Raw genomic sequence first — 127,496 nt, forward strand, 5'->3', positions numbered from 1 at the left:
GAAGAATGCAGATCTGAGCTGGGTGGGGATGCTGGTGGGTGGGCACACTGTGGGACAGACAGAAGAACTGGCGAGGGGGCTCTGTATTCCTCAGAACTTGTTGTTGCCATTGACAAAAATTGTATTCACACCAGCTTAGGCAAAAAGGGAATCTATTGCCTTATGGATTTGAAATATCAAGAGGGTGCGAGTTTCAGGTATGGCTGGATCCAGGGACTCGAATAATACCATCCTCTTATTCACATTCTCTCTTCACTTTCCTTGTCTTGACTCATTTTACATTGTGTGTTGACTTTTTCTTTCTTCTTACAGAGAAGCCACAAGTGGTCCAGGCTTATACCATCCCGGCTTGGCAAGCCAAGGAGAAAAAGACACTTCTCTACTAGTTCATTTGCTCACCAATGGTCTCTCACTTTACCCTCCAACAAAATCACCAACAGACACAACTTGGGGGTACCTGGGGACTCAGTCGCTTGAGTGAACGACTCTTCTTGATTTTGACTCAGGTCATGATCTTGGGGTCATGAGATTGAGCCCCATGTCAGGCCATACTCAGTGGAAGTCTTCTTGGGATTCTCTCTCTCCCTGTCCACTCTGCTTCTGCCCCTGTTCTCTCTCTAAATAAATAAATAAATATAGTTTTAAAAAAATCAGCTATAGATACCACTCAACAACAAAATCTGATTTTAAAAATGGGCAAGAAACTTGAGTAGACATTTGTCCAAAGAAAATACACAAATGGGGGCACCTGTATAGTTCAGTCTGTTAAGCATCTGCCTTTGGCTCAGGTCATGATCCCAGGGTCCTGGGCTCGAGCCCCGAATGGGGCTCCTTGCTCAGCGGGAGCCTGCTTCTCCCTCCCCTTCTGCCAAACCTCTTTCTCATGTTCTTTCTCTTTCTCTTTCTCAAATAAATAAATAAAATCTGAAAAAGAAAAGAAAATACACAAATGAACAGTAAACCCATGAAAAAGTTCTCAAGATCACTCATCATCAGGAAAATGTAAGTCAAATCCACGGTGAAGTATCACCTCATACATTGGGAGGGCTACTACCAAAAAAAAAAAAAGAAAGAAAGAAAACCCAAAAAACTAACCAACTAACCAACCAAACAAACGAAACAGAAAATAACAAGTAATGGTGAGGATGTGGGGACGATGGAACCCTCACACACCATAGGTGGGAATGCAAAATGGCCCAGCCACCGCGGTATGACAGTTCGTTGGAAACATTAAAACAGAATTACCATATGATCCAACAATTCCATATCTGATATCTACCCGAAAGAACTGAAGGCAGGGTCTAGAAGAACCATTTGTACACCCGTGTTTACAGCAGCATTATTTCCAATAGCCAAAAGCAACCCAAGTATCATTGTCTGATGACTGGATAAGCAAAATGTGGTCTCTACAAACAATGGAAGGCTATTCAGTTTTAAAAAGAAAGATCACTCGGACACGGGCTACAGCATGGGTGAACCAGGAGAACTCGAGGATATGTGAAAGCAGCCGGTCACAGAGGACAAATATTGTATGGTTCTACTTATGTGAGGTCCCTCGAGCCGTCCAATTCAGAGACGGACAGCAAAAGGGGCAGAGGGAGGAGTGGGGAGTGAGGCTTTACTAGGCACAGAGTTTCCAATGGAGGGAGATGAAAAGTTCCGGGGACCGGAGATGGCTGGTCCCGATGGTGGCACAACAGTGTGGGCGTGCCTGTCTCAGGCCCTCGGGCTGCTGTTCCAGAATACCGATGGGCTGACCCAGCTGTCAGACCCTTACTTTCTCAGCTCTGAAGGATGGAAATCCAAGAGCACGTGTCAGAGCGGACAGGGTTGGGTGAAAGTAGTCACACGCTGTGCGTTCCCGTGGCCTTTCTTTGGTGGGCGCTCACAGAGAGAAAGCCACTCTTCTCTTCTCTGAAGGACACTAATCTCATCGTGAGATCCCCACCCTCCTCACCTCATTTAAACCTAAGCACCTGCCAAGGGCCCCACCTCCAAATACCATGGCAACAGAGGTTGGGTCTCCAACATAATTCGGGGAGGATATGAGGATTCGGTCCATAATCGTACTTAAGTCCACCAAACTGTACCCTTAAGAAATGGCTAAAATGGTAAATTTCATATTATGTGTGTTTTACCACAATATTTTTAAATATACATATACAAGTTTAAGACAAAAGTCACCCAATGGAGGGTTGGGTGAGCCTGGTGGTGGGTATTATGGAGGGCATGTATTGCACGGAGCACTGGGTGTGGTGCATAAACAACGAACTCTTGAAACACTGAAAAGAAATTTTTAAAAATAAATACAAATTTTTTTAAAAAGTCACCCAAGAAGCGAGTTAAAGTCCTCGGGTTCCCCCACTGGAGATCTGACTGCTGGGTCTGGGAGGGGAGCTGGGAGGGGCTGAGCTTTTAGGAGCTACAAACACATCTGAGGCGCACAGTCAGGCACTAGGGAGCCATTAAAGGTTTTGGAGCAGGGCTACGCAGGAGGCAAGGGGAAGGCTGTGTGGCTGTGGCCGTGCGGCTCGGAGGAGGAAGGGGATGGAAGAGAGAGAAGCAAGGCATGGAGGGAATAGGGTGTACAATCCCCAGAGAGGTGGTGAACAGATCCCCACTCACCCCAAGGCCATTTCCAGTGCAGCCAGCAGCACCCTCTCCAAGGAAGGGGAACGTCCGCTCATTCCAGCTTGCCCTTCCAGAACCACCCTGACCGAAGTACTTGCAACAGGACCTCTGCAGACACAGAAAGAACAGCTTCTTCCGCTGGAGAAAACCAGCCGGCATCCCTGGGGCCGGGCCAGGGATGGAATCCAAGCTCTGGAGCAACCAGCAGAGACGAAGGCCTCCGCGCTGTCCCGGCCAACACCCGCTGGAAGGGAAACACGACACTCTCGCTGGGAGCCACAAGGCTCTGCTCCGACCCTCTGGCCGGGGATGACCGCTGATCATTCAAGGGCACGATCCCAGCAGGGTGGAGGGAGCCCGGGCCCTTCCAAGGCTGGCCTCTCGGGAGCCATTCCCACTGCCCCTGGAGCGGCGACACTGCGGCAGCTCCGTGAGGAAGGCAGGCCCGTGTCCCCACTCCGAGGCCGGGGCTCTGCCAGATCAGATGGAGGATGCAGGATTCTCACAGGCCCTCTGCCTGCTCTCCCGAAGCTTTCCTAGGCTCGACGCCAGACCCAGAATAATAAAGGGGTGTGGGAGCTCCGGCCCCCAGGGACCGGCCCCTTCCTCCCCCTCCAAGGTGAGTCCAGCCAGATGACAGCTGGATTCTACCAGAGAAGGTAAAAAGAGATGGGACAGACAGTGTAGGGGGTCCTCCCACACAAGATAAAACCCCTCGCTGGTGCAGAAGGCAGATGGGGTTTTCCGGTCAGTTCCTGCCTTCTGCTGCCGACAAAGCGATCACCTGGAGGAACATTCTCCGAAGGCTGACATCTGTGGCCTTGGGCCTCAAGCATTTCCCCAGCATCCCAGCCTCCACAGAGCCCGTCCCAGAGCAACGTACTGTCAACGTCTCCATGAGCCATCCGCAGAGAATCTTGGGTTTCCCTTTTCTCTCCACTAGATGTGCTTTTCGTAAGAAACTTGAATGTATGGTTATGGGCTGAATTGTGTCGCCCTCCCCGACTCCTGTGTCCTGATCCCCAGTATGTCAGAATGTGAGCTGATGTGGAAACAGGGTCGTTGTAGGTGTCATTAGTTAAGATGAGGTCACACCGGAGTGAGCGGCCACTGATCCAGTGGACCAGTGTCCTTATAAAACGGAAAGTGTGGACGCAGATATACGCACAGTGGAAAGACCCTGCGAAGACACAGCCATCTATAATCCAATGAGAGAGGCTCGGAACAGATTCTCCCTACGGCTTCAGAAAGGACCAATGCTGCTGAGATGCCTTGATCTTGGACTTACAGCTTCCAGTGCTGAGGGGCGCCTGGGTGGCTCAGTGGGTTAAAGCCTCTGCCTTCGGCTCGGGTCATGATCCCAGGGTCCTGGGATCGAGCCCCGCATTGGGCTCTCTGCTCTGCGGGGAGCCTGCTTCCCCCTCTCTCTCTGCCTGCCTCTCTGCCTACTTGTGATTTCCGTCTCTCAAATAAATAAATAAAAATCTCTATTTTTATTTATTTAAATATATAATTAAATATATATAATATATAATTAAATATATATATTAAATATATAATTAAATATATAAAAATCTTTTATTTTTATTTTTTTAAATAAAAATCTTTAAAAAAAAAAAAGAGCTTCCAGTGCTGAGATGATACATTTCTGTTGGTTAACCTACCCAGTCTATAGTAGGGAGCCCTGACATTACATCCACAGGGTATAAAGTACAAAGGGAAAGCGGGCTCTCTCAGCCACCTCTATTCCAACCCCCTTGAAGCGGAACCCCAGACTCCTACCCCTGGACTCACTGATGAGAGGCATCTATGTGCGATCTACGAGGTGGGACTGAGACGGAGGCCAGCACGGGGCTGCTCTGGCTGCTGGCAGACATGAGGCTGTAGCTGTCTGTGACCCCCGGAAACCCACGGCAGTATCCCCAGATGCTTCATGTGTGTGGGAGGTGCACGTGGCTGTGGTGGCCTGGACATGACTTTGGAATCAAAGCCACAGTGGTGTGCCCTCCCTCAAATCCATCTGGGGAGAGCCTCTAGCTCCTCCTGCCTTCCCAGAGTACAGCCGACACCTAATCCCCTCTATTCAATACCTTTCCCGGAAGTGCCTTGAAGGGCTTCCGTTTCCCACACTACATCCCGATTGATAGAAGTAACATGGTCAGTCACATGTCAGACACTTCTGCAGAGAATTTACACAACATATATTGGTTTCCTATTAAAACTAGAAAATTAACACCTGTTCATTGCGAAAATTTGGGTATCGCTAAGAGCATACAAAGGAAAGGAATCGCTGATCGCGTTTTCTTCGAGGTTTTCCCATTAGATCTTTTCTCTGGGAATATATACACTCCCCCTCTAAGCTTTGCTCATGTGGTGCATATGGTTTTGTAACTTGCTTCCTATTCTTATTAATATATGAACCATGTCCCATGTTGTGGAAGATGAGGGTTTTTTTTAAGATTTTAGTTATTTATTTAAGAGAGAGAGAGAGCACAAGTAGGCAGAGCAGCAGGCAGAGGGAGAGGGAGAAGCAGACTCCCCGCTGAGCAGGGAGCCCAATGCGGGGCTCGATCCCAGGACCCTGGGATCATGACCCAAGCCAAAGGCAGCCGCTTCTCTGACTGAGCCACCCAGGCCCCCCAGTAGATGAGTTTTAATGGATACAGCATATAGGGCCATGGGTCATTTCTTCTTTTCACTCATTTCTTTTGTGAGATGGTTAATAAATATAAAAGGGACCATTAGCATATATACATTTAAATAGTAATTATAATTTGAATACTTGGGTAAAGCAACAGAATCTGTACAGCACCCCAGAGATCCTTTTCTTAACAGATTCAACAATCAGCCTATCTTTATGGTAATTCTTTCCCTTTTATGCTTAGTAGTTTTACCATGTTTGGATTCATCTCCAGACAACATTGTTTAATTTGGCCATTTTTTGAATTTTATGTGAATGGAAACATACAGTAATGTCCTCGTGCTGACTTTTCATTCCTTGGTGGATTTGTCTAGGGTTGCACATGACAATAGTTTATTAGCTTTTGTTGCTGGATAGTATTCCTTATCTCCATATATACTACTCTCTTCATCTACGTTTATTGTTTGGAAACCTTGGAGTTATTTCCAATATTGACTACCGTGAACAATGAACATTATAGTGAGCATTCTTGTATATGAATCCTAGTGTGCACATGCATTTCTTCTGGGCACAGAGCTATGAGAAGAGTTGCTCCTAAGACAATATATGTGTCATCATCTTGATGAGATAACGCCAGACTTGTTTCCAATGTGTTTGTCCCAATATACATTCCTGTCAATGGTGGCTCAGCCCTCATTCCTCCCTGTGTTCACCAACACTAGGTATCATTTATTAGACTTGAAAATGTTTTATTCCTGTATTGGTGTGTAAGAGTATCTCATTGTGGCTTTAGTTTGGGTGCTCCTGATTACTGACAAACTGGGTGTCTTTTCATGCTTATTGGCCCTTTGAATTCCCTTCATGGTAGAATTCCTGTTGAGATCTTTCTCCCATTTGCTATGGGTTGCCTGTCTTGTTCTTATTGATTTATAGGAGTGCTTTATGTATTCTAATATAAGTATTTTGTCATTTACATGTGTTTCAAATATCTTCTCTTGGTTTCTGGCTTATCTTTCTGTTCCTTTTATGATGCCTTTTGATATGAATGAGTTTATTAGCTTTTGCCTTTATGGTAAGTTCATTCTTAGGATCTTGTTTAAGAAACCCTTCTTAGCCCCAAGATCCAGAAGATATTCTCCCATGTTACTTTCTTTAAAAGTTGTATGGTCTCGTTTTTCACATTCAGGTTTTTAATCCATTCTGCCTAGGGCTTAAGTTTGGAGTCTCATTCCACTCAACTGTCCTGGCACCATTTGTTGTGAAGTCAGTCCTTTCCCACAGATCCGCAGGTTACCCTGTAACAATTCCTATGTCCATGTGTGCAGACCTGCTTCTGAGCTGTCTAGTCCGTCCCAATGATCTATCTCTCTGCCCAGGCTTTACTTAAACAGTCCCTATTGCAGAAAAGTATGGCAGAATCATGTTCTGAAGACAAGTGTTTCCTCCTACACCACTATTTCTGGTTACCCCAAGTTCTTCCCTCATTCAAACAGCAGGCCTATGAGACATCCATTTCCTCAAAGGATGGTTGTTGCAGCAGAACATAGATGATAAACAGCCAAGGTTCTTGACTTTTCATTTTGGAAAGGATGCGGATAAGTCAGAGCCAGTATCTCATGCTCATGGGATGACATAAAGCTCCCTTAGATGAGGAGGAGGAGAAGCAAGGGGTAGAGCAGACATTGGAGTGGGCTTCCCGCCTGAGCACCGTCTCTCTTGAACCCTTAATTTCTTGGGACTCTAAGAGCAGAGGGAACCAATGCCCCCATCCCGAGTAGGACTGGAGATATTAGCAATATCCTTCTGCCCAGCAGTGTTGGAACAGTGAAGCTGAGAGGCTCAGGGACACCTGGGTGGTGCAGTTGGTTGAGCAGCATCCAACCCTTGATTTTGGCTCAGGTCATGATCAGGAGATTATGAGATATGCCCTGAGTGCAGAGTCTGCTTGAGGCTCTACCTCTCCCTCTGTCCCATCCCCCACTCTCTCTCTCTCTCTAAAATGAATAAATATTGGGTGCCTGGGTGGCTCAGTGGGTTAAAGCCTCTGCCTTCGGCTCACGTCATGATCCCGGGGTCCTGGGATTGAGCTCCGCATCGGATTCTCTGCTCAGTGGGGAGCCTGCTTCCCTTCCTCTCTCTCTGCCTGCCTCTCTGCCTGCTTATGATCTCTGTCTGTCAGATAAATAAAAACAAAAAACAAAAACAAAAAAAACCTTTTAAAAAATAAATAAAATGAATAAATACATCTTTTAAAAGAAGAAGAGGCCCAGAAGGTCACAAATATGTGACCTGACTATGGTTTCCTGAATATGGCAAGTGGCACAATCAGACTGAGAAAGGGTGTCCCATGAAGGGAGGCCTCACAGTGAAGGACACAAGAGTGGGGCCTACAGCCAGAGTCCAGTGGCCGGGACACCTCAGGGGACATTCTGCTCTACAAAACCTCCTGTATCTTTGTCAGGTTTTGGTATAGGGGTTATGCAATGAAATTGGGTTCCTCCTCTCTCCTAATAGTTTCTGTGAGGTTGGTTATCATTGAATTTTTTTTAATGCTTATCAACAGGCTTTGTTTTTTTTTAATTTTTTAAGTTTTTCTTTATTTTTTATTTTCTTTGTTTTTTGAAACATATAACGTAGGGGCACCTGGGTGGCTCAGTGGGTTAAAGCTTCTGCCTTCGGCTTGGGTCATTGGGATCGAACCCCACATCGGGCTCTCTGCTCGGTGGGGAGCCTGCTTCCTCCTCTCTCTCTCTGCCTGCCTCTCTGCCTACTTGTGATCTCTGTCTGTCAAATAAATAAAATCTTTAAAAATATATATAATGTATTATTTGTTTTAGGGGAACAGGTCTGTGATTCATCAGGCTTACACCATTCACATCGTGGTTATCGTTTCTTTATAAAATATTGATATAATTCACCAGGGAAGCCATCTGGCCTGGAGTTTTTCCTCTGGCCAGGTTTTTAGTTACAAACTAAATTTCCTATGGGATGAAAGACTATTCATCTCACATCAATTTTGGTTGTGTTTTTAAATGTGTCCATTTCATCTTTGTTATTGGATTTATTAGCATAAAGTTACTATTCTCTCATTCCTCTTTTAACAGCTGTAGGATCTGTAGTGACAGTCTCTGTTTCATTTCTGATATTGGTAAATTGTGTTTTGTTCTCTTGTTTTCTTGATCAGTTTTGCAGTGGTTTGTTAATTTCTTTAATCTTAAAAAAAAAAACCACCAAAACTTTTTATAATTTTCAATATGCTATTACATCTATCCAGTGAATTCTTCCTTCAGATGTTGTATTTTTCACCATACCCATGAAATTCTTTTTTCTATTTTCTATTTCTCAATTAAGATTCTCCATATAGTCATTCCTTTAATATTTTATACTTGCTGTATTAAAGACATATCTGATAATATGCCAGATATAAAATATCTGGCTTATTTCAGGGCTGTTTCTACAGCCTGAATTTTCTCTTGACCATAGGTCACTTTCCTCTGTTTTTTTTTTCACATATATCTCCTAATCAAAAGTTACCAGTCTGGTGTGGCAGCCAGACAACCATTAGATCTTGATAAGAAGCTCCCAGTTAAGTATTAGAACTCAGCAGGGTGTGGTGCAAAGGGGGTTCAGAATGGGAATGGGGAGCCAGACCTAAAACTCTGCCCAAGGCACTAGGAAAGATTTGATTGAGAGCGAAATTCTAGACCTCATATATGACGTTGTACAAACTCTGGAGTCTGTTATCTTCCTCTGAAGAGTGTTGATCTTTTTGAATACCTGTTACATTCCTTGCTGATCATCTCGATTTTGTAGAGGCTTGTTTTTCACACTTATTGGGAGAAATCGATTTTGATTTTGCCACTGGTCGTAGGATAACTCTGAGACATAGTCTTTGCTCCGAATACACAGCCCCATTTGGAGGTTTGATGAAAATACCCAGGTGTTTGTGAGGCTCCTTCAATAAGTGGGATTCTAACTCCAAACTCTGCCTCCACTGCAGTGAGAAGCAGCTGAAATTTTCCAATTAGCTTTTCCTGCCTGACAACTGTTGCCCTACACCGTGTTCCTTGGAGTCTCCCCACTGCAAACACAGTACAGGAGGAGTTAACTCTGGGATCAGAGTCGATGTGTGGATTTGGGGCTTCCCTTCTCCACATCTCCCTGCATCCTGGGGTTTCCTTCTTCCACTGCCAGCTGCTCTGTCAGCTCTAAACTTCATTCTCTGACACCTCAAGCCAATAACAGCTGAACTTTCTGCATCCCTACCGCACCTCCCCTCTTCCTTCCCCCACCCCCTGTGGCCAGGAGGATGCCCTCCAGGAACAGCAGGATAAAATAACATGTGTAATTACAACAATATGTAGTTCTCGTCATTTAAGGGGCAAATCCCTCCTGGTATCTGCCTGATTTTTGTCACTCTAGTGCATTCAAATCTTTAAATAGTTTTTTCTGCGTGTGTGCATGTGTGTGCACATATGTGTGCGTGTGCGTGTGCGTGTGTGTGTGCACGTTTGCTACTTTGTCCGCAGTTTGTCATCACTATCCCTGGGAGAGTGAGTCTGATACAAGGCACTCCACCATTACTGGATCTTTCATTCTTCTGAATACTGTGTATTTTGAAAAAAAAAAAAAAGAGAGAGAGAAGTTTTTACTGTATCTATGTTGAATTGTGTATTTGGGGAATCTTAAAAAAAACTCAACATTTAAAAAGGTAGAGAAAAAGCAAAAGATAAAGTATTTATGCATTCTGCCCTTTTCTGTGGTTCTGAAAACACACTCATTCAGTGGGTTCCCACATCCTGGTACTCTAAATCGAGCACCGTACATTCCCTGACAAGGAGATACACTGCCTTCCTCTCCGTCTCCACCCCCTGAGACGTGGCTTTTGAAAAAAAGGCTGATCTGGTGTGAATTTTGGATCCGCCGTTTATTAGCTCGGTGACCTTGGGCATGTCCCCTAAACTCTCTGAGCTTCCATTCCTCCCCTATAAACTGAGGTCAGAATACTGATCTCACAGGGATTGAGGGAACAGCCAAGGAAGTAACATATAAAGTGCCTGGCACTTAGTACCTCTTCCATAAATGTCCGTTTCATGATTCAAGAGGGAGAGCATTCCACGTCTCTGAAGTAAGGTTCTTGTTCTTACAGTTCTTACTGAGAGCCGTTTGATTGTTTTCACCTAAAAACTGAATGTTCCAGGCTGTCTGCATAGAAATACTTCATCTTGGTTGTTAATTCCCTTTGGCAAATAAGCCAGCCAAGAGCCTAGAATAGAAGTCAAGGGAAACCGTCGCTGGCTACACGGCACGACCGGCCAGGCCCCTGGTGAGTCACAAAGGTGAGCGAGCCTCGGTCTGGGCCAGTCTGCTGCAGGAGCCAAACAACCCGCAGCGGCAGAGCAGAAGCCCCCAGCGAGGAGCCAGGGCCTACAAAGGTGGGTAAAGGGGGCCTCGGATGGGTGCAGGGGCAGGAGGGAGCTCCACCTAAGGGGACCAGACAGGCCCAAGCCCGAGGGCCACACCGTCACAGAACCCGCACATTTGCCAGAAACGGGGCAGGACTTCCAAGCGCAGAAAGCCATTTAGGCCAACTGGCCCTTTTAAGAGCAATTTCCTGTCTCCTCTTGGGTAGGGAGGCGTGGTGATGGGGGCAGGGGTTGCTGGGCTCAGAAAAAGCTGGAAAGACAGAGGAGAGGCCAGCCAGGCACAGCTGCTGCCGTGGGGCAATCAAGCCTCGATGTCTGGACTGGAACCGGGGTCGCCTCTAAGCAGAAGAGGAAAGATATGGTTTGTCTTTTTTTAAGAAGAGTCTGCTGGCCGAGAAGCTGCCGGACCGGAGGAGCAGGAAATGGGCAGGACCTGCCGGATCCCGGCAGCTTTGTGGGGAGACGATGGGGCTGGGGTGGGGGGCGCACCCTGGTGACCTTAGCTCCGGGAGGGATTGTGGGTTTTGATGAATCACTGGATATGGGTCTGGAAGGAGTTTGGAGCAAGTGCAATTTCTAGGTGGGGACACGGTGTGTGTGGGGGGGGGGCTGGCGGCGGGGGCCGGGGGGGGGAACATGTTAACTGAAACAGAATGACAGGTGCTGAATGAACCAGGTTCTGTGAATTCTCTCGTCAGGCTCACGAGGTCATCCTAACTGCCCGCTTCAGAGCAGGAAGCCGGGCCCTGGCCCTGGGGACATGCCCGAGGTCACGTGATGGCTGGCAGAGGCACCCAACGTCTGTGGGCCTGACCCCGACCAGTGCTAACCAGTTGCTGTGCTGGGAAGGCCAACTGCAAACAGACATGGAAAGGAAAGAAGTCCTGACATGCACCTTTCACCGTCTCCAGAGATACAAACACTCCCACCTCGGGCTGATCCCAGGCTACTGGACCCACGTGGGGTCACCGAATGTGGGCTTGGGGAGAGCTGCCAGCTCCAGCCCACCACAGACCCAAACCCAGCTCTGCCTGGTTCTGAGACCGCGCCTCTCCCCGCAGTGTGCCAAGCCAAACACCTCACCATGAGCCCAATTCTTGGTATTTTTATGCCCTGCTCTTCATCCCGAACTCTCCCAGGTTTAGAGCGGGGCATCAGCTGGGTTGTAAGAAACAGTGCGGTGTCATCACTGTCCCACATCTGTCCCCACCACCAGCTGCGAATCTAGCTCCCACGGAGAGACATTTTGCTGAGCGAGCCCAGGGTATAGTGCAGGGCACCCCTCAAGTCTGGTTCCCATGTTGCCTGAGGAGCCCTGCTCGGGGCACCCCTACCTACATTGGCAGGATGGAGGGGCAGCTTGCCATTCGGAATGCTGCCATGGTGACATCTCGTCCCCAGCAGGAACAGCGTTGCTGCTGTCCCAGGTCACACATGGGTTTGGTTTGCACAGCGCCTGTCCCCAAAGCCGGCAACTCTGTATCCTTTCCAACAAGTCATTCTAAGACAGCCTGTGGCCTCGGAGCGTTCACAAGCCTGTGAACGTCGGTACGTGTCACATGTTCTCCCCAGTCTTGCAGTTTGTGGCCATTTTTCTCCTAATTTGGGACTGTGTGGAGGCAGAAAAAGGCAAACACACGGAGCCAGAACTAGGGCAAGCAAAGCCTCCCACCCTCCACCCTGACTATGTACTTCTGTGGGTGATGAGGGGACAGGCTACAGTGGTTCTGTGATAAAGTCACCTCCCAAAGCAACTTGGGGCTAGCTGTTTGCTGCAGCCATGACTGGGCGGGGAGGACATCGTTGGGCTCTCAGCTGGGAGGTGAGAGGGAGTGACATGACCCTGTGGGGCGTGAGCTAACTGGAGGGTCCTCATGGGGTGGGTAGTGGAAGGTAAGCATCCTCCCAGCTCGGGTAAGACCTGGCAGCTAAGACCAAGCTCCTGGGCAGGCCCGGTGGCCAAGTTGGCCCAGCGACTCCCCACAGGCCCATGGGACGCTGTCTGGGGCTGGACAGGGCTCTCCCATCCTGCCGGGCAGGCGGGCTGTCAATGTCCCGTCCTCTTGAGGCTGTGGCCCCGCCACGGACTGTCCTGATCACCTGCTCAGGGAAACTGGTCCTGACGAGTTTTTGCCGGAAGGCACGTCCTTTGGGGGAGCAGGAAAGGCCCATCCCCAAATCTAATTTTAAAGAAGGCCCATGAATCGTGACCTCAACTGCTCGTTGCCAATGACTGTATGTCGAGCCACCTCAGCCCTCGGTCCTCTCCAGCCCAGGGACAATCCTTCCTGGAGCCCAAGACCGGTTCTCAGAGATCTCTGGCTCACTGGGGCTGACAGAGAGGGGTCTCCCGCTCTCCTTTGCTAACTAGGAGACGCCACACGCACATCTCCCTTCATCTCCGGCTCTCCAAGCCCAAGCCCTAAACCAGCCCACGTCCAATACCACCTTCAAATCTAGTCGTGCGCTTTGGCTTCCAAGCACCCCAGATGTCAAGTGACAATAAATTATAATGATGACGAACCAGCTCAGAACATGGGAGAGTGCTTGGTGGCTTCATCTTTGAACACTGAAACTGATTCAAGTGTACACGTTGCACCCCTCCCCAAAATGCTGACTCCCTTCTGGCCTCACGTGCAGAGGGAGGCTTGGTGCCTCGGGTCACGTCCACACCTCACCCGGCGCGCCCACTGGCTCTTAAAAGAGCCGCTCTTATCACAAGCCAGCCAGGCCCCCTCCTGACCCCTGCCCTCCGGGCCCCTGGGAGGAAAGCCTGTGGCCTGGGAGATGGAGAAATGTACCTTGTTCCCAAACAGGCCATCTGTCTGGAGCTCGCCTCCCTTCAGTCGCTGATTCATCCCCAAATCCGTCTGCCTTTTCTCTCACTTTGGAGTGACTCAGTGGGGCAGTCACCAAGTTGGGTTTGTGGTCCTGCCGTTCTCACGGGATGGTGTAGCCAAGACTCCGGGTGCGACATTGCCTTAGTCTTCCCTGAAGGTCATTTCAGGGAAGTTCAAGGGGTTTTTTTTGGTTTTGTTTTTTTTTTTTAAAGGTTTTATTGGAATTGCTAGTAGGCACAAAATGTCACGGTTGACCACGTCCAATACCAAATAGGTTCGTGTTACGTCAAATAGCCGAACGCCAGGTCCCTCATCCCTAGAGGTAGATGTCCCACTTCTGGAAATCTGCAAGTCTGGTGGTCCAAGGACAAAACGGGCTGTGTGCCAGCAACGCTGCCTGCATTGTTTGTTAGTTGGGATAGAATACGGGGCACTCGATGTGGTCAACATTGGGAAAGTTCTCAACTCTACCGGAGACGGCAGCCATTAATGATGATTTCCAAGGACCAAAAGAGAGGTTTTAAGGGTGTGGTGGAGGAGCAGGGAGCAAGCTGCTACACTGCATGTACACCATGGCCTCAAAGTCTATGTTACAAAAACCCCAGAGGAATTTGCCAAAGCGGGAACAGGATGGTGGAGGAGGAAGGTCTTTCCTTCTTGACTCAACTTCTCAGTATGCATATTTTCATACAGTGATTAATGACATGGTTATTCACAAAGGGAGATGGACTTAAAAAATACAAAATGCTTCCTTTCCAGCTCCTTGAATGTGCAATTTAGGAAATGTCTAGCTTTCAGAGGACATTTGGATACTGTGAGTAAGAGTTCGCCTTTAGTTTTGTAACAGGAAGTGAGCCTCTGCCTATACACCTGAACTTCATTCAGAATTATATAAACGTAAAGGTCACTTTGAGATTTGGCTAAAAGTGTTTTCCTTTCTCCAGAGGGAACGTGTTGGCCGCATCGAGCTAGGCACGAGGTGGGCTGTGGCCCAATTTGGGTGGTGATCCCTGGTAAATCAGCAAGAGGAAAGGAAAGGTGGTAGCCCAGAGGTGTCGCTGGCTTAATTGTGACAAACTGCTGGATGGAGAGAAATTCATCACAGATGCCTCAGCCCCCTATAAACAGATTCCAGAGCTTGTCTAATTTGCATTATTAAATGACTTGATCAATTTCTTGTTACATTTTTCTCATTAGAAATCAGTCAGGCATAACAACTCATCATTTTAAAGGAAATGCAGCTAGAACGTTTTTTAAAGGACAAAATTTGGGTTTTGATTGTCGTAGTAAGACAGGAAAACCGTCATAACCGGAATATAATAAATGGTAAATTAATGCATTGAAAAAGTATCTGACGACAGGCACCTAAGTGGTTTTGCTGCCCTGATGACAAACCAGCCCCTAATCTCACTGGCCTTTTGGTTTCTGGTTGGAGATTTTTCGATTCCCACCTCCCTATTCCTCCACCAGCCCCATGCATCCCTGTAAAAAGCTCTAAACCCTGAAGCACAGCAAAACTAACAGGAGGTTTTCTCCTACTGGAAGTCATAGAAAACGAGTTGTTGTAATCTGATCTGACGCATTGCAACATTTACACTTTCGCTGCATTTATAACCAGTTTGACTAAGCAGGTTTGGTAGGAGCAGCCTTTTCCTTCAAGTGGAACAGAAGCCTATCCTTCGAGGGCTTGGGAAAGCACAGCGGGACCCACCGAGGTACGCAGAGCCCTGTGCAGCCACGTTAGCAGACAGATCCCCTCCCCGCAGGCCCCCAGTCACTGGGGCACATAAGCTCCTTTGCAGCAGAGATTACAGCAATTTGTACGCAGTGACACAGCCTAATCCCCCAGGGCGGACGCCGGTGCAGGTGCAGGAGGGCTGGCCCTCATTTCCCTCCATGACAAGAAAGCACAAGGAGAGAGGCGGAAATCTGGGGCCAGCGCAGCGTCCCTGGGCAGCTGAGAGAGTCCGGCGGGCAGGCAGTCCCGCCTTCCTGGAGAACAGACGCTGGCATCAGAATGCCTCTGAAAACCCACCATTCCCCTTCCCCGCTGTCCTCCTCCAGCTGACCCTTCAAGGGCACAGGATTGAAGCAAACCGTGACTGTCATCGTGCTCGATCACACACGACAAAGGGTCCACGTCCCTAGTCTGTGGGGACTGAAGACTCGCGTTAGCCGTGTCCCCCGCACCTGCGGTCTGAGCGGCAGACAAAGCACAAGCCCGCTGAGCTGGGGCCGAGGCTTGGTGAGCTTCCTGGAGAGGAGAGGTCAAAACGCTGGTCAGGAAGGGGGCACAGAGACAGAGAACTTGACCCACTGGGCTGGTGGAACTTGGGGAGACTAAAGAAAACCGTTTCGGAGGGTCAGGGCTACTTCTGTGCCCTGAACTCGGGAAAGGTCCCAGCCAGGGTGCACCAGCAGCACCTGCCCCTTCTGCTCTCAGCACCTGGCAAGAGGGAACGCGCCTCCCTCCCTCCCAGGCTGCCAGCTTTGCAGCCAGAGGGGGACTGTCCCATGACGTGTACTTTGTGACCGCAGCCCTGTCTCCAAACATCAAAGTCCTGGAATGCTAGGGTCCGTGTGCATACTGTGGCCTCATGTTGGCCCAGAAGAGTAGTGCTGGGAAAGCGATCCCATCTCCCAGAGGAGAGGAGCACTCCACGTCTACCCCGCGAGACAGGGCTCTCCTACTCCCATCAGGCAGGGCTCCCACGCCACGCGCACACCCACAAGGCTTGGGAAGCCCACTCGGCCCCACCTTGCCCTCCAGAAACATGTCCGCCAGGTCATCAGAGCTCCAGGTCCCTCTGTCCAGCAGCAAGAGGCTCACTGGGGCTCTCCTGTCCAAGCAAACAAGCATGTGGCTCTCATTTGCATAAATGAATTGCTTAAAATGCTACCGACCTAGTTCATCTAGGGTTCACACTGCCCCTTCCCCACCAGGCCACACAGACCTGGTAGTTCTTCATGGGAGGGCCCCCAGGGCTGGATGGCTGGAGGGAGGAGGAAGGCTCCATTTCACGCCTCTACACTGGTGCGACCTTCCCCCTTCCAACCATCCTCCCCAGGAGTCTTCCTTTTTAAGTACTGTTAACAGGAGTTATCTGGTTTGTGGGGTTATGGGCCTTTTCAATAATTTTCTGTATTTAAAATACAGTAATCACACGAAGTATAAAGTAACAAGTGAAACAAAGAGTACAACTGGAAAGCCTTCAGACCTTTGGGAGAAGCAGCCATTATTTCCAGGTCACGAGTGTGCGTGGGCCACATGGCCACAGTGAATGCAGTGGCGGGGAGGTGGGCCACGTGGACTTTCCACTGCAAGGAACACACAAGATGGAGAGGTGTGTGGTAACGGCAAGGCTGGGGACAGTGGAGGACACGGTCCTCCTAGACAAGAGGGCTCGACATGCCTGGGTACCAGGGGAGGAGTCCACTGATGAAGACATGATCACGTGACCACAGAATTAAGTCCAGCTGTGTCACCTCTGCACTGAAAGGGTCTGGGGAGGCACCAGCGTGGATGATGGGAGAGTTTCAGTTGGCTTCTGGAGGGTCAGTCCAGTTGGCCAGCAGAGTAGTGTGCAGGGAGAGTTCCAGACTGAGGTCTGAGCAGGAAAGACCCTGATGTCCCCACGAACTCGGGAGCCCAGTTTGGTTGGAGGGGGTTCCTGAGGAGGGGGCCTACAGGGCCCACTTTCTGGGCAGGAAGGCACTTGGGGACCCTGGCCCAGCTGAACGAGGAGAGGCCAGGAGGAGAGGGAACCAGGAGAACAGTGGGCGCAGAGCCCAGGTGTGGCACGACCAGGGGAGGGGACCAGAAGGAAGGGGTCCAGTAGCCTTTCTATTTTTTTTTTTTTAAAGATTCCATTTATTTGAGAGAGGGGAGAGAGAGAGGGAGCATGCAGGGGTGAATGGTAGACGGAGAAGAACAAGCAGACTGCCCACTGAGCGGGGAGCCCAATGTGGGGCTCAACCCCGAGATCATGACCTGAGCTGAAAGCAGATGCTTAACCAAATGAAACACCCCGGCGCCCCTCAGCAGAATCTTGAGGAAGGGAGGGCAGCATCTCCATAAATATCCACATGGCATCAGGAAGAGGAACAGACTTGAGCAAGAGTGGGAGTAGGAAGGAAATGGTGTACTTTAACAAAGCGTCACCGTGATGCTGGACAGACATTCAAGCTCGGCAAGGGCACGGCTCATACACACCCCGTCCTGAATCCCGATGGCTGGCTATCATGATAGAGAATTTAAATTACTTCGTCATCAAGGTGTATACTGTGCTCTTCCTTACTGAGGAATAAAAATGTGCTTCTTTCCGAAGAAAAACTAAACATTCCCACCAAGTAAATGACAATTAGGCTAAATGACAGCAATTCCTACTGAGAGCACGATGTTATTATACTGGGTCTCAACTGTCATTACACGGTAAGTAGCTGTCCTGGGAGGGGGACTGGCTTCCACGAAGCCTGCTACCTTGACATCAAAGGTCTTACTTTTTTTGATTCTTGGATTATATAGCAACTGTACACAATTTATCCGGTAGTTAGATCGACCCTAAAGCCCCGAGAGTGTTCGTGCACACAGCCTCACGTGGGCGGCTGTTACGATGCCGGCTCTAATGGGCCCAGCCGGGTCCACCCTGGGGGCAGGAAGATGCATGCGTACGAAGAAGCCAGATGAGGCTGAGAATGGGTTTGAAGACCCTTGTTCTAGGGAACACAGATTCGGCAAGCTGAGGAGGAACATGGGACAAACTCATTCCACGGGAAAACAGAGGAAGAGGCACTTGGAAGTTTCATTTCACACCCCAACGGCAGTCTACACAAAATATTCCCCTCAAATAACTTGGAAACCTTTAGAAATCAGTGTTTCAGTTTTTTACTCTCCAAATGTAATACAATTCTTTAGCTAAAACGGGAGTAATGAGACAAAATGGTCCTGAAAAGTACAATAGAAAAATACTGTTCACTGGTTTATTTTCCCGAATGAGAAACAGACTATTTACAAATGAGCAGATCTCCAACGATGTGCATTAAAATGGCAAGTCTATTACTGACTGAAATCTAAATGAAAAAACAAAAAAACAAAAAACAATTTATTAAGGCACATTTGATCTGTGAGTTGAAAACAAATAAAACGTTCTGGTGTCATGACAGACTTCATTTCACTTTTGTCCCCAAAACATGCGAGCACCGAAATTGTCAAAGAACACTTAGTATTTAGTAAAACAGGAAGGAATGTAAAAATTGAGGAGGGAAAAAGCGTTTTCAAAAGGAAATCTTTGGAGATCAGTTTACTGCAAATAAAAGAACACTAAACACACTCCTGATACACATAAATACTAATAACTAGCAGGTACTGGAGAAATGACAGAGCTCTAAACAATGGATATTAAATAAATTAAAGGTATTTTGGATACAAAGAATAAAACAAAACAGTAATTAAAGAATGAAACAACCATCTCCACCAATAATGTAACACAGACAAGATGAAGTGAACAAAACCAAAATACATTTTCCCCCAATGCTTCCATTAGGGCGGGTTTTTGTTTCTGTTTTAGCTTGTGTACGTTAGATTTATTACAATAATTCTTCTTTGTCATTCTAAATATTAATAATAGTTTACCCTTTAAAGAGAAGGGTCAGGAAGAGGAAAAAAACAAAAAAAAACAAAAAGACAACAAATCCTTCTTGGAATTGAATGCCAGGTCCGTTAAGCCACACGAACGACCACAAGAACAGTCACACATCTAACTGTGCCGCTCCTTCTCCCCCTGCTTTTAAAACAATACGTGACCATGATGAGCACAAGTTTGGGGGAAAGAATCAATTTTGGAACACTCTCCCGATGGTGAGGATACGGCTATTAATCACATTTCCTTATTTTACAACTGGAACACGTAATGGCTTGGGAAAAAAAACTGTCATTAAAAAAGACAAAAGGTAGAATCTGTGCAATGTTAACAGTTACAACAAAACATTTACCAGAGTTACAGTGTTCTGTTACAATAATACTTTGCAGAACGGTCATGTTTTCTGCCAGAGGACTGGGGTGTGTGTGTGGGGGGGGGGGGTGTCGTCTGAAAAGGAAATGCGTAAAAGAACAAAACCAAACAATAAGTTTTGTTCATCAGGTACATTTCAAGTCATCATTAAGCAGGTCTGCTACACAACGTTCAGCAAGAAAATGTGTTCAAAGGCAAATATGATCACATTTTTGTTCAAAAAGCTCAATCATCAAGGAGTCCTTTGTAAGAAAATCATGTGTAAAATATATCCTTGTATGGACTTCAAAAACTGATCATACAAAAAAATTTTTGAAAAATAAATTAGATAATTAAAAACATCTCTTCCAGCAGAGCTAGACGTTAGGCTGTCCTCATGGAGCCATTATTGCTGTTTTTACTGTAACTTGGGTCATGTTTTTCCAGCCACATCTCAGCTAGCTGCTGCGTGGACCCATATGTGGATGCTTTGGACCCCAAGCACATTTTGTACTGTTTGGGATCGAGATTGGGATCACAAAAGACAGGATGGTGGATGTGGACCACTCCTACTTCTTGGCTTCTGAACGTCTTCAAACCTGCCTGGACAACCTTGTTGAAAAGGTCCACATCCTCGAGCCCCCAGCCCTGGATGGAAATGTCAAAGCCACCAACTCGGACAAGATCGCCCTTGTAAATGCAAGTAATGCCAAACCCATAGTTTCTCCAGAAGCCAGTTTTCTGAGTGAAGGCAAAATGGTTATCGCTGGGAGCTTTCCCGCTATAAACAATCTTTGGATCGTACTGGCTAAAGATGATTGGAAAATATATTTGTTGGCCCAGAACTGTATTTGCTCGACACCGCTGAAGGAACTCTGTAGTAAACACGAGGTCAACATCACAGAAAAACAGCAAAGATTCGTTATTGAACTGGGAAGACCCCACTTCAAGGGCCAGAGCTCTCGAAAACTCTCCAGACACGGGCAGAATCTGCATGTCCGCTTTGGGGTACTTGATGCGATAATCTCTCATGAGTTCAACCTGTTTGGCCTTGTCGGGGTTGGAGTCAGAATTGAAAAGCAGGACCACGAGCTTGACGTTCTGATTGGGAATGAGACACGTCTTCTCAAAGTTTCCCATAAACCTCACAAACATGTCGAAACGCCCGGACAACGGAATCAAGATATTTATCTTTTTCTCTTTGGGTTCTTTGTGCTCGTTCTTTGACCCAGAGAGCTGAAAGGGCACGAGCTTCTTGAGGGAATTGGAGAGAAAGGACAAGGACCCGGACTCCTGATTGATCTTGCTGGCCAGCTCCGCGGCGTCCAGCTCCTCGTGCTCCACGAACTGGATCCTGCTGAAGGTCTGCTGCAGGTACGCGTGTCTCCGCACGGGCACGGTCATCTTCTTCCCCTTGTGCTTCCTGTAGAGGAGCAGCAGGTCCAGGACATACTCGGCCCCATACATGGGGTTCACCCGGCGGTAGCCGTACTGTATCTCCTTGAAGTCGATGATGCGCCCTCTGGTCTTGGCGTTGGCGTTGATCATCTCCATGACCTGCATGACGATGTCATCCAGGGCCTCCCGCTGGGCGGAGTCCATGCCTCTGCGAGGCGGCTGGCCCTCGGCCGCCGAGTACAAGTACTTGCCGGTCAGAAACTCCCACTCCAGAATCTCCTCCCGCTGGCGGGGCTGGAAGCGCATGAAGGAAGGCGGGATCCCCAGCTGGAGGTCCTCCTTGGGAACCTGGGTGTTGCTGTACCGGCCCATGAGCACGACCTCCCGGTGCAGCTGGACCGTGCGGTGGCGCAGCTCGGCGATCCTGCGGCTCAGCACGTAACTGTGCAGCCGGTACTGGTAGGGCGGGCTTTTGTTGGGGTGCAGGGTGATGGCTCGGTGGATTTTACTGTTATGGAGATCCCGAATGTAGCCCTTCTTGTTCTGTTCGTAATTCTCATAAAAAAGCTGCTGCATCTGTTAAGAGAATAAACACAGAAATATGGCTATTTTAGTGTTATGTGACTCTGTCCCTCTATTTCTGCCGTTCCTTACAAACCTGCATGGTCTTTAAAAAAAAACCAAAACTCTAAATATCAGAAATCTTTGCAAATGAGCCACAGCATACCGGAGGCCTGAGGTAAAGCCCAATCTCCCGCAGTCCAATGAGATGAGAAGAAGAAGAAATGCAAACTGCTTCAAGAAAGAAGGCTCATCGATAAGCAGAGCTGGCCGACAGAATTCTGCGGGCAAACAGAAGTGTGAGAAAGTTTTCTTACAGGAAAAGGGTGATCCTGAGACTGCAGGGCACTGAGGCCGTGCACCTGGAGGAAAGGCCCTCTGTGTCCCCACCATGCCCCTGCAAGGAACCCAAGCGCCAAGGCCCCCTCCCCTCACTGAAGGCTGGCACCCAACGGGAGCCGCCATCCTTCTGGAACAGCAGACCCTGCAGCGAAGCGGTCGAGGAATAAACTGCACTGACAGTGAAAAGGAAAGCTCCCGGAGTATGACCTGACCCAGGATTAATGCCGCTGCCAGTGAGCTAAAAAGAAGGAAAGAGGAAGAGGCCGGCCATAGGGAGGGGGATGCCGTCTGTGACACCAAGACGCTGCTCACTGGAAGTGCACGTGCTGAAAATCCTTTCAAATCCCTGCGAGTTCCTGTGTCAAGTGTGCCCCTCCCCCACAGACTCTGTGCAGGCACGGGTGGAGGGGTGGGGTGGGGGCGAGGGGTGTGTCCTCTGTGCTCAGCACCAGCACAGCGACAGGCTCAGAATGTTGAGGTAAGAGGCAGGCAATGCGAGGGGACTCATTATTCCACCAACTCGCCCCCTGTCCTACGATACAGGTTTCGGGGCAGGGAGGACAAAGGGTGGCGGTCCATCAGCCCCAACGGGGGCATGTTCCCTCAAATTAGACAGGGAATGTACTTAATTCCCTTGTACATCCGAGCAACAAGATGATTGATGAGTGTCTACAACACCTTCTGGAACAAAGAATAAAAACCTACAAAAAACATTACAATGAGTCCCGTTGCATTTGTGGTTCATTTTTGGGTTTTGTTCATATTGCTAAATGCTAACTCTTGATAGGGTGATATGTATTTGAACCAGGCAGTTTACTTATTTACCTCTGGAAAGTCGTATTTTTTACTTTTTTCTTTCCCAACACACAGCAATCACCGTAACAGAAAAGCGCAGGTTAGCATTTTTACATCCCATTTTCTTCTACGCAATACTACAGGCTACCACTAAATAAAGCCAGTAAGACTAAAAAGAAGGGAAACACTTCAAAGAATGAGAGAGACAGAGGGATACAGGCCAGATTCTGTGCGAAGCCTCCAGCCACATCCACTTGCTCGCTTAATTCTCAGGGAGCTGAGAGCCTGGTGAACGCTGACCTTCTCAAGGTCAGCTCTCTCCTCTCCTGGACACCTGCGGGTCTGTCCACAGACTAGGACTTGGCATGGAATGACACCATCTCAGAAGGGCCCTCACTCTTTTCAACTTTGCTTCCCACATGGTCTGTGATTAACACAGGACATGGAGACATGGAATTAGCCACTCAAATCATTTCTAAATTTTACAATTAATTAGAAAAGGCAGTCAAAGTTTAAAAGAAGAACGGAAGCGCAGCACATCCAGCTCTGGAGAGCAGCCCTGCCTCTCAGCGTGCCAGGAGGCGATGGGTAGACGCAGGATGCTCACGACCCACGTGCAGGGGCTGCTCAAGGCCTCTGCTCCCAGCGGAGGGCAGCCAGCACAGGCGGCGCCTTCCCACACCTCTGATCTACAGTAAGCTGCGGGACAGCCCGAAGCAAAGCAGCAGTCTGGAGTTTGCTTAGTTGGGAAAGCGTGAAGCAAGGGAGGCCTGAGCTTCTCCAAGGCCTGGCTGTAAGGCCACAGAGTTGAGCATGGAGAAAAACTACAGTAACGTAAACACCCCATGACAGGGGCTGGACAAGAACCCGATCATTTGCCTTTCTTTTTATATGGGTTACAACAAAAGAGGTTTCAGGAACTTCCTGCCCCAGGAGTTCACATTCATCTTCCAGCCGGACTGCCTCCTGGGTGCCAACTGTATGGCTGCAAGGACAAGTGAGTGTCCTGTGAGGTTGCCAAGCCAGGAGAAATGAAATCTGCCTGCACGTTCTAAGGTCCCACCCCTTACCCGCCCCCCCCCCCCCCCCCCGCCAGACGCCTGTGTGCCCCAACAGGAGCCTCTTCTTCCAGGTTTCGCAAGGTCAGCCTTCAGGACATGCATCCCACAGCAGGCGTGCTATCTGATCCCCAAACCCACCTGAGGACACCGCCTGGGTGCGGGGGAGGGGGCGGCGAACAGACTACGCAAAGGCCACAGCCAAGAAATCAGCACCAGCTCAAGACTCCATGACTAGAACCACTAAAATAACTACTGAATGCAAGATGATGGAGGGCTACGTAATCGTTTTATAGACATTTGTTATAATTACATATTATTTTCATTTTGTCTGCTTATAATTTCCAAATTTCTAACAGTGAGCATGAAGAACCATGACTTGTTTTAAAGGTCCCTCCATTTCCAAGAATGTGAACACACTGAACCTTACAGGTTGCTTTTCAAAATTAAGTCAGAACAGCCCACCCAGCCCAGCTGGGCTCGGGGGAGGGGAGTCTCAGGCCCTGCTCTTCCCAGCAGGGCTTCCCTGTGGGGCTCCCTGCAGAATTCTGTCCTTCCCTCAGGGCCCTTCGACACAGTAGCAAGAATGATCTTCTTAAAGTACGAATCAGAAGCCTATGGCTAAAAATGAAGTGGTAGAACCCACGATCCTCTCTTCCCAAATACCTTCGGAGAGAAGAAAGAAAAGAAAGAAAGAAACTCACAAGGACCAAGAGAATGGGAGAGGGAGACATGCGGGGTGGGGGTAAGAGATGACCCCAGATTCAGAGGATATGAGCTTGAGTGAAGGAAGAGGACATCTTTCGCCCTTCAAAACCCCAGGAAAGATGCTGCGAAAGGCAGGGGTGAGGCCCAGTACCGCACCCAGTGGGACTGAACGAACGTGGAAGCCATGACACCCCCCATCCCCTCCCAAGATGGCCAGGGGATACTCCCCTCTCCCCATCACAGGAGTGGGGGAAGGAGGGTGGGGGCACATGTCCAGCATCTTCAAAGACAGGCTCCGAGTTACTCTGCCATTTAGACGATGGGGGTGTTGCCAAAATTCATGCAGGACTGTCTCCCAATTGTTATAACTAAGTCAGGACAGGCAAGGAGCAAATATCATACCATTTACAGCAGTTATTCCTGAACATAACTGCCTACAGGTCCTTTCCCCTACTCTTCTTGGGTTAGTTCACTGGTAAGCACGTAAACCTGAACTTCAATTTCTCCTGCAATCTGAAACCTGGACAGGGTGATCAAGGTGACAACCCGGAGGGAAATGGAAAGTCTAAAGAGAAGGGCTCCCAGCCCTTTTCCCAACTGGGTCCCAGAATACTCACCCTCCACTGTCCATCCCAAGCAGGGGACTGGATCAACTAAACAGGCCATACACATCTAGAGTCCTCCCACAGAAAGCACCATCCAAACAGCCGGGTCACTACGGCAGAGAGAGCAGGTTAGGAAATCTCAGCTACAGAGCTTCCGGCTAGCTTCCGCACTGCTCTTGGTCTTCCCAGGACCATCCACAGCCACGGACCATCAGGCACCTGAAAGCCTGGTCCAGTGGGAGAGATGGAGACAAAACAGAGAAACAAGAGCTTGCTGGGAAGAGAAAGAATGTGGTGAACAGAAGGAAAACTCAACAAGAGAAACAAAAGACAAACCTAGAAGGTATCCACACAAAAGATAATACACCCGTGCAACCAAAACTGAATACCGTAAGAAAATCAGAAAACCGAAAAGGCTCTTGAAAATCAACATAAACTAGCAGCACAAAAAAAAGAAGAGTAAAATTTGAAAATAAAGTTGAAGAATATCCCAGAAAACAGAAATGATAACAAAACCAGAAAGCAGAAAAGTATTCATTCCACCACAAGAAAGCACACCAGGGGAGAAAATAACAATACAGAAAATGGGTTCAGAATAAAAGGACTAGTTGCCTGAATTAAACCCCAACAACATGGTAGAAAGAATACAAATTCAGAACACCACAAAGAAAGCACTCTGAAAACATCCCAAGACAAGAAAAAAAGGCCATCTAGAAATAAGAGGGAGGGAAAATTATTCCCAACGAACAATTCTCCTCCTAACCAAATGATCCATCAAGCAGGAGGGCAGAAGAGAGATTTTCAGGCTCTGGAGGACTGTCCTACCTTTTACTCAGTCTTTCCCAGCTCTGAAAGGATGTGCCCTTCTAGAATGAGGGACTATATCTGAAAGGATGATCACACAGCATCCTGGAAACAAGGGGTTCAACAGAGAAGAAAGAGAGCCTAAAACGACAATGCAAGGAGGTCCCACAAGGAGAGTATAGGACTGGATGTCTGTATCCCTCCAAATTCACACGCTGAGGCGCTCTCAGTGTGAGGGGTGTGGTGTGGCCTTTGGAAGGGAACTGAGTTGAGATGAGACTGTAAGGGTGGGGCTCCCATGGTGGGATGGGGGCCAGAAAGGGGCTTCGAAGACGGGACCAGAGCACTCTCTCCCCACCGTGGCAGGATGCAGCAAGAAAGCAGCTCTGTAAACCAGGCAGAGGGTCCTTACCAGACCCTGACCCTAGGGACACCTCCACCTCGGACTTCCAGCCCCCAGCACTGGGAGAAACGCACATCTGCTGCATCGGCCACCCTGTCCACCGAACTTTCGTTCTGGCAGCCCGAACAGACAGGAGAGACAAAGGGCTCTGGAGTGGCAGAGGGAACCAGCGCACGCACGCTCATGACCTTGATGTTCAGAGTCTAGCTCAGGCCTGACACGAGATGCTCAGCAGGTATTTGGTGAACTTATGGCAAACAGGTCTTTAGCACAGCAGGTATCAAGAAATTGCTGCATGATTTCAATGCAGAAAAGCACAGCTGATGAAGACTGACAGATAGGATAACTAAGTGGTAACTAATATACCGGGACAGGGCTGGGGTCCTCTGGCTAGAATATATTTTTAAATGCAAAATCAGCAGTATATTTGAGGAAAAATAAATATCCTTCCAGACAAAGGATGTAGTTGTTATTTGTCCTTTACTCCCTAGAAAACCAAATAGATAACTGCACATCTTACTCTCGGCTATCAAAACCCCACCCGCGGCAAGCGAGCTCCAAGGTCTGGTGTGGAGTGCAGGGTCTGCCATGCGTCACTGGTTCTTCTTACCCACTCCCCAGGACACCACAGCCCCAAGCATTTTTCAGGACTATGATTCTCAACATCTTTTAGAAGCTGTCTGTGGCCACGACTTTCACAGTGACTGACGTCTAGGTAAGCTTTACCGGAAACACAACATATGTGTGCTAAAGGGATAAACACAAAGAAAATTGTTGACAATGACTAACGGGGTTTTATGGAAGCCTTAAAACCCCTGGAGCCATTAGAGACCAAGAACTTGAACTGTTGTAAAGTTGTTGTAGGTACCTTCTGGCTAACCTCCACAAGTCTGAATGAATGTTGTGTTATATCCTTTTTTCTTTTTTTTTTAATGAAATCTTTTGCAAGATAACAGAGAGGGGTGGGGAGCGTGCAGGCGTACGCGAGTGCAAGCACGTGCACATTTGGGGGAAAGGACTTGTTTTGTTAAAAATAAGGCCAAGTCTATGTCCAGACTAGCTGGTGCCCTCCCTTCCTGCATCACCCTAATATCATCACAAAATAAACATTTTCAACAAAGAAGCCACGCACCTGCTATGATCCTAAGAAAAATCTCAATAAATGCCAATGAACAGCTCCTCTTCCGAAAGGGCAGATGTGGACACAGGTACCGTAGAGGGGAAGTCGTGCACCTCCACATCAGGGTATTAATGGTGATACAAAGACCCTGCCCAAGTCAGTTTCTAGTGATACCTTTTCAGTCATTCAGAACATTCACCAATGCCCATCAGTGTCTATACAAAGCCTTATTATAAATGGTTTTGGTGGAGAGGGAGAGAAAGAGAGAAAAAGAAGCTTTTTCTTTTTACTCTCTATGCAGTGGGGAGAGAAAGGGGGAAATGCAGATTTCAAGGAAACTTTTTTTTAAATATGAATATGAGTTACAAAGCACCTTCAGAATTTAGAACAGGGAATATAAAGTGTAATTCGAAGCAAAAATTTCAATGAGGCAGACACTAAGGCCAAGTTAGGGACAAATGATCCAGAAATCATCTGTGGTTCCTGCCACGGAGATGGGGAGGGAAATGCCAGAAGGGAAAGCTGGGTGCTGGTCCCACTGATCAGACTTCCGTGTCCACATCCCAACAGGCTGGGTCCTGGGCGCAAGCTCACAACACCTTCCCCAACCACCAGCTATCCGTCCTCCACTTTTACCCCAAATCACCTTTTCTACCTGTTCACATCAAGTGATCTTAGTGCTTCTGAATCTCATTTCTGCCTCTGTAGTATTGTAGGCATTTGCTTTTGTTTTTCAAATCCTTTGCAAAGTTCTCCTCAAATCATCCTTATTTTTATCTTGACTGGTTCCTAGCTTCCTTGCGATTATTTGGACTTTGCCTACCTTTTCTTTTTTTCCCTTTAAAGATGCCTGTTGCATTTAAGAAGGTGTGTGCACTGAAGGTGAGAAGAAATTGGACCACTCTGCTCTTGGGCCCTTGAATGAGAAACAGCTGGATCATGATGCTGAACATCTCCACCTTCTGTCCATTACACCTCTTCTCTCCACATTATAGCCAATTTTCTATTCACTACAATGTTCCCCATTAAGCAAGTAAGATGAAGGTAAGATTTAATTTCTGGACTCCGGGCAATTTCCCAGATTCAACAGGAATGAAGTCCCCTACACCCTTAAGAGGTATAATTGCATGTCTAAAGTAAGTGTTCAGCAAGTTAAAGCTACTATTTCCCTGGGAGAAAGTACAGAATGTAACAATGTAAAATAAACATTAAGAAATAAGACTACACGGAAACATTTACTGCCTTTATGCTACCAGTAAGTTGTAAGGTCTTGGGGGAGTCACTTGAATTTGTTGGATCTCAAGTTTTCCCATTTATAAAATGACTATATCGTACAAGAGGTTCCTTCAACGTGAAGAATTCTAAGATATTATGTGATCTTACATGCTGGTTTTATAAAACAGTCACATATAATTCTAAAGTCATGCCCTAATGTTCTTCTACCCACTCGCTCTGATGTGGTCAAGGGTACAGTATTCGAATGTTACAGGCTCCTACCCTCACTGAGTCAAACTGTGTTTGGAGCATTAGAAGAGAAAGCCACATTGCACCCAGTTAACTTTTTTCATCTTATAAAAACAAACTTCCAATTCTGCTATAAATAAAAATAGTTAAGGATAGGAAATTTGTAATGGTTCATTTTAGTAATTCCATGAGTGGCAAATAGGAGGTATTTTTGTTATAAAGAATATTTCGAATGTCAACAAATTTGAATTTTAAAAGGACTTTGTTAAAGTATTTCAGTAATCTATAATTTGGTACATTCTTTCAAAGAACATTATAAAATGGGAGGTTAAAAAGTACTGCAGAAGAAAACACGAACTTGGTGTACATACGGGTTATTTTATAATTACAAAGTCATTCCTTGGCTAAAAAACACCAAGGAAGCTCTTTTAAGATGCATACAGTACCCCTGTGGTTTCATTTAATTTCCAGTGTCCATAGAACAGCCCCTAATCTTTGTTCTAAAAAGTACCCCCATAATCCTGGACTCCATATAAGCCATCTCCTGCACTGTGACATGCTTCAGGACCGTGACTCATTTTATGGTAAATCTGAGAGGGGCTAATAAATATCAAGGTCATGCTATTCCCAGGAACTTCCAGCCCAGCTGGGAATAACCATCAACTACCCACATCTAATCCTCAGTTAACAAACACGGTCTACGGTCTACAATCTGCATTAGCAAATGTCCTTGGCGTCCTCTGCAATGAAGGCCAACATTCTCATTAAGTCATGGTTCTTCCCAGTAACTGTTCACATTAATGTCCATCATTAAATATGTATTTCAACCACATCAACAGTCACTGCTCCAGATCGATAGTTATCTCTTTATTCTGATTTGTGCAGTGTTTTCAATTCTTCGCAGAGGATTTTTTTGTATCCTTTTGTGCTGAAAAATGCTTCACAGAAAATATGGGTTGCTAAATATCAAGAGACCATACCTGGTAATAGTTTCAAAATAATCTTATTCACAAGTTTTAAGTATTTAAATTAATATTCTCATATACCTAGAAGTAGGGCCTCCAGAGAATTTATTGTCTGGGGCTGGGCCTTTTGAGATGAAAGAGAAAATCTGTTAAAATTAGGCCAAGATCGGCGGCATATACTGGCCTGGCCCTGGCTCTCAGGACATATGGTCCACTACAATCCATATTAGGTCTCTCTCCTAATTCGTTTTGTATAGGCTTTGCTGATTTTCATCCAATTAAGTTTGAGGATTAGGTGCTTTGTATTTTAGAGTCCATTCAAAAAAGCAGATTTTTTATGGGAATTACACTGGGCCTCTAGTAGTAAAAAATGAGAGCTGTATGTTTGTGTCTCAAACCAGCAGTGTCGAAATCTGAAATCTAAACACCTTTTTGAGAAGTCGGACGCATTTCAAGAGAACTGGGAATTAAGCTTGGCAAAGTATGGCAAAAACTGTTGGTAGTAATTTGATCCTTGTACGTAAGACTTATTAAGCAAAGTGATCACACTGAAATCAAGAGTCTGCCGGTGGACAGTTGGCAGTGTGAATGGTCAACCGAAACCATGGAAAGAGAACACCCTTATGTGCAGTCAGAAAATGATCTAAACTCCCATTTGCTGCCCTTTAATAACATTTGACCTTGCACGAGTCAATTAAGCTTTCCAGACATCCCCTTTCTGCTCCCACAGATAAAGAAGTAAACGTGGCAGCGTTAGGAAGAATGAATGTGTGCACAACTATCTTCAAATGAACAAGTCTTACGTAAATGTGGCTCCAAATACTTACTGAACGCTCACATTAAAGGCACTCGACCAGGCAGGGAACATCTAAAAGGTCAAGTACAAAGAAAAGATAAGCTTGCACACAAAGATAAAGCACTGAGTGGGCAGCCGGACAAGCCCAGTCCTGGGCCTGCTCATGGGGGAAGGAAGGGGGAAGGATAGGAAGGGCTTTCTCTAAAGGTGTCTCCTAGCAGGTGCACGGGTACGGTCACCGCAGGCCACCACAAACGCGGCCCCTCACGGTGCTCCTTACTAATGCCAGTCAGTGTGAACACATCCAGCTCTCACACTGGAGCAACAATCCACAGCAAAACCGACGTGAGCCGCAGTCTAAGGGATCACCAAAGAACAAACCAAAACAAAAACAAAGCTAAAAGCAAACTTACGGGGGCAATATGGGGGAAGTGCACCAGGTTGGGGAGGGACATAGGAATCCAGGCCCAGTGGGGTCAGATCTTCTGATTTTTAAAGAAAAGTGAGGAAGAGGGCTATTTTTGTGTAGAGCCTCCTAATTTCTAAATGTTAGCAACGAACCCAAATTTTAGAATGAGAGACAGAGAAATATGAGCCAAAATAAATCTGTGGGCCAAATATGGCCTACAAACTCATCTTCTTCTGGGTTTTTTTTTGTCAAGATTCCTGATTTGTTATGGAATCTCATTCTAAATAAACACATTTTGAACCATTTTAAGTTACCATGTCTATCTGGTAATATCGTACACCCACATACTCGCTAAAGATCCAATCAGGCTTCGAATGATGAAGGTCTACTGAGTTAGGGCAACCCACTGGAGTTGTGGTCACAAGGTAAGGCCACCAGCGGAGGGCAGCAAGGTCAGTGATGAGGCGAAACAAGAGCACAGCCCAACTGCTGTCCACCCAAGCCTCTGAAAGTCCAGCCCAATGGTGGTGAGGGAGTCTGGTGCGGGGATGAGGACGGAGCATGTTCTGGATACCCTGGTTTACTCCTCCTGCAGTTCACCCCATGGAAGTCTCAGAAGTGACTCTCACTCTACAATTATCATACAAAGGCTTGAGCTCTTCAAAGCTTTCTTGAAGAAAAGGGGAAAATGGAAGAAAAGGGAATGTTTGGGGGGAAGGGTAGCTCTTATTGCTCTAAGTTTTAGAGTATTGGGGCTCCTGGGTGACTCAGTTGGTTAAGCCTCTGCCTTTGGCTCAGGTCATGATCTCAGGTTCCTGGGATCAAGCTTTGCGAAGGGGGTTCCCTGCTTAGCGGGGAGTCTGCTTCTTCCTCTGCCCCTTCCCCATGTGCTCTCCTCACTCTCTCTCAAATAAATAAATAAAATCTTAAAAAAAAAAAAAAAACCTCTATAGTATCAGTTTCTAGAGAAGTGATAGAAATAAACATTTTCTAAACACAGGCAACCAACAAAAGAGAAAATACAATGAAGGACAGAGAGTCTTTTCAGCACACCCTGCCAGAGCAACTGAACAGTCACGTGCAAAAACACAAAAATCAATCCGGACCTCAACTTCGAACCCTTCACAAAAATTAACTCAAGATGGATCACAGATCTAAATGTAAAACACAAAACTATGAAAGTCCTTGGAGATAACAGGAGACACCTAGACCACCCTGGGTATGGAGAGGACTTTTTAGATACAACACCAAAGGCACGATCCACGAAAGAAATAACTGAAGTTGAAGTTCATTAAAATCAAAAACTTTTGCTCTGCAAAAGACACTGTCAGGAGAATGAAAAGAAAATCCACAGACTGAGAGAAAATGTTTGCAAAAGACATCTTGGATAAACTACTGTTGTCCAAAATATATTAAGAACTTACTCAACAACGATAAAATAAGCAACTTGATTTAAAACATGAACAAAAGACCTTCAGAGAGAGTTCACCAGAGAAGATACACAGATGTCCAATAAGCATGTGAAAATATGTTCAACATCGATATGACATTAAAGAAGTGCAAATTAAAACCAGCCACCACTACACAACTATTAAAACGGCCAAAACCTAAAATACTGACAAAACCAACTGTTGGCGAGGATATGGATCAAGAGGACCTCTCATTCATAGATGGTGGGAAGGCAAATGGCACATGCTCTAAAGACAGTTGGCAGTTTCTTACAAAACAAAATGTACTTCTACATTAAGATCAAGCAACTGTATTCTTTGGTATTTATCCAACTAAACTGAAAACTTCTGTTTACACAAAAACCTGCACACAGATGTTTAGAACAGCTTTATTCATAAATTCCCAAACTCAGAATCAACCAGTATGTCCTTCTGGTAGGTGAATGCGTAAAGTGCAATACATCCAGACAGCAGAAAATTATTCAGTACTAAAAAGAAAGGAGCTATCAAGCCAAGCAAAGACACAGAGGAACCTCACATGTATATTGCTGAGTGAAAGAAGCCAGTCTGAAAGGGCTACAGACTGTAGGACTCCAGCTATAGGACATTTTGGAAAAGGCAAAACCAGGGAGACAATAACAAGATCAGTGGTTGCCTGGGGCTAGGGGAGAGAGATAGATGAATGAGAGGAGGAATACAGAGGGTTTTCAGGGCAGTGAAACTACTCAACACACTGTAATGGTGGATACGAGATATTAGAAATCTGTCCAAGCCGAAGAATGTGCAACGCCAAGAGGGAATGCCAATGTAAGTTCGGGACTTGGGTGATGCTGATGTGTCTGTGCGGGTCCGTAGACTGTAACAAAAGTACTGCTCTGTGGGGATGCTGGTAGCGTGGGTGATGGAGGGGAGGACAGGGGTACACAGGAACGCAGTACCGCCCGCTCAATATCGCTTTAAACCTAAACTGCCCTAAAAAAGAGTTAATTTTGGGGGCGCCTGGGTGGCTCAGTGGTTAAAGCCTCTGCCTTCGGCTCAGGTCATGATCCCAGCATCCTGGGATCAAGTCCCGCATCGGGCTCTCTGCTTAGCAGGGAGCCTGCTTCCTCCTCTCTCTCTCCCTGAATACTTGTGATCTCTGTCAAATAAATAAATAAAATCTTAAAAAAAAATAGTTAATTTTTAAAAGCCCATAGGCAACCTATTAGGAAAAAAATCCTCAAATTATTTATGTCAAAGTAGATTCTAGAGGAAAACAGTTAATTAATCCTTTTTCTCTGACTTGTTATTTATGATCAGTTCCTTTGTACTTCCCTTCACTCATCTGTCCACTCCCTGCTCTAAGCAAAACCAAACCTTTAGAGGAATACGTAAAATACTCTAAACGTCAGATCCTTTGTGCAAAGAAATGGGTAGAAACAAAGCAGAAGTGCTTAACAATTCACAATGAGTAAGATTTTTTTGGTCTTTAAGACAGTAAAGTAAAAAGCCAAGGGATAAAAAGGAGAAGAGATTTTTTTTTTTTTTTTTTTTTTTTTTTGAGTCTCTGAGCATCTACCATGAGACCTTTCTGGCCCTTCTCCCTCTCCTCCCTCCCGCCCCCCCACCCCCACCCCCCGCTGACCCAAGCACACACTCATCGAATCCTCACAATTTTAAACCCCTTAAGGGTAGAACCTACTTTTGTCCTAGGAGCCTGACATAAGTAATTATCCAATAAGTACTTGCTGAACAAATGAATATTATTTCTCCCATTTTGAGAGCGAGGACTAAAAGATGAATCACTTAACACTGTAAGTGGCTCCAAACAATATTTAAACATCACAATGAAAGAGAAGCACCACACTCCACAGAAGAGCTAACACTTTAGAAAAGAGAACATGTTCAGCGTACCACAGCTGTCTGCCAAGTAAAGGTAGCCCTTGCCCCCACCCCCCAACCCCAACCCTGCGCCTCATACTCCAGGGCAGACCAGCCCAAGGCTGACACCCTGTCAGCCTCCACCCGGTTCCCCAACTCCCAACAGATATGGCAGCAAGACCTCACGAGACAGGCCTCTAAAATACAGATTCTATTCTTGGAGACATGAAAGAGGGAAAGCATCCATAGAAGAGAATCATCTAGAATTCTCAAAAACTTCACTTACTATCAGGCTCCACTGGACTAAGGGTTTTGGAAGGAAGACCTCACCCATGTTCCTGCGGCTCCAGCGTGGAGCAGACCCCGGCACGCAACGGATTCGCTCAATAAACATTTACTCAAAGGATAAAATGTTAGTAACAGAGCATTTTGGTGTACTGAACAGATAATCATCCTATATTTCCAAAATAACCTACCCGACTTACACAACCATCAACATAACCTTTCCGTTGGTTAAATGTTAGGCAACGTGTTTGAATGGAAAGCCTGTCCTTTAACCCTTCAGAGGTACCTGATTTTTTTTTAATCCTTATTACCACCAATCCCAAATGGAAGTTATAGCTTCTGATTTTACGACCCTGATGAGCGACATCTCTTGGAAGCTCTTCGGGTACTTCCCACGCACTCACTCACTGAAGCCTATGAGGTGGTGCCCTTAGTGTCCACACGTGCCAACCAGGAGACTCGTGTGCAGCAGCTTGCCGGGTGCCCTGCTGTCACAGCTGCCTGAGGGCTAGTACTTGACAAGCAGAGTGCCCTCCTGCAGGCACCACTCTGGGCACAGGGCACATGCAGAGGTCAGGGGGCAGCAGGCCCCCTTCTCCTGCAGCTCACACTCCAGAGGTAGGGCGGGCGGGGAACTTGGGAGCCTAGGACCAGAGCCCTGAAGAAACCCTCAGGGCAGGGAGTGGGGAGGCAAGGGAGAGGAAAGGCAGGGAAGAGGGTAGGCAGGGGAGAGGGGAGGGGGGTGAGATCTCAAAGGCTTGGGTAGGGGAAGGCCTCTCTGGCAGGGGGAAATCGTCCAAAGTAGAGACCCAACAGAAGCGAGGAGGAGGGAAGTGCTCCAACCATGGGTCAGAGACTACAGGACACACGCTACTCCCTCTAGAATGTCCATTTCTTCAGCAAATAGGACCCATGTCCTCTGTGCAAGGCCTGCATCTCGGAGCAAACAGCAGGAACCGTGGCAGAGCCACCTGGCCTGACCGTCCACCCTGGAGCTCTCGAGCCAGGATGGCAGGTCCCCTCCCAAACTACTCATTCCACACCAGCCTTTCCACGCCGGCTCATGGCAAGACTCGTTCATGTGTGTGGTGGGGCTCCTAAGCCTGGGTTTAGGAAATGGAATGTGTGTGTGGCGGGCGAGGCATTTTAATGGGATCATCAATAAGGCTTAAAAGCCACCCCAAACTTTCTGACCACGTATGTAAACTCCATGGAACCGAATTCTGGTCAGATGAAGCCTAAGAGCAAACAAGAGTGGGGAAGCGACAACGCCAACATTCCCGGTGCTGGGGAAGATCCGTGACAGCACCAGTCTCCCCCACACCAAGATGACGTGAACCTGCAGGAACCTTCACTTTCTAAGAAAACCCACTCTCTTGGCAAAAGAGAGCACAACGGGATCGTTTTCACGCTGTCAGTGGTCGGAGGCACGGAGTCCCAGTAATGGGGAGGAGAGCCAGGGGACAACCCTTCCAGGGGCAGTGTCACTCGCACTCAGCACGATTTCCACACCTTTCTCTCCACCCACTTCCTCCCTCACTTACCGGCAGCTGCTAACCGCCCTGCCCTGGCCCAACACCAGAATGAACTGGGATCCAATCCAAATGCCAGCCCAGCTGTCTTTTAAAGTGGAAGTGCCTCGAAAGGACTAAGCAGCTTTTGCCACCCCCTCCACCCCCCACGCCCCCACGCCCGCTTGGCCCTCTGGATGTAGCTACCGTGTTTCCAGGAGGAAAGCCAATACTAGTGATAGTCCTCAAGTGATCTTGAATTTAGAAAAATGAAAATAAAAACCACTCCTAAAAATAAGAATGGCTAGCTGGTTTTATTATTAACATTTATTTACACATGGGCCTCCAGCACTCTAAGCTGAAAGGAAACAGAATGAAAAAGCTCATGTAGGGGCACCTGGGTGGCTCAGTGGGTTAAAGCCTCTGCCTCTGGCTCAGGTCATGATCCCAGAGTCCTGGGATCGAGCCCCACATTGGGGTCTCGATCCCAGAGTCCTGGGATCGAGCCCCACATTGGGGTCTCTGCTCAGCGGGGAGCCTGTTTCCCCCTCTCTCTCTGCCTACTTGTGATCTCTGTCTGTCAAATAAATAAAATCTTAAAAAAAAGAAAAGAAAAGAAGAGAAAAAGCTCATGTAAGGTAAACCTACCTCAACTAATTTAAATGGCCTACTCCACTACCCCTTTCCTGCCCCGTTCATATGGACAAACACATTTTGTGGGGAGTACCTCAGCAAGAAACTGTCAAGCAGGGTAGGTAACACTTTAAAGTATTTCAAAAACGATACAGTTTTACTACTGCATTTTAAATGATAATGGCTAAGTTAACTTGGCTCTGAGTTTTGTGGCCAACACAGCTATCCAGCCGTCATTCTTGCCTGTCGAGTCCTTTTTTCCTGTCTAATATCCTGCACTATTAAATAACCAATAATCCAGTGCTAGAAAGAGTAGGGAAGATCTAATTCTACAGGTCAAAGGCACTGGTATTAATCAGTCACACCCAGAACTTTCTACTCCTGCTAGACGCACTGCACATGCCCAGTCCCCGAGTCTCTGCACACCCTCACTTTCGTACCTTGCCTCTACTTCTAAATCAAATCGCAACTGTGTGGACCTGTGTTTAGTTGGGGAAAGGAGACGCAGTGAGAGCCATGATGGGAGGGGGGTGGGAGGATAACCACTGGGGGCTCTGAAGGTCAAAATTCTATTTTCAAAAGTGCACTTCTGAAAAGGATGCCAGAAAGATAAGATCTCATCTACTTCTTTGCCCAAACTTTCCATCAGATTCCACAGTATGTACCTTATAATAAAGACAAGTACAAGGAAATAAAGGGGGACTTCGTGAATGAAGCGCAGTCATGCATACAGTATTTCCTGTCTGCACCAGAAGCCATGGGATTCTTAAAATGCCATCCTGCAGAAATGCTTAAATCACCTATGATTACTACTTTTACACTTTTTTTTTTACTTTTTTTTTTACTATTATAAAGCAGTATGCATTCATTATAAAATAGTGAAAGGAGGGAGAATCACTTATAAACCTACTCGGGGATATTTGAAAAATATTTGTTCCAATGCACATATATAAGGCAACAGAACCAAATGTACTCTGTAAACTGTACAGTATGTATATATTTAAAAGTATATCCTACCTGAGTAATAATTCTACTTCAGACCATCTTATTTTCCTGAAACAGTTAACAACACTAACTGCTAACTAATATTAAGAGGCGCCTGTGTGGCTCTGTGAGTTGAGCCTCAAACTCTTGATTTCCGCTCAGGTCATGATCTCAGGGTCGTGGGATCGAACCCCGCATCAGGCTCTGCATTCAGCGGGGAGTCTGTTGGAAGACTACTCCCCCACCCCGCATTCAAGCTCTTGCCCCCTCTCAAATAAATAAATCTTTAATAAGAAATAAAATAAAGTCAAGCTATTCTATTATTTGTCAATCAGAACTTTTTAACCAAAGAGAGAGAGACACTAAAGTCATAAGCTACAAGAAAAGCAAACATTTCACAAAAGTGAGAAAGCTGGAAGGTTGATATAAAGGAATAAATCATATGTCGACTGCAGGGTAGAAGTACAAATTTTTTCTTTTCTTTTTTTTTTTAAAGATTTTATTTATCTATTTGTCACAGAGAGAGTGGGAGAACACAAGCAGGCAGAGTGGCAGGCAGAGGCAGAGAGAGAAGCAGGCTCCCTGCCGAGCAAAGAGCCCGATGTGGGACTCGATCCCAGGACCCTGGGATCATGACCTGAGCCGAAGGCAGCGGCTCAACCAACTGAGCCACCCAGGCGTCCTGAAGTACAAATTTTTTCTTAAAGGGAGGGTGGGTAACGAGAATTTCACACAGAAGCAAATTCAAGTTGCATATTATCTTGACCCAAGTTAGTCAACATAAATTACCTAGAAATATACAAAACAGATGCATATGTGACATAAGCATACTCCAAACTAAACAATATATTCCTCGTCAAACTCCATAAATACGAAATTGTACTGGAAGATGAAAATCTCCTTCTTTCCCAGACTCTCGGTCAGGCATTTTCTGGTATTCCATACTGATGTTAAGGCTAGGTGTAAGAGTATACAGTATACTGTGCCAGTGCAACAACAAAAAAATAAATAAAATAAAATAAAAATAAAAAAGGAGAAGAGTGAAGTTTTTACACAGCCCGTGTTCACTGCTCAAAACCAGGAAAACTCCAAGAGGTAAAATGAAACAAGAATTCTATTCTTGACCCCCAGCCCTTCCACTATTCCTATCTTAGGTTCCAACTGATGTCAAAATAAATTTAAATGCGAATGCCCTGGTTTCTTTTCAAATGCATTAGCCTACCAGAGCTACAGTGTTGCACTGGGTGTATGTAAGCCTGGCAATTCCCAGGGAACAACAGGCCTATTCCTAAAATACTAAAGAGCAATACATGTTTACTTTTAATTCTTTTACTCTCTGTTTTACCTTACTCACAAGTATGTAACTAAACAAATACGGAAGAATCACAAACTTTGATTTATTTCTTCCCACAGAAGGTGGCATTAATCCAATTCGAGATTTTCCTTACTTATTGATCAATTTGACTGCAAGCCCATTAAATATACTCCTTCTTTAAACATCAGGGTAAGCTGTGGTAACTACCAGCAAGGCATTTCCACATTCCCCAAATGCAAATTTAATCACAAACATTCCCAGTCTCCATGTTATGGTAGGGCCAAAGCTAAAAGCAACATACTGTAAATTTAAAAGGAGACACCCTAAGGGAAACTTTCCCATTTGGACTGATTTGCTGGTTTCATACTATATTTTGAGAATATTCCCAGGTCCTTCTACCTTCTACCATTACAGACAGAATGATTTTCCAGGAGAGAAAAATTTAGGTGAAATATCCACAGACACCCCAAAGAGGGCATTTATATAAAGTTAAATTATAAGAGCACCACACAATACAACAAACATAAAACCACAATGACAAAGAAAATTTACTGATGACCAATTTGTAACAGGCAATGACTCTTGCCAATAGAAATGCCTGAGAGAAGCCTATTTGCTATTTGGATCTCCTATTAGGAGCTTTTTAATGTAAAAGTTAAAAACTAAACTGCGCTGCACAATTGTAGCTCTTCAACGTCTGGCCTCTGTACACGGCCACAGTTTTCACCAGCGATATTCCATCGCCTTGCACCTACAACCTGGGAAACACGAACTCCATCCCCAAACCCACAGAAGGGTGTACCCTGGATGTAGAGGTTCGGGACGACATGTGAAGTCTGCTTTCAGTCCTGTGGCACCAACTGTGACCTCACTGCCAGGACCGTCGTCCTCCCTTCCTCCGTGGTGACAAGCTGTGGCTGGGCCCGGCCGCCTGCCCAGCTACTTGGGCGTGACCACACATCCAAGTCCTCTCCCGCAGAGTGCAAATGGAAGCCATGGGCTCGCCCTCCAGCCTGTGCCTCCTCAAGGCCTGGCTCTGTCCCCCCAGGCTCTTGTCCCCTCCTCCTGCGGCTCTGGTCCTCAGAGCACCGTAACCATGCGGTTGAGGATGATGCCACGGGTGACGGCAGAGAAGGAGCAGCAGAACCCGGGTCCCTAAATGACTGTAAGGAACAGAGTCCCTGCTCCCCTGGAACAGCGACTGTTCCTCAAGAAAGAAATCAGCGTCTCTCTCTGCTGCATTCCTCAGGTGTCTGTTACAGTGGCTGGCCCTTTTGCAAGTCACAGAAGTTATAAATTTGCCTTTGGAGTCAATGCATGAACCAATGAATAAACTATGATTTATATGCAACTTGACAGGATGACATCTCACACAAAATGTGGGGCAACTGCTACTATCCTCTGAGTATGAGCTTACATATCATCTCATATACTCTCATGCCAGCCCGGGTACAGGTGACCTATAAACAACATGGGTCTGGTCTGCCTGGCTCCACTTACATGCAGGTCTTTTCAATAAATAGAGAACAGTCCTGTAAATATATTTTCTCTTCCTGATGATTTTTAACATCTTCTGCCCTCTAGCTTACTCTATTTTTAGAATACAGTAAATAATACATATACAACACATAACATACAAAGTAAGTGTTAATCGACTATTTAGGTGAGACTTCTGATCAAGAGCAGGGTGCTAACAGCTAAGTTCCGGGGGAGTTAAAAGTTGTCTTTTCAACGGCAAGTGGATTTTAGACAGCTAGGACGCCCTGAACCGCCTGCATTGTTTAAAGGTCAAATGTATTATTCCCATTTTACAAACCGTAAAAGGGGCTTTGAGAAAGTGGCTGAACTGACAAACAGAGTTAAGAGCAGAGTCAGGAACCAAAACCCTCAGGTCTGCAACCAGAGCAGAGGTCAGCAACTTCCATCCCCAGGTCAACTCTGAAATTGACCTGCTACTTGTTAAAAGTTTTGCTGGAACATGGCTCTGCACCTTTGCTTAGCTTTTGTCTCTGGATGCTTTCGTGGAGACAGAGACTTTATGTCCCACCAAAGCCTAAAATATTACTGCCTGGCCCTTGACAGAAAAAGCCCACTGAGCCCTGACCCAGGCCCATTCACCATCACAGCACCTCCACCAGTGGATAAAGTCCAGGCGCATGCAGACTGTCTAAACAAAACGCATTTCTGATGCAGTGTTCTCCCCACGTGGTTCCCCTTCCCACGTACAGCTGACTGTCCTTGTTCTCTGCTCCCTGACCCCAGACCTCCCACTCTTGACCAGCGTTAGGTTGTGTCTCCCTAGCACATGGTGTTATGTCTGTGGAACCCGACACCTCTGGTTTCCTACCTTTTTGGTGCTAACAAGACTCCTTCAAAAAAGAAAAAAAAAAAAGTAATTTCAAACTTAAAATTTTATGTAAGTTGTTCAAAAACCAACATATTTGATTCAAGCTAAATTAAAAACCTGAAAATAATAACACCAGAAACAGAAAACACAATGAATCAAATTCTGCATGCCTTATACTTTGTGGTATACAATCATTCTACTTCAGTTCTGTGCATAAAAGGCAGTTTCAAGAAACTAAAAACAGACACAGCGCTCCCCAAAATAGAACCCTCAAAGACCACGAACCAGCAGAGTACGTTCATTTTATCCCTATTTCTAACCAGCTTTCCAGCTGCATCAGCAACTGGATATGAATGAGTCACAAAAGCTCTCGGAAGCATCACTGTGAATAAGGTACAAGAAAAACTGACTTCATACACACAATTCATTTCACACAAGTCTTTCCTGTCTACTCACCACACACCAGGCAGAGCTGTACAGTTGTCCAATACTCTGTAGCCTGAAGTAACTATTTTGAATTCCAAATACTCATCATCACTCAGGTGAAAAGCTAGGTTGAATAAGATACAGTGTTTTCACCACTTGGAGTCATTTCATGAGCCAACTTACTTCCAGAATTCATTTTTTTAAAATTTTTTTTAAAGATTTTATTTATTTATTTGACAGACAGATCACAAGTAGGCAGAGAGGCAGGCACAGAGAGAGAGGGGGGAGGAAGCAGGCTCCCTGCTGAGCAGAGAGCCCAATGCGGGGCTCTATCCCAGGACCCTGGGATCATGACCCAAGCCGAAGGCAGAGGCTTTAACCCACTGAACCACCCAGGCGCCCCACAGAATTCATTTTTGATTTTGATTATGAGTTTCAAGGTAAAAAAAAATGAGACATTTCAACAAAAAAGGAATACTACATTAGTTTTTGATGTAGAGTTCAATGGGAAAAAAAAATCCTGTGATCCCACCCCTGCCACAAAATTAAGATTATTAGGGTTTGCTGTGCTGTAATGGCGAATGCAATGGGTAAGTATGATGCGTGGCGAGCACTGAGACCAGAGCTTGCTCTGTGCCACCGGTGGTCTGACCTTAAGCAAGTCCCAGTTTAACTGGGAGATAAAGGGGGCTAAACATAAAAATCCCTTTCAGGGCTACAATCTAAGGCAAATTAATAGTAGGGACAAGACTTGAAAGATCATTTGAAGACTGTTCTCTAGTACAATAAAAACAAGCATTGATAAGGACAACTGGCCGCTCCCTGCCTCCACCTGCACCCCCAAATCAGTGACCAGACTCTCGGCAATGCAGCCCAAGTCTTTCCAAAGCATCCATAGTCCCACAGCCCACCAGCAAGGCTCTTAGTTCATTCTGACCCTCCTTTTTACTCACCTGGCTACAGCACAACCTCCTGTCCTCCCCGCTCCCAGCCTTACCGTCCCCCAAGCCTGCTGGGTTGCTCTAGCAAATACAGAATCCCGGTCACATTGCTGGCTTGCTGGGAATAATTCAATCCACCAAAAGAGCTCCTCTGGGTAACCCCTAGGTCCCCTCACATTCTAGCCGCCCCCACCACCAGGCCCAAATTCGTGTCAGCTCAGTGACTGGGCCAGCGGGTTCCTACTCTCCATACATGTCAGTTTCTAGGCATGGTCAGCCTCCCTGGGACTTAGCCCTTCTCTCAGCCCCAAAGGGCCCGTGCACTTTCTGTCACACAATATGCCATTCCCTCCCAGGATTTCCCAGGTGTGCCTACAAGGGAGCTGTGTGTGTCAGGAGAGCTTACGAGGAGAGACAGAAGATCAGTCTCCTCTGCCATCTTACAGCATACAGCATGACTCTCCACCATCTGGAATTCCGATGCACATCCCTGGCAAAACCCACCACATAAAGATATAATGGGGCTGGGGTCTGGACAAAGGGACCTCAGGAAGAGCTGCCTATTCCTTCCCTCACCCCTCCCATGAATACCAACAAGGAGGCACTCTGGTAGGAAGGACCACCTCTCGAATCCTATGGAAGAAGGTGGGGAACAGACTAGAAAGCATTACATAAGAAAGACTGGTTAGCAATCCCAGCTGCAATTCTTAGCATCCTTTTGGGGCCAACCTGCTGCATTTAATGAGTGGAGAAGTGGGGCTCCTTTCCAGCAGACCATGGGGCAAGTGGGGAGGGCTGGCAGGAAGGCACCAAATCAGAGGAGCTAAATCTCAGCTCAAGGTTACAGTTGTGAGTCACGGGATGGAGAGATTACAAGAGGTCAGAAGTATCAGCGGCAGGGAAGAAACATAGACGGGCGTTCCCTGGCAGCTCTGGTGGCCCTGGGCTGGGAGGGACTAACCCTTTTTTTTTTCATATGAGGGATGTATGTATTCTCAGGGAGACCAGGCTAATCCGATGAAAAGGAAGGAAAGGAGGAGTGTCACCTTCCACCTCTCCTGAGCTGAGCCCAAGAGAGAACTGGAGGTTGCCTTCGTGACTGCCTGGCAGTGACGTGATGGGTTGGCCGTGATCTCAAGTCAGCAGCAAGCCAGCCGGGCCCATCACCGCAGCGGAGGATAAGGCTCAGCTCTCTGCTCGCCCTGGAGCTTTCCATCTGAGTCAATGTGATGGGTCAGACGGCATTCCGTGAGCTTTAGCAACTCCAGAGATCGCTTCTGACAAGTTCTCCTACCCAGCCTGCCAGGGAGGAAGGAGGCAGAGGTCTGGAAGGGGGCAGTGGGGTCTGAGGCTTATATGTACAGTCTGCAGTGAAGGACCAGAGCATCGGGGACTGCTGGCAGCACTCACTGGTACAGATGGGACAAGGTGACCCCAATTTAGGGTGTTGTTTTTTTGTTAATTTTTTTTTTTTTACACTTTAAAAAGGTTGATTTATAAATAGTTTGCATGTTTGGGAATTTTGGAGAGGTAGTTGAAATTAAACAATAAAGATTATAAAATGAGGATCAATAATTAAGAAGAAGCTAAAAAAGAAGGAAATCAAATAAGGAAAAAAAAAAGTGGCACAGGTTGATTTTGTGTTTTAGATGGCTTTTTTCCTACGAGCACGAACCAGCTATAACTCACGGAGGAAATGCCATGGTCTGCATTTATATTATACATAGACCTAGATTCCCTTTTTTTTTTTTCCCAAATCTATTTTGCACTGCATAGAAAGGCCACTTGTTTCTAGAAGAAAACATTAATAGCATCACTTAACATATAAAAATTTTAAAATATGTGATAACAGGATTCAGAAACAGCTATTTTCAGGTTAAGGAAACAAGAAAACAGCCACAGATCAACTGTAGTAAGAATTGTATTCCCAAAACCGAGCTTTAAAGTTGAATGTGCTGGGTTCCAGAGCCATAAGCCCCTGAAAGAGGTAAGGGGAGGGGGCAGAATATGGAACAGCAGAGCAGGCACCCAGGGGGCACTCAGAAATCCTGTCCACAGTCCCCCCAGCAACACACCAGGTCCACCAGTTCTACAGGTGGAGGACATACACCGAAGAGAACAGAACAACAGAGGACAGGACAGACACAGACACCACTTAATTTCAATACAAAGGCTTCCAAAATTTAGAGTCACTCAAACTACTTCTAAGAAAGTAAACAATTTCCAAAAGCCCCCTCTTTAAAGCTGCTGGGCATGAAAACTACTGTCTGATGGAGTTAAGAATACCACCATTTGACAAACAGAGTAATCAATTCAGGTTAAGAATCATCAATGGATGCTAAAATTAGTGGATGGCCAGTAGAGGAAGAAAAGGATGGTTCTCAAAAGATCTCCCTATAAAATATGTATTAATTAAACAGGGAAACAGTAATCTTACAGTGGAGACTTAGCAAAAGACCAGTTAATTGTGCCTACTGGAGTCAAAATGACATTGTGTGCACCCTGATATGACGCCCCAAGTAGAACACACATCACAGCCAGGGACCTAACCTATAAACCCAAACTGAGGGATGCTGCAAGATAACTGGACAGTACTTTTTGACAATGTCAAGGTCATGAATGTCAAAGGCAAGGTCAAAATTAAAGGACACCTAAGAGACATGTTGAGTGAACGCTTTATGTGACCCTGAACTGCACTCTGGATGGTATTTTTTGTTTGTTTGTTTTTAGTTTGTTTTTATTTTTGCTATCAAGGATGTTATTAGGACACTAGTGATATATAGTCTGTGGATTAGATAACAGTATTATGTCAATGTTAATGTCCTGGCTCTGACGATAACACTGTGTTTATATAAATCAGTATCCTTCTTAGAAAATACACACAAGTATTTAGGGGCAAAAAAAAAGTATTATGTCTACAAATTACTCTCAAATGGCTCAAGAAAGAATATACACAGATAGAGAAAAATGGTAAGGTTGATGCAGAAAATGTTAACAATCAGGGAATCTGGATGACGGGCATATCAGAGTTCTTTGTACTGTTCTTGAAATTGTTCTAAGGCTAAAATTATTTCAATATCTAAAAAAAATTACCAAGGAGAGAGGTAAAAATGATAGTGATGGTTTTCTGCAATTCTACATACTCTATCCACCCACAAAAAAAAATCACGAACTATGGAAAAAGGTTTCTTAAACGTTCCTTAACAGTTCAAAGAAATTTTTAGCAGTTAAAGCAAGAATCTTTTGATCTATATAATCTGTTTTAGTAAGCCAAAGGTTTCAATATTTTACCTTGGATCTTTTTTTCCCTTTTTCTTTTTTTTTAAATAATCAACACGGCAATACTTCATTACATTCTTTGAGGTTTCCTGGACAAAAACCTGTTACTATTTCTGTCTCTAATTCATCCTTTTTTGCCTGCTGTGTTGTGAGCATGACATCAATTTATTATAACCAATAATTTACAGTACCTCCTAGTCACTAAATTACCACCATACACACTGATGATTCAGAGGGGGAAAAAAACCCAGAATGTACTACTAGAACCAGCACATTCATCAGCTGTTCAAGAAAAAGACTGGTTCTTACATTTCCCCTTAATATAAAGTAGCCATCAATCTACATGCATTCTACAAAGCTTCCTGATAAGTAGAAAAAAGTGTGTATAGCTCTACCAGATCCAATTTTAGCTACTCGCTAAAAGATACATATTCAAACCTAAAGGGTCCTATGACTACAAAACATTAGGAATCTGACATTTCTATTGAGGACTATTAGTATCAGCCACTCCAATACTCAGATACACAAACCCACATACACTTACTCTGCTCAAAGACCCATATACGCTTACTCTGCTCAAAGTGAAGAACTTTAATTTTGATGACCGTTTCATAATAATTTGTTGTCTCCCCTGTCAGGAGACATGGTTTTGTTTGCCTTTTCAAGTACCTATAGCTAGTAATATGTTCCACTGCTAAAATAATAGTGTTTAAGGGCATTTCATTTTTGATGGTTACGACACAGTGTTTGCATGATGAAATGAGAAGTTTAATTTCAAAGCCAAACCCAAGCCTGCCCTCCTTTCTGTCCTACAGGCAGTCTCTGGGCAAAGAGTTACAATCCAGGAAACAGACCAAGGCCACAGGGGCATGGTCAGGCCCACATGCCAGGCATGAGCTTATAGACAGAAAATGGAAAACTTAGCTGGCCTCAAAGCAGCAGGAGCACCAGTTCCCGGGTGATTGTCTTTAAAGAGTCATACAGTCCATGAAAGAAAGCAACTAAGCCACGGAGACAGGGTGGGGGACAGGAGTGGGGTGGAGGACACCTCGCGACACATGGGGCAGTGAGTAAGCAGCTCCGCATCCCCGGCTCTGAAGACGGAGTTGAGCTAACTGCTGGGTCACAGCTGAGACTGGTTTCCTACAAAAATGGTCTGGAACAAAGCACTTCTGCACGCCAACTGCATACAAGTAACACTTCAGAAAATAAAGTTATCACAGTATTCACTGGCAGAATATGGTGCCCTACATAAGTTAGGTGCTATGGAAACCAGAAACGAACATGGGGTTAGACCACATCAGTAAACCGGCTACAGAAGAGAAGCAAGGACTAAAATGTGCTATACGACCTATGAGAAAACAAGCGTAGTTTTTTCATTTTTTGCACACAGAAGGACCCCAAGGGTGGGGTAGAATGAATGCACACTCCCACAGTTTCGAGGCATAGCCTAAATGGTCCTCTGATAAATATTAAATTTCTTTGTTCATTTTTACTCTTAAAAATGCATACAAGGCAAGTTGGTACAACCACTCTGGAAAACAGTACGGAGGTACCTCAAAAAGTTGCAAATAGAGCAACCCTGCAACCCAGCAATCACACTACTGATATTTACCCTAAAGATACAAATGTAGTGATCCACAGGGGCAGGTGCACCCGAATGATTATAGCAGCAATGTCCACAATAGTCAAACCATGGAAAGAGCCTAGATGTCCATCAACAGATGAATGGATAAAGAAGATGTGGTACATATATATAATGGAATACTATGCAGCCATCAAAATCCCAAAATCTTACAATTTGCAATGTCTGGATGGAACTAGAGGGTATTATGCTAAGCGAAATAAGTCAATCAGAGAAAAACAATTATCATATGATTTCTCCGATATGAGGAAATTGAGAGGCAGGGAGGGGGAAAAAATGAAATAAGATGGGACCGGGGAGGGAGACAAACCACAAAGGACTCTTAATCTCAGAAAACAAACTGAGGGTTGCTAGGGGGTTGGTGGGGGAGGGATGGGGTGGCCGGGTGATGGACACTGGGGAGGGTATATGCTATGGTGAGTGCTGTGAATTGTGTAAGACTGATGATTCACAGACCCGTACCCCTGAAGCAAATAATACATTATATGTTAATAAAATTAAGTTAAAAAAATACTACAGGTAACTGCTCAAAAAAAAAAAAAAACCACATACAAGTTTGCATTATACTCTCTGATACCCATGTCTGTGTCACTGTACAATGTCTCTCTCTCTCCCAATCCTGACACACCACAGTGTTCTGGGGCCTTAGGCCACATTTATCCTCTGGCTACTGGCGTAGATCAGCACATACCTGGATACCATTTTGGAGAAACCTGATTCCAAAATTAAAATTTTATGTCAAAAGCAACAAGACCAGACAAAACAAAACAAAACCAAAAGCAAAGAGACAAAATTTGAGGAGGGGTGAGGTCTTAAATGGGCTATCTGAAACAAATCTGTCTAGTCCATTTCTCAAAAACAGTCCACTCCTGACAACTGTTTTTCATATTAACAAAGCATTTACAGTCAAAAAGAAAAAGAAACCACTCACTACCTAAAATGGGAATAAAAGGCTTTTCTTCTATACCTCATTTTTTGGAAACCGAAAAAAAAAAATCTTTGGCTAAAAGAAGAGGAAAGAGTTACACCCATATAAAACTTCAGAATGGGAAGAATTAGTATCACCAAGTGCTTCTCAAGTTTGCCAACTAACAACAGTATTTTAGAAATTATTCATTCCAGTTTTGAGAGTACAACTCATGATGCTGGCTGGCTGCCAACAGCTATAGACTCTAGTACTTTACACAATATTTCAATTTCAATGTTAACAGAATACTTTTCTTAAACCTCAAGGTATCTCTATCATATTCCCTATCCATGCTAATTTATCAAACATCTAAGTGCCTAATGCAGAAGGCTCTTAGAAGAACACAGAAATGGTTAAGACAAGACCCAATCTACCAGGGAAAAAAACCAAGTCAAACATCGATGCAAAGAAACACTCAAAGAAATCTGATCTTCAAAGACCATATTATCAAAACAGGAAGACCATTACTAAATTTACCAATAGTTGTAGAAATCCTCTTAAAAGGGGGACTATGCTGCTCTGTGACATGGGCAGGTATTACCCAAAGGAACTACAATTATACAAGGCTATCTCAAGATGGATTTAGGCTTCCTGCCCACCCGCCCTCTTTTTCTTGGAGTATAAGTAAAAAGTAAAAGCCATCAGTGGGACTGAGCAAGACAGGGTCCCATCATGGGGGGAGGGCTGCCAGGCACACTGGCCCAGCAACGGGTGCTGGAGCCTGAAGGTAAGGTGTTCACGAGAGTCACAGTAATAGCGGACTGACCATGTACAATGCAAATTAATCTAATGAGTAACTATATCTGAGGATAATGGGACTTAGATGACTCAACTGTCAAAGAACGGAGATAAAAATATGAGAAGGGAGATAACAGGAATAAATTCTTTAATGCTGAAATGGGATTTGGGGTATCAGTATGAACTCACAGATGTGTGCACGCGCACACACGCACACACACATTTTGTCTGGTTTAGTTCCCTGAACAGCGCTGGGAGCAGCAATAACCCCAACAGCACTGAGCACACCTAGAGCCTAGAGGCCTAGGCTTCTAGACATTTTTCATGAAAAGGAACCAGGGTCTCTTAGAGAAATGGCAGACTGCAAAGCTGTGGCAGAGAAAAATATAAAAGCCTGAGATATTCTGCTGTGCCAGGAGCAAGAAATCACCCCAAGAATGACAGAGACATGTCAGAAAGACACAGAAACTGGCAAGAAAGGGCTGTCTGTCATTGGATGAATCTGGGATGATTTAAACACAGAAAACTAATAGTAAAAGATTATAACCCAACAGCCAAGATATGGAAGCAACCCAAGTGTCCACTGATTTGATGAGTGGATAAAGTTGTAGTACATAAATCCAATGGAAGATTACTCAGCCATAAAAAAGAATGAAATCTTGACATTTGCAACAACACAGATGGAGCTAAAGAGTATTGTACTAAGTGAAATAAGTCAGAGAAAGAAAAATACCATTGTGATTTCACTCATATATGAAATTTAAGAAAGAAAACAAAGGGAAAAAAAAGACACAAACAAAAAAGAAATCAGCCTTTTAAATACAGAGAACAAACTGGAGGTTGCCAGAAGGGAGGTGAGTAGAAAGGCAGGGTGAAATAGTAAAAAGTAAATAAATGAATAAAGCATTGTAGCCCACTGAATAAATGAGGACTAAATGAGTCTATACTCACACAAACACACACATGAATAGATACATGGGAAAAACAAGCTTTTCCTTACTTGCAACTAATAAAAGCAGAAAGAAGGGAAACAGAAAAGCACCATTTGGCAATCATTATAATAATACTGTATTCAGCCAAGAGACATCAAGGGTTGCTAAAACTAGCAGCTGTGATTTTGATGAGGAACAGGATATTTACACAGCCTTAAAGTATCTCTCCACAGGACATTTCTTAATGAGAAAAAGAAAGTTACTTTACAGTAAAAAGCTGGCAGATGCCACCTCAATCAAGTGATCGGTGTTAATACCAGCAATAACAGAACAAATCAAAATCATGACCTGCTGGAATAAAAGATGAGCACAGCATCGCTTTGGTAATATTCCTGTCCAAAATGCACAACTTGGATCTAATCAGGAGGACACAATAAACAAATCCAAACAGCTAAACACTCTACCAGCTTGTAATCCCCCCGAGTGTCAAGGTCTAAACATCAAGGCAAGAAAGGCTGCAGAACTATTTCAGATTGAAGGTGACTAAAGAGAACATTCAGAGCACTGAAAATGCCATCTATTTTAACAGAACCTCAATTCATACAGACTTTAGAGACATGACAAAGGGATATATACCCGGAATGCCATGTAGGTTTTTCTGTTTCAAGGAAAAAGGGTTAAGTTAAAAATCTTCATCACTGAGGCTTCGAGACTGGAAATTGTTATACAAATTCAGCGTTCCATAGGAAAAAAACTGCTAAACAAAAATCATAAACACAAAGTCAGTTGCTATGCAACAATAATGAAATATGTTTGCATGAAGTCAACAAAGGAGAAGAAAAGGCAGTGCAAAGAAATCTTTCTGTATTTTCTGTGCTATATTTCCAGGATCAGCTGTAAACGAATCAGAAACTGCTCCAATACCAGACGTGTTTGTTTAGGATGCACACAGTAGCACGCTCTAGCTTATGGGAAGGCTGGGCAGATACAGGGCTATGTTAGAGACAAGGCTACTGGCACACGATTAATCTGCACTAAAAAACAACTTAAATGGCAAGACCAACACAGAAAATATAAAAAGTGCCTTCAACTTTGTAATTTCGACTCTTTAAGATTCCTGCGGGTTAGTGCTTTTAAAATGCCGATCAAACTTCTCCAAGTACTTGTCTTTGACTTTTGGTCTAGTATTCCTCTTCCCCCACCTACCCACTAGCCCTGGAAAAACTCTCTGAATGCTTCTGGTAAAAACCATGCAAAGGGAAAAAAAGGATTGGAGCAGGGGTGGCGGGGGGGAGGCTCAAAACCGAGCTCTGTTTTTAACGCTGGAGTAAGATTTGACTGTAATTACTCATTAAACAGTTTGCGATCAGACGGTTTCTTTTATTGGTCAGGGCTTTGAAACATGTGGCCACAGGCACACTGGAATGGTAAGATCGCACGGCAGAAAGCTCAGGAGGCCAAGAGGCTGAAGGCTCTACCACACCTGACACCGACCTCTGGAGACCGTACTCGTCCCTACAAAAACACTGCAGTTGCCAGAAAAATGCACTCTGATGTAACAGTCTAGCAGTGATACCAAGATACCTACATGGGTGTTGGGAAAGTACTGCTTTGAATCTCAAATCCTCTTTTCTTAAGTTTAAAAATCAGAAGTAGCTACTGTGAGCACCGACAAACTCAGACCTGAGTTGTAACAAAAGTATCACGGTAAGGAGGAAGACTGCAGCAGCGAGACGGGGGAGGGACAGGGGAGTCCCTCATGTCAGACACAGGGGTGCGGTGGAGAGCGGCAACTTCACGTCACCAGGCACCTCATACTTCCCCTGTCCCCACAGGCACTGGACACAGACTTACCAGGCCTATTTGTATCATAAAGCACTACCATTTTTATATACCTTTTTCGGGGAGACACTGACATAATAGCAAGGTCTGCATCAGTCTCAGCCCCCAAGTTCCTTGTGTCTCTATCCACCATCTTAAAAAAAAAAAAAAAATGACTGGGTCACCTGGGTGGCTCAGTGGGTTAAAGCTTCTGCCTTCAGCTCAGGTCATGATCCCAGGGTCCTGGGATCGAGCCCCGCATCGGGCTCTCTACTCAGTGGGGAGCCTGCTTACCTCTCTCTGTCCGCCTCTCTGCCAACTTCTGATTTCTCTCTCTGCCAAATAAAATAAAATCTTTAAAAAAAATGACTATTTTCAGTCGGTACATCCTCTAAAATTTTAATAAATTTTTATGTACTTTGGTACGTTAAATAATGTACGAAGAGCTGAAAATACTAGGTGAAGACCATCACTCATGGAGCCAATGATTTAAAAGATTTTCTTGGAGTATACCAAGCCTACAATCAGAGCAAACTGAAGTTTGAAAGGCCATTAAAAAATGAAGGGGTATGTATAGAATCTTTAGTGACTACTGAGTAAGACTTTCAAGGGGCTGCCAGGGCACAGACTCTCACATAATTTTAAAATAGAGAGGAAAGTAAATTCTTTCAAAATAATTGTTCAAATCAAAATAATTTCCAACTGTAAACAGATTTAGAGTATTCTTGTGCCAGCATTTTTTTAAAAGATTTTATTTATTTATTCGAGAGAGAGCATGACAGAGAGAGCGCACGCATAAGCAGGGGAAGGGGCAGAGGCAGAGGGAAGAGCCGATTCCCTATTGAGTAAAAAGCCCAATGTGGGGCTTGATCCCTAGATCCCAGAATCATGACCTAAGCTGAAGGCAGGCGCTTAACCAACTGAGCTCTCCAGGTGCCTCTCTGATGCCAGCATTTTTTTTTTTTTCTAAGATTTTATTTATTTATTTGATAGACGGAGATCACAAGTAGGCAGAGAGGCAGTCAGAGAGAGAGGAAGAAGCAGACTCCCCGCCGAGCAGAGAGCCCGATGTGGGGCTCGATCCCAGGACCCTGGGATCATGACCTGAGCCGAAGGCAGAGGCTTTCCCGCTGAGCCACCCAGGTGCCCCTGATGCCAGCATTTTTATTACATGCTTCTAAGAGACTGCTGTATGACCTTGGCCATCCTCTGGGGTCAATCAACAAGGCTTTGGGTAAGATTCCCACCTATGTGGACCTTTCCATGCCACCCACTCCTCCACCCCCAGAGTCTGTCACTGGTTTCCTAGAACACCGTGCCCCTGGCTCTGTTGGTACCACCTCTCTGAGAGATGTGGGATTATACACCATCTCTCCCCTGAAGGACTAGAGGCTCCTTGAAAGTAAGGTTCTTGTCTTTCATCTTTAATCTGCTGCCTGGCTAAAAGAAGGGGAATGTTTTTTACTCGCACGTTAGTCTGTGCTGTTTCTATCAGGTGGTAAAAATGTCATCTAAAAAAAGCTAGTCTCTGCGAGAAGTACTTTGAATTATACCACTGGGCACTCTATTTATCTATGAAGAGGAAGGGGTTGGGCACTGTAACACTGTAACACTGCTTGCTGGGAGAAAATCATCAGGATGAAAGCAAGCTGATTCTAAGAACATCCCAGGCACTACTACCTGACTACACTCAACTTGGCTCCTTCTACTTCCTACCTTCCTCATCCTCCACCTCCCAGTCTGAACCTACTGAATTCATAACTCATCCTTCAGACACTCCTTCACAGAGACGGCCCTGCCCCACCAGCCCAGGTCAGACCTTCCTGCTCTTCTTGCTAACAGCTCTCTGTACTTTGTCTTCGTACTACAGAGAACCCACGCTGTAAAGAATGCAATACTGCATTTGCACAGATGTATGCTCTGGGGTGCGGGGACCTCCCCGTTGCTCACCCCTGACTTCCCAGTGTCAGGCACATAGGAAGCACACACCTTTTTGCTAAGTGCTGATTTTGCTGAGTGTTGAATGAATCACAGATGTTTATATATTTTCTGTCTCTCCCTTTAGAAAATTCCACAACGGCAAGGATGGGTATAGGTTTACTCAGCTTGGTACCCCTGCTCTACCATACCATCATCTCCTGGGAGGCATTTATTAACTACCTGTTGAATGAACAAATGATGAACCATTCACGTACATCTCTTCAAAATCACTCTCAGCTTTTGTTAATATTCACCTCGGTATGAAACACAGAATGTGATCATCTTCTGTTAAGCTGTTCAGACTTGTTCTGAAAACTTTTGCCATTACCGTTAAGGTTAAGTGCTCTGCATTAATATTCTAGATGCCTAAGGCACATGAACAACCAAAAAAAGAACATGGAGGGGAAAAAAAAAAATCAAACCCAACCTCAGAGATCAATTTGACAATTTTCCATATCCTCATTATAGTCAAGCACAAACCTGCCCAAGTTTAATATTATTAAAATACAAAAATGGAAAGAGCCCCTTGCCCAGATTACAAATGGTTAGAACAGTAACAAATAAAAGCACATCAGCCTGGACTAACCATTAAGTAGGGTACGAAAACCTCCTCCTTGACCACTACACACCTATTAAAATGGCTAGATCCAGAACACTGACGACACCAAGTGCTTGAGAGCCTAAGAGCGGCAGAAACTCCCATTAATTGCTGGAGGAAAGGCAGCGCGGGAGAGCCACTCTGGAAGACGGCGGCGGCTTCTCACAAAGCTAAACACATTATTACCGTCCATCCAGCAATCACAATTCCAGATATTTACCCAACCGACTAACAACGTATGCCCACACAAAATCACGCACGCGAAAGTTTTATAGCAGCTTTATTTGTAATTGCCAAAACCAGAAACAATCAAAATGTCCTGCAACAGATGAACAGACCGTAGAACATCCAGGCAATGGAGTGTTATTAGGTAATAAAAAGAAATGAGTTATCAAGCCACAAAAGAGGTGGGTGAAACTGAAATGCATACTCCTAATGAAAGAAGCCAGTCCAAAAAAACTGCATACTGTATGATTCCAATTTTATGACATTCTGGAAAAAGCAAAGCTGCAGAGACAGTTAAAAGATCGGGGGCTGCCAAGGACTTACGAGGGTGGAAGGTGCAGGGGAGGAGCACTGAGAACCCTGGGATCTTTTAGTTCAGGGAAACTGTTCTGTATGATACTGTCATGAGGGACACATGACACTGTGGACACAGGGATGGACACATTATACTGTACACAGTGTACACAAGAATGATGGATACATATTGATCAAAACCCACAGAATTTTATAGCACAGTGAACCTTAACATAAACAAATTTTTTTAAGTCATTTAAGAGGAGAGGGGACTCCAGGATGGAATGCAGCCAATGACAAAAGAAACTGTTCTACAAATGTATGAGACAATCACACCAAGGGGAGGGGGGGAAAGGTTGCTGACCTAAGTTTGGAAAGGAGTAGAAACCAAGACTAAGGGAAAATGAAACTGTCCAAGAGCACTGTGTCTGATAAGGTTTCTCATGGGGACACATGTTAGATTCAGAAATCACTCTACATGTACACTGGGACTGAACAATTAACTAAAGGGATGGTGGGTGGAGACAGACAGGGTTCTCACTGCTCAAGCAGGAGATTACAGTAAAGCAAAAGGAGGGTGCCAGAACAACCCATGTGCTGACGATCTGACCTAGAGACGTCAGATGCCTAGTACGTAGATCCAGGAGGTCACACTCAGAAATGGTTACACATTTGTGCATACACATGGGCCAGTACACACACAAGTCTCCGGGCTCTGTCATACGAGTGGACCTAGAAGCAACTGACACTCCAATAGCAACAAGTACACCGAGTATCCAGATCTTGGTTTCTAGTGCCATTTCCCAATAGGAGAGTGGGCTCCTTGAAAAAAATGGCTGTTTCCAGGACTTCAGCAAAAAATTTACAAGATGAGCCTGCAGTATCTTCTAGTGCCAGAGACTAAGGGAAGTGCTCAAAAGAGGAAGGGAAGGAGGGGGGAGGGGGAGAAGGGGAAGGAAAAGGTGGGGGGGGGGGATCCAACTGAAAGAATTCCCAATGGACAGGGTGGAACAATTTTAGCAACCAAATTAGGTAGTGTGTAACCTGAAATGTAAAATAAACATCTATGAGTCCTCACTGATATAAATGAACAGCTGAATAGATAAATGGGCAAGAACAGACAAATCTGTGCAGAATTCTAAATAATACATGTAGTCAGTCCAACCTCGGGTTGTGGGAGCATAACTCCTCACTCCTTATGTGTGGACTGTGCTTAATGCCTTCCTTCCAGAAAGCATACTCGGGAAAGGGGAGGAGAGAGTTTTTACAGAGGAGAAACCTAACACTCCCTCAACCACTTGTCCTAACGTCAGCAGTGCTAAGTCACCTTGATGGTATTATTCCCGACACGATGAGCAGAGAATGGCACTTCACCTCTGTGGTCTTCCTCTCAAACCCCATAACCCCAGTCTGATCACAAGAAAAACGTCAGATAAATCCTAAAGAGGGACTTTTTACAAAATACCTAACCAGTATTCCTCAAAAATGTCAAGGTCATCAAAAACAAAGAAAGCAGAAGAAACGGTCACAGACCAGAGGGGTCTAAGGAGATGCAATGATTTAAAAAAAAAAAAGGACAGCAGGTATAGACTAAAAACATCTAAATAAAGTATGGCTTTTTCTTCGTGATAAAGATATATAAATCCAAAACTCTCCTAAAGCCAAAAGTTTATTTTAAAACAAAACAAACCAAAATCTCTCTCTCCTCACTGTTCTGTAAACCACACCAAACCTTAGCCCAGTGATTCTCAAAGTGTGGTTCCTGGACCAGCAGCATCAGAACCGCCTGGCAACTTGTTAGAAATGCCAGTTTTCAAGCCCTGCCCCAGACGGGCTGGATCCGGTCCAGGGATGGGGCTCAACAGTCTGTGTTTTAGAAGCCCCTCAGGTGCCTCTGCTACATGCTAATGTTTATCCGCACAGACGCTCCGATTTCTGATGGGTGGGACTTCAGAACCAGGTGAGGACAAACCAAGCACTAAGAATGGCCATTAGGGAATGCTTACCATCTGTGAAGTACTTAGCGCAACATGACCCACAGGGAGAAAGAGAGGGGTCTCCCTCAGGCCACAGCAACATGATGGGACTGTGGAGCCTCTGTCCTGCTCTCTCCAGGGGCTACATGTCTGGGTTACAGACTGTACTCATCTGCGCAGCTGGAACACACCATTGTAAACTAGGCGGCTTAGAGCAACAGAAATTCACTCTCTCAACCTTCTGGAGGCTGCAAGTCTGAAATCCCGCAGGGCCGTGCTCCCTCTAGGGAAGACTATGCCCCTCACCTCTTCCAGATTCTGATGGCTGTTGGCATTCTGGGCCTGTGGCCACATCGCTCTAGTCTCCGCCTGTCTTCTCCTTGGTGTCTGTGTTATTTTTCTTTGCTTCTCTCTTATATGGGCTCTAGCAATGGCATTTAGGACCCAACTGGTTAACCGAGGGTAATCTCCTCATCTTAAAATTCTTAGTTTAAATCCATCTGCAAAGACTCTTCTTCCAAATAAGATAGTATTTACTAATTTAAGGGATCAGGATTTGGTATCTTTGGGTGGCCATTACTCAACCTACTACACATACTCTAAGTCAAGATGACATCAGTGGATTTCCCCTACAAAATTATAGCCGAGAATGAAGACTTCTGACCAAAGATCTGGCACTATTTTTCTTCCTAGAATGATGGCCACAGAATACCACATAAAATCAACTGTGAATGCAGAATATTACCATCTTCTATACTACCTAAAAATTCAATTATACCATTAATAAACACCTTCATCAAGGCCAGAGAATTCAGAGGACTTGTTTCAGGAGACTGATCAACCAGCATCTTTAAAGTAACTTTTGAGAAATTTTAAGACTATCTTAAAGATCCGAGAAACTGATCCAGGAGTGTTTGCTCTGCTCCTGTCTTTTGCATTAAGAACTTCCTAAATCTAGGGACTGGAGAGCAAGCACTTCTTTTGTTGGTTCTTGGGTTGAGGTCCACCACTTCAAACCCACTTAAACCACTGGTTTCCAGCTAGACATTTACACTAGCTTGGCGAGGGTCTAACAAATCAAACTTACAGAGTACTATGGGGTCTAACTGCTACCCACTGAAAATCATCTTGAACAGTTGAGTATACTGAAAATATCCTACCAAAGAAATGCATGAGGCATGGAAGTTTTCCCTTTGTCTAAAATTGTCAACAACTGAACGTTACTCGTTCTCTTTAAACGACTCCTGGCAACACAAACAAAAGGTAGAGTACAGTGCAGTCTGATACAGAAAAAGAAAATAGAATTGCATTAGAGTTAGATTGCAGGCTCTGCAATTAGACTGCCTGGATTCAAATTCTGAATTGGGCACATTAGCATCTGTACAATCCAGGATGCATCCAACAACCTGTTTTCAGAGAAAAGGGAACCAAGGCTTGGGAGAGCACAGTTTAGACACATTTTCTCACCACAGCAAAAGTGCAGGATGTCCTTCAACCCTCATCCTCTCCAAAACCAAACTATTTACTACAAAGGCTTAACTGAATCAATGTTCAATTATAACTTTCTCCTGACATTAACAGTGATTTCTGCCTTCCTGGTAAGTGCCCACTTGGAAACTTATTAATCTACTGTAACTATTACAAAGTGACTTAGATCACTTGGTAATCAGCAAGCTCTTCGTCTATTGGAATTTTATACGTCAAAGATTATAATAGAAAGGCTAGATCTCTGGTACATTTCTCTATCAGTTAGTTACAGATATGAAACAGCTGCACAATGCATGCATCTCTACAGAGCGATTAGCTTATCGTTTTTCAAAATAAGCAAAACCATGCAGATTTAAATGAATGTACCGGAATGTCAAACTCCATGATAAATATGACCTCTGTATCACAGGGACACAAGCCCCACTGCTTCTTACTCCAAGCAAACAATATTCCAGCCTCTGCCCAGCTGTGGCCCACCAGTCATCTGTGGCCCACCAGTCCTTGGCTGCCCCCTGAGCTTTATCACTTTTAAGAAGTATTCCCAAGCATCAGTCATCAAGAGATTTAAAAGTCTGAATAGTGAGTGTTCAAATACTTCCAAGTTCAAACTAAGCTAATGTCAATCAAAGGTAAGGCCTTCCTCCTAATTCCTAGCCTCCCTGGCTCAGTCTCCTTTGCTGGATTCCTCTTCATCTCTGACTTCTAGGCCCTGAAAGCCCAGGGCCTCAGCCCTAGACTTTTTCTCTACTTCCACTAACTCCCTCGGTGATGTCATTGCTCCTCTGGCTTTTAATACCATGGAAATAAATGCAGGTGACTCACACTGGTATCTCTAGCCTGAACTTCCTCGTCTTTCCCATCCCTGTAACTCCATCCCTCTGACTGCTCAGGCAACCTTCCTATCTCCCACATATCATTGCTCAACAAGTCCTATCAGCTCTACCTTCAAAACTCATCCACAGGCTGATCACTTCTCATCACTCCCACTGCTGCCACCTGCACCAAGCTACCTTTCCCTCTGAGTTCCCAGAAGTGCTTGCTCGCCAGTCTCCCTGCTCCCCACTCCTGCTCCCCTACAGTGTATTCTCCACACACCAACCAGAGGGGTCCTTTTGAAACAGCTCCCTGGACTCCACTGTCCTAATCCCCTGGTGCCTGCCCAGCTTACTCAGCACAGAACCCAGAGCCTTCACTGGGGACAGGCCTTATAGGATCTGGCCCCTTCCACTTCTGTGCCCCAGCCACCAGACTCCTTGCTGTCCTCATCACACACACCCACACACTTCCTGCCTCTGGGCCTTTGCATGCCCAGTTCCCTGTGCTAGAGATGGTCGTCCCTGGTTCACTTACACTTTCCCAGCTGGGCTGGCACTCCCCAACCCGTCTACCATTCTATCCCCTTACCATACTGTATTTCTTCAGAGAGCTTAGTACCACCTGCCAGTATACATTCGTCTCTTCTCACGTCCCCATAAAGAAGTAAATGCATCAAGGGAGCAAGCTTTGGGGCACCCGGGTGGCTCAGTCAGTGAAGCATCTGCCTTCGGCTCAGGTCATGATCCCAGGGTTGTGGGACTGAGCCCCACATCAGGTTTCTTGCTCGGCGGGAGCCTGCTTCTCCCTCTCTTCCCTGCTAATGCTCTCTGTCACTATCTCTGTCACTGTCTCTCTCTCTCAAATAAATAAATAAAATCTTAAAAAAAAGAAAGAAAGCTTTGTTGTGCTCACTGCTATAGCCTCAGTGTCCAGAGTGGGGCCTGTCAGAGGGCAGGCATACCGGTGGCTCATTTAAGGAGTTAACCATTTTAACAATTTAAGTGTTTTTATATCATTTGGGATACTTCAATTTCCATACCCATAACAAAACAACCAGAATTCTAAATTATTGCAGAATCAATTCATAATATAAAAAGTAAACAGGCATTCCTTTGGTGGTAAAAAACAAGAATGAACTCATCTTTCTGCCTTAAGGAAACCACATAATTATAAATAAAAGTAAGTCTTCAGTCTTTAAATTGAATATTCCTGTTGAAGGGGAATGCACAGGGGTTAACGTATACGAAAGGAAAAGTAGCACCTACAGTATTTTTCAAAAGCAAAGTCTTTGAAAATAAGTGCCAGACAGCAAAGAAAACAAGCTTGTACCAATTTCTTTATCCTCACAAGGGCTCACCGAGAGAAAACCCAGTAACAAAACACGATAGGGTTAACCATGATGACGTTAGTAAGAGCGTTAGCATTAAATTGCTGAGTGAATGTTGAAAGATTCTTTTTAGCAGGGGAAAAGTTTTGCTGTCATGGTACCATTACAAATTTCTTACAGTAATAACACGGTACATTATAAGCCTGCTCAAATGATAAGCTCTTTATGAGGGTTAGAAGTCTGCAAACCCTCTCAAACAAAGACCTTTCTGTCTCGGATTTCCTAGAAGTCAATAAGCTAAAAATCACATCCTGCACAATATCCACTTAGACTCACAGAAGATCCAGTCTTCTGTGGCTTCACCCCGGTTCCCCAGGGCACCAAGCGGTCAACACCATACACTCCACTTCTGTGTGTCCGATTAGATCATCTCTGGGGTCTAACTACTTTTTATTTTGAAATAATTTCAGGTTAATAGCAGAGCTGTAGAGAGAGAGATCCCATCTCTTGACCCAACTTCCTCTAATGTCAACATCTTATGTAACTATACTCTACACTATGCATATTAAAACTAAGAAATTGACATTCGCACGCTATTAACTAAACCATAAGCTTTATTCAGATTTCATCAGTTTTTCCATGAATGCCTCGTCTCTTCCAATTCAGGACCCTGTAATGCATTCAGCTGTCTTGTCTCCTTAGTCTCTGTCCATCCATGACAGTCCCTCAGTCTTTCCTCGCTTTTCATGACCTCAGCACTTGGAAGGGCAATGGTCAGGTATTTTGTAGACTGTCCCTCAGCTTGGGTACGTCTGATGTTTTCTCATGACCAGACTGGAGTTACGGCTTGGGGAGGACTAAGGCACAGGTGAAGAGCGATCTCATCCCATCCCATTTGGGAGTACATGATATAAATATGACTATTTTAATACTGCTGATATTAAGTGGGTGTCTGCCAGGTTTTCTAGAAGTTACTATTCTTCCTATTCCCTACTCCATTCATTAAAAATGAGAACAGCCTACAGTCAAGGGGAGGGAAATTAAGCTCCACCACCAGGAGAGAAGATTATTCCAAACAACCTGTGAATGTTAAAACCACCATAGTAATTAATAAAGACTTTGTAACTCCCTCTTTTTTTTTTTTTTAACTGACATAAGTTTGATTAAACAAATCACAAGTTACGGTTCAAGGCAAAAGCTGAGGATAAAGAAAAAAGGCAAGCTAAGGCTCAAGGAAGATTTATAACCAGACCACATAAACAGACATTTGTGAAATCATCAATTGCAGAGACAAAAAAGATCTTCAAAAATATCATTTGGTTTTAGCTTTAAAGTGTTTTTCAGTTTAATCTCTGGCCAAAAGTTCTCTGTTTTCGTCATCACATCAAATAGAACTTCTTCCCTTGTCATTACTCAAGATTTACTGCTGACCAGCACTCACCCTCATGGACTTTCATCCGGCTACACAACTCACTGCAATTAACATGGCTTAAAGAAGAGAAGAAAGGAAGAAAGATTATAAAGCATTAGTCTGTCAAACATATGAGGAGGGACATGCCAAGTTTGCTTCCCTGCCCACTGGACTAAGTCTCATACTGGAAAGACCACAGTCCAAACTCCCTTTTCTGTCTTCTCCACTACCAGGGCAATGCTCCACATAGGACAGGAGCTAAATGAGATGCCAATTAACCAAAACATAACTCCAACCTCTACCTAGTACCAAAGTATCACTGGATCATAAGAAATGTTGCTGAGTATTCATGGCATCTATGGTTCTCACAGACGAGGAGGAAGAACTATCAGAGAAGCCTATAAATAGTGCAGATCGTTGGAATCTACCCACCAAGAGTCTGGTTCTCAGTTTGGGCCTGGAAACCTGCTCTACAGCAAACACCTCAAGTGATTCTCGTATAAACAGCTTCCCTTTGAGAAAGAGCAGCCTAGTGGAAGACCGATGGACCATGTTAATGCTTGAAGTACACACTCACTTACACACTCACACACACACACACACACATATTCCCATGTCACTGAGTCTGGAAAACTGACGTCCAACACACCCTCTTACGCCTGAAGGAGTTTCACCTCCAACTGTCTCTTCCTGACCCAGACAACACGGCTACCGTCGGGTTCATTCTTGCCTTTGTTCCTTCACTGGCCACTCTGTGGGTGCCAGATGGTCTGACCGGTTCAGTTCAACAAGGATGATTAATTATTGGAATTAAAAATTTTACAAAGCTTTGTTGTTGCCATCCCTCGACCTCTTACAAATGTGAAGGGATACCATCCTCATTGTGCAGAACAGTCCAGAAATCCAGCCACTTTTAGAGATGGGGGTGACCCAGATAATGCAAGCCTCCTGTGCACTATCCTCCCTACCCACCCATCCCAGTGGCTCCCCAGCCCTCCACACTGTCCTGTGTTGCTCACACTATTCAGCCCTGATTTGTTGGTTTACTATTATGAGGTAGTACAGTATTTTTCACATACATTTGTCCATTTCCACATACTGATAGCAAGTCCTTAAAGCTCATTTTACTCTTATTACCTCAAAATGGCTCATACAGCACTATGAATACTAATGTGATTTAAAAAGTAGACTGTCAGTTTATCACAGGAAATTAGCTGATGACATAAGTGATCTCAATCTTTCCAACTATACAGAAAATACTATTCAGCTATTAGCTTAAGATAAAGAAAATGATACACTGATCCCACCGCCTGATAACATGGCTAAGGAGCCCTCTCCTGTCAACCTAAGTTAAACATGTCTAGCAGCGGCCTTATCACAAGAAAGGTGACTAACATGTAAAACCTAGAACATCTTTAACACATTCCTACCAAATTTGAACTTGGTGAAGACCGAGCCCTTTGCCTTTAGATCCACACCTCCTCCCTTGCAAGCACAAGACTCACAGCCCAAACAGAGAAACCATTTCAGAGATGTTGATGTACTTACAGAGGGTTTTGTTTTGCCAGTTTTGACAGGTCCAAAGCAACTAACTTCTCCATTTTAGGTCAACCTTGACTGGTTCCATCAGAACAGTCTTCTCTAAATTTTAAAAGCAAAAACCAAGAAGTCCAACACCACAGTGTTCCTACAAGTCATATTCAAGTACCTGTTTATACAGGTCAAAACCTATGCGAAGTCCTCAGGGAATGAGCTCTGAACGGCTTAGTTTTTCAGATACTTGAAGTATTTCATAAGCCCTCGCTCTGTGCCAAGCACTAGCTAGGATTAATACGCAGCATCTCAATTTATCCTTGAAACATTCATACAAGGTAGGCAATTTCTTATGCCATTTCTGTAAGGAGGTAAGGGTCCAGAGAAGTTACGCAGCTCGTTGCCTGGGATCACACAGCTGGTAAAGAATGATGAATGAATTGTGGAGATTCCAGCCCAGGCCTACTGTGTCCTAGGGCACATCCTCACCACTCACTCCCGTTTTCCTCGACATTTGTGCCACCTGGCCTCATCTTAACACCTCTCGCCCCTTGCTCACCCCATTCCAACACTTGTCCCCTTGCTATGTCTTAAACATCTCACACATTACACTTTACTCTCTGTCTCTTTGCAGCCCAGCCCAGCCCAGCCCCAACAGAATAGGAGAGAAGAGGGCCTCCACTTTCTGAACTGTTGTGCCCCCAACTAGAACAGTGTCTTGATCTTACCGGATGTTCAAAATTTATTTGAAAAATAAATACACATATGAATATTCTGATTGGTTGAAAGTTTTTCTAATTTTTAGAGCACAATTCCCTGACTTCATAAGCAGAAGATGAGGATATTCAGAGTGATTTATACAATTGGAAAAGGCAAATTTTAAGCTGTGAAGCTAAGGCTCCATTGTTGATGGTCTTAGGTGACATCAATGAAAATGATGAAGTACAGACATCCAAAAACTCTCTCCCCCATAAAAGCAAAGAGAACATGGGCAAAAAACAGCTTCAGGCAACCTTTTCAGGACCTGGATATTAGCCAAAGACTTAGAGTAACCCAGGAAGGGTTTATGCAAGAAAAACAGTGAAATTTTAGTAGGAATAGCGAATCCTGTGGCCTTTTAACTTGCCCATTCCTCTTCCCTGTTGCCCAGCAATGTGGTAATCTTGAAAACCAACAGTCCACAATCATGGTGAAAGCCAGCAGCCTGACAGCCACTGGAAGGGGACAGAGCAGGACTGGAGCTCCTTCAAAGCCCCATTCCCAGAGAACTGTCATTATCTGACCTGCCTAGTGGTTTCCTAGAAGACCCTACTTATAAGACTGTCTTTATTTGTCCCGACTCAGAGCCCTCCTTTTCCAAAAAAGCTCTTGGTGGGGAAGGGAGGAAATATTTGTTAAAAACGATCATAGGCAATTGTTGAATATCATGCTGCTTGAGGAGGTGGCTAACAGTATGAGTAAAACACAGGCTAACCAAAAAGCTTAAGAAGAAAAGTCGGGGTATGACATGTCCATAAGGGGCTTTGATGAGTTTCAATATATTCGTGGGAACCTGTGCACATGCCCAGGGATAATCAGAGAAGGCCCTAAGCTCTCACGTCTGGTTGACTGTGAGGCTCTGCACAAGGAAGAAATGAGGCTAAGGGAGAGTTTAAAACTGCACAGTGAGCGTTGCAGGCAAGCAGCAACAAGTACACAAAGCCCTTAACCAAAGACAGGGAGAGTTCTTAGTTCCAGATCTCTAAGGACATCTTTGTCCAATCATTAGCTGAGCATGAAGCAAACCAAGCAGATTTTAGTAGTTACACACACAAAAAAATACAGACTTTACAAAATCCCCCCCCCCCAAAATCACTAACCAAATAACAGCCACATCATCAAACCCTGGGGAGGGGGCAGAATCTGATTTCCAGAGTTGCTATATTATTTTAAATGCCTTGTTTCCAACAAAAAATTATGAGACATACAAAGCGGGGCGGGGAGGGGGGGGCAGGGAGCAGCCAATAAAGTAGCAGAAATTATAAAAAAAAGAACTAAGTAGAAATTCTGGAGTTGAAAGTCACAGTAACTGGAACAAAAAAGTCACAACAAATCTGAACTGGTAAAACAAAGGATTTGTAAACTTGAAGACAGGTCAGTTGAGATCATGCAGTCTGAGGGACAGAAAGAAAAAAGAATAAAGAGAAGAAAAATAAACAGAACCAAGCATATGCTATGGCAGTTGCATAATGAGAAGAGCAATAAAGAGAAAAGGACAAAAACATCTGAAGAAGTAACTGCTGAACACTGACCAAATTTGATGAGAAACAATCCACACACCCAAGAAGCTCAATGAACTACAAGCTCAGAGAGCCACACCTCGACACATCGTAATCAAACTACTGAAAGCCAGAGTCTCAAGAGCAACAAGAGAAGAGACTCTTCGCATATGAGAGATCCTCAGTGAGATGAACAATTGATTTCTCACCAGAAGCCATGGGAACCAGAAAGCTTCCATCCAAAGTGCTGAAAGAAAAAGACTATCAACCAAGAATTCTCTACCAACAAAACCATTTTTCAAAAGTGAAGGAGAAATTAGCGCATTCCCAGATACAAAAAAAACTGAGAGGATGTGTTACGAGCAAACCTGTCCTATGAGAAATATTAAAGGAGGCCTTTTAGACTGAAAGGAAAGGACACATGACATTAACTCAAACATGTGAATAAAGGGCCCAATAAGGGAAACTACATAAGCAAATAGAAAATTTATAAAAATATTTATAAAAATTGGGACGCCTGGGTGGCTCAGTTGATTAAGCCACTGCCTTCGGCTCAGGTCATGATCCCAGGGTCCTGGGATCGAGTCCCGAATCGGGCTCCTTGCTCGGCAGGGAGCCTGCTTCTCTCTCTGCCTCTGCCTGCCACTCTGCCTGCTTGTGTGTGCACGCTCTCTCTCTCTCTCTCTCTCTGACAAATAAATTAATTAAATCTTTTAAAAAAATTTATAAAAATATAAATATATTGTTAACACTTTTTCCTCTAATCTGATTTAAAAGACAACTGCACAAAGCAGTAATTACAAATCAGTGCTGATGGTCCTATCACATATAAGATATAACTTGTGTGACAATAATAGGAAGGAATAAGAAGAAAATGGAGCTTTGTCAAAGCCCAAGATTTTGTATACTATAGTTATTAAGCTGGCATTAATCCAAACTTCTTGTTTATCAGTTAAGATGTTAACTGTAATACTTAGGGTAGCTTCTTAAAAAATAAAAGAAATGACAAAAGAGTGAAAATGTATAAAAACCACTTAACACAAAAGAAGGCAGCACTGCAGGAACAGAGAAACAAAACAGACATGACCTAGGAAAGGAGGAGCAAAATGACAGACACAAATTCTACCCTATCAGTAATGACATTAAATGTAAATGGATTAAAGACCCCAATTTAAAACTGATCCAACTACATGCTATCTACAAGAAACACACTTTAGATTCATAGACACCAATGGGGCACCTGGATGGCTCAGTCAGTTAGGTGACTGCCTTCAGCTCAGGTCATGATCCCAGGGTCCTGGGATTGAGCCCCACGTCTGGCTCCCAGCTCAGTGGAGAAGTCTGCTTCTTCCTCTGCTCCTCCCCCCATCTCATTCATTCTCTCTCTAATAATTAAATAAAATCTTAAAGACACAAACATTGGGGTGCCTGGGTGGCTCGGTCAGTTAAGCATCTGACTCTTGATTTCTGCTCAGGTCATGATCTCAGGGTCATGAGGTAGAGCTCTACATCGGGTTCGGCGCTCAGAGCAGAGTCTGCTGGGGATTCTCTTTCTCCCTCTTCCTCTGCCCCTCCTTCCATGCACACACCTCTCTCTCACCAAAATAAAATCTTAAAAAAAAAAAAGACACAAACGGGCCAAAAGCAAAAGTACAGAAAAAGATAAAGCACACGATAGTAACTACAAGGTACTGGAATGGTTATACTATCAGACCAAATAAACTTCAAGACAAAAACTGTCACTTAAGACAAAGAAGGCGTTTTATAATGATAAAAGCACATATGCACCTAACGACAGAGCCCCAAAATACATAAAGCAAGAAACAACACAACTGAGAGGGAGAAACTGACAATCCAGAAGTATCAGAGACTTTACTATCCCACTTTCAATAATGGGTAGGACAAAGAGATGACCAGGGAAAAGGACAATCAACAAACAAATCAACTAGACCAAAGAGACATCCGTAGAACACTCAACAGTAGAACACACTCTTCTCAAGTACACACACAACACTCTCCAGGGTAACCATATGTAGGTCATAAAAAGTCTCAATAAATTTAAAAGAACTGAAACAATACAATGTATGTCCTCCAACCATATGGAATGAAATTAAAAATCAATAACACAATGGTGGGTCTTAGACTGCTGTGCTGTTTAGTCTCATTTCATCTTATTTTTCACAACTTCTTTATGCCCTTCCCATTCACTGCTGATAGAGTCTTTTATGGCAGCGCCCTTTTTTGGATGACAATTTGCCCTTATGATCTATTAAGAGCTTGGAGATTGAACCATCAAGCCAGAACAAAAGGCTCTGTATATAACCACATGGGAGCTTTGCCTCAAAGAACAGCCAGCGACAGTGATCTGCATTTGGAGCATCTATTCTAGCTATTTAGGGCCCTGCCTGGTTCTCAGCCAGGTAAGGGTAACAAGCAGCCTAAAGGTGTGAAGAAGGCACCACTAGACACAAACCAGCTCCATGACAACCAGCAGCTGAAACATTATCCCTTCCAACATTAAAGAAAAAAATTCCCAGGCTTCTGATACAAAGATATTCAACATTCCTTTCTAAGCCAGTCAGACTAACAAGGAAAACCTTCTCTTTTTACATATTTTGCTCTAAACTCCCAGTTTCCCTTGATGATATGCCTTCCTTAAAAAGAACATCACTGATCTTACCCCTTCCCTGTACTGTTTTATCTTTAAGATCACTATCACAGGGTTTTTACACGTTTACATTTTTCTCAACCATTTCATAAATATATTAGTCTCCTCAATTATATGACAGCCCTTAAGGGAAAAAAAACGGCCGTTTGTGTTTTGTGCTTTTGTAGTTTCCAACCTGTTTAGAAAGCCAGTACTGGGCTCACTAATTCTTGCTTAATGAATATTGGCTAACTCAGAGCATCACGCTGGTGTGTCTCAGTATATACTGGTGTATCCCAAACACTCTAGTTGTGCCAAGATGACAATCCCTTCAGGTCTGGGGTCGAGGAGTGCCGTGGGTAGAGGGTGGGGTAGCAGGAGCCCTGTGGGGCCCCACATACCTCAGTGTGTGTATCATGATGTGAAAAAGGTCGGAAAACACTGGGTTAAGGGACTGATTAGAAACACTGCTGAAAAGAACTGGAAAGAGCTTGAATGTCCATTTAAAAAAAAGACGAAGATTCTTATGTAGCAACTAGAAAATCTTAAGACTTGGGAGTGAAAACCAGCAAGATACGGATAGTAAGCAACACATGTGGGAGGATATACAGACTTTGTGGCTTTTATCTGCACATGGAACACTTGTTAAGGCTGCACCACCGTGGTGGACTCTGAGGGGAACCTGGTGGACAGTGATGAGAAAACTTGTCCTGATAAACTCTTTCAGCTTCTGAATTTTCAGCCACGTGATGGCATGAAGTAAATCTTTTAAAGTTGCCAAATCTTCCTATGCCTAGCTCCCACTTTCATTACTAGCAATTATTTTCTACTCGAAATATCTTCATTACTAGTCAAATGTTGAATTAAAATAAGAAAAGTCAAGATCTGGTTGCATTTTAGTGGATTTTAAGAAAATCCACTGAGCTCTACACTTACTGATGATCTGTGCACTTCTCCATAGGTATAACATACACTTCAGTAAAAAGTCAAAAGTAAAATGAAAAGATTACTTAAACCAATTGTCTTTTTATTCCCTTATTAAAATAGTTGTATGGTATTTCATTTATTTTCCTACGTAAATTGTTTCAAATTTTTCAATAACGTTCCTCAAAGGGCACCTGGGTGGCTTCATTGTTAAGCACCTGCCTTCAGCTCAGGTCATGGTCCTGGAGTTCCGCAATCTCGCCACATCCCTGTTTCTCTGCTCAGCGAGGAGTCTGCTTCTCCCTCTCCTTCTGCTCCTTCCTCCGCTCCTTCTTTCTCTCACTCGTTCTCCCTCTCAAATAGATAAAATCTTGAAAAATAAGAATAGTAATAATACTTCTTCAAAAAACCCCATGTAACTTGAGTTATAAGGCTGAGCCCGCATGAGACAAGGGGGAACCAGGTTTCCCTGCTCCACTTTGCCAATACTATTAACAGCCTCACAGCCCACATTCTCATTCTGGGCTGGGGGGTTTTGGTAAGCGTTGAGGAGCATTACTAAAGACCACCTCATGGTTTACTATACGGTAACCACATTTTTTATTATGAAAATAAAGCATTTAAAGCCACTTATCGAAAATGCCAAAGTCACAAGAGATAAAAGAAAGAGACTTGTGCAAAGGGTCTGGACTGAAGGAGGCTTTAGAGGCACGACAACAATCAAATGTAATCCCTGGCCCTGGGCTGGGTCCTGTGATGCGGGACCGTACCGCATCAGCAGATAAAATCAGAGTATCAACACTAGGTTAAAGTTTCCATGTGTACTATGGTTACATGAGAGAATTTCCCTATTCTTAGTCAAAATACATCGATGTGAGTTCAAGTAAAGAGCCACAATGTTTAGTTACTCTTAAATGAGGGACAGCCCTATGTCCCTGTACGCGGGATTAGGGGGAGACACTCAGAAACAGAGGCAAATGATGTAAAATGTTAACAGGTTAATCTGAGCGTAAGGTGTACAGATGTGCTTTGTGCTATTTTGTTTTTCCGTAAAATTAAAATTACTTCCAAATAAAGTTTTTTAAAGCAATATATTAATAACCACCAATAAAAATCAAAACAAGCTTAGAAATGAATCTGGATTTTGATTGTGACAGTTGTTTCTTGCGAGCCATTTTAATTAAGTGTAATCCGAAGGCATTATTTCAAACTTGCCAAAAAAAAAAAAAAAAGTACACCCTCCGTCTAGATTTGTAAGAGCTAAATAAGCACCTTCTGAGACCCAAAGCTTAACATAATCGTCTTTAACGTAAGACTCCACCTCAATCATTTCTCATAATGTGAACCTTGATGGTTTTATTAAACTTACAGGAAGTTTAATAAAAGTTCAATAAAAGTTCTCATCCACGTGAGGGATTATTCTCGCCTGAGTGGTGAACACAATGATAAATCCTAGTAATGACACATTAAAAGGACTTAAAGCACTACCAAAAAAGCAAAGAGAAACTTAAGGTCTAATAAAATGGTACATGTGCCCACAAATATAATTCTTAAAAATGAAAAAGATGAAGAACTGCACACAAAACACAAAACTTTCAATCTGCAGAAAAATATGTAGAAGACAATTCCTGCCCCCCCAAGGAAGAGAAGGATTTCTTACACAAGGCACAGAAAACACAAACCATACAGGAAAAGAAAGAAACTAGACTACGCTTAAAATTCACAATTTGCATGCTGAGTATCACATTTAAAGCGAAAAGACAAGCCACACTCTGGGAGAAGATAATCTCCCACAAAAGGAGCTCACAGAAGGGCAGTACCTAGGAAAAGCTGTCATTATCGGACGCTTAAACACAAGAAAAGCAGCAGGGACACCGCCCCCACACTGCCCACAGGCCTCCACATTCCACTCCTCGGGGATCCTAGGCAGGGATGGGGAACCACCCAGGGAGGGAGCTTCCTCCTCCACCAGATCCCTTTGCCAGGTGCTTCTAGTCAAAGAGATGGCTCCCAGTGTCCAGAAGGGACCATTTCCAGCATCCCAACTTTGGGCCTGAGAGAATTTTGGTTCTTACAAGATAACAGGGGGAAAAAAGTGCTAAAACTATCTCCCAGTCCCTGCAGCCCCCCAGGACGATACTTTCTAACGTCTTGGCACTAACGCTAGGTCAGAGTTCTTGATAACAAGATACTGGCTCTGCGGCTGTCTATCTAGCAGCATGTAAGATACAACAGCACTACAACACTAAGACAGATATTTTTAAAAATTCTCTCTCAAAGGTAGGCCTATCCTCCACAATTCCAGCAGGAAGGGTAGCTTCTCAGAGGTCAGGAATAGCATAAAACATCCCAAAATACACAAGGCACTACATGTTTTAACCATAATGAAATATGCTAAGGTTGTAACTACTAAATTAAGAATGGGGAAAATGGAGAAACACTGCCTTCTGTATTCTGCTGGAAACTACAGGACATCCCTAAAGAGGCTTCCTCGCTGCAAAAATTCATGACCACAGCGACCTCCCCCCTAGATCCAGTGACCAATCCTCCCTGCATGCAAGGTGGGGGGTAGACCCACAAAGATCAGAGGTTTCACTCCAATCACATTTGAGATTTAAAATGTATCTTTTATAATTAGAAATGAACATGAAAACTACTTCCTGTATTCTTGAAAATGTCCACTTCCCTAAGAGTTCAAACGAAAGAAACAGTTATTAGGAAACCTTTAACAGCAAGTCTGGAGGGGAGACAAGTACGGGCAAGAATACTTTCTTCACTCAAGCACTTTAGAAAATTAACTCATAACAAAAGCTAACAGTTTACATCAGAAAGTGTGTTTCTTTTTCTTGGGCAAAGGTCTACAAGTTCCCTCTGTTCCTCACAACTATGGGTAGTTTATCAATCTAAACACAACACAACCTAAATAATTTTTTCCACTCTGACTAATATCAGATCCTGTAACTGCAGGCAAGAGGTACACATCTGCCAATAAAAACAGAGAAAAGTCAAAAGCGAACTCATGTTCTCGAGAACATTTAAAAAGAAAACCTCTACAAGTAGACTTCCTACCAAAAATTGCACTTGTGTGTCAAGATAACTCCGAGACTGCCTACCAACTATTCGGAAGAGAACAACCATATTGCAAACTTCCAGGTCACAAATAACTGTCTAAAAAGTCAAGGTTTTAAATAAATGCAAAGTCAAATGCAATTGGCTTTTTTTTTTTTAAATCATTACTCATTTTTATGAATTCTAAACATGCTGAGTTTCGAAACTGCATGGGTCAACATGACCAGAAAAGTCAGGCCTTCGGGAGAAGAGGGAAAGGGAACCTTGACACACTTAGAATCCCACCGGCAGAATCAGCAGAAGTCAGATTAGATGAATGTTCTGGATAATCATGAAAATACTGCTGTTACCTACAGTGAACCGTATCATTTCTTTGGGCTCCAAATGCCATTATTTATTAACTAAGGTATCAGGTCAAAGAATAGAAAGCATGTCCTAAAAATGAAGGATAAAAGATACAAAGAAGGAATTCAAATTTTAAAAACTTGGGTAAAAATGTACAATACCTTCATACCAACTTCGAGCCTTAAAGAAGATATCATCACTCGTTTCCTAGGATTGGTTCAGAACTAATGATGAAATTAACAGATTTTTTTTTTTTTTCTGTTCTTACCTCATAAGACCAGACACACTGCACCCCCGCAAACCTCCGGACACATCTTCCCACCTCCACGTCCTCGTGAGTTGTGTACATTTCCCGGAGACACTTTCCAATGTGTGGTACCATTCTCCGGAGAACCTCCCGGCTCATGATCACACCGGGCCCCCCCATGCAGAAGTTCTCACCGGGTTCCAGGGCAAGTTTCCCCATTTCTTCCGTGGTGCCCAGTCCTGTCTGCCCGAGAAAGAGGGGCTCACTGCTATTCAAACTCCTCAGAAAATTCTCCAGACGGTCTCCTTTGATATACACGTCATCATCTGCTCTCATAAACCATTCATACTTGTCCAAGTAGTGGTCATGCATGTACTTGAGCATCATGAAAGACTTCTTCTGGGGTGGGTAGGAGTCGTCCACGCCCCGTAGTGGCACTATCGGGATTGGTATCGATGTGTCTGAACCCTCACTAGAGAAGAATTCGACTTTCCCAGGAATTGTCTTGGACCATGTTCTGGAATTAAAATAAGTATCAGTGAGAGAACAGTTTATTTCAAGCTTCTCATTTCCAGAAATTCACATATCTACTCATGCTGAATGTGTGTTCAAAAGGAATGATAAAAAACTACTTGATCTGTTTGCCTCCCCTTAACGGAAACCCAGGCTACAGGGTATTGCAAAGCCCCAATTCATTTTCAAAAGAATCCCAACAAAAAATAATGATGAAGTGTTCAAATATTTCCAGGATAACTAAGTTTTAGCTGTGTCTGAAAACCAAATTGGCAGGGCACCAAGGTCTAGATCTCCCCGTTAATTTTCTGATACTTATCAAGTCCCTACCCACAAACTTCTCCACTCTGTAAGATAATCAAAAATCAAATTCTTTTTGTTTTTTCCTCTCTTCCCCTATGATCCTCTGGTTTTATTTCTTAAATTCCACATATGATAAAATCATATGATAACTGTCTTTCTCTAATTGACTTTTTTTCGCTTAGCATAGTAAAATAAGAAGAAATCGGAGAGGAAGACAAACCATAAGAGACTCTTAACTATAGGAAACAGACTGAGAGTTGCTGGAGGGGAGGTGGGGTAACTGGGTGATGGGCATTAAGGAGGGCACTTGATGCAATGAGCACTGGGTGTTATATGCAACTGATGAATCCCTACACTCTACCTCCAAAACTAATAATACACTACATGTTAATTAAATTGAATTTAAGTAAAATTACATTTAAAAAAATCAAATTCTTCATTCAACAAAGCTTCTTTAAATGCACATCAAGTGCCAAGTATGTGCAAAGCCAGGGTGATGCACAGTGAGCAAGCATAACACCGACAGCCAACTCACAGAGTTGTCATCAGGAGAGACAGACATTTACCAAGGCAGTCACACACCAATGTGCTTACTGGTATGAATTAAAACCAGCACCCTGAAAGAAAGGTGCACGGCCATGAAGAGCATACAGAAAGAACACAAAGTAGACATACAGTACACAGATCGCTTCCCCAAGACCCAAGTGAACATCGAGGATGAGAAACAGGCCCAGAAAGTGGCACGTGGGGACAGGGCAGGTTGCCGCAAGGGGAGCAGGCCCCCTAGAGCTGGGGCCCCTCAACAGTACCAGCTACCGAAAGCATGGGGCAGACCAGATGCGGATGAAAGCTGGGCTTCCCACAGTCCTCAGAGGTGGAGGAGCCGGCTGAGTCCACCAGGAGAGAACTGCTGCAGCCACCCAGACATGGTGTCATCAGGGCTAACTGCTCCACCCACTGCAGAAGGAGAAAGTCAGGACTCCTGCTGCTGAATAACTGATTTAAGGCCACCATGTTACATCTGTCCCTGTGCCTTCTTTATACTAGAAGCAGTCCAGCTACAAAATACACTTACATAGACCACTTCTAGGAAAAACATCACAGAATGTGAATGAAGCAGTCAATATAGCCCTAATAAGATCAAAAAAGGACCCCTCCCAGGTGACTGTCTCCCCAATATGTTTTTATTTTACTTATCTGTTACACTTATATGTATTGTGGTGAAAAGTGAACTTGACGGGTCAACGAAAACCACACATATCTTAAATGGAAAGTCTTAGGGAGAGAAATAGTCAAAAAAGGTACACACCAAACCTCTGGTGAAGGGGTACAGAAGTAGGGAAATGGGAAGGATGGGGGAAGGGATAAAGAGAACTTTATTCTGTGTATCTCTAAATGGAGGAAAACTTTTATAAGCATAATATTACTTTTTTTGGAAAAATTTTTAACTGTCATAAAATATACATAACTTGAAATTTACCATCTTAACCATTTTTTAAGAATAATGTTCAGTGGAGCATTAAACACAACCCCATCATACTTCAACATCACCACCCTCTGCCTCCAGAACTTTTTCAGCTGCAAAACTAAATTTCTAAAGCACAGTATTATTTTTGTAATTTTATAAACAATCAACAATGATGCACTTAAAAAGAGATTACTGGTTTTTAAATTCAATTCCTAACCCAAATTGCAAGGAATACAAAATGACTTCAAACTTCTCTCATTCAAATAGAGGAAGAATTCAACGAATTTTGTCAAATTCTGTCAAACATGCTTCTCAAAAAATCTGAGGAATACACATAGTTTTTCATTAAAACTAGCATTTCGACTATGAGATACACCACTGTTTTTTTGTACCAATAACAAAGAAAAAAAGTGCCATTCTTAATCACATGATGCAACTGTAAAATGCATCCTGATTTCAGCGATGTTAAAATGTGGGGGCGGGGAAATGTACATCTCAGAATGATGTAAGACAGTAGCAGTAATGTTTTTCCCTTAATGCCTATGGATTTAAAATGGACCTATAGAGTCTTGGGCCATTTACAAAACTCTTTAACAAAGAATTTGGCATATATGGACTCTAGATGCTGTCCCAGGGACTGTACTGCATTTTCACAAAGGATAAGCTCCTGAAAAAAAGGATGAAAAGTGAACGTGGCCGGAGCAAGGCCATTAATTCAAAAAGAAACCAACCCTTTCCACAAAGAGACAAGTCTCTTTCAAAAATGAGAATGAAAAAAAAAAAAAAGAGAATGAACTACAACCAACACAGAATGTACAATACCCTGAAGCCCCCCTTCTGACGTGGTATCTAGAGGGCAGACGGCTTCCCAACCCCAGGAACTTGGTGACAATGAAGACGTACTAAGAGGACCCCCAACCAGGTCAAGGAGCCCCGATTCCTTCCTTCAGTAGAAATGATTTTTGCTTGGCAGTCACAACAATTCTTTGAAAAAGTAATTAATTTCAATAGTTGGCACAAAAAAGAAGTCAATACATCCTGCTCACTTGCATGAAAAAAGTGACTTAAAGTGTCACTTTCCATAAGACACACACTACCATCTCCTATGATCCCTACACACTGAAAAAGAGCCTGACTTACTCAAGCCACAACCAGAAAACAATTATTAAGAGGTAAAATTCACAGGCGTGATGGAGTTAAAATATACTACCGTTCATAGTACTTCTGAAATCTAAGTTATAAACAGTTTGCATTATCTCATAATTGATTATACATGAATGGTGAATAAAATCAACCTAACTTTAGCTTCTACCCCATTGCTTCTGAGCTACAATGTGATTAATAAAACAGACCAAGTTCGAAACGGTAAGTACAGAAGGAGCCAACCCCAGAAGCCATTAAGATACTAAAGCACCATGACATTACTGGAGACGCGGGGTGGGTAAGACAACGTCTGCCTCCAAAGGAACCACCTCCTCAAGAGACAACACACAGGGGCGCCTGGGTGGCTCAGTGGGTTAAGCCTCTGCTTCAGCTCAGGTCATGATCTCAGGGTCTTGGGATCGAACCCCACATCGGGCTCTCTGCTCAGCAGGAAGCCTGCTTCCTCCTCTCTCTCTCTGCCTGCCTCTGCCTACTTGTGATCTCTGTCAAATAAATAGATAAAAAAATCTTAAAACAACAACAACAACAAAAAACAACAACCCCCCTGACATCAGGCTACCGCAGGAATATACCGTTTAAAAAAAAAAAAAAAAGAGACAATACACAGGTGATGGTTCAGAGCGTGAGTTCTAGAATCAGGCTCCTGGAGTGAGAGTCCTGGCTCCACTTTGGGATAAGCCACTGTGGGCCTCCCCTTCCTTGTCTGTAAGCTGGAGATAATAACACTACCTGCCTCATAGGGTTGCTGTGAGGGTCGGTGGATTCTTCGACCTAAAGTGCTCACACATCCGCCCGGCACACAGGAAGCATTATATAAGTGCGACTTATTAGGGAAGCCAGGAGTGTGCAAATAAAGACAGTGAAAGAGAAAATGAAGGGCACAGGGGAGTGTGGGCTGAACATGCAGCAGTCGGTCACAGGACCACAACCAGCGTGCAGACATTATGGAAAATGCCACTCCTCACACTTCTGGCTAAAAACCTGACACTCGAGCGATCTAGGAGAATTCCGTTTTACTGTCAATCTTAGACAGCGTTAGGGTAGAAGCCTACTGAGACTTCAACTTTTAAAAGTGTTTTCACTTCTGAACGCCAGAATCCCTCCTATTAGCCCGAGCATCAGAGTGCGTTTGCGTCTGGACTCCTACCTGCCGCAGCACACAGGAGGCGGACAGCAAGCGCCATCCTCTCTCGCGAACCACCCTCGCTGAGGCGATTAACGCCTATACCGTGACTTGAAATCATGTAATTTGTCCAAGAAGAGAAACCAATTAATTTTAAAAACAGACAATCTAACCTCAAACCATCCTTAAAAGCCTCTCTGCAGTTTTATGGTAACTCCACCCAATTATTATCTTTTCCTTTTTAGGTAACCCAGGGAAAAACCTCAGGCTGCCCTTTTCTGTTCTAAATGACTGGTGGTTGGAGAGAAATCTCTCAAAATGAAGTTTCTGTAAATCCTCCAACCTTAAGAAAGTATGATCTTTTCATTTAGGGTATCTTTGGCTTCAAGAGCTCAGGAAAGATCGAGTGTTCTGGAATGGGAATCATGATTCACCATTCTGGGGAAGCTGGGGGGGCGGGGTGCCTTAGTGATGGGAAAGAAGTAAAGGAGACACTGCTGAAGAAGCAAGCTGGCCCTCCTTCCGCGACAGAAACAGGTCAAGCTCCTTATTTTCATAAGCAAATGTCAACTTTGCCATCGACAAGTTTGTTACCGGGAGCAAAGAGTTCTCCCTTAATTGAAACCACAGAACATTTGCAGAGGCCCTTGCCAGCAAGCTCAATTTTCAATGCACGGATAACCAACTCTTGCTAAAGCACAGATACGACAACTGAAACTGGAGAGAGCCAAGTAAGCTATCATCTTTTCCTCCGGGCCTCTAAACACTATCCCTACACTGAGTTAAATCACAGTTAAGTGATGCAGCTGGACAATATTAGCTTCGCTAAGGAATGCCTTTGCTGACTCAGGACTTCATAGTCTCCCTTTCTGTTCGGTTATCATTTTAAGAAAAACTACCTAAAATACATTTGTGTACAAAACTGCATCCACAGCCATGACTCCTGTCCTAGGTACACATTCATAATACATGGGTAAATTTAACAAGTAAGCAAGAGTACATCCCTGTGATGTGTACTATTAAGGGAACAAAAGTACACATACAAAAATAAAATATTTTACAACTTTACCCCAGAGTGTTTACTGTGGTTATTTTTGGATGGAGGATCAGAAGACATTTAATTTTCTTCATATTTTCTACATTTTCTGCAACAGATAAGTATAGTTAGAGCTGGGGGAAAAGTTTTTTGTTTTTTGTTTTTTTAAATCTGGAGAAAAACTTTAAGCTAAAAAGCATCCAAAGAAATGAAAAGATTTGACATCAGAAAATGCTACTTTTGTAATAAACATTTTTTTATTCTATACAATGGACAAAAACTAAAAGAAGAATGGAGTAAGATTGAGTACTTTCACATTTTTAAAATTTTAATAGCTACAGTAATTTTTACAAGTAAAAAGGGGAGATAGTCTGTGATTTCTCCAAAATGACAACTAAATATATTGCCAGACAGTTATAGTGGTAAGTTTGAAAGGACTCATACAATCAAATCATCTCAGAATTTTGAGTCATGGAAGGGAGAACATCATTTTTTCCCCTTGTAGAACTGATAGATAATAGGAATTAAAGGTATATATTTATATTCTTCCTTATAACAGAAGAAATTTAATAACTTAACCAAAAGGAATATAGCACGAAAACATGAGCAAGAAAATAAAGCCAAAGAAAAACAAAAGTAGTCAGAGCGGGGTACCAGTACGGGTACCAGGGACGGCGAAATCCTAGTAGGAGCTGCCTGCTAGGCTCTATGCCCATGGGAAACAGGGAATGAACTGGAGTCCTCTGAAAAGATGCCACCCTGAAGTGGGGGAGCCCACATGGTGAGTCAACTGCCATCACATGGTCTCTCTGTCTGCTAATGGTGGGCCCCAACCAGCAGGCAACCAAGAGATGTCGCTGGACCTGACAGAAACTTCTCCCGCAGGGTCCAGGGGAGGGAAAGAAGGGCACATGTAGTGAGCGTCCTTATAGGACGCACAAGTTTGATGGAGCAGCAGTCTGAGCTCACCCTCCCAAAAAAGTACATGGAGGACAATTCTTTGCTACCAGTCAGAGCAGCCATGCACTTGAACTTGATCAGGCCTTGGGAAAACTCAGAGGTCTTCCAAAGCTACCAAGTGATAACTCAAGGCCTCTCCTGGAGCTTAAGGAATGCCCTCGGGCCGGATGCTGTAAGCATTACTCAGTCCATTATCTCTGTCCTGTGTTGGTATGAGGATGGAGCGTACTGAGCTGGTTTCTCTTCCTCTTATGTGGTTTCTGGATACATGGCTTCCTCTTTTAAATTCTCTAACTGCCTTACTGCGTAAACTTATGACGTGAGCAATCTCAATTCTTTTGGAAGTAGGTGGGGAAAGAGAACAGAAATCATAAAACGGTGGGAAAAAAATTTTTTTAAGACAAATCAAATTATACTCTTTACCATTAATCCTAAAAAGTGGACCTAAGGTGAAAAGAAGCAGTAAGACTTTTTAAAGAAGCAGTAAGACTTTTTTTTCCTCCTGCTGGGTAGATTACAGCTTCCCACCTCAACAATGGCCTGGGCACTAGCCCAGGAGGCAGTTCCAAGGTATTAAGGGCTACCAGCAACCCGTCCTTTGAGCCCAGGTTCACAGCAAACAATGGAAATACTCATCAGCACAGACCACAAAAACGCCCTCTTTGAAACCTAAGAATTAAAATTCGGAGTGTTAATAATAGAAGGCGAATTCTGGTCTCATGATACATTTCCAAAGCTTCAAATATTGGAGAGCAACCTTAGATGGTTTGTTTTGCCTCCATACATTTAAAAGTGTAAATATGCAACTAAATCCTAATCATGCATGAACAAAATTCATTTCAAATTTAAATCTAAGCAAACAAAGCCACACAAAAAACAGCAGCAACAAAAAATGTTCTTTAACACAAACAATAAAACCACCCTGAACCCACTTTGGCCGACCGCTTTTGCAAGTCAGTCTCCCTGTACCAAGGCACTTCCTGGTATCAAGCCACTGAACAGCAGCCCACAGCCACCCTTCAGCCAAGCAGTCACCTGGTGCAGGGCACTGCGCTGCGGGCATGAATAACTCAGCCTGTGACAATTCTATGCAGTGTGCGGTACCGTTACCCACATTTCACAGATGGGGCGCAAGGCTAGGTAAATAATTTCCCGAGATCATAGAGCTAATAAATGTTGAAGCCAGAACTCAAATGGGGTCTGATTCCAAAGCCTCCGCTGCCGCCTTCATCCCGCACACTTTTTTCCAGGTTATCACCCACGTTTCCTTTGCAGTCCCTCCTCCATTGAGAAGGCTGAGAAAACAGTCATCCCGGAAAAGGAGGGCAACCTTACACCCACTTCAGCCACTTCCACTGCGTCTGCCTGGCAGAAACCTGTCCATTGAGGACACCTCTTCAGAGTCTAAGCTGGATTAGTTGAAGATCAGTCAGAAGACTCTACTCGGAAGGTAGCTTCTGAAAGCCTCATTCCGTTTGGGTCCCTTCACAACTGTAAATCCTGCCAGATCACTTTCCAGCAGTAGGCTGGAAACACACACAGAAGAAAATCCCAACACAAAAGCAGCCCTCACACCTAGGCTCAACTTACAAAGCAGTTGTTTTAATGCCATGGACAAATATATTTTCAACAATCCTCAGGTGCTGGGTTTGCAAACGCAGGGTTGACACCAAACCAGCAGAATACACCTTAAAAAAAAACCCCACAAAACTTTTTATTTATTTATTTGGGGGGGAGGGGGAACCATTTGCAGGGGAGGGCAAAGGGAGAGGAAGAAGCAAGCTCCACACAGGCAGGGCTCAATCCCAGGACCCCAAGATCATGACCTGAGCCAAAGGCAGAGGCTTAACTGACTGAGCCACCCAGAAGCCCCTACACCTTCTTTTTAATCATCCACAAACCAAGGTACTTGGTTAAAGAACAAATACCACAGCTACAGAGGTTTTAGAAATGACACTGAGTTAAGGTGAGTAGATGGGAAAGCTTCACTACTTTTAAATCGTAACTAAATTTCTTGTTCCCTCAACTCCATCCACATGCAGGACAGATGGAGACACTGAATATTTACATCTGTGTGTGCAAGCCAGGGCCCTCACATTAAAAATTCTGTCACCTGATTCTCCCAAGCACTACCTGGAGTTATGAAGTTACGGAACTAAGGTAAATATAGTTACAGTATCCAAATACTTTATCAGGACAGGATTAACTGCTACTTACTGAAACCAGAATGATCTCGGACCCAAGCCCAGGGCACCACCTGTGCCCAGCACCGTTGCAGGCACCTACCTACAATTCAACACACTCAAAACTGCACTTCCATTCCCTTCCAAGAGCTGTCCTCTCCTCCTCCTCTTTTTTTTAATGCTCTAGTTCTGTAGCTTTACTACAAAATAAGTGTTCACTGCAGAAAAACTCAAAAGAAAAGGGCCAAGAAGAATATGAAAGATCACTGAGCATCACTGTGTATACATTCTGTCACATTTTCTTTTCTATACTACACATGCAGATTATTTTGTTTGATTTTAAACAAGAGTAGCTTCATACTCAGAATACAATTTTATACCCTAGTCTTGCTTAACTTAAAAATATTGTGAATCTCTCTTCATTTCAGTAAACATATTTCAGCCACATCATTTTTTGTGGCTAGAGAAGCAGATCACAATATGGATAAATCAGCAAAATCAATTATGGTCCACGGTTCATAAGGCAGGACACCAAAGACACTATGAATTTCCGGGCGCCTGGGTGGCTCAATCATTAAGTGTCTGCCCTCGGCTCAGGTCATGATCTAGGGTCCTGGGATGGAGCCCCACATCAGGCTGCCTGCTCAGCAGGAAGCCTGCTTCTCCCTCTCCCACTCCCTTGCTTGTGTTCCCTCTTTCCCTGTGTGTCAAATATATAAATAAAATCTTTAGAAAAAAAAAAAGAAAAGAAAAAAAGAAATTTCCACTCCATACATATATCTTTGAGCACATCTTTAAATCCCTTTGAAAAATTCTAGAGAAAATGCTAAATTTCAGATCCCAGCCTCAAAATGCACAATCCCCCTGTTCCTTCACTACTTCCTGCTCTTCCACGTTTCCAGGAATCTGTTGTCTATGCCTTGAAAACTCCTTCAAGACTAAGTGAGGGAAAGGGGGCAGGAGTGTGTGGGCGAGGCCCTTCCTGATCCCCTTCAGTGCAGGCCTCTTTGTCCTGTGTCCCCACAGCAGTTAAGGCCCAGGCACCCTGTAGGCCCTCCTCATCCGTATTACCATTTCTTTCCCTCCCTAGAAGACACACCCTGCCAGGATAGAATTATTAATCTGTTTTCAATACAGAGCAGCTTAATGAAGGGACAAGGGAAGTGAAACTAGCCATGTGATGAAAACACAACCATGTATAAACTTCTGCTGACAACCACAGCTACCCTTACAATATTCTAACTATTTGAGGGCACCAAGATCTGGAACCATGACATAAAAAGCTAAACTCACGTTCAGGACTGCACAGTCCTCCAGTCACCTTAGACAGGTAATTCACAACGTGAAAGGGGCTGTGCTCCAAAAGTTCATTTACAGGTCAATTATCTGGATTATAGAAGGCAGCGAGTTTTTGCCAAACTGAATTCTAGCTGAGAAAGTATTACTCTAAACTGTTTCAAGATAAGCATGGTTTACTGAGTTCAAGAGTAAGAAAAGGGACTCTGAGGTTTGCTCATTAAGGTTGGTAAAAGAACAGTGTGCCTTCACTGAAAGCATTCGGAAGAGGCCATTAACTACTACAACATCTTGCAACAAGATTCCTATAGCTACAGCTAGTGTTTCTCAAACTTTCTTCCCACAGTTCCCTACAGACTGATGCTAATCTTTAATGGTGCCCTTTATCACTCCCAGGGCAAAGAAGGGAAACCATCCACCGCTTTCCTCTGAGAAAGTAGAGAAAGAACAAAACCGTTCCCCATCTTCAGCCCAGGGGAGGTAAAAACCAAGACAAATATAAGGTGTTGGATTAGCTTAGAGTTCTGGGCAAAAGAAAGGACTAAAAAGCAAAGTATGCATGTTTTCTCTTTTTTATCAAACCATTAATTAAAAAAGAAAAGCCAAATGGTATCAAAACTCCCCCGGCAAGAACAGGTAAGTGTAGCCAAGAAATGTTTGAAACAGAAGAGGAACAAAGAGGAACTTGTCTACCGGATATTAAAAAATTATTCAACTTCCAATAATTTCAAAGGGTGGTACTGGCATAAGAACAGAGGGAAAGATCACTGGAACAGAATAAGAAGTCCAAAACATACCCAGGAATTTTGAGTATGATGAAGATGGCATTTCATACTGGTAGGGAAAGGGGAGCTTATTCAACAGATACTGCTAAGACAATGTACTATTTGGGGGGAAAATGAGATTGAGATGATTTCTACCCTTTCTAGAATCAGGAAAAAAAAAAATATTGCTTTTTAAATCTCTCCAGGAGGGCACCTGTGTGGCTCAGATGGTTGAATGTCTGCCTTCACCTCAGGTCATGTTCTCCAGGTCCTGGAATAGAGCCCCACATCGGGCTCCCAGGTTGGCGGGGAGCCTGCTTCTCTCTCTCCCTCTGCTTTCTCCCCATGCCTGTGATCTCTCTGTCTCTGTCTCTCCCTCTCAAATGATTAAATAAAATCTTGAAAAAAAAAAAAATCTCTCCAGGGCATTAATTTTTTGAGCTTGGGACAGGGAAGGGTGGGGGGAACACCAAAATCAGAAAAGTAAAAACTGAACTACATGAATTTCTATCAAACTAAGAACAAAGGAAAAAATACGGAAATAATATGAACCGTAGCTAGTAACAAAAGACACAAGGAACACAGGGGATCTGATGATCTGTTACTACCTGGCACAATACATCCCTCCAGAGGAATCAGGTACCATTCCGAAGTGAAATGACCGAGAATACAAATACTCTGTAGATGAGTCCAAACAACTTTCCTCATGCATTTGCAGAACCCCAGCAACCCAGAGGCCTCTGGCAAGCTTAACTCCGAACAGCTTCAGAGCTCCAGCACCATAGCCACCTCAGATGTAAATCTTTTCTCAATCTCTTCATAAATTCACTGCATTTACAAAGCTAAGGATACATCCACCTGCATGTCTAAAGGCCTTCTTCAAACTTTTCCTGTGCAAAACCAGACCTGTTGACTCACCTCCTTGCCCAGCTCAGTAAGTAATACAACCACTCACACTCTTTCAAGGCAAGACCCTGGAAGGCACTATTGATGCCTCACCACTCAACCCGCGTTCAGTCAGCACATCTGACCTCTGCTGCAGCAGATCCCCTGGAATTCACCACGTCTCTCCATGACCACGGCCACCACAACCACCCCCTGCCATCCCCACCTCCAGCCAGACCACCTCCTAAAATCTCCCTGCTTCTCTACAATCCGATCTCCACACAAAGGGCAGAATTAACTTTTAGAACATAATGCCATCACCTCCCTTTCCTGTAAAACCTCCAAAGGCTTTCTAATTCACCTAGGAAAATTTCCAGGAGACCAGACATTATCAGGCCTCGTCTGCTTTCTTTTATTTACCTTCTTTTATTCCCTTCCAAGATGGTTGCTGTCTGTAACCTATCAGCTCTTCCCTCTGCTCCCCTGCTCCTCAGTGATACTCACACAACCAGTTCCTCACCACCAGGCTGCAGCCCAAATCCTAAGTTCCCTAGACACCACACCACCCTTTCCTTACCGTTTTATTTTCTCCATAGTGCCCATCATTAACTCTTTCAGCATCTTGGTTCCCACTAAAATAGAAGCGCCACGAGAACAAGCATCTTCACCATTGTGTCCTCGACAGAGTCTCGACCCAGAGGACCCATGTATATATTTGTTGAATAAAGGGATGAATCTTAAGTGTAACTGAGTACTTTTATGAACCAGGATCACTCCTATGAACTTAACAGCTATGGTGTCTGCTCAGGGCCTATGGAAGAAACTAGCCCTGGTCAGACTCTGATCAGCTACACTTTGAGGTTTGTTGTGTCTGGTTTTTAAAAGCTGTTTCTTGGGGCACCTGGGTGGCTCAGTAGTTAAGCCTTTGCCTTCAGCTCAGGTCATGATCCCAGGGTCCTGGGATCAAGCCCCAAAGGAGGCTTCCTGCTCAGCGGGCTCCCTGCTCAGCAGGAAGCCTGCTTCTCCCCCTCTCTCTCCCCGCTGCTTGTGTTCTGTCTCTGGCTGTCTCTCTCTGTCAAATAAATAAATAAAATCTATATTTTAAAAAAAAAAGCTGTTTCTTGCATGCTATCAGCTGTCGCTGCACTGCTAACACTTCTTGGTGGCCCTTCTCCCCACTTCAAGCATTTGGCAGGTCAAGAAAGTACAAGTCTGTAATGATGGGGCTGTTCCATCATTAAAATGCACTAACTTTAGTGCAGACAGGTACAGCTCATTGAATTTCCCGAAGGCTTTAGATTTTCCTTCTGGACCTCAGACAATTACTAGTCCCCAGACCTAAATTATGACATTTTCAGTATCTTAGCATAAAAGTACACCGTACTGCCATTTTACTAAAAATGCCAGCATCTCCTTACATCCATAAAGCCAAACTAATTTTCTTTGAAAAGAAAAAAAAAATTAGACTAAAAAACATTAAAGTTGTTCTAAAGGTATAGAATGAATTTGCCTCTTAGGAGAGAAGTTAAAACTGAGCACATCCAGTGCCAAACTGCAGTTCTACCCAGCGCTGTTAAGATTCAAACCGACTTTTATGCCAAACGGCGTGCAACTTCCATTTTAAGAGCTGAGTGTGGAGTTTCGGCCTGGGCTGCAAAGCACAGCAGAGCCATAATCATAAGTTACACACTGTATCCTCCATCCCAATTCAGGCCTTCCCCCAAAGTTTCTTAAGACTAAAACCGTATTGTGCCATCTCCTGCAAATGGCCTAAACAGAGGCTTGAGGCAGAGGATCTTATCGGGAAAGCGAAGTCCACCCCCAAGCTTCAAATAATGGGACTTTTTGAGATCAAAAGATGAAAGAGCTGCAGGAAAGCTGACAGATGCCTGGATAGGATACACTGTTTCCTCATAAGGGTTTTCCCTTTATCAGAAAGGCAGAGTTGTCACAAAGGAGGAAGAACTGGGGCCAGACGGCAAGTTGTGTTTCTACTTCCCATTAAGTGTCCAAAAGAAAATAAACAATGAGATAAAAATCCTACATCCAAAAAAGATGAGGTAGGAGACTTGGAAAAGGAGACCAAAAGTCAGAGTGTCAAGCATGGGCTTAGGGAAAAGATAATCTCCAAGTGTAGAAGAGTAGGTCCAGTTTCCGTTACATTTTCTGAGTATTGCTGGTATACCAGGACCCCTACTGGTTTGTCTATACTGACTCTGAATCCATGAAAATATATCTGTTTGATGGGCAATCTAGTATTTGTCCAAACTACTTTGATAATCGTCTCCAGAGTTGCAAGTTTGCAGGGCTTGTCACCCAATGGCAGTCATGTGGACTTACATTTCAAAACCATTCTCTGAACAATTTATACAGCTCATCCCTGATTTCAGATGTAGCCATTTCTCTTGGCAAAAAGAACCATCTGCATAAAATTCCAGGTAATTCATGGGAGATCTAGGAGTAAATCTTCAGCTGGGGATTCCTAAATCACTAACACAATCTAATTTTATATTAAGAGGCTACATTCTAAGGTTTTTCAGGCACTCAGAATCCGTCCCATAAATAAGATCCTCACAGAAAGATGCAGGAATAGGGAGTCAATGCACTGAAAGTGCTGACATTCTCTATTGCTCTTTCGTCTTCTTTTTCAATCTTGTATTTCTTCCCTTAGAGAAATAAAGATCCATATATGTTTTTCCCTTCATATCTAATGCCTTCACATTTAGACCAGAACTAAATTTAAAAGCCAAAGTTTCAAAGGTATTGGTTATAAATTAAGAACCAACAGCAACCAGGGCACCTGGGTGGCTCAGTGGGTTAAAGCCTCTGCCTTCGGCTCAGGTCATGATCTCAGGGTCCTGGGATAGAGCCCTGCATCGGGCTGTCTGCTCAGCGGGGAGCCTGCTTCCTCCTTCTCTCTCTCTGCCTGCCTCTCTGCCTACTTGTGATCTCTGTCTGATAAATAAATAAAATCTTAAAAAAAAAAAAACACAAAAACCCAACAGCAACCAGCTTGGCCTTGCTCAGCACTGACGGCTCTAAAAGTTCTTTCTCAGAGGACCTCCCTGCGTTGGTTTGTTCTGTGGCTGGATGAATCCCAAATCTTCTCCACATGGAGAGCATTTCTGTACTTCACACGTACAAGGTTCCATTAAATCCCTTTACTGGATCCACACCCTTCTCCTACCTCAAATTCACTCCAACACAAATCTGCCATTCCAAAATCATCGCCCTTCTAAAGGTTACTTCGGTTAATCCCTCTGTTAATCCTGAACATGATTCCAGTCACTTTTATGACTCATATGGCCAACGAGGACCCAGATACTGGATAACACACACACTTCCCTAAACCGAGATAGCTAAGCCCGAATCTACCATGGGCCAAGAACTACTTTTCCCAAGGTTCTCTTTCCATTAACTCAACAGACTGGTGGGATCGAGTGTGTAGCAGGCAGCCCCTTGATATCTACAACCATGCTATGGAAGGGCTCTAACCACATTAACTTACCTCCCCTCTCGCTCTGCAAAGGTATCTATTTCAGAGAATCAAACGATAACCATCACTGCCACTACTATCACAGATATTGTGTGCTAAGATTTTTCCCAATAACCTTTCGAGGGAGGTATGTTCAGTCAGACCTATTTAACAAAGAAGGCGGCTTGGACGTAGAAAGCTGAAATGCCTTACACAAAGTCAGGCTGAGGACCACACCCACGGGAGCCAAACTGGTCCACCTGACCCCAAAGCCCATACTCTTGGGCGTCGCATTCACCATCCCGCCTCTGACCTCTGCTTCCAATGTCGGACATCCATAGCCCAAGGGGCACCCCGATCCCACAGGAACCCCGGGAGCTTGGGGTCTGGAAAGCAGGAAGAGACTCAAGCCAAGGGAGTACCGGCAGGGCCGCCCACCGGGATGCTGAATACAGGAGTCGGAGTCCAGGCAGCAGGCACTCACTCACCTGTAGGCGGCCACGGCGCGGGTCTGCAGGTATTTCTGGGCGGTCATGACTCCCACGAAGAGAAAGTTCCTGTCGCGCGGGCCGCCATCCGAGGCCGGGCCGTGAGGCCAGAGCTGCGCCCCGCGCGCATCGCCGCGCGCCCCGCCGGCCTGGGAAGCCGCCGCCGCCGCCTGCCCTGGCCGGCAGCCCTCGGGGCTGGCGCGGCGCCGCGGGCCCGCTCGCTTCAGCTCAGAGGCGCGGGGCAGGACGAGCCGCGAGGCCAGCACGAAGCCCAGCACGAGCCCGAGCAGCACGCTGAGCCAGGCGCGCCGGCCGCGCGCGGCCATGCCCGTGCCGCTCTGCCCGCCGGGCCGCCGCCGCCGCCGCCGCAGGCTCCGCGCGCCCTCAGCCCGCCGCCCCCGCCCGCGGAGGCCAGCCCGCCCTAGCGCCGCGAGGCCCGGCCCGGGCAGCGCCGCGGCCGCCGCGGGCCCGCCGCGCCCATCGTGGCCCCCGAGCCGCCCGTAGGCCCCACGCCGCCGCTTTGTTCCGCACGCCCACCCCCACCGCTGCGGCCTGCGCCTTTAAGAGGGGACCATGCCCAGCGCGCGCCGGCGGCGGCTCGAGCGCGACGCGGCGGCGGCTCTTCCCGCTCGCGCGCGAGGGCGCGGGGCCAGCGCGACGGCGACGGCTGTGGCAGCGGAGTCCGCACCCCCGTCCCGCCCCGCCCGCGTCTCTCGGCTGGCTCGGCTCCGCTCGCGCTGCGCCCGCCCCCGTCTTCTTCGTGGCCGGCGCCGCCGCCGCAGCTGCACATCCTCCGGCTTAGCTCGCCATTGCAACAGGAGCCCCTCACGTCACGCACGGCGCGTTATGAAGGGGCCCCGGCGGCGGCGGAGCCTGGCCCCTCTCGGGATCCGTCCGCGCCGCCGGATTGGCGCAAAAGTGAATGGGGGGCGGTTCACGTGGCCAAAGTTTGACCAAAAAAAAAAAAAAAAGCCTCCCGGCGCGCGCGGCCCCCGCCCCGCTCCGCCCCGCCCGCACGATCTGCGGCTCGGCCGCCGGGGCGGAGGGGGCGTGGGGCCGGGCCAGGCTGGGCGCGGGCGGGGGCCCGCACCGCGGCGCCCTGCAGCCCGTTATCCGCCCGGCGACCACGCCCCCGCCGGTCCGCGCTCGGACTCCTGGCGGCGGCGCCCAGCACCCGCCCCAGGGTGTCCCCTCCCGGGGACCGTGCCCGCCAGGCGGCCCCATCCCGAGAGATGCACTGCCAGCGCGAAGCTGAAGAGGGATCTTTGAAGAAGGGGCTTCTTGGTCCCCGAACTCGGCACGAAGCGCTCGTGCCCTCTCTGAAACTGTCCTCAGATAAACCCCGCTCCCCACGCCCTGCCCTTCAGCCAGGCGGACCTGACCGTCTACCTTGTCCGCGTCTTCCCGATTCACACTGTACCTTTGTTCCCGCCGTTCTGTGGGCAGGAGCGAGCGCATATAGAATAAACAGTTCAGGAGCCGTTTGAGACGTGCATGCTTGGAGAGTGAACCGTGAATTCACTTACCTGTTCCCTGCCCCTAGTTTCTAAGTTAAAAAAAAAAAAAAAGCCATATTTAATGTCCAAGCTCCTAACAGTGCTAGCATTTAATGGATGTTGGAGAAATGGTAGGTGATGTTAATCCTGTGGATGGTAAACACTACTTTTATTTACATTCTTCGTGGGCAGATAGTCGGTTAGTACCCCAAACCTACCTGAATCTTTGTCAATATTTTTACACAGTTCATCCATAAAAATGCCGTGGATTTCTAAGACAGGTTTTGAATAACGGATTCTCTAGGATGGAGTTCAAATTTTATACATTTCTTCTTTAGGAGAAAAAAAAAAAAAAACAACTCAGCTAAAGCTACAAAAGCTGAGAAAGTGTCCATACAACAAATGTTTGTATAGAGCAAATATTAGTCTGTTACCTAGTCGCCAATACGTTGGGGTTTTCTAATGAAACTCCTGGAGAGCAAAGTGTTTTCCTGGGCCTGAGAGGTCCCCTTCATTTCCCCCAAATGAACCCAGGAATTAGGGACAGAAAGAAAGCATGCTTGGGGAAATCCTCTGGATCTTTCCTCGTTGTTAATATGACCAAATGTTTGAAATATTACACAGCTGAACGTGGTAAGTTGTGGGAGATACAATCACAATCTCTGCAATTGAATGGCGGTCACTGTTGTTTTATTCCTTGGATATTACCACATTCTTTGGCACTTATTATTTATGTCAAAAATAGTTCATTACCCACCTTCCCCGCAGACTCCCTCCCTAAGAGGTGATCCACATCTAAAAATAAAATACTCATTATGCAGTGAACACAGGACTCCAGCAGTAGTCTCAGGAAAAATACAGAACATATAACCATGAATTATAGGCTCGAAAACCATCCAAAGGGGTTTCCAGTAAGACCATAAGCCACAAATGCCAAGTAGTCACCAGATGCCCCAAATTCAGCAACAGCCCCATAATTCATAATGATTTCCATAAAGCAGGAATCTGGCAAGACACAGATGTTCAATCTGGTGACATACTGAATGAGTTCAATATTTTCTAACCTGCTTTAAACGTCTCTATATGTCCTTTTCTAGACTGAAATCTGATGAAAAGTACATAAACGTGTGATGGAACTTAACATTGTGAGGATGTGGAATGTTTTGTCCTCCTCGATTCCTTTGTTCCTACTTGTCCCTGTGTCCCTAGATAAATATCGTCACCTGCCTCATCTGGGGTCTCAATGGAAGTGTCTCCTTCATGATTTAGAAGACTCCCTGTTCTCCATAAAGCCTGGCCCTGAAGGTAGAGCAGCCTGGACCAGGAAAATAGGACACAGGTGAATTCCTCCAAGGAAAAGCAGAGGAATGCCAGTCCAAGGGATGGTGGGAGGGAGGAGCCAAGGTCCTATAGAAGTCAGCGAGGGGCCCCAGGAGCCTCCATACTGGGGCAGGGGCCACTTCCCTCCATACTGGGTCAGGGGACACCTCCATACTGGGGACAGAGAGGGGAAACAGCAGCTGAATTGCTGAGGCAATTCTCCTGGGGAAGCTTCTAAAGGTGTCCTACCCATCGACGGCCCCCTTTGAGGCCTGAATCAGGAGGCAGAGCTGTCCTGGGTAGGGATTTCATAGCCGGAGGCCAATGCCGGGAACCAAGGACTTCAGTGACAGCCAGAGACCCAAAGGGCCAAAGAGGGTTGGTAAGTCCAGTATGGAAGCCTGCCTGTTAGGTAACAGCCCTGTCAGTCCCTGCACCACCATTACCGGCAAGGATCTAGGGAGATCGGGTTTCATAGGCATTTTGCTTCAGTAAACTGAGGGAGGAACTATTTCTCAATTTCACAGCACCAGGAGCCCTCTTAAGTTAAGGGACTCATTGACCATTTTTCTCATTTAAAAAAGGGGTAGTAGGGCACCTGGGTGGCTAAGATGGTTAATCGTCTGCCTTCGGCTCAGGTCATGATCCCCAGGTCCTAGAATTGAGCCTCATGTCCGGCTCCCAGCTCAGCGGGGAAACTCTGCTTCTCCCTCTGCCTCTCCCCCTGCTTGTGCGCTCTCTCTCGCTCTCTCTCTCTCTCTCTCTGTGTGTGTGTGTGTCTGTATATCTCTCAAATGAATAAATAAAATCTTAAAAAAAAAAAGAAAGAAAGAAAGAAAATAGAGGTAGTGGTGGGGCACCCAGGTGACTAAGACAGTTTAACATCAACCTTCCGCTCAGGTCACGATCTCAGGTTCCTGAGACCAAGCCTTGCGAAGGGGGTCCCCTGCTTAATGGGGACTCTGTTTCTCCCTCTGCTCCTCCCCCTACTGGTGCTCGCTCTCTCTCCCCCCCCGCCTCTCTCTCAAATAAATAAATAAAATATTTAAAAAGAAAAAAAAAAAAAAGAGCAGTGTTAACCACAATCAGAAAAACTTGTAAGGGAAACCCCAAACTAGAGAGTTATTGAAGGATGAAGTCTCCTCACTGCATACACCCCACCTGAGATGGGGGCCGGGGCTGGGTCAAGTACAGAGTGGGCGTTCCGGTCTTCCTTCTACAAGAGGAAGTCCCATCGGGACACGCTGTGTCCCCACTCAGGGTCTCAGTGTTTTGGTGTCCCAACGGGTCTTTCCACGGATCTCGTTTTAAAAGTTCCTTCTCAGTGATTCTCGACTGACATTTAGAAATTTGCTCCAAAAAATGCCACATTATCTAACTTCCTGTCTGCTTTCATGCAGTGTGATTCTCTATGACATGTAATTAAAATTCATCTCCACCTACGTTCCTGAACACTTTCTCACAAATTGCAACTCTGTCTCCACACGCGTTACATTTTTTTCTGTTGCTAATACATTGAACGCCTGTAACAGGTATAACATTTCATATAATTTGCAGCAATTTCTTGGAAACCCTTGGTAAATACCTCAATTGTCTATTGGCAGCAAGCCTTGAGCAACTGACAGAGTTCCCTGTAAGGGCTTCTTTAAAGACGCAGCCCCTGGACTCCTGCCGCAGACGGGGGGCCCTGCAAAAAAGGGTGGTAATCATTTTTAAAACCTTTAGAAATACCTCTTTTGAGAAAGTGCAAATGCAGGAGAGGGAGTTGTAATAATCCGTCTTTTCAGAAGTTCTGTTCAGTGCCTGCAAAGAAGAAAATCTATAATGACCATTTTACTAAGATTGCCACTTAACCTCTATTAACCCAATAAAACTTTGCTTTATTATTAATGCCACTATTAAACAGGCATTTAAGGTCCTCATTAGCTAATTACTTTGCTCAATATTTCCTTCTGTTTGCAGCATTTCCAGGCAGACGCAGGAAAGGGCAAGCGACTGTGGCTTATGTTCTGGCTTCCAGATGGGAGTGGATCCGACACTGGTCATGCTAGAATGTTCTTCATGCTTCTTTGGTCTGCTTATCAGCTTTGTCCATTCTTTCTGTCAGATACTGAGGCATTATGTGTGTGTTTGAGAGACAGAAGAAATTCAGCACGGCTCTGGGTGCTGGCCGGATGGGATGTAATCTTACTAACTAGAAAACATTGGCTGACGCCGGCACAGGCCGCTATTGAGAAACCGCCTGAATGTTCTCAGGGAGATAACCTCCCCATAGAGGCGCGGGACAGTTTGCTTCTAGGCTAAGACTTAATCCCTGAATAGCAGAGAAGTTTGCCTTTCCCATCCATTGCCAAGAAATGCCATTTATCTTCAGAGCGGTGCCAGAGTTTCCACAGCTGGAAAGTTTGCACAAAGACAAAGCTTCCATTCCACAGGAGGGAGGGAGTGTCGCGCCCCCACCCACCACCAGAACCCAGTCACTGGTCAGCTAGCCAGCAGCATCACCACCTGAGGGCCGCATACAGTGGTCAGGCCTGGGCGCCTCGCGGAAATGTTCCATCAACGTGCAGTTTGGACTCTCTCTGTTTTACTCACGGCCTAATGAAGCATAAAATTGCTTGGGAAATAAAATATTCAAGCTGCAGAAGAAGGTTTGAGCTCTGAATGGAGGCAGCAGGAATTCAGATCCACAAACACATGAAGGGCAAAGCAAGAATGGGAAAACATCCACCTGCTCAAATGACCCCATGCCTTGACCTTGCACACATCCTGGAGTCATGCTAGGGTGCCCACGCCAGGGTCATAAACACTCCCATCCCCCATCTGATGAGTTAGAAGGATGATTATCCAGACCTGGTAGTAAGGTCTCTACGGGAGTTCAAATAAAAATGGTGCATGATGCACTCTGTTGGAGAGTGTGGAGGAAGAGGCTTTCTGACAGTCTGGGAGCAAAGTCATACCCACTTAGAGAGCGATTTGGTCAAAACGGCAAGTTATGAGTGCATTGAGTTTTGACCCAGCAATGCCACTTCTGGGAATTTGTCATCCTGCCATACCAGTACAAAAATGAACCTTGTCCATAGTTATTCTCTGCCGCCGTGTTTGTGACACTAAAAGATGAGACCCAAGTGTCCGTTTCATTTCGTGGGGAATGGACAAAGAAACAACAACCAGAGAATGAAATCATCTGCCGATGTAGAACAGAGCAAGGAAGCACTCCTTCCCCCCGAGAGGGGAGGGGGACAGAACAAAGAGCAGACAGAATAGGAATTTTGGTAGGGTTTTCATAACAAAACACCAGAAGGAGGCACAAGAAATAAGAGAATAAAACCTCCAGGTTTCGGGGTACCTGGATGGCTCAGTCCACTGAGTGTCCAACTTTTGATTTTGGCTCAGGTCATGCTCCCTGGGTCTTGAGATCAAGCACTGTGTTGGCAGGGAATCAGCTTGAGTTTCTCTCCCTCTGTATCCCCCCGCCCCACTCACATGCTCACTCTCTTCCTCCCTTAAATAAATAAATAAATAAATAAATCTTTTTTTTAAATTAAAAAACAAAACAAAACAAAACAAAACCCCTCCAGGTGTGGGGCTTGGTGGTTGAAAGGAAAAATGGGAGTGAGATTTCCCAGCAGCGACTTAAATATTCATCTGTTTTTTGTTACGTGATTTATGATCTCTCAAACCCTCCAAGGAAAGGTACCAATTTCCCACCAGTTGAAGCCCAAAGATAATGTTAGCAGAGCACTGATGACCAAAGACCATGGGTTCTCTCTGACACCTGATTTGGTGCAACAGCCCTTGTTTAATGGAAGTGGGACCAGGCACCCAGAGAGATAAAACCAGGTTAGCCCTGTGGGGGCCGCCACCAGCCAATTAGCCAATACCCCAGCCCAGCATGTCTCAGGTTCTAGGCAAGAATACCCCAAGTTTCGTCTCTCACCCCTTAAGGATCAGTGAAAGTGGAAATTTCAGAGATCTAACCAAAATTTTACTAGGCAGCTTTCCCTAACATCATTACAAGTGTTCTACCAGCATGGAAAAGTATTAAGAGCCTACTCAAACCATCAAAATGCCTATACTTCTTTCAGAATCTATTTCTCCACTTTTTTTTTTTAATCCTAGTTCCATCTTGTACTTTACTCCTGGTTCTTCCATAATCTTAGGGCCTCATGCCATGTCTTTTGTGTGTGTGTACCTTTAAGCATACAAAAGAAAGAATCAATCTTTCCAAATTATTTTAGACTAACACAGTCTTAAACACAACAAAGGGGGGCCTGGCAGTATCAGAACATTGTGACAATCGCGCCCTCTTGTGGTGTATGCCTATTCCTGGTAAGTGCAGATCTGTAATCTTGGATTCAAAGAGAATAGTCAGATTTTTTATTTTATGGTTACTAATTACCTGTTTCTAATGACCTGACTTGACCAGAATCTTCCAAGGCGATACCCCGGTCTTGTATTTGTGGCCAACCATTTGGTGGACTGTGACATGAGAGGAGTTGAGCTAAAGGGCCAGTTAGGATCGACCCCTTGCATCCCGAAGCTGAATGAGAAATGGAAGTGTGACTGGTGTCTGTTGTTTTAACGAGCTCCCCCATGAGATTTTGTTACTCAGAGAGTTTTGAGAGCCATGGATCTCTGCTTTCATGTGGGAAATGGGTCGATTTCCCCCACCCATGATAACGACGAGCCAATGTAAACGGACTGCACGTGGTAGATGCTAAGGGAGAAGCTTTCTCCTGCATCTGCCTGGGATCACAGCTGCAGAGGAGTTCATACTGCAGAAGCTCATCTGCCGGCCCTCGAAGCCGATGTTTGAGGTCCAAACCTCGTCTTCGCAATTCTCCTCCAAGCACCACCTTTAACACATTTGCACTCGTATGAACTGTGGGTGATGTGGTCATCTGCACATGCTTGCCTTTGTTGTGTCCCCCCCCCCAAGAAAGGCCCCCCACCCACACCTGAACTCAGATGGCAGCCTGAAAACATGCCCTTTGGCCTGGCAAATGGAGGAGGAGACTCAAAGGTCGCATGCTTTATTATCACAAGCTAGAAGTGGTCTTTTTAAATATCATTTGTTTCCATCATGACAAGTGTACTCTAGAATCCCCATTTCCTATTTTCCTCATCCCCCTACCCACCTCCCCTCTGGGAACCTCGGGAGACGTATGTCAATGTCGGAGAGATTGCTGCCTGAGCTCTCTTCCAGGATTTTTATGGTTTCAGGTCTCACATTGAGGTCTTGAACCCATTTTGAGTTCATTTTTGTGTGTGGTGTGAAAAAGTGGTCCAGTTTCATTCCTTTGCACGTAAATGATCAGTTTTCCCAACACCATTTTTGAAGAGACTGTCTTTTCCCCCATTAGCAATTCCTCCTTTGTCGAAGACTAACTGGTCATATAATTGCGGGTTCATTTCTGGGTTCCGTGTTCTATTCTATAGATCCATGTGTCTATTTTTATGCCAGTACCATACTGTTTTAATTACTACCACTGTGCAATATAACTTGAAATCTGGAGTTGTGATACCTCCACTTTTATTTTTCTTTTTCAAGATTGCTTTGGCTATTCAAGGTCTTCTGTGGTTCCATACAGATTTTAGGACTGTTCATTCTAGTTCTCTGAAAAATGCTGCTGCTATTTTGATAGGGATTGCATTAAATTTGTAGAGTGCTTTGGGTTGTATGGACATTTTAACAATATTTCTTCTTCCAATCCACGAGCCTGGAATGTCTTCATATTTCTTTATGTCATCTTGAGTTTCTTTTATCAGTGGTCTGTAGTTTTGAGAGGACGGGTCTTTCACCTCTTTGGTTAAGTTTATTTCTAGATATTTTATTGGTTCTGGTGCAACAGTAAACGGGATTTTCTTAATTTTCACTTTCTGGTGCTTCATTAATAGTGTATAGGAATGCAACAGATTTCTGCTCATTGATTCTGTATCCTGCAAGTTTACTGAACTCGTTTATCAGTTTTAACAGTGTTTTGGTAGAGTCTTTAGGGTTTTCTATATATATTATTATATCATCTGCAAATAGTGAGTGTTTTGCTTCTTCTTTACCAATTCAGATGCTTTCCATTTCTTTATGTTGTCTGACTGCTGTGGCTAGGACTTCCAGTACTGTGTTGAATAGAAGTGGTGAGAGTGGACATCACTGTCTTGTCCCTGGTATTAGGGGAAAGGCTCTCAGTTTTTCACCAGTGACTATGATGTTAGGTGTGGGTTTGTCATATATGCCCTTTATTATGTTGAAGTATGTTTCCTCTAAACCCACTTTGTTGAGGGTTTTTATCATGAATGGATGTTGTACTTTGTCAAAGGCTTTTTTCTGTATCTATGGACATGATCGTAGGGTGTTCTCTTTATTTTATTTTATTTATTTATTTGACAGAAAGAGACAATGAGCGAGGGAACACAAACAAGAGGAAGCAAGAAAGGGAGAAGCAGACCTCCCACCGAGGAGGGAACCTGACACAGGGCTGGATGCAAGGACTCCGGGATCATGACCTGAGCCGAAGGCAGACGCTTAACGACTGAGCCACCCAGCAACCCCAATCATATGGTTTTTATCCTTTCTCTTACTGATGTGATGTATCACACTGATCATTTTGTGAATGTTAAACCACCCTGCTTCTGGGAATAAATCCCACTTGACCATGGTGTGTGATTTTTTTTTTAAATCTATTGTTGGATTTGGTTTCCTAGTTAGGTTGTTGAGGATTTTTGAATCTTGATTCATGAGAGGTACTGGTCTGTAGTTCTCTTTCTTTGTGTGTCCTTATCTGGTTTTGGAATCAGGGTGATACTGGCCTCATAGAATGAACTTGGAAGTTTTCCTTCCTCTTGTAATCTTCGGAATAGTTTGAGAAAAATGGGCAGTAACTCTTCTTAAAATGTTTGGTAGAATGTCCCTGTGAAGCCACTTGGTCCTTGACTTTTGTCTGTTGAGAGTTTTTAATTACTGTCTCAATTCCTTTGCTGGTGATTGATCTGTTCAAATTTTCTATTTCTACTTGTTTTGGTAGTTTACATATTTGTAGGAATTTGCCCATTTCTTCTAAGTTGTCCAATTTGTTGGCATGTAGGTTTTCCAATATTCTGTTACAATTGTTTGCGTTTCTGTGGTGTTGGTTGTTTTCTCCTCTTTCATTAGTAATTTTGTTTATTTGTGTCCTCTCTCATTTTTTAAAATGATTCTTGCTTGAGGTTTATCAATTTTTTATCAATAAATAATAAATCAATAAATCAATAAATCAAAAATAATTTTTTATCAATATTTTTTTCAAAGAACCAGCTCCTGGCTTCATTGATCTATTCTATTGTTTTTTAATTCCCATATAATTTGTTTCTGCTCTCATCTCTATTATTTCCTTCCTTTTCCTGGGTTTGGATTTTGTTCTTCTTTTTCTAGCTTCTTTAGCTGTAAGTTCACATTGTTTCATTGAGCTCTTTCTCACTTTTTTGAGGTAAGCCTGTGTTCCTATAAACTTCCCTCTTAGAACTCCTTTTGCTGTATCCCAAAGATTCTGGAGCATTTTGTTTTCATTTTCATTTGTTTCCATGTAAGTTTTTATTTCTTCTTTGATTTCCTGGCGATCCTGTTCATTCATCATTTAGTGCCGTGTTATTTAACCTCCATGTATTTGTGGTCTTTCCAGATTTTTTTCTGGTAATTGATTTCTAGTTTCATTGAGTTGTGGTCAGAAAAGATGCATGGCATGACTTCGATGTTTTTGAATTTGTTGGGGCTTGTTCTGTGGCCTAACGTGTGATCTATTCTGGAAAATGTTCAATGTCCACTTGAAAAGAATGTGTACTCTGTTGTTTTAGGATGGAATGTTCTGAATATGTCTGTTAAATCTCTGGTCCAGTGTGTCATTCAAAGCCACTGTTTCCTTGTTTTCTGTTTGGGTGATCTGTCTATCAATATAAGGGGTGGGGGGTGTTGATGTCCCCTACTGTTTTTATATTACTACTAATTATTTCTTTTATGTTTATCATTAATTGTTTTATGTTTTTGGGTGCTTCCATGTTAGATGCATAAATATTTACAATTATTAAATCTTCCTGTTGGACTGTCCCCTTTACGATTATATGGTGTCCTTCTTTGTTTCTTGTGACAGTCTTTGTTTTAAAGTCTATTTTGTCCAATATAAGGATTGCTACCCTTTCTTTGGCATCCATTTGCATAGTCAGTGTTTCTCCATCCCCTCACTTTCAATCTGTAGGTGTCTTTTGGCCTGAAATGAGTCATTTGTAGGCTAGAAACGGTCTTAAGTTTCAACTAGCCCTGCTGCCAGACAGAATAGTTCAATCATTTCAGTGAAGCTGGAAATAATGGGGAGGGGCCACTTGGTGGCTCAGTCAGTGAGACGTCTGCCTTTGGCTCAGGGTTCTGGGATCGGGCCCCACATCGGGCTCTCTGCTCAGTGGGGAGCCTGATTCTCCCTCTCCTTCTGCCTCTCCCCTTGCTTGGGCTCACTTTCTCTCTCTGACAAGTAAATAAATAAATAAATAAATAAATAAATAAATCTTAAAAGAAAAGGAAAATAATGAGGAAATTCTACTGACCTAGTATAATTTGTTTTCTTTTCTACGTGTTCTGGGTTCCCTGACATTTTCCAATAAATGTTATTTCATTAAATAAGAGAAAAACATCTATGCCATTGCAAAATCCGTTCTATTTCTAAATTTTATTCCTTAGTAATAGAGCCAAGTGCTTGGGTTAAAAGAGGGCAAACATCAGAGGCAAACATGAGAAGCTGTGACATATGCCTGGAACATATACCATGCCCAAACAACCTCTGTCTCACTCCTTCATGAAATTTTGTGATGTCAAGAGAGCAAAGCTGACAGAAACTCAAAGATCCCACAGAAAGCTCTGATCCAGCCCAGGACCACCTGTGCCATCAGGGGCCAGTCAGGGGCCAGAAAACTGGCCTGTTGTTTGAATAAAAAAGAATTTTTGTAAACAGTTTTATTGAGGTCTATTGATATTTGTTCTAATTGTACAATTTGATAAGTTTTGCTGCACATATTATCAAATCATATCGTATCAGTGCTGTGGTGTGAATGTTTGTGTCCCTGCCAACACCAAATTCGTATGTTGAAATCCTAATCTCCAAGATGATGGTGTTAGGAGGTGGGGCCTTTGGGAGGTGATTCTGTCAGGAGGGTGGAGCTCTCTTGAGTGGGATTAGTGTCTTTATAATAGGGACCCCCCAGAGCTCCCTTGCATCCAGGTGAGGACATGTCAGGACGTTATCAAGAGGGCTGAGATGTGGATGTGGACCCTCAGCCAGCCTTGCTGGCATCCAGATCTCAGACTTCCAGCCTCCAGAACTGGGAGAAATAAATGTCTATTGTTTATAAGCCCCTCATTCTGCGGCATTTTGTTATAGCAGCTCAAATGGACTAAGACAACTACAGTCAAGACTGTAAGTCAAGACTTATCTATCGCCCTCGAAAGTTACTCCCTCCCTGCCCCCAGCCTCCATCTCAGGCAACCCCTGACCTGTCCTCTGTCACTGTAGGCCAGTGTATATTTTCCAGAGATTTATATAAATGGAATCATACAGTATGTACTTTCCTCATCTGGCTTCTTTCACACACACACACGCTAGTTATTTTAAAATGCATCCTTGTCGCTGCGCATGCTAATTGTTCATTCCATTTTATTGCTGGGTAACATTCCATTCCACGAACATACCGCTGCTCATCCATCCAACTGTTGATGGACATTTGCACTCACTGAGATTTGCACGCTTACGCATAAAGCTGTTATGAACATTCACATGCAAGTCTTTGTACAGACATACGCTCTCATTATCCTTGGGCAAGTACTTACGAGTGGAATGGCTGGGTCCTATGGTTGGTGTGAGTTAACTTCTTAAGGACCTTCCAAACCATTTTCCAGTTTCCATTCCTACCAGAGCTGTGTGAGAATTCCAGCTCTTCCATACCCTTGCCAATACTTGAAATATGGTCCAAGGTCTTTCTAGCCTTTCCAATAAGTGTGCAGTAGAATCTCATGGTGGTTTTAATTTGCATTTTCTTCATGACTAATGATGGTGAGCATCTTCTCATGTGCTTATTGGCCATCTATAGGTCTTCTTGGTGAACTATTTAAAGCTTATGCCCACTTAAAATGTTAGGGGTTGTTTTTCCTTTTTCTTTCTTTCTTTTCTTCTTTTTTTAATTGCCTTTCAGCTCCCTGGTTAAGTTTATTTCTAGGTATCTTATTCCTATTGATGCCACTATAAATGGGATTATTTTCTTAATTGCTCTGTTTGCTCCTTCATTATTTGTCTATGGAATTGCAGCTGATTTCTGTATATTAATTTTGTATCCTGCAACCTTACTGAATCATTTATCAGTTCTAGTAGTTTTTTTGGTGGAATCTAAGGTTTTCAATATATGGTATCATGTCATCTGCAAATAGTGAAAGTTTTATTTCTCTCTTACCAATTTGGATGCATTTTATTCCTTTTTCTGTCTGATTGCTACAGCCAGGACTTCCAGCACTATGTTGAATAAAAGTGGTGACCGTGGACATCTTTGTCTTATTCCTGACCTAAGAGGAAAAGCTCTCAGGTTTCCCCCATTAAGGATGATATTAGCAGTGGGTTTTTACATATATCACCTTTATTATATTCAGGTATGTTCCCTCTCAACCTACTTTGTTGAGAGTTTTTATCATGAATAGATGTTGTACTTTGTCAAATGTTTTTCTGCATTCATGGAGAGGATCATACGGTTTTTCTTCTCTCTTATTAATGTGACATATCGCATTGATCGATTTGTGAATATTGAACAACTTGTAGGAGGGCTGACAATGTTGACTCCATCTTTGGCCCACCATCTTGCTCATGCCCACACAACGACCTCCCTTGGGGCTATGTCCTCCAGGTCCCTTAGAGATTAGTGTATGCCCTGACCAGAATTAGGGAAGGCTTGTTCTGATCTTCCCTAAAGTGGCACACAGAACGTGCCACTTTAGATAACTACCCTTTGACCTCACCACCAGGATCCCCTCACTCTGTAAGATGGGTGAATAAGGATCCAGATGGGGATGGAGAAGGGCTATGTAGAATCTGGAACACTATCCACCTGATCACCCCCTGTCAATAGATTACTGTGAATAAAACTCTGTGTGAACAGCAGGGAGTGATTTGCTTCATTTTGCAGTCTCAGAAGGCTCTCAGTCTGGAGGACCCTTTACTGTCCCTCCTCCACCTTCTATTAATTAACGAGCTGGCAGACCAAAAATGAAACAAGCATGGGTAAAGGGACTGGGCTGGGGGGAAGCCAGATGTCCATGGGAGAAAGTTCGGGGTGGCCAACCACCCCTATGTAGGGAGCCAGGTTTTCTGAGCATTTTGGACCAGTGCATGAACATGGGGATGCCTCCAAAACTCCCGTGGGATTGTTTGCTATCCTATCCAAGGTGGTGGGAAAGAAACAGAGAAGGGAACATGAACAAGCAGTTGCAGCCCCAGCTTGGCCATTGATCTATGCAATAGGAGACATTACAAAAGGGATTTCCCAGTAAGGAGAGAATTGGAACATACCAGAGACGTGTAGGCTTTAGAAAAGGATATATGAGCTGCATATCCCTCTAAGATGAACATTATAATGGAGAATAGTTGAAAGAAAGGAAGGCAGGGGGCAAGGGGCCCCATCCTAAGAGGAAACTATCCACAAAAGGAAAAAAGACCCCATCCTGCTATTCTACACCACCCTGGACAGAGGCCTCCACCAGATGAGGCGGTGGTCAAAACCTGATTGGATGACAGGCACATGGAGGGCTACTCAGATTAAAACAGCCCTCCAGAAACAAAACAAAACAAAACAAAAAAACAGCCCTCCAGCAGTCCCATAAAAACCCCTAGACTTAGGAACTCCAAGGGCAACCTTCTGGGGTCCACTCCCTCTTTGGGAGCTCTGTACTACTGCTCCATAAATTTTGCTTTGCTGCCCACCACTCTTCATCTGGTCTACCTCTTCTTTCTTTGAAGTGGTGCGACCAAGAACCCTGGGCACTAAAGGAAAATAAATCCTGAAACAATTAGGTCCAAACGAATCCAACAGCAGGAGGAACACCTAGAAACCACGGCGTGTAAGATGTTAAAGATGCATGGATAGTGGTTATAGACTACCATGCACTAAAGTGAGAAACTATTATATCTCAACAGAATTGGGACCTAAAGCATGGGATTCCCCAGGAGAATGACTCCTCTGATGAGGAGGATATTATCATAGAGGAGGAAAATGACTCACAGGCACACCCTTCAATTCAAAGACCCAGTCCACTCATGAGCCTGGGGATGACCGAGAAAAAATTCCCAGTCATCAGAAAATGACTGTGAGGGAATATTCAACCCTGAATTAGTGGCATTAACTGGCCTCTTTAAGCAAAAAGGCCAAAAAGGGTGGCAGCTTGGAAGTTACAACTGGAATATTGGAGGGGATGACATAATATTAAATGGGTTTGAGACATCAAAAATGGCCTCCATCACAGCTTAATTTACCTTGTGCCAAAGATAAACACTGCAGGCATGGGTGAGAGTCGCAGGCATTTAGCTAATTTGATGGATTGGATAAATGCTAGCATAACCTGGCATAACAAAGGGGATGTTCCCTTCTCCCTACCCCCTGCCCCTATTACACCGGACCTCTACGGAAGAACTACAAGAAATTATATGTGAACTGGGAATAAAACGTGCCATTTATGCCCAGCATTTTAGAGGCCCAGATGAAGAATTATCTCCCCCTCGTATGGAAGACTATGTCTTACAGTCAGCCCTGGGGGCATGGTATGGGACTTTAGTATCTGTTCTTGCCCCTGTGGTTAAACCAACCCATTGCTACAGTAGCTGCTATGATGGCTGATTTAATGAAATTGAAAGAATTTGTCATCAGGGAAATAGATGGGTTAAAAAACAGACAAAAACAAAGGATCCTGCCGATGATAGAATGGCAGAAAGAGGGCTCATCAAGGTCTCTCATAAAACAATTGTGGCAAGATCTAGTATTATCTGGGATGTCAAGAGAAAATATAGACAAACAACTCAGTTGGGTCTTGCTAAGCCTATAGAAGGCATCACCCCAAGGGCATCTCCATAGTCCCACATTTGTCATGGGATGGTGGATTGAAAAAAATGGATATTGCCAGAGGACATGATACTTTATCATTATACAGATGATGTTATGTTAACTTGTGATAACTAATCCTCCCTGCCTCAAGCAGCTGTGTCATTATAGGCAGATTAAAGTCATGAGGATGGCAGCTAAGTAACCGACAAGTTCCCAGGGCGGGGTCAATCAGTAAAGTTCTGGAGGCATCATCTGGGCAGGTAAGACAAAAGTGATGCCAGAGGTGGTCATTGATAAAATACAAGCCTTCCCAGTCACTAAAGTGGAAAAGGAATTACAGGCTTTTGTTGGTTTATTGGGTTACTGGAGATCTTTTATTCCCCATTTGCACAGATATTAAGACTTTTTTATGCCTTGGTTTAGAAGGGAAGCATAGGGGATTGGGGTGTTAACCAAAAGGAAGCTTTCTTGAAGGCAAAAATGGTAGTTAAACAAATAGAGGCCCTGGGGATATTGATACCAGATGTGAGTTGTGAATTAGACATAAAGTCATATCCAGAAGGGTTTGGCTGGGACTTGTGGCAATGACAAAATGGGAAACAAATCCTATTAGGATTCTGGTCTTAATTATGGAAGGGAACAGAAACCAGGTACAGTGCCATTGAGAAATAACTAGGAGCTGTGTATCTTGCATGGCAACAGACAGAAAGATTAACTGACTTGCCCATAACGACAGGAACCTCCCTGTCAGTAGGAGGATAGAAGTAGGACATGTTAAGCAAAGCTTAGAGTACCTGTGCCCTTACAGAAAATGCACGCTTACTTACAGCGGAGGAGTGCCTAAATACTAATCCGATGTCTCATGAACTACACTTGTTACTAAGGCCAGTCATTTCACATTGACCCAGCCCAACTTCCAGGAGTTGCTGACATGATGCATCCCACCTCCCCAAGTAAATGAAGGAGTAGCCTTGCCCCAGTGGATACATGGTACACGAATGGCAGTTACTAAGGAAGCCCCCCTATTTGGCGTTCCTCTGCTGTCTGACTGGATTCTTACAACTGGGGCCCAAGGGTGCAAGGGCTCCTGGTTCCGGGGCTCTAACAGACCAGGTTTGGCCACCTGCACTGACAAAATCCGAAGGCAGAGAGATGAGGGGTGGTGCAGGAAGAAAGGAATTTATTTCAGTGAGGCCAACGGCGGGACGGCAGAGGACTAGCGTCTCAAAGACTGTCTCCCAAGTACTGAAAAATACCTCAAGGTTCATATAATGGAGAATGTGGAACAAAGGTTGGTGAGTACTTGCAAGTGGGAAGTGAAGATCAGGTCATTGTCTCGGGGTCAATCATGCAGGGTCTTGCTGGCATCAGGGCAGTGCTTGCTGTTCCCATCATGGGATGCTTTGCCCACCAGGTCTTTGAGTTAAAGATAAGCTGGAAAGAACTGAATCAGTTAGAAAGTACAGACTCAGGTCAAAATGGAGGTCATTGACATCCTCTTTCATTCTGATGTACTTTGGTTTAAAGTAATAAATGAAATAGTCAGTGGGCAGGATTGAGAGCAGTGTGTGTTGCCTTTGCCTCTAGAAGAGCCTATCAGGCTGCACTTATAAAGGGATTAATGGAACTACAGAGCAAGTACAGAACACCAATTCAAATAGTGATCAAGGGACAAATTTTACTGGCCATGATGTCCAAGAATGGGCAGAGGTTTGGGATATATTATGGACTCTCCACCTGCCATACAATCCTACTGCCATAGGTCTAATCAAAAGGATGAATAGATTAATTAAAAAAAAAAGTTAAAGATGTCACCAGATGGCTGTCTCAAAGGATGTTCTCCACGACTAACAGAGGCCACATGACTCCCTGATGCCACACCCATCGCAGGACAGACATTGGCATGTGAACATCTAACCAACCACACCCCCACAGCTCAGGTGCAATGGGTGTAGATAATGGCATGAAGTTGAGCCTCTCTGGTGGGAAGAGGAAGTCTTTTTGTGATTGCCACAAGGCTTCCCACCTGGTAAGACTCTAACTCATTGGAAATTGATTTGGGTTAGGGTTAGGTGTCCTAATCCCTTGAGGCCAACAGCTCACATCCAGTATTATTCTTAACCCCTTGTTCTACATTGGTCTGGGTCCAACACTCATGCAATTAACTGCTTCTGAACCCCTGACCCTTGGTACTACAGTAGGGTTGTTAGTATGGGTGCCAGTTGAAACGCCTACCTACAATATGGACACACCTTCTGATGATGTTAAGGAGCAAAATATATGGTATCATCCCCAAGGGAAAATACCTAAGCCAAGGGTGGTATTGGCTCATGGGGACCAAATTGCTACTGTGTAGTTGCTAAATGAAATTTTGCCATATTTTATTGCCAGTAAAACATTTGTCTTATCGTCATCACTTACGTTGAAGTTCACAATCGCTCCAGCTATTGGGTCTGCGGAGAGGACTTCTTTACAGGGTTGCTGAGGAAGCTTGGTTTTAAGTATTTTCTTTGTCTTATAGGTATATTAATATTGCTGTTGTGGCATAGGGATGCAAGTCCCCTCCTGATATCTGGCTCTACCATCATCATGGAAGAATGGCATGTAAAGATTGTACAAACTACACAGATGAGAGGGGTAGAGGACAGAGTGCTGACAACACTAACTCCATATTTGGCCCTCCATCTTGTTCATGTCCATGCAATTACCTCCCTTGGGGCTACGTGTTCCAGGCCCTGTGAAGGTTAATGTATGACCTGACCAGAACATGGGGAAGCTTGTTCTTATCATCCCTGAAGTGGTACACAGAAGGCCCCACTTTAGATAATTACCCTTTGACCTCACCACCATAATCCCCCCACTCTATAAAAGCTGTGGGTTAGGGTCAAGATGGAGGCAGAGAATAGCTGTGTAGCCCCTGGATTGCCACCCACCTGATCCCCCTGTCAGTAAGTTAGAATTCACAGTAGAATTCTGTGTAAATGGTATGAAGTGATTTAGTTTGGTTTTTCAGTCTTGGTCTGAGGGATATTTTACCGTCCCTCCCCCACCTGACAACACCCCCCCACTTCCCTAGAATAAATCCCACTTGAATGTGGTGAATGATTTTTTTTTAATGTATTGTTGGATTCTGTTTACTGATATTTTGAGGATTTTTGCATGTATGTTCATCATTGGCCTGTAGTTCTCTTTTTCTGTCGTGTCTTTATCTGGTTTTGGTATCAGAGTAATGCTGGGCTCATAAGGTGAATCTGGAAGCTTTCCTTCCTATTCTATTTTTTTGAATAGTTTGAGAAGAATAGGTATTAACTCTTCTTTAAATATTTGGTAGAACCCACCTGGTCCTGGACTTTTGTTTGTTGAGAGTTATTTGATTACTGATTCCAACTCATTGCTAGTAGTAGTCTGTTCAAATTTTCTACTTCTTCCCAAGTCAGTTTTAGAAGGTTGTATGTTTCTAGGAACTTAGCCATTTCTTCTGGGTTATCCAATTTATTGGCATAAAATTTTTCATAATATTCTTATAATCCATTGTGTTCCTGTGATGTCCGTTTCTTTTATCCTTCATTTCTTATTTTATTTATTTGCGTCTTCTTTTTTTCTTGATGAGTCTGGCTGAAGGTTTATCAATTTTGTTTATCTTCTCAAAGAACCAACTCCTGGTTTCATTGAGCTGTTCTATTGTTTTTTGGTCTCTATTTTACTTACTTATGCTCTAATCTTTACTTTTTTCTTCCTCTTACAGGCTTTGGGATTTGTTTATTCTTCTTTTGCTAGCTCCATTATGTGTAATGTTAGGCTTTTTGAGATTTTTCTTGTTTCTTGGGATAGGCCTGTATTGCTAGAAACTTCCATCTTAGAACAGCTTTTGCTGCATCCCAGAGATTCTGGGCCATTGTGTTTCATTTATCTCCATTTATTTTTTTTATTTCTCCTTTGATTTCTTGACTGACTCATTCATTGTTTAGTAGATGTTATTTAGCCTCCAAGTATTTGTGTTCTTTCCAGACTTTTTCTTGTGAATAATTTCTAATTCCATACTGTTGTGGTTGATTTCAAACTTTTTAAATTTGAGACTTGTTTTGTGGCCTAACATGTGATCTATCCTGCAGAATGTTCCATGTGCATTTGAAAAGAACGTTTACTCTGTTTGGGGATGGAATGTTCTGTATGCATGTATTAGGTCCATCTAGTCTAATGTGTCATTCAAAGCCACTGTTTCCTTAATTTTCCTATGGTTTTGTCTTATTATTTCATTTGGAACATAGTCCTCTGCCTCATTTTATCTGACCCTCTGTGTGTGTTTCTATGTATTAGGAAGGTCAGCTGTGTCTCCTGATCTTGAGAGTAGTTACCTATGAAGAAGAGGTTCTGTGGTGCCCTGTATTACACTGTCCCTGTGTGGGGCTGTCACAGGCTTGCAGTCAGTCATACCAGATGCTTGTCCTCTGTCCATCTCTTAGGGCTGTGGTCACGACAAAGTGCAGGACACTCTCCCTGGGCTGCCCACTGAGGTTGTTAGTGTTGGGCAGAGCCAGCAGTCAGACCAGATACCTACACCCCCACACCAGTCTGTCTACTGGAACTACAGCCACATAGATCAGGGTGCTCCCCCTGTGCTGTCCTCAGACAGATATTTGCTATAGGCAGGGATGCAGTCAGACCAGATGTCTGTCCCCAATCCATCTGCCAGGGCTGCTGTCACTAATGGACAGGGCACCCTCTCTGAGCTGGCAGTCCCTTATGGGGTTGCTTGTAGGGTATTTTGGGGCAAGAACTGCTTTGGAGGGATGCCTGTCAAGTAGGGCAGAATGTATGGGATGGATCCACCAGGGAATATGGGGGTGGAGTGCATGGTGCTAGCAAGACAGGTATAGTTTTCTGGTTGGTTCCTGCTACTGCCCCACTGTCTAGACCTGGGGAGGTTGGAGGGAGAGAAATGGCGCCCACACTAGCACTTTTGTTCTTGAAGAAGTCTCCTGCCACTTGACTGCATATTCTGAGATTAGTAAATAAATCTCCTTTGTGTGTACCGTGGGTACTTCTCAAACTGCTGCTTCTATGCTGTCTCAACTAGGTTATTTATTATGCTGGCTCTTTAAGGGTGGGGCTCCATTTCCTATTGTCTTCCAGCACTCTCTGAGCTAGACCTGATCATTTTTAAAGTGTCCAGAGTTAAGCACCACTGATTGTGAAAACTCACAAAGTTAAACCCTACTAGATTTCAAAGCCAAGTGTTATGGGGATTCATCTTCCCAGTGTGGGTTCCCCCACGCCTAGGGTACCTGGTGTAGGATCGAATCTTCTCACATCTCCATGCTTATGGTATCCTTCTGTTTGTGATTAATCTTGCCAGGGGTCTGGTTCTCAGCTGCACCTCTGTCCTCCCTGCCCTTTTTGTGGTGGGCCTCCTCTTTACAATTAACTGTGGGAAGTCTGTTCTGCTAGACTTCCATATCATCTTCAGAGTTAGTTGTACATATGTAGCTGTTATCTCAGTGTGTCCATGGGATGAAGTGAGCTCAGGCTCCTCCTGCTCCACCACCTTCCCAGCTGGTCGGTTGTTTGTTTTTTTTCTTGAGTTTTGAGAGTTCTTTATATATTTTGAAGAAGAGTCCTTTATCATATATATGATTTACAGATATGTTCTCCCAGTCCGTGGATTATCATTTTGTTCCCTTAATAATATCTTTTAAAGTGCAGACATTTATAGATTGTGTTTTTCCTGTTGTAGCTAAGAAAAATTTGCATAGCTCAAGATTACAAAGGTTTTTCTTATATTTTTTTCAGAACTTTTATAGTTTTAGGGTTTGTGTTTAGGTCTATGAACTCTTTTTTATTTAATTTTTGTAGAAGATTTAGACCAAAGCTCATTTTTTCCCCAAACAGCTTTGTTTTCAGCACTCTTTATTGAAAAAGACCATCTTTTCTCCACCAAATTGCATAGGCAACTTCATTAAAATCAGTTTTTCATATATTTGTGTGTTTATGTCTAGATTTTCTAATCTACTCCATTGATCTATTTATCCATCTCCATACCAACATACCATCTTGGTTATTATAGCTTTATAATAAGTCTTGAAATCAGGTAATCTTAGACCTCCAAGTTAGTTCTTTTTTCTTTTCTTTTCTTTTCTTTTTTTTTGAAGTTGTTTTGGCTATTCTAGATAACTTTACATTGTATGAAAATTTTAGAATCACTTTGTCAGGTTTTACAAAGATGCCTGCTGGAATTTTGATTGATATTGCCTGGCACCTTTAGTCCAGTTGGGATAGAAAAGTCATCTTAACAATATGAAAACTTCTGACTTATGAACATAATATATCTCTTTATTTAAGTCTTCTTTAATTTCCCTCAAAATGGTTGATAGTTCTCAAAATACAGGTTTCTATATGTTTTGTCAGATTTTAGTATTTATTTTTGATAATGAGGATATTATTTTTAAATTTCAGTTTCCTGCTATTTGTGGGTAGTATATAAAAATACAGTTGACATACGCATATTGATCTCAGGTTCTGTAAGCATGTTAAATTTATTTAGTAGCTCTAGTAACTGTAGTTCCATCCAGTTTTCTGCCTAGATGATCATGTCATCTGCACATAATAATAATTTAATTTTTAATTTAATTAACTTAATTTATTTAATTAATAATTTTTCCTTTCCAGTTTGAATAGCACTGTTTTCCTATACTTATTTTGTTACACTGACTACAACCTCCCATACAATATTGACTGATCTTGGTCTGATCTTGGAAGGAAAGCAATCAGTCTTTTACCTTTAAGTGTTGGGTTAGTTGTAGGTTTTTGGTAGATGTCTTTTATCAAGTTGAGGAAGTTTCTTTCTATTCTTAGTTTGCTGAGTTTTATTAGGAATTGATGTTAAATTTTGTTAAGTGCTTTTTCAGTGCCTATTGAGATAATCAGATGATTTTTCTTAGTTTTTCAGTATAGTGAATTATACTGATTGATTTTCAAATGTTAAACCAAGCCCACTTGATTATGACATCATGAACACCCTACTTTTTAAAATTATAGTATTTTATAAAATTCAACTTCATAAAATTTTCTTTAGAATTTCAACACCTATGTCCATGGGGGGTGTCTCAAGGATGTGGGTCTGTAGTTTCTCTTTTTGTGTTTTTGTGATTTTCATTTCAGGGTAATGATATCCGCATAGAATGAGTTAAAATATATTCCCTCCTCTTCAATTTTCTGGAGGAATGTGTGTAGAATTTTTATTATTCTTCCTTAAATGCCTGGTAGAATTCACCAGTTAAACCATCTGAGCTTGGGGTTTTCTTTGTAGGAACGTTTTAAACTACAGATTCAATTTCCTTAATAGATATAGAGATATTCAGATTATCTATTTCTTCTTGAGTGAGCTTTGGTAGTTTGTGTCTTTCAAGGAATTTGTCCATTTCCTTAAATTATCAAATTTATTGGCATAAAGTTCGTAATATTTCTCTTTTATCCTTTTTAATATCTATTGAATCTGTAGTGTTACTATCTTCCTCACTCTTGGTAATTTGTAATTTGTGTCTTCTCTTTTTCCTCCCTGATTAGTCTGGTTAGATATTGTTCAATTTTGTTGATTTTTTTTTTCAAATAATCAGCTTTTTGTTCCATTGAGGTTTTTTTTCTATTTTTGTCTCATTTTTTGATTTGAGTTTTCATTGTTCTATTATTATTTCTTTTGTTCTTTTTACTTTGAGTTTAATGTTATTTAATCTTTTTAAATTTTTTTTATTTTAAGATTTTATTTATTTATTTGACAGAGAGAGAGACAGCGAAGAGAGGGAGTACAAGCAGGGGGAGTGGGAGAGGGAGAAGCAGGCTTCCCACTGAGCAGGGAGCCAATGCAGGACTTGATCCCAGGACCCTAGGATCATGACCTGAGCTGAAGACAGACACTTAACAACTGAGCCACCCAAATGTTATTTAATCTTAATCTAGTTTTTTAAGCTGGGAGAAGTAGCTAATTTAAGACCTTTTTCTTTCCTAATACAGGTGTTTAATACTATAAATTTTTCCACAAGTACTGTTACATTAGCAGCATCCTACAAATTTTGAAGTTGTGTTTTTGTTTTTATTTAGTTAGAAATATTGTCTAATTTCCCCCATTATTTTTTGATCATTGATTATTTAGATGTGTTATTTAGTTTCCAAATATTTGGGGGATGGAGTCCAAGTATCTTTTCTGTAATCAACTTCTAATTTAATTCTATCACTGTCAGAAAAGACCTATTGTATGATTTGAATCTTGAAATGTTTTTGAGATTTATTTTATGGCCAGAATATTGTCTATTTTGGTAAATGTTCTGTGTATGTATGTATGCTTGAAAAAAATAATGTATGTCCTGCTAATTTGGGGTGGAGTATTCTATAAATGTCAATTAGGTCAACTGGGATGACAGTGTTGTCTAAAATATCATTTACTGATTTTACTTATTCAATCAATTATTGACAAAGAAGTATTGACATCTCTGACTGCAATTATGGATTTATCTATTTATTTTTGCAATTCTATCAGTTTTTCTTGCAAAACTTTGTTACTAGATGCATAATTATGTCCTTTCGATGAACTGATCCCTTTACACTTGAACTGTTTCTGACAATAAATCTATCATCCCCCCATCTCTGTTCCTTTTTTTTTCTTAAGATTTTATTTATTTAGTTGACAGAGAGAGACACAGCGAGGGGGAGAGGAAGAGGGAGAAGCAGGCTTCCCGCAGAGCAGTGAGCCTGATGCGGGGCTCAATCCCAGTACCCTGGGATCATGACCTGAGCCGAAGGCAGACGCTTGATGACTGAGCCACCAGGAACCTCCCCCCATCTCTGTTCTTCTGCATGTACTATTGTCTTTTCCCCTTAAGCTGCTTTTAAGATTTTCTCATATTTTACTTTTTTTTTTCATTTTTACTTTTTTTTTTTTTAAGATTTTATTTATTTATTTGACAGACAGAGATCAAAGTAAGCAGAGAGACAGGCAGAGAGAGAGGAGGAAGCAGGCTCCCTGCTGAGCAGAGACCCGATGTGGGGCTCGATCCCAGGACTCTGGGATCATGACCTGAGCCGAAGGCAGAGGCGTTTTTAACCCACTGAGCCACCCAGGCGTCCCATCATTTTTACTTTTTATTTAATGTTTATTATTTGTGTTCATCAACTTATTTATGATGTGTGCTGGTATAGCTTTCTTCGTATTTTTTTCCTGGACCCTTGGCTTTATACTTTTCATAAAATTTAGAAAATTTTGGCCATTGTACCTCCAACAACTATTTTTTCTGGCCTCCCCCAGCCCCAGGACTCCAATTGTGCATATTAATATAGCTGTTTGAATTTGCTCCAAGGCTCGATGTTCATTTTTCCAAAAGGAATATTTTTTTCCTTCTGGGTCTTATTTTGGATTGGTTTTATGGCCCTGCCTTCAAGTCCATTATCTTGTCTTCTGCAATGTCTAATTCCATTGTTAATTCCAGTGTTAATCCCATCCCATCTCTTTTCTCAGACATTGTAGTTTTTATCTCTAGAAGTTCTATTTGAATCATATATACATATAGGTATATGTATATATATATAGATACATATATGTAAAATCTTCTATGTCTCTACTTTTTGAATATAGAAAACACAGTTATAACTGTTCCAATGTTCTTTCTTGTTAATCCTAACATCTCTGCCAATTATGGGTCATTTTCAACTATTTTTTTCCTCATTATGGGTCATGTTTCCCTGCATCTTTGCATGCCTGGTAATCTTTGGATTCCAGAGATTATGAAATTTGCCTCCTTGGGTCCTGAATATTTTTTTATTCCTGTAAATCTTGTCCTGGGAAGCAGTTGAAAGTCTTGGAAGCAATTTGATCCTTTTGGGTCTTGCTTTTACGGTTTGTTAGACAGGTCTAGTCCAGACTCATTATTTTCTGCCACTGAGGCAAGACTTTCCTGAATACTTTATCCAATGTCCTATTAATTATTACATTTTCCACTCTGGCTGGTAGGAACAGGCTTTCTGTTAATATTTGATTCTTTGCAGATTTCAAGAGTTTTGCCCACAGTTATCTTTCTTCCCGGTACTCTGTCTTGCAAACTCCAGCTGCCTGGGTCTCCCCCAACTTTCAGTTCAGTCTATTCAACTCTGGGAGTCACCTAGGTCCCACTTGGCTCACTCTTCTTTTTTGCTTTTAAAGATTCTATTTAAAGTAATCTCTATACCCAATGTGAAGCAAACACTTACAACCCTAAGATCAGATTTGCATGCTCCACTGACTGAGCCAGCCAGGCACCTCTTGGGCTCACTTCTATATTGTATCTTGGAAACTCTCTGAAAGCAGTCACTGGAGCAGCCATATGACCATCTTGCCTGTTCTCATTTATCTAGGATCACTGTCTTTCATTACCCGATGACTAGTATGTTGAAATTATTATTTATTTGATTTGGTTGTTTCAGGTGGGTGGGTAAAAGCAGATACTGCTATGCCACCTTGGCTGGAGGTGGAAATCCAAAAAGAAAGAACTGGGCACAGTTAACTGGGCACAAAGTTGTTAACTTGTTAACCAAAGGGTGAGGGGAAACACTATGATACACTATGAAACACTATGATATCATGGAAGTGGCAGCTATGGAAGGACCTACTATTCATAGGACTGAGGGAACATTGGGAGGAGGTTAGGATTCTTAAGACTTAGAATCTTAGAGGTGGGGCACCACAGAGCTGAAACTCAGACATCTGAGGACAAGACCCTGGACAGTGTTAGTCTCTCCTGTGTCACTGGGAAAACTGAATCACATAAGCTGCTGCTATAGGAAGGCACTGCCTCGGCTGGGATGAAGAAGCATGGCTTGGGTAATGCTCATAGGAAAAAGAGGCAGACAGGAGAGAAAAGTCCCTTCACCTCCCCCTACCCCCTTAGCCTTGCATCCTCCCTCTAGAAGTCTCACCATTGGCAGTGACTGACAAGGAGCTTCTGGGTAAGCAGAGATGTGTTTTGCCAAGTCCCGATCCACACATCACAACCACCACCCACAGGAGAATAGGACTAAAGCTAAGAGAGAATTAATAACCAGCATGGCAACCAAGGGAATAGTGACTAGACCTCTCAACTAAGTGGAGAATGCCAGCCTTTCTGAATACTTTAGTTTGCAGAACATGTATCAGCCCTTAATGTTAACATATTGCACTGCAGGCATTATCAGAATATGTCATCAAATTATCCGCAAACCATGGCTGGCAAAAGCTTGACTAGATTTACTGTAAAGATATATCATGTCCTGATTATAACTGCAAGAAGTTGGAAACAACCTAGATATCTGCTAATAGGGAAGTGGTTAAATTATGCTATAGATAAACAATGGGATACTATATTATTTTGTAATGTATATTATGTTGTGATACATTATTTTTACAGTCATGAATTTGCTCACATTTTTACCTCTTTTGTTGTTCTTCATTCCATCCTGCTTTTCCAACTTCCAACCAGGATCATTTTCCTTTGTATTGAAGAACAACTCAGAATTCCCCTGGTACAGGTCTGCTGATTGTAAACTTCCCCAGTTTTTGTCTAAAAAAAAGTCTTTATTTTGCCTTAATCATTGAAAAATAGTTTTCTTGGATACAGAATTCTAGAATGGCAATTATTTCCCTTCAAGTCCCTGTAGATATCATTCCAATGCCTCCTGGCCCCCAGTAGTTGTTCTGATAGAAGCCAGCTATCAGTCTAACTGATCATCAATGATAAGCTCCTATAAAGATATCTTTTTCCTATGGCTGATTTTTAAGTTCTTTCTTTGTCTTTGGTTTTCAGTAGTTTTACTATACTATGTCTAAGAGTCTTCGTATTGATTCTGATTGGGATTCTGTTGGGTTTTTGAGTCTGTGGATTGATGTCTTTCATCAGGTCGGGGGGGGGGGGGGGATGTCTACCATTATTCCTTCAAATAACACTTCCGTCGGATTTTCTCTCTCCTCTTCTACTGTGATGACAATTCCAAATATGTTAGATCTTCTCTCTATATCCACTATGTATCAACTACAATCTTTACCTTGTTTTTTGTATTATTCAACAATTTTATTTCTCTTTGCTTCATTCCAGATTGTTTATTTTGACCTATCATCCAACTAATTCTGTCTTTAATGTTGACTAATCAGCTATTAAGCCTGTCCATGAACTATTATTTTCAGCTACAACTTGTTTTCAACCCTAAAATTTACTTTTAAAAAAAATCCTGTGTCATTTCTTAATGTTTTTTGCTTCCTTGGCAAATATTTCAATCTTGCTTTTTTTTTTTTTAATTTCCTAATACAACATACACATCTCTGTTTACAGAATGTATTATGGTTGTTATACTGGGAGTGTTAATGTCTTGGATCCCTGAGAGTCCAATGCCTGTTGTTTTTCTGGTTCTCCCTTATATGGTCTTGTCCCCTCATGCGTCTAATTATCTTTGATTGTGTGTTGGCAAGTACTTAAAAATTATGTGTGGAAGTAATTTGAAGTGTAAGATGGGCTTACCCTTCTTCAGAAAATATTGTGATTGCTTCTTTTAGGCATCTGGGAACATTTACAGTTCATGACTACCTTCATTCTGGTGCCAGGCTGAGGTTTCTCTGAGCCACCAAGATGACATGAAGTCAGGCTGCAAACTCTGCTCAGGCCTTTAAGTCAGGGTGAGGGATTTCCAAGGTTCTCACTCTTGGCAGGCACCAGATTCAGACAATGTTTTCTCATCTTGAGAGGCCAGAAAAGAATGCAGCTCAGCCTCTCAGATATCTCTATAGGCTGCCAAATGTCCCAGGACAAAAATGAATACTAGTGCTCTTTGTACACCTTTCTGTGTTACTGCACCTTATTCCCAGATGTTGGCCTAATAATTGCATGATTTAAAAAAAAAAAAAGTTAAACCAATCTTGTACAGTTTTTTAAAAGTTTCTTTTAGAAGGAAGCCTGGCCTGAATCACCCAGTCTATCATTGCAGGAATACATTCAAGAAAAGGGAGAGGGTGCTATTTTAAGTGCCTAGTCTATTCTTTGCTTGAGAGTCACAGTAACCAATGCCAATTCTGAGGCAAGTACAATGTAATTTTTTTTTTTTTAAACTAAAGAGGCTCTGCCACTTATTAGCAAGTCACTTTGCTTTTCTGAATCTCAGTTTCTTCATGGATCTCAAATGACAGGAATAACCTATTTCACAGGTTTAGAGCAGATGATGGATGTGAAATTGCTTTGTGACAAAGGAAAAAAAAACAAATATTATCATTATTATTCTGGTGTTTTCCAAATGTAATTTTTCTTTTTACAAGTTAAGACTCTAGCTCTAGAAGTTTGTGAGTGGCTGAAATACATTTTTCTTTTCTTTTCTTTTCTTTTTTTTTTTTTTTAAAGATTTTATTTATTTACTTGAGAGAGAGAGCATGAGAGGGGAGCAGGTCAGAGGGAGAAGCAGACTCCCTGCTGAGCAGTTAGCCAGATGCAGGACTCAATCCTGGGAGTCCAGGATCATGACCTGAGTTGAAGGCAGTCACTTAACCAACTAAGCCACCCAGGTGTCCTTTAAATATATTTTTCAAATAAATAAAATATTTACTAATAATAGTCAAGCTCTTGAAGTTTGTGAATGGGTTATATCTATATTTAAAATAGTTTGGGATTCTTGGTTACTTGGGTGGGATTAGTTTCTAAAAACTTACTGAGCTGTATATCCACAGTGTGTGCATTTTTATGTGTATGATTTTTTTAATAAAATGTTTAAAAACCAAAAACATATCTTATTTGAATGGGCAATGTATGTATATGGGATAAAATTTAAAAGATAGAAAGGGGTAAAAATAATTTTTCTTTTCATCCTGATCTTCAACCTTTTGGTTTCACTCCTGAGCAACCACCACTGTTGGTTTCTTTTGTATTGCTCCAGGGATTACATGATGCATATCAAAGCACATGTGTGTGTACAGGTGTGTATACATGCATGATCCCTCTTTTTATTTATTTATTTTTTTAAAAGATTTTATTTATTTATTTGACAGAGAGAGATCACAGTAGACAGAGGGGCAGGCAGAGAGAGAGAGAGGGAAGCAGGCTCCCTGCTGAGCAGAGAGCCCGATGGGGGACTCGATCCCAGGCCCCTGAGATCATGACCTGAGCCGAAGGCAGCGGCTTAACCCACTGAGCCACCCAGGCGCCCGATCCCTCTTTTTAAATGCAATATCAGCATCCTATACATGTTGTTCTGCAACCCACTTTTTTCACTTAATATAAATCATTCTGTAGTTCTACTTACAGATTCATTTACAGCTACAACTACTTAGTATTCTATTGCATGGATATTCTATAATTTGTGTACTAATATAAGATATACCACTCTTTTGTACTATGTACCTCAGAATACTATCTGCACACCATTGTGTGAATATATTTTAGGACATCTTTCTAGAAAAGGAAATGCTGATTTAAAGATTGTGTCCAGGGGTGCCTGGGTGGTTCAGTTGGTTGAGTCCAACTCCTGATTTTGGCTCAGGTCATGATCTCATGGGTTATGAGATTGATCCCTGAGTGGGGCTCCATGCTCAGCAGGAAGTCTGCTTGAGATTCTCTCCTTCTGCCCCTCCCTCCACTTGTGTTCTCTCACTCTCTCTCTCTCTCTAAAATAAATAAATAAATTTTAAAAAGATAGTGTATTTAAAATTCTGATATATCCAGATTGTTTTCTGTAGAGGTTGTACTAAAATACACCCCCATCAACAATAAATGATACTTGAGAGTGTCTGGTACCCCATACCCTTGCCAATATATTAAGCTTCTTTAAGTTACTAAGTTTCTTTCCATTTGCCAGTTTGATAGGAAGAAAAAAAGGGAAACAAAGATACCTCCTTGCATTCCTTTTATAGGGGTGAGGTTGAACATCTTTTCATATGTTTAGAAACAATTTTAATTTTCTATGAAGCTTACCATTTGTGTTCTTAGTGCATTCTTCTATTGATCTGTGAGACTTCTTTTTTTGGTTTGGAGTTTGCAAATATTCTTTGCTAATTTATTCTTTCACTTTGTGGTTGTTTTAGCCACAGCATGTTTTATTCTTATGTGGCCATATTTGTTAATCTTGCCCTTAGACATAAAGATTTCATAGTATAAAGATGTTGATTTTCACAAAATTACTTTAAAAAGAAAAATATAAACCCAATAAAAATACCAATGAGTCTTTCTTCTTCCTGCCTGCCTGCCTTCCTTCCTTCCTATTCTGAAGTACTGGGGGTTATAACTCTAACATATCTTTTTGTGGAGGGGAAGGGAATGGACACAATTCAACCTATCATTTGAATGCATAAATAGATGCATAAATAGATGTCCACAGAACAGAATGGAGACCAAAATAAACCTGAATATATTTAGGGATTTGGTATAGTATAAAAATGAAGGGAAGATGGAACTGTATAAGCAATTTTGGGGGAAAAAAGTTGGATCACATTCTTCCCTTTTTATACCAAAGTAAATTCCAAATAACAAACCTTTGATCAAAGTTTTAAAAGAAGTACTGGGAGAATGAGGGAATCTTAGAGTAGAAAAAGCCTTTCTAAACATGACCTAAAACCCAGAATCTACAGGTTTACTTGTAAAAATGGAAATTAAAATAGATATGACATTATCCCTACTGTGACAGCACTTCCACTCACTTCTGGTTTCTGGGGTGAGTGCAGAAGGCATATAGTTACAGCTGCCCTGTTGGGGACTCTGGGTGATCCCTGGGCATGCTCATGGGTGCTGCAGGCAACCAATGCTGAGGTGAAGGCAGTGGAAGACTGAAAATCTCTGATAGGAGAGGACAAGCTATCCATCACTCTGCTGAGTGTTGTAGACTCTAAGACCAAATGTGACCAGTGGCCCATATCGACTTAGACCAAGGTTGGCAGATTTCCTCTACTCACACCTCCATTCCTTGCTCCCCTGCCTGTGGTAGCATCTAATCCATCACAGCCCTGGGAGCCAGGTGATTCTCAACACACCAAACTCCAGGGAGTTACTACCTACCAGTAACTGATGAAGCCTACTGGCCCTCCTGGGCTTGACCCATTACGAATATTGCCTCCACTGAATTATGCATGAATGTGATACCCTTAACTTTCCTGTTTGTCTTTTTAAGAAAGACAGCATTCCTGGTTTGTTTTTGAAAACCACATTTGAATTTACTGTAAACCTGTTCTTAGGCACATTTATGATGTCTTCTAGCATTGATTTCTCTTCTGTTGAAGTCCGATGTTTGAAATTTATCTTACACTTTAGCGCCAGGATCAACTCTCTTCCCCCAAAATGCCTGGCATCTTTTTTCTAGTAACAAGAAGCAAAAAACTTATGGTTCCCTGTTGGCCTTGGTTACTGAGAAGCTCAGAACAAAATTAAAAGTTCAATAACAGGAACTATATGTGGTCCTTTTCCTCCTTTCTTTGTCCTCATTTTATATGGCTCTTTTACTAACCTCACTGTTCACATATGCTTTACTGTAAACCACCTCAGAGCCAGAGAGCATTTGCAGCACATGGTACAGGCCACACTGTCTGGGCCCCCTACCTCTTTGGAAGGCTCCAGCTCTGTACTCTCCTTGCTGCCTCAGGTGTGGCAGTGAGGATGACCTCCAGAGTGTTGCCAGCCCTGGGCCACTAAACCCCACGTTCTTCATCTCCCTAAACCCTGCCCATGCTTTTGTATGCAGGGACTGCATACAAAAGCATGGGCAGGGCTTTTCTTGATTGCCCAGTTCATGCAGGCCATCTTTTTCTAGCCTAGACCCTGTCTGCTACCTACAGTGAATGTCCTGGGAGTGGGTGTGGGGAGCAGACCCTCAAAATGGGACTGGGGACAATTCTGCATTATTCATATGTTTAAGGAGTGAGCAACAGGGCACTGGTAAGCCACGGCATGTAGTGGCATCTCAGGCATTCAAGGTGTCACTGGTGATGTCACAGAAGAGAGCAAAGCAATAGGAGATCCAAAGGCTGAGAAACAGTCCAGGTGGTTAAACAAACAAACAAAAAAAGGGACTGGAAAGACAGTGAGGTCACTTGGCCTCTTCTGATGGCCCCCGAGTGTATAGGGAGGACAGGGAGAAGGACAAACCAAAGGTAGTTACTTATGGTCAATGCCAAACCCAAGTGGGAAATCGGAAAGCCCTGATGGAATTCCTGCATTGTCTGGGTGCAGGAGAGAAATGGCTGTCCAGGGCCTGACTGCAAGGGTTGCAGAGTTGCATTGCCAATTAAATGCTCAGCCGTCTGGTCTCTCATGCTAAGGGCGCTGATGGGTAAGAGTGGGACCCCGAGCTCTGTGTTGACACAGAGGAGGCTGAATACTTTGACCTCTAAATCCCTTTGCCTCAGCCCCAGCCAGCCTCCCCCTGCAGAACATCTTTCCATGAACACACCTGGGGCAGCGGCCTCTCCTGCTGATGCCCATTACAGCCTTAGGCCTCAACCCTCACCCTCTTCAGGGCCTCCAGGCTGTAGGAAGAATTTGATCCTAACATAGCCCAGATGGAAGTCAACAGGCCTGCAGTGGAAGGGCAGAGCTATACACTGAAATGTGTGGCAGGACCTCATCTATCCGTGCTGGCTGGAGTCTGGGAAGAATCCTAGTAAGGGACTCCAAAGGTGTCAGGACAATGAATTATAAAAGGATCGCTGGAGCCAAACTTCTCAAAATGGAATCCATGGTTTAGCGTTGGCTGGAGCCCCAGGGAATGGTGTTCAAATCGGCTGGACTGCTTATCTCAAGTCTGTGGTCAAAGTCGCCTAGTCAACACCCCCAGGTAGCGGCATGAATGGACTGCTGTTGATGGCTCCCGGGAGCTCATACAGGTCAGACTTTTGGGGCAAGAATGGGGTGGAGAGCGGGTATGGAGGGGGAAACAAATTACCCAGCATTCTCACGATTTCTATCCTGGATACTGATAAACACGGATGCCTCCTTGTAAGCACTGTTTTTAACATGTTGATGAAGGGCTGTCCTCAGGGCCACCTCTGGAGGCCATCTTTAAGGCCACTCTATTAGCTTCCTCTGGCTGCCCTAACAAATCCCCGAGAACTGGGTTTTATTCTCTTACAGTTCTAAAGGGTAGAGTCCAAACTGAAGCATGGGCATGGCCAGGCTCTCTCCAGTGCCCTAAGGGGAGGATCCTTCCTTGTCTTTCTCAGTCCTGGGAGCCCCAGGCATTCCTTGGCTTGGGGCTGTTTCACTCCAATCTCTTGTCTCTGTCTTCACATGGTGGTCTTCTGTGTGTCTCCTCTTATAAGGACATCAGTGTTATGAGCTGAATTGTATTCCCCAGAACTCACCTGTTGGAGCCTTAACCTCCAAGTACCTCAGAATACGACTGCATTTGGAGATAAGGTCTTTAAAGACATCATTACATTAAAATGAGGCCTTAAGGTAGGCCCTAATCCAACCCCTGACTGGTCTCTTTAAGAGAGGAGATTGTGGGGGAGGCTAGGGGGCTCAATGGGTTAAAACCTCTGCCTTCAGCTTGGGTCGTGGTCCCGGGGTTCTAGGATCGAGTCCCGCTTTGGGCTCTCTGCTTGGCGGGGAGCCTGCTTCCTCCTCTCTCTCTCTGCCTGCCTCTCCCCCTGCTTGGGATCTTGGTCTATTAAAGATAGAAAGAAAAGAAAAGAAGAAAGAAAGAAAGAAAAGAAGAAAGAAAGAAAGAAAGAAAGAAAGAAAGAAAGAAAGAAAGAAAGAGAAAGAAAGAAATAAAGAAAGGAAGAGAAAGAAAGAAAGAAAGAAAGAAAGAAAAGAAAAGAAAAGAAAAGAAAGAAAAGAAAGAAAGAAAGAAAGAAAGAAAGAAAGAAAGAAAGAAAGAAAGAAAGAAAGAAAGAAAGAAAGAAAGAAATAGAGGAGATTGGGACACAGACAAAATCCTTTGTGCCCACCCACAAAGAGAAGACCCTGTGAAGAGGCAAGAGGGTGGCCATCTCTGAGACAGGAGGAAAGCAAGCTTCCAGACATCCTTGACTTCAAGCCTCCAGAATCATGACAGAAGAAAGTTCTCTGAAGCTACCCAGTCTGTGGGGCTTTGTTAGGGCCGCCCCAGCAGCTGGTAGGCAATCACACTGGATTCGGGCCCACCCTCATTCAGTAGGACCTAAACGAGCTCCTTTTAACTTTTTTTTTTTTTTTTAAGATTTATTTGAGAGAGAGGGAGAGAGAGAGAGAGCGTGCACAAGAGAGACCATGAGTCGGGGGAGAGGCAGGAGAGGGAGAGGCCGACTCCCTGCCAAGTAGGGACCCTGATGTAGGGCTCCATCCCAGGACTCCAGGATCGTGACCTGAGCCCAAGGCAGATGCTTAACTGACTGAACCACCCAGATGCCCCAGACCTCGTTTTAACTTGATCACATCTGCAAAGACCCTATTTCCAAATGAGGTCACATTCACAGGTCCTGGGGGTTAGGATTTCCAATGTATCCTTTGGGGGACGTAGTTCAACCTGTAGCAACCACCGGGGGATCAGCTGACCAGTTTAGCTGCCATGTTTTCTGCAGGGATTCCAGGTTTCAGCCCAGTTCAGCCAGTGAAAGACGCTGGCAGAGACTGGTGGGTGGGAAAGTGGGGTCAGAGGACTTATTCTGGTTCCTTCTCACTGGGAAGTGACAGTTGGCTCGCTCTACTGCAGGCCTGTCAGGTGGCTTTCTCCACACAGGCCCTCTCTCTCTAAGGGTCCTGGTAGCTGTTCTTCTCGTGCCTCTTCAGGCTTGTGTGGTGGGGAGAGGGCATCATCGGTTCCCAGTGTTGCTGGCTGCCCCCAGTCTTGTACCCTCCCTCACTGGTTTCCCTAAAGCCCACTACACCTTTGCAGTTAGCTCCTTTGCTGACTCCTCAACCTGTCTGAGGGAGCCACGTGTCCTGTCGGCCCCTGCCGATCACCAGGCCATTTTGCAGGCTCCTTCTGGGATTGGGGAGTGGCAGATTTATCAGAGCTGGATTCTTCCCCTTTGCGAGGCAATTCTCTTGCTTGTAAATCTTGGGGATGGTCCTCAAGGATCAAGTGAGGGCAGCCTTGATCCAGACTGGGGATTTCACAGGCGGAAAGATGGATATTATAAGATCCAAGGGGATTTACAGTATTTCCACTGCAAATGGCCAGATTCTTTCCCTTCTCTGCATCTTGTGCGTGCTTTTGGCTTCCTCCTTTGAGAAGCAGTCTTCCTCTCCCCTTTGCATTGGGCCTGGACTTAGGAATTGCCTTGGCTGATGGGATGGTAGGAAATGTGATGCAAACAGACTGGGAAAGGTTAACACACTATTCTTAGAACTGAACCAGCCCAGAAGGTGAAAGTGAACAAGCCCAGCTGGGCTGCCAGAGATGGAGAAACACAGGGCTCAGTCACCTGCTGCCCAGCTGAGCACCAGCCAACCAGTGAGTAAGGTGTTTGTACAGGTGCAGTCTCTGCAATGCCACTGACATTGGTTACCTTCTTGCCTCTTCTAACCTCCTCTAACTCCAGCATTCAGAGGTCAGAAAGTGAGAAAACAAAGCACTGAGGAGTGGCCAGAAAGGTAGGAGAAAACCAACACGTGTGGAGTTCTAGAAGTCAAGAGAACAGTGTTTTTCAAGGAGTGCTTAATTATCGCAGATAATACTTGCTGAAGGGGAGTATCGAGAATGATCCATCAAACTTAATACCACAGGGGACCCTAAGAAGAGTGTTGGTGAGGAAGAGGAACAGGAGAGAGAATACAGAACACTTTGGCAGGGAGGGAACTGCCAAAGGGAGAGGTGTAGGCAGTCGGGGAGTAAACCCCAGTGTGGGGGTGCTACGGCAGACAAAGGAGGGTGGCGGGCAGGGGCCAAGTGCTACCAGGCCAGGTAAGCTGTGACCAACAGTCCCACCAGTTTGAAATCCGATGACCCAGTGAGAGCCTGGTGTGAAGCAGAGGGCAGGGCGAGAGGCGGAGGACAGGCGGTGACAACTCAAAGCTTGCGCTGCAGGGAAGGGCACCAGATGGAGCCGGGGCTTGGTTTATTTGATACGGCCTTGTTCTGGTCTGAAGGCAAAGCATGTGAATATTGGGTGAAGAGCTAGCAGAGATGGCAGAGGGGAAGGGAGAGGAAGGAGAGGCAGAAGTGGAGTCCGTGAGGAGGGGATAAGACCCAAATGACTGTCTTTCTCCCCATGTACAGAGGCAGGTGCGTCGGCCAAGGACAGAACTCCAGCTACCAGAGTTTCAACTGATGATTCACATGTATTTTGCCCAAGAATCTACTAACGTTGCCCCATGATCAGGAAGGACTGGGTCACAAAGTCATCACTGAACACTTGTGCCTCCCGTGTCTAGCACACCAGTTCCAAGCTGCCATCCCAGCTGTAGCCCCTCACTGAGGCATGGGCAGCGTCCTACCCAGTTCGACATGGCTCCTCCATGGCCCACTCCGTGCTTCCCCGCAGGCCTCGGGTTCTTGTCCCACTTCCTCATCCTTTCAAGAGGAGAGCAAGACTCACCATCCCTGGCTTCCTCTGTCTACCCTTTTGGAATGCTTTCTGCCCTAGGCTTGCAGCACACGATTTTCACCCATTAATAATATTAATTAACAACCAAATACTAATTATTAATAATACTATCCCATATAACTTTTCATTAGCCAGACAGCTTTCCACCCTGGTTATCCATAGCCCTTGGCTGTTAGGAACACAAGAGGGAAGTCGACCATGGCGATCAAGGCTCAGAATTCAACCATCGTTTCTTCCTATGTGCTCATGACTAATTTCTAGATTTATGGAAAAAATGAGGCTTGAGGGAGATGAGTCACATCTCAGAGTATATCAAAACATGCCCTTCTACTTCTAAAATGAATCACAGAGAGCAACTTAACACGTTTTCAGCTACAGAAAATACATGAAGGAAAGAATTATTAAGAAGTTTCTTTGGGAGCCCACAAGGGAATCTCTCAATGTAAACAATGAATCTGGATGAAATACTTTAATCCAACTCTGAAACTTCCCATGCTGTAAACCTTCTATGCTGGTTAAAAGCCAATCTAGTTAAAAACTGGGAACTGGGATGTCCTAAACCTCACAAGCCTCACCCTTGTATTCACTGACCTTCTCATCTGGAGCCCCCGCTGTCCCCACCCAAAATTAAACTCAAATGTCTTCAGACTCGAATTCTTAATCCGGACTATTCCAACCTATTTGTAAATACACTGTTCTTCAAGTGTCCTGTTTCTGTTCTCCCCAACCCTCTGCAAGAGACTGTGAGTTCCACAGGACCAGACTATATTTGTTCCTTTATGTATATCAAGAAGACCTTAGAATCCTTCACACATACCAGATACTCAACAAATATTGACTAATTTAGACATATGAGACCACTCTAGAATACTTTTCTGGCTAATTACCACTATCATGCAGGTTAATTTTGTTCCTTCTTATGATCTCGACTTGACAGCAGAATCAGTAAACTACAGCATAGAGGCTGAATCCAGCCCATGAGCTAAGAATCTTTGGTTTTGTTTTCAACATTCTTTAAGAAAAGTGTGCAAACCCTGGGTGATGGACATTAAGGAGGGCACGTGATACCATGAGCACTGGGCATTATATAAGACGGATGAATCACTTACCTCTACCTCTGGAACTAATAATACATTTTATGTTAATTAAGTGGATTTAAATTTAAATAATTTTTTTTTTCTAAAAAAGTACACAAACCCAACACTACTATCCTG

General features: G+C 44.0%; 1 protein-coding gene across 1 annotated transcript; it reads right to left on the bottom strand.

The window, feature by feature from the left end:
- Positions 1–18,414: 18,414 nt before the first annotated feature.
- Positions 18,415–89,210, bottom strand: CHSY1 (chondroitin sulfate synthase 1; the record flags this gene model as incomplete). Its single annotated transcript, XM_080808990.1, has 3 exons — positions 18,415–21,502; positions 73,248–73,743; positions 88,885–89,210. 3 exons carry the CDS (start codon positions 89,208–89,210, stop codon positions 19,913–19,915), a joined length of 2,412 nt encoding a protein of 803 aa, XP_080665116.1. The 3' UTR covers positions 18,415–19,912.
- Between the last annotated feature and the right edge of the window lie 38,286 nt (positions 89,211–127,496).

This window comes from Martes martes, assembly GCF_963455335.1.
Source record: "Martes martes genome assembly, chromosome: 7".
In the NCBI taxonomy this organism is placed as follows: Eukaryota; Metazoa; Chordata; class Mammalia; order Carnivora; family Mustelidae; genus Martes; species Martes martes.